A 144,179-nucleotide genomic window follows, 5' to 3' on the forward strand; every position below is an offset into this window, starting at 1 on the left:
ATTGTATTATTATTAATCTGTTTCTTTAATTTGGTTATTAATTGGTTTATATACTTGGCTGCTCCCAAGTTAGGAGCGTAAATATTTACAGTTGTTAGGTCTTCTTGATGTATAGACACTTTAAGTATGGTATAATGTCCCTATTCATCCCTTACTATAGTATTTTGTTTAAAATCTAATTTGTCTGTTATGAGGATTGCTACCCCAGCTTTCTTTTGAATTCCATTAGCATTATAAATTGTGCTCCACTCCCTCACTTTCAGTCTGGAGGTGTCTTTAGGTCTAAAATGAGTCTCTTGTAGACAGCATATGGATGGGTCTTGCTTTTTTAAATCCAATCTGATACCCTGTGTCTTTTAATTGGAGCATATAGCCCATTTACATTCAGAGTAACTATTGAAATATATGAACTTAGCACCATTGTATTGCCTGTAAAATCCCTGTTTCTGTAAATTGTCTCCGTTTCTTTCTGTTCTATGTTACTCTTGGGCTCTCTCTTCCCTTACAGGATCCCCTTAATATTTCTTGCAGGGCTGGCCTGGTAGTCACATATACTTTTAGTCTGTCTGTCCTGGAAGCTCTTTATCTCTCCTTCCATTCTGAATGACAGCCTTGCTGGATAAAGTATTCTTGGCTGCATGTTCTTCTCATTTAGTACTCTGAATATATCATGTGAGCCCTTTCTGGCCTGCCAGGTTTCTTTGGATAGTTGTGATGTTTAGTCTGATGTTCCTCCGTCGGTATGTAAGAAGCCTCTTGTCTCGAGCTTCTCTCAGTATTCTCTCTTTGTTCTAAAATTTGCAAGCTTCACCATTATATATCAGGGTGTTGATCTATTTTTATTGATTTTGGGAGGGGTCCTCTATGCCTCTTGGACATGAATGCTTGTTTCCTTCCCCAGATTAGTGAAGTTCTCAGTGGTGATTTGCTCAAATATACTTTCTGGCCCTCTCTCTCTATCTCTCTTCACCCTCAGGTACCCCAATAATTCTGATATTGGATCATTTCATGGCATCATTAATTTCTCAAAGCCTTTCTTCATGGGCTGTTAGTTGTCTTTCTCTCTTTTCCTCAACTTTCTTCCTTTCCATCAGCCTGTCTCCTAGATCACTTATTTTCTCTTCTGCCTCATTCACCCTAGTTGTTTAAGCAGCCAATTTAGACTGCATCTCCATTATAACATTTTAAAGTTCAGCCTGATTAGATCTCATTTCTACACTAAGAGATACCCTACTGTCTTTTACGTTTTTCTCAAGCCCAGCTATTAACTTTATTATTCTTATCCTGAATTCCATCACTGATATCTTACTTATATCCATATCGATTAGATCTGTGGCAGAGAACATTGCTTCTGGTTCTTTCTTTTGTTTTGAATTCCTCCTTCTAGTGATTTTGCCCAGAGAAGAATGGGTGAGTGAGTGAGCAGAATCAAAAAATCAATCACGGGGCGCCTGGGTGGCACAGCGGTTAAGCGTCTGCCTTCAGCTCAGGACGTGATCCCGGTGTTCTGGGATTGAGCCCCACATCAGGCTCCTCTGCTATGAGCCTGCTTCTTCCTCTCCCACTCCCCCTGCTTGTGTTCTCTCTCTCACTGGCTGTCTCTATCTCTGTCAAATAAATAAATAAAATCTTAAAAAAATCAATCACCATCCAAGCAAAATACACACTGGACAAATCCAAATGGGTCAGAAACCAAAACAGAAAGCAAACAAAAACAAGAGAAAACCAAACAAAAAACAAAAAGAGAACAAAAAGGGGGAGGGGAAGACAGATTATAATCTCATAGGGTGGACAAAGCAGGGTGATCCACTTGTTCCCAGGTGAATTTTGGTCAGTGTGTTGGAAGACGCTAAATCCCAAAATTGCAAAGAAGTAAAACTTATATATATACACAAAAATAAAATTTAATAGAATACAAAAAAGCCAAAAATGAAGCATATCTCTATAAAATGTAGATGCAAAAAATAAAAGTTAAAAAGCAAATCAAAAACATACAGTTGATAAAATAAAAAACTACTTGAAATGGGGGAAAAAAGAGAAAAAGGAAATGGAAAATTTTAGACTGAAAGATAAATGCATCATGAGAAAAACCTGAAGTTCTATATACTTTTTCCCATAGCACTTGAGTTTTTCAGTCTTCTGTGATCCCTAAACTAGCTGTTCTTCCAGTTTGTCTTCTGGGGGAGGGACCTGCTATGCAGCTTCTCAGGTGTCTTTGCCTGGGCTGAGTTGCACATCCCCTTGCCAGAGGCCTGGGGTGAGGTAAGCTGGTCCTCTGTGGGGCTTTGTTCCCCAAAGGCTTTCCACACCTCTTTAAAGGATCAGAATAAAATGGCCATGCCCCAATCCCCAGCCCCAGAGCCAAAAGATTGCAGTCCCCCCTCTTCAGTAAACCCTTCTGGACCAACAGTCTTTATTTTTGTGTGTGCCAAACTCCACAACTCCTGTGGTTGGTGTCCATGGCAGTCTTCCTGGGGTAGTCTGAGTAACACAGTAGCCTGTGTTACTGCCCTTTGCGTGCTCTGGGGCTGAGAGCAGTCGTGGTTTCATGCGCGTACCCACTCCACCACTCCCAGGGGGATGGCTGACTGTCACCCTACTGTCCTTTCTGGGGCCACTACCCTGAGAGTGGTTGCTGGTCGTGGGTGCACCTGTTTAACCCCTCCCAGGGGATGGCAGATAGTCCAGCCTTTTTCAGGGTGCCCAGAGAGCAGTCACCCCATTGGCCTGGCTCATGGTTTATGGTGACCTGAGTTAAGATTCCCCTCCTGGCCTCCCTGACTGTAACCAGTTTCCCCACTTCAATGCTTGGGCAGTCCACCAGTTCAGGCACCTCTGTTAGTACTGTAACTCCATGGATCCTGATACCACACTGACCCACCTAGAGTTCTGCCCTTTTCGTCCCCTGAGTCCCTTTCAGACAGGGATGTTTCTCACTGGAACAGATTTCTAAGAGTTCTGATTTTGTCCCCTGGGGCTATATCACTTTCCAGTAGCCAGCTTATGGAGGCTCCCTCCCCTTCCATTTATCTTCTGATATTTTCTCTCAGATTCATGTCTCCATACCTCCTGTCTTGCAAAAAGCAATCTCTTTTCTGCTTGTAGAGTTCCAGATATATTTCCTTACATCTCAGGCTTAATTCATGGGTATTCAGAATGGTTTGATAATTATCCAGCTAAATTCAAAAGACCAGATGACATGAGGTCCCCTACTCTTCTGCCATCTTGCCTCTTCCTCCTCAGTGGTCACTTTTCTATTTGTATAATTGCAACAATTCTTTTCCTAGATTTCAGGTTTCATTTTCAGGTGTTCAGAATGATATGATAGATAACTAGCTGAATTCAAGGACCAGATAAAACAGAGGTCTCCTATTTCTCCACCATCTTCCCTCCAACTGAAACCTATATTTTAAAAGCCCTATTAAGGGTCAACTCCTTAAAAACTAAAGCAAAATGGGATTCCCAGTTTTGATTTTTGGAATTATGGGATCCTCCAAAATTATGGAGACAAATCTCTTCTAATCAAAGTACACATGGCACCTTCTTTCCTGTGATGAACCTATGTTGTTAACCCACCTTATTTCTTTTCTGCCCTAGAAATCAACCATGTGACCTGCTCTAACATCGACAATAGTGATCCAACCTTCCAGAGCTGTCACAATCAGGTTAGGTTTGCACTCTGCTTGCACAAGTGTACAGGAGACTATCTTCAGAATAGAGTGGGGGATGTAGGGAGGGATTCCTCACCATAGTGTGCGGGTGTATTCATTATATATTGCCATGTTACAAGTGACCCCAGAACTTAGTGACTTGAACAACATTTATTGTCTCCAAAGTCCTATGGGTTAGGAATCCAGGGAGTGCTTTGCTGCATATGTTAATGCAGGGTATCTAACAAGACTGTCATCAAGGTGTGAGGATGCAGAGTAAGCAGAAAACTCTTCCGTGCTGACAGGAAAGGAAAGCCATGGAACTGATTTGGCAAACAGCCTGGAAGTTTACAGTTAAACATAGAATTATCATATTCTCAGTAATTCCACTGCTAGGTATATACCCAAGACAATGGAAAATACATATCAACACAAAGACTTGTACACCAGTGTTCACAGTGGCATTATTCACAAGAGCCAGAAAGTGGAAATGACTGACATGCCAGTGAACTCATAAGTGGACAAAAGAAATGTGGTCCATCCATTCATTGGGCTATTGCTCAGTCATAAAAAGGAATGAAGCATTGACTCATGCTACAACATGGATGGACCTTGAACACATGATGTTCAGTGAAAGAAGCCAGACAAAAAGATCACAGAGAGCATGATTCCTTTAATATGAACTGTCCAGAAAGGCAAATCTTGAGACACAGAAAATAGACTAGTGGTTGCCAGGGACTAGGGGGTGGGTAGGTGGAAGGATTGGGGTGATTGCTTAGAAATGTAGGTTTTAGGGGAGGGTGTTGAAAATGCTCTAAAATTGATTGTGGTGATGGTTGTACAAATCTGTGAATACACTAAAAGCCATTGAATTATGCACTTTGAATGGTTGAGTTCTATGGGTGAATTATAGCTCAATGAAATTGTTAAAGAAAAAAAAAAGTTGGCTGGATTGGCCAGTGTGCATAGTTGGTCCCTCAATATAATTAATCAAAGACTTTTAGTGCCTAAAGAAAACGTAAAGACCATATATTCTGAACTTTGCTTTTAATTAGGGACCCTGAGGCCCAGAGAGATTTAACTGACTTTTTCAAGGTCACATGGCTAGTTGGTGCCAAAGCTGTGTTTTGGTGACCAGTTTTAAAGTATGTGTTTGGCAAAACAGAGGATCATAGGGAAAGAGAGGAAAAAATAAAACAAGATGAAATCAGAGAGGGAGACAAACCGTAAGAGACTCTTAATCATGGGAAACAAACTGAGGGCAGCTGAAGGGGAGGAGGTGAGGGGATGTGGTAACTGGGTGATGGACATTAAGGAAGGCACATGATGTACTGAGCACTGGATATTATATAAGACTGATGAATCACTGACCTTTACCTCTGAAACCAATAATACGTTATGGGTTAATTAATTGAATTTAAACTTTAAAAATTAGGAAAAAAATAAAGTATGTGTTTGGGGCTCATCTATGAAAACTACTAGACAGCCAGCCCAAGCTGATTAAAGGAAAAATAACAAACCCTCCTTTTCTTCTTTTCTCTTAGTTAAATTTGAGCAGTTCTCAGGACAACAGCACACAGATCTGCACCCGTTTTGCAAAGCTGTCCCGCAGCTGTGGAGAGGGAAACACTGCTCTGTCCCTGCAGGTCTGAGCTCCTTTCCTTTGGCTCCAGGTGCAGGTGGATGCTTTCTCCACCACCACCCCCCTTTTAAGTAGATTTTGTTTTTTAGAGCAGTTTTAGGTTCACAGCAACAATTGAGCAGAAACAGAGAGTTCCCATATATCCCTGCCCCATACACATGCACAGCTTCCCCTGCTATCTGGCACCAGATGGTACTTTTGTGACCCTGCAATGTCATGTTAATGTCATCCAAAGGCCAGAGTTGACATTAGGCATCACGCTTGATGCTGTCCATTATGTGGGTTTTGTCAAATGTATGATGACGTGTATCCACCATTATAGTACCAAACAGAATAGTTTCACTGCTCTAAAACTGCTCTAAAAAACTCATCTCTATGAGTTTTTATTAAGGAGGGCACGTGTTGTGATGAGCACCGGGTGTTATATGCAACTAAGGAATCACTGAACACTACATCAAAAACAAATAATGTACTATATGTTGGCTAATTGAGCATAATGAAAAACATCTTTTAATAACAATTTTACATATCCAGGAAGTACATCATGATATTTTGATATAATGAAATGATTACTACAGTCAAGCTAATTAGCATGTCCAATTCCTCACACTCACCTTTATGTGTATCTGGTGAGAGTACCTGAAAGCTCTTAGCAAATATACAGTATATTATATAGTATTCTTTTTTTAAAGATTTTATTTATTTTTTTTGTCAGAGAGAGAGAGAACAAGCAGGGGGAGCAGCAGGCAGAGAGAGAAGCAGGTTCTCCACTGAGCAAGGAGCCTGATGCGGGACTCAATCCCAGGACCCTGGGATCATGACCTGAGCTGAAGGCAGGTGCCTGAGCAACTGAGCCACCCAGGAGTCCCTATTATACAGTATTCCTAACTAAAGACATCATGTTGTACATGAGGTGTTGAGACTCATCCTACAGAACTACAGCTTTGGAATCTTTGACCAATGTGGATGGATACTTAACACTACTATAATACTGGAAAGTACTGAAAGACATGCTAAGGAACTGAATCTACTGAGACTTCCCTTCTTAGGATATGAGGCATTTCTAAGAATTGGGCTCAACCGGGGCTTGCCAATTCCGGGGAATCTCATTTCACACAGGTCTTTTGGAGTCTGTGCTAGAGGGGTGTGGAATGGTCCCAGAAAAGCTGTAAGGTCCCTCAAACCTCTGTCAGTGAGAGTAAATGCCTCCTCTTTTGTGCTTCTTGTCAAGTTTAATTTTGAACTTATCACACGGCAAAATGTTGGGGAAAGGCAATGAAGACCAAAATCTCCCAACCCATAAAAATGCAACACAAAAGTCTAAGTGAAGGAAAACAGTTTTATTATGGGAGAAGTATTAGACCAGTATGCTTTTGCTTTTGCTTTTACAGTGCCGGATCGTGGGCTCAGGGCTATTGGCCAAATTTATTTGGCCAAAGCACAAACTCAGGTTTGTTTGATTAAAGGACTTCGACCTTGCAAAGCCTCCCATTCATCTAACAAGCCTTGTTTCTAACAGGAAATCGGGAACATCGGGAACCCTTACTGGTTTCTCACAAACCTCACTTCCCAAGTAACCACTGAAAATCACAAGGAGAAAACAAGGCTAGTGACAATCTACCTGCAGAGTATGGAGGCTGCTGTCCTTGCAGCTGCATCCAGAAATACGGAAGAAACACAGAAGGTGGAAGGGCCTTTTATGGGTAAGGAATCACAAGGATGGTAAGCACAAGAGCCTTGCGTGTTGCCAGGCTCTGTTCTAGCAAGTTTGCATATCATCTCACAAAATCCTCCTAGCAGTGCTAGGGTGTAGGCATGATTACCTCTTTTTATAATAAGATACCCGAGGCCCAGAAAAAGTGCATGAGTTGCTGGTCTCCTAAATGATGTAAGAGTCAAGAATCAGACTCTCCACCTAGGTCTGAGTGCACATTCTTCTCTCAACCAAAACACTGTCATTGTGCATTGCCTGGTAAAATTTTGGATTTTGTGGATTTGATTTTTTTTCTACATGGACCCACAGTTAAAAGTTTGGAGGTAGCCAATTTCCTTAGGTACTACAATGACAGAGAAAATAAATAAGGTGTGGCTTTAACTTCGCATTAGAGATATCTCTCTATTTCTTATACACGTTCAAGGAAATACAGATCAGCAAGGAGAAGATAGTATACACCATCTATAATCCTGGGGATTCAGAGAAACCTACTCCAGGTTAGTGTATTAGTTAGCGATTGTTGCATAACAGGTGATCACAAACAGTGCATCTATAATTCATTGTTTCCATGGGTCAAGAGTCAGGTCATGGCTTAGCTGAGGACTCTGCTTGGGGGCGTCTCCCAAGACTGCAATCAAAGTGTTGGCTGGTGCTGGAGTCTCGCCTGTAGGCTTGAACAAGGAAGAATTTGTTTCCAAGCTCACATGGTTGTTGGCAGGATTCAGTTCCTTGTGGGGTGTTTGACTGAGGGCTTTGGTTTCTTGCTGGCTGGGGGTTGAAGGCCTCCCTGGGTTCCTTGTCACTCTGTAGGGCAGCTTCTTTGATCAAAGTCAGCAAGAAAGTGTCTGTTAGCAAGATGGAAGTTACTACCTTATGGAATATAATCATGAGCATAACACCCCATCACTTTTGCCATATTCTTTTGCTTAGAAGCAAGTTGCATGCCAGCCCACAGTTAAAGGGAAGGACTTCACTAAAGCCTGGATACCACAAGACTGGGGTGAGGGTCATAGAATGCTATCTCAGTCTCTCTACCATGCTCAGTCAAATGGTTCCTGGCATGGGATGCTCATTAGAATCATATGGGACATTTAAAAAAATACCTATGGAAGGCCCATTTGGGGATGAGGCTTGAGCATCTGCGATTTTAAATCTCCCCAAGTGATTCTAAAGTACTCTCTGGGTTGAGAAGTACTCGGTATACTTGTTAAGAGCCAGACTGGGTTGACCGACCTAGGTTTAAAAGAACAGTTTGTCTCTTGGTAGAAGTGTGGCCTTGGATTAGTATCTTTATCTCATTGAGTCTCTTTCCATACCTAGAAATGTGATGTATATAAATTATATATGATATATATATGCATTATATAAAATACATATTATAAGTTATATATACCACTATATATGTGTATATAGTATACATATATAATAAATATTATATATACTAATATACATATACCACCCATATATATACAGGTAAAGATATCCTAACTTCACCTTTTAAAAAAAATATATTTGGAATGATATCATTCATTAGATCTTTACTGTCTGTGGGGGGGGGTGTGGGTGTGTGTAAAATTTGATATTCCTGTTTTAAAGATATTATGTTGCTAATAATATGACTTTAATATCTTTGATGTTAGTGACAAGAGGGTTTATTTTTGATACAAATGTCTGCAGGTACTGGTATTTCCATTCCACACAGGTATATTATTTTGAGTCCTTCGTGGTTCCTGCTGGTTCCAGGCTCAGACAGCAGAGGGCATAGAGGAACTTTTGTTACCTACAGCTGGGTGGGGAGTTTCTATCAAGGTTACCTGACAGTAATCAAGGTGTACATAAAGGTGGCATTGAATGAACTCTTTCCATTTTGTGGAGTGTGTGCTCATTAAAAAAAAAAAAACCCAAGGGAGCTAAACCAGAGTGCATATTTTCTGCAATCCATGAAACTAAAGGACCCCGTCTGTCTCTTCCACTACTATGGCTTAGCTTATGGTAGGTGGTCAAAGAGTGTGCACATTAATGATTTCCTTTAATCATTTGGTAACTCCTTGAGGCTGTCACTCTTATTATCCCAATCTTGTAGATGAGGAAATGGAAGCTAGGAACAATTAAGCCATTGGCCCAAGGTCACCTATAGCACACCATAATAGCAAGGTCATGGCTCCCATCTGAATTCCAAACAATGTGTTGCCCCTCTTGCTGATTTGGAAATGATTCAGCTCTGCCTTCCCTCCTGGCCTGTGAGTCAGTTCTAGGTTGAAGAAAAAAGGGCAATATCTCACATCCACTTGGAGGGCTATTACCAAAACCCAGAAAATAACAAGCATTGGTGAGGATATAGAGAAATGGGAGCCCTTATGCACTGCTGTTGGGATTGTAAAATGGTGCAACTATGTGGAATTTCTTAGGGGTACCTCAAAAAATTAAACATAGAATTACTATATGACCCAGCAATTCCACTTCTAGGTCTATACTCCAGAGAATTGAAAGCAGGAACTCAAAGAAATATTCATACATCCATGTTCACAGCAGCATTATTCACAGTAGCTAACAGGTGGAAGCAACCCAAGTGACCATTCACAGATGACTAGATAAACAAAATGTGGTGTATCCAGACAACATAGTATTATTCAGCCTTAAAGGAAGGATATTCTGACACCTGCTACAACATGGATGACCCTTGAGTACATTATGCTCAGTGAAATAAGCCAGATACAAAAGAGCAAATACTCTATTATCCCACTCAGAGGGAGTCCCTAGAGGAGTCCCATCCATGGAGACAGGAAGCAGATGGTGGGAGCCAGGGTTGGATGAGGGCGTGAGGAGTTCATGTTTAATGGGAACAGAGTTACAGTTTGGGAAGATGAGAACGTTCTGGAGAGGGATGATGAGGATGTGATTGTGCTTAACACCACTGAACTGTGTACTTAACCATGGTTAAAATGGTAATTTTCATGATATGTGTATTTTATCCCAATAATGATAAAGACAAGAGTGGGCATCCCTGTCGTGTTCCTGACCAATTTTTACCATATTACTAGCAATCAGTCAGCAATCAGACAAGAAAAAGAAATAAAGGCATTCTAATTGGCAAAGAAGAAGTCAAATTGACAAGAAGTCTTTTCACAGATGACAAGATACTTTATGTGGAAAACACAAAAGGCTCCACCCAAAATTGCTAGAACTCCACCTGAAAATTGCTAGAATTCATACAGGAATTCAGCAATGTGGCAGGATATATAATCAATGCAGAGAAAACAGTGGTATTTCTATACACTAATGATGTAACTGAAGAAAGAGGAATTAAGGAATAGATCCCATTTACAATTGCACCAAAACCCATAAGATACCTAGGAATAAACCTTACCAAAAAAGTAAAAGATCTATACTCTAAAAACTACAGAACATATATGAAAGAAACTGAGGAAGACACAAAGAGATGGAAGAACATTTCATGCTCAGATTGGAAGAATAAACATTGTGGACTTGCCTATGCTGCTCAGAGCAATCTACACATTTAATGCAATCCTTATCAAAATACCATCGATAAAATGTCCATTCTACCCAGAGCAATCTATACTTCTAATGCCATCCCAATCAAAATACCAATGCCATTTTTCAAAGTGCTGGAACAAACAATCCTAAAATTCATGTGGAACCAGAAAAGACCCCGGTTCGCCAAAGAAATGTTGAAAAAGAAAAACAAAGCTGGGGGCATCACGTTGCCTGATTTCAAGCTATATTACAAAGCTGTGATCAAAAAGACAGCATGGTACTGGCACAAAAACAGACACGTAGATCAATAGAATAGAATAGAGACCCCAGAAATGGACCCTCAACTCTATGGTCAACTAATCTTTGACAAATCAAGAAAGAATATCCAATGGAAAAAAGACAGTCTCTTCAATAAATGGTGTTGGGAAAATTGGACAGCTACATACAAAAGAATGAAACTGGACCATTCTCTTATACCACACACAAAAATAAACTAAAAATGGATGAAAGACCTCAATGTGAGACAGGAATCCATCAAAATCCTAAAGGAGAACATAGGCTGTAACCTCTTTGACATCAGCCACAGCAACTTCTTTCAAGACATGTCCCCAAAGGCAAGGGAAACAAAAGCAAAAATGAACTTTTGGGACTTCATCAAGATAAAACTGCAGAGGAAACTGTCAACAAAACTAAAGGCAACCCATGAAATGGGAGATGATATCTACAAATGACAATTCAGATAAGGGGCTGGTATCCAAGATCTATAAAGAACTTCTCAAACTCAAAACACCCAAAAAACAAATAATCCAGTCAAGAAATGGGCAGAAGACATGAACAGACACTTCTCCAAAGAAGACATACAAATGGCCAACAGACACGTGAAAAAATGCTCCACATCATTTGCCATCAGGGAAATACAAGTCAAAACCACATTGAGATACCACCTTACACCAGTCAGAATGGCTAAAATTAACAAGGCAGGAAATAACAAATGTTGGTGGGGGTGTGGAGAAAGGGGAACCCACTTATACTATTGGTGGGAACGCAGGCTGGTACAGCCACTTTGGAAAACAGTATGGAGGTTCCTCAAGAAGGTAAAAATAGAGCTACCCTATGACCCAGCAATTGCATTACTAGGTATTTACACCAAATATGCAGATGTAGTGAAATGAAGGGACACATGCCCCCCAATGTTCATAGCAGCAATGTCCACAATAGCCATACTGTGGAAGGAGATGAGATGTCCTTCAAGAGATGAATCGTTTACCCATTTATGGAGATTTGGTCCCTACATACGATGGAATATTACTCAGCCATCAGAAAGAATGAATACCTACAATTTGCATCAACATGGATGGAACTGGAGGGTGTTGTGCTAAGTGAAATAAGTCAATAAGAGAAAGACAATTATATGGTTTCACTCAAATGTCGAATATAAGGAAAAGCATAAAGGATCATAGGGGCAGGGAGGGAAAACTGAATGGGAAGAAATCAGAGAGGGAGACAAACCATGAGAGACTCTTGATTCCAGGAAACAAACTGAGGGTTGCAGAAAGGGAGGTGGGTGGGAGATGGGGTAAGTGGGTGATGGGCATTAAGGAGGGCAGGTGATGTGAGGAGTACTGGGTGTTATACACAACTAATGAATCGTTGAACCCTACATCGAAAACTAATGATGTACTATATATGTTGGCTAATTGAATTTAAATAAAAAATAAAAGAGTGAAGGTGCCTGGTTAACTCCCAATTCACTTTTTGATTTTGGCTAAATGCCCATGGGATTTGGCCGTTTCTTTCCCACACTAATCAGGAGTAATCAGTCCCATGAGTGTGGGGGCTTTTCTTTTTGGTGTCCAGTGCAGAGGATTATCACATTGGAGCAGGCGGGCAAGTGGATGTTGCTGTTGACCAAACATTCTGTTTTTTAGCCATTGAAACACGAAGGGTTAAGAACTGCAGGCTGAAGAAGACATTCAGGTTGAAGGCAGAAAAGCAGACCATGGATATTCACTGCACCACCGTTGAGAAGGAAAGCTCGGGAGGTATAGTAAATTGTGACCCTAGAACTTAGACTGTCAGTCCAAGAAATTTCCCAATGGAATTCCATGTTGCTCCTATAAAACAGCTCCTAGAGGCCCTTTATTGTATTTGAGTACGTTCTCTGGACGACATTTATAAAGCCAGAGTCTGGGAAATTCACATTGAGCTTTTATAGCCAGAAAAAGAAAAAAAGAAAATAATCCAATTTCCCATTTTGTTTATTTTGGATGTGTTCAGGTGGGACTGGAGTTGAGATTTCTTAATAACTTCCCATGTCTGTTCCTTGCTTAAATCACCTCCACCCTCTGCCGTGCTCTAGGCTGGTTTTCTTAAACAGATGTTTTCCCCCTGTTCGTGAATAGTGAACGGCTCCCCATTTCCTAGAGGAAACTGACTAGGCTTTTAGCTCTCTCTTTAACTTCTGAGTGTTTTGTGTTTATTTTTATTCATTTACACTTTGCTTTAAGTTTTAAATTTTTTTAACAATTTTACTTGAGATATAATTGACATATAACATTATATTAGTTTCATGTGTCTAACATAACGATTTCATATTTGTCAAGATCATTTTAAAAATATTTTTATTTTTTTAATAATTTTAAAATTTATATTATGTTAGTCACCATACAGTACATCCCTGGTTTCTGATGTAAATTTCCATGATTCATTAGTTGCATATAACACCCAGTGCACCATGCAATACGTGCCCTCCTTACTACCCATCACTGGCCTATCCCATTCCCCCACCCCACTCCCCTCTGAAGCCCTCAGTTTGTTTCCCAGAGTCCATTGTCTCTCATGCTTCATTCCCCCTTCTGATTACCCCCCTTTCTTTATCCCTTTCTTCTCCTGCCGATCTTCCTACTTCTTATGTTCCGTAAATGAGTGAAACCATATGATAATTGTCTTTCTCTGCTTGTCAAGCTCATTTTTAAAACTGTACACACTCTAGCTTTAATCACCTTTAAAATTTTCCTTTACTACTTTTCATATGACCTTACCCTCCTGCAAACTTATCTGCTAACAGTCTATTTCTCCCTCTTCCACTTCCTTGCTCTCTCTTTCATCTCTTCCCTTCTTCTCCCCTTCTCTTTCCTTCTTTCTTCCACCTTTTCTCCTTTCCATCCCTCTTTCTTTCCCTTTCCTTTCCTACCTTCCTTCCTTCTCTAAATCCACCCATCCATCCATCCAAACAACCATCCATCCATCTACCAATCTATCCATCCACCCAGCCATCTATCCATCCATTATTCCATCCTTCCTTCCCTCCCTGCATCCATCCATTCTTCCATCCATCTACTCGCCCACTCATCCATCTACTTATCTGCCTGTCTTTTTGCCTTCCTTCTCCTTCCCCTTCATTCCTTCCATCGATTCATTGATTTGCTTTGAAAATTTTTGGGGAATATAATAATGACTTCACATTTTCCTAGTTCTAAACTAAGGTTAGTTATTTAATATCTCTAAATTTTTCCTTAACTGTAAAATGCCAAAGAAAATTTTCCCTAGCAAGAGTGGTAGTAATGATGAAATTATTATTTAAATTAAAAATACATTAAAGAGTAAATGATTATGACTTATGTGAATGACTCAGCACATTGTCCCACAGTAAAGGCTCAATAAACGGGAACTAAAATTATTTTTCCAATGGTCTGGCATCCTATTCACAAATGGAAGTTAACATAGGTGATTTCTTAAATCATTTTTGTTGCCCCCAAATGGGCATCACTGAAACTAGGTGGGGTTTTCTTCTTTATCCCAGGTGTTGTTGCATTTATATCTTATGCTTCTATTGGTCCCATCATCGACAAGAGCTTTGTGTCTGAGGAAAACCTAACGACAAAGGAAAAGTTGCATAATTTCTACCTGAACTCCAAGGTGGTGAGTGGTACAATGGGATCCAGAAAGAACACCTCGCTGTCCATGTCCATTAATTTCACATTTCAGCATGAAAAGGTGTGTGAGAACCAGGTGACTCTATTACATCTGCAGGGATTTTGTAATTAAATGGGAATGTTTCTTTTTTTTTCTTCCTTATCCATCTGTCTATTTTTTGTATTATGTTATGTTAGTCACAATACAGTACTTCATTAGTTTCTGATGTAGTGTTCCATGAGTCATTGTTTGTGTATAACACCCATTGCTCATTTCCATGCTGATGAATTCACAGGTTGGAAGTCTGTAAAAATGAAATTGATTCTACATCAAAACCTTATGTACTGTATGCTGGCTAACTGAACATAATTTTAAAAAATGAAATCAATTCTCATTCATCTGGGAGACATGGTGTTAGAAAGTCCAAAATAAGCCAAGGGTGTGATATGGTTTCCTGAGAAACTGGGGTACCCCTGAGCTGTATTAAGGACATAACTTCAGAATCAGCCCCTCAAATGTCTCCCAATGTCCTGGACAGGTCTGACTTGTCAAACTGCTCCAAATGAAACTGGTCAGGGTTTAAGAAGGCACCATTCCAGACCAGCATGTGAGATGAGTGATAGTCCTTAGGTGTTTTTGAAGTGCTTCTTAATTGCTGTAACAAGGCATCATACCAAGCACATTCCAATAGAAAAGTTTTCTGGGTTTTAGAATTTTGCCAAAATTAAAAATGATTCTGTCTTCTTCAAATGGGTTGTTTGCTATGTTAATAATTACCCCAGAACTTGGAAACTTAAAGTGATACGAATTTATTATCTCACTCTGTTTTTGGGGGTCAGGAATCTGGGAGTGGCTTAGTTGGGTGGCTCTGGCTCAAGGTTTCTCATAAGTTTGCTGTCAAGAGGTTGGCTGGGGCTTGTCACCAGCAGGCTTCACTGAGGCTAAAGGGTTTGTTTTCAAGGTGGTTCCCCCATGTAGCTGTTGGCAAGAGGCTTCTGTTCTTGCCATGTGGGACTCTCTGAGATCTGCTTCAGTGTTCTCATGGAATGGCAGCTGGCTTCCATGAGTGCTCCAAGCGAGACCGCACCAAAGGAAGTGGATTTAGACTTGACATTTTGAAGGGCGTGCCAAAGAATTGATGGGCACATTTTAAACCACTACAGGGAGAGTTGGAGATGAATATTCTGGGTTCAAGTCCCAGCTCCCTTCCCACTCACTAGTTAGGCAAATTACCCAGCCTTCTATGCTGAGCTCAGCCCAGATGCTACTGGTAATAACAATGTGCCTTAGGGGTTGATGTGTGGGATAAATGAATGCATGTGTATATAGCCATTAAAATAGTGCCTGACATCAGCAAATGGTGGTGGGAAAATTGGATATCTGTGTGCCAAAGAACAAAGGGGGACCCTTACACCATACACAACATGAATACAAGATGGATCAAAGACATAAATGTAAGACCTAAAACTATCAAACTCCTAGAAGAAAACATAGTGGAAAACCTCCATTACCTTGAACTTGGCAAGAGTTTCTCAGTTATGACACCAGAAGAGCAGGAAACAAAAGTAGAATTGACAAATGGATGACATTAAACTAAAAACTTCTGTGCATCAAAGGACACAGTCAATGGAGTGAAAAGGCAACCCGTAAAATGGGAGAAAATACTTGCTACGGGATTAGTACTCAGAATACATAAAGAATGTGTACAATTCAACAACAGCAACAAAATAACTTGATTTTTTAAAAAAGAGCAAAGGATTTAATACATATTTCTCAAAAGATGACATACATGGCTAAGAAGCACATGTAAAAAAAAAAAAAGAAGCACATGTAAAGATGCTGAAGGTCACTAACCATTAGGTAAATGTAAATCAAAACCACAATGACATATCACCTCACATCCATTATTATGGCTACTATAAAAACAAAACAAATTAGGGTGAGGATAAAGAGAAATTGGAACAACTGTGAACTGTTGGTAGGTATTAAATGTGCAACCACTATGGAAAATAGTACGGTCGTTCCTCAAAAACTTCAACCTAGTATTACAATATGAAATAATATCAAATAGTATTTAGCTTTAAAAAAAATGAGTACTGGTTGTTATATGTAAGTAATGAATCACTAAATTCAACATCTGAAACAAATTTTATCACATATGTTAAATAACTAGAATTTAAATAAAAACTTGAAAAATAAAGAAATACAATTTTGATATATGCTACAACATGGATAATCCTTGAAGACATTATGCTAAGTGAAATATGCCAGACACAGAAAGACAAATACTGTAATCTTCCATTTTGTATGAGGTCCCCGGAGTAGTCAAGTTCATAGAAACAGAAAGTGGAAGGGTATTTGACAGGAGCTGCGGGGAGAGAATGAGTTATTTTAATGGGTATAGAGTTTCAGTTCTGGAGATGGATTGCACAACAATGTGAATATACTTGACCCTATGTGCTGTCCACTCAAAGATGGTTAGGATGGGAAATTTTATGTTATGCAATTTTTGCTATAATAAAAGCTTTTTTAAAAAGTCTGTTGCATAGTAAACATTCCCAAGCGTTAGATACCATTGCTCTCTGGACTCAACTGTTGTTGATTTTTTTTTTATTATGTTCAGTTAGCAATCATATATTACATCATTAGTTTTTGATGTAGTGTTCAATGATTCATTAGTTACATAAAATAATGAATGCTCATCACAACACATGCCCTCCTTAATACCCATCACCCAGCTACCCCATCCCCCCACACCCCTCCCTTCTTAAACCCTCAGTTTGTTTCCTAGAGGCTATGGACTCTCGTGGTTTGTCTTCCACTCTGGTTTCTTCCCCTTCACATTCAGTTTTCCCTCCCTTCCCCTATGGTCCTCCATGCTATTCCTTATGGTCCACATATGAGTGAAACCACATGAAAATTGTCTTTCTCTGCTTGATTTATTTCACTTAGCATAATCTCCTCCAGTTCCTTATTACTCAGCCATCAGAGAGGATGATTACTCAGTTCACAGTTGCTCCAATTTCTCTTTATCCTCACCCTATTTTGTTTTGTTTTTATAGTAGCCATACTAACGGATGTGAGGTGATATGTCATTGTGGTTTTGATTTACATTTACCTAATGGTTAGTGACTTTCAGCATCTTTACATGTGCTTCTTTTTTTTTTTACATGTGCTTCTTAGCCATGTATGTCATCTTTTGAGAAATATGTATTCAAATCCTTTGCTCTTTTTAAGGGAAAGGATGGTGTATTTTTTTCAAATGCTTTTTCTCCATCATTGAGAAGATCATATGGTTCTTGTTTTTCTTTTATTAATGTGATCTATCACATTGATTGATTTGTGAATGTTAAACCACCCTTGGATCCGAGGAATAAATCCTACCTGGGCGTGATGGATAATCCTTTAATGAACATGGATGTCAAAATACTCAACAAGATCCTAGCAAATAGGATCCAACAGTACATTGAATGATTTTTTAAAAAATGCAATAGATGAGAATTTCAGGACACAAGAGGTGGTGAGCATTCAGAATATTTTTTACTGCCTTTTATTTCCTATCAAAGATATTGCTAAGCAATATTCAAACACCATTTCCCCTTTCCCCAGCTCTTAGCTGAAGATAGGATTCTTTTTTCTTACAAACAGCCTTAGACCTGGATTAAGGAAAGAAACAGACTTTTGTCTCCATCATAAACAAACTTTGGGCATGACTGAGTGACTGTGTGAAAGCATTCTGGCCTTGTTTTTACCTACCGCCACTGGGGCCCATTATAGTTAAGCTGTTCACTTGTAGGAGCTTCAATGGGCAAGTCCTTCTATGCTTCAAATCAGAGAACAGTGAAACAACACTTTTGTGCATGTACTGTATTTTGGGGTGTGAGCATTACTTAGGTTCTCTGTCTCTATCCCCCAACACATGCATCTGGGACAGTAACAGAACTTACACCATAAGCCTATGTGGATGTCAATCGAGTTATTCCATGCCGAGTCTACAGCTTGGTGCCTGCATATGGAGATATCCGTCAGTGCTATCGGTGTCTGTGATGAGGACAATTGCAAGGGAGAAAAGAACTACTAGTTGGGAATTCAACAGATATATTCTCTTCTCCCAGAAATCACATTGCCTTGACATCAAAAATGATCTCCTTTTTCCTTCCTCTTCTCATTTACCTTACAAATTAGAGAAACAGTCAAGTAGGATGGTTAATATTTATAGCTCTGAAGTCAGATCTCCAGGACTGGAATCCCATCTCCTTGATTATCACCAGGGTCCAATTGTCAGTTTCCTCCTGAGTAAAAGGAGTATAGGAATATCTACCTCACAAGGGTTTTGGAAGGGGTAAATGAGGTAATAGATGCAAAATGCCTAGTGTATTTTGGAATATGAGCAACAATCAATAAATGTTAGTTGTTCTATGACTGGACTAAGACAATGTGGTTATTCTCCAGATGAAGAGAGAAAATGAGCAGTCCGTCTGTGTCTACTGGCAAGGGTCATCTTGGTCTAATGAAGGCTGTCAAGTCATTTCCTCAGATGAAAATCAAACCCTTTGCAGCTGCAACCACCTCTCCAGCTTTGCCATCCTCATGGCATCCACCAAACTAAAGGTAACCTCTACTTCTGTAAGTAAACTTACCTCCATTGAATGGAACATTATCGAGTTCCATTAAAAAGAGGATTGATTGCATTCTGACATTGAATGGAGAGAGGTTTTATTTTTTTTTTTGGCTTAATATTTCCCTTTTTTTTATAATAATATTTTTTATCATATTATGTTAGTCACCGTACAGTACATCCCTGGTTTTTGATGTAAAGTTCCATGATTCATTAGTTGCGTATAACACCAGCTGTGATCACAAAGACAGCATGGTACTGGCGCAAAAACAGACACATAGACCAATGGAACAGAATAGAGAACCCAGAAATGGACCCTCGGCTCTTTGGGCAACTAATCTTTGATAAAGCTGGAGAGACGTTTTAAAGCAAGCCCTCTGTTCATGAAAGGCTCTTGACATTTTCAGTGGAAATCACTAGAATGTTGACCTGGGAGTGCAAGCCATTTACTGCTTCTCACAGTTTTCTGTTCTACAGAACCATGGGGCAGGGTGCTTATTTATAATGCAGATTCTTGGCTCCATCCTCAAGAGATCTGGATTCTGAAAAACCTGGAGTGGAGGTCAGGGATCTGCATTTTACAAGGGGATTCATAACCTAGACAAATATTTGTCGAGCATCTAGGACAGTCAGGCAGATTCTAAGTGTGTGGAAGATACCCACTGCCTCTGCGAATGGGAACATAGTAAGTAATGGACCTCAAGATAAGTGAATTGTATTGTATGTTATAAGCTTCCCTCTGATATGGGAAAGTGACAGCAGGAACAGCTCTGTGCTCCCTCAACACAGAGGGAAAGAATGTCAAACATCTCCTGAATAACTCCTTACCTTTACATCGATCATACATTGAACTGATAATACTTGGAAGCTACTGGGTTAAGGAAAAAATATTAATAAAATTATTTTCAAATTTCTCTTTTTTTTTTTTTTAAGATTTTATTTATTTATTAGACAGAGATAGAGACAGCCAGCGAGAGAGGGAACACAAGCAGGGGAGTGGGAGAGGAAGAAGCAGGCTCATAATGGAGGAGCCTGATGTGGGGCTCGATCCCGTAACGCCGGGATCACGCCCTGAGCCGAAGGCAGACGCTTAACCGCTGTGCCACCCAGGCGCCCCTCAAATTTCTCTTTACATTTTTAATGGGGCTAGTAGAATATGTAAAATTCCCTCATAGGATGTATTTTTTTTTGAAAAAAAAACACTTTTTTGAGATATCCTTGACATGTAAAAATTGTATATATTTAAGGTGAACAACTCGGTATTTTGGTGTATGTGTATGCATTGTGACAAGATCTTCGCAGTCAAGCTACAGAGCTTACCCATCATATTCTCTGCTTCTGTGACTTTGACTCTTTTAGATTCTGCATATATGTGAGATCATGCAGTATGGCTTGTTTCCCTCAGCCTGATGTTCTCAGGGTTCATCCACGTTGTCGCAAATGGCAGGATTTCCTTCTTTTTTAAGGCTGGGTAACATTCCATTGTATATATACACCACAGTGTCTTCGTCATCCATCCATCGATGGATATCTAGGTTGCTTCCACATCTTGGCTATTGTGAATGATGCTCCTGTGATATTTCTATGGGACCACGCCGGTCTGGTGGTTTCAGTTTTCCAACATCCCTGTGTGGAAAATGCTCTTCATGCCTCTATTAGTTTGCCAGGGGTGCGATGACAGTGTTCCATAGACTGGGTGGCTTAAACAACAGAAATTTATTTTATTGCAGATCTAGAATCTGGAAGTCCAAGTTCAAGGTGTAGGTAGGAATGTTTTTCTGAGGCTTTTCTCTTTGGCTGGTACATGGCCTCCATCTCCCTGTGTCCTCACATGGTCCTCCCTCTCTACCTGTCTATTTCCAAATTTCTTGTAAGGACACTGGGACTATTGGATCAGGGCCCACCGTAACGACGTCATGTAGCTCAGTTAACCCCGTCTCCAAATACAGTCATATTTTGAGGTCCCCGGGATTAGGCCTTCCACATTTTAATTTGTGGGTGGGGGACACAACCAGCCTGTAATACTGGCTCCATTTTAAATATGGGGACACCAGATCTCAGAGAGTTAAAGTCATTTGTTTGAGGGACAGACCTGAGACACCCATCAGGCACATAACGACGTAACTGGAAACTGTAACGGATTCCTTCTTTCGTGGCTCATAGGTGGATCCTGTGCTGACCATGATCACCTATGTGGGGTTGAGCCTCTCTCTGCTGTGCCTCCTCCTGGCAGCCCTCACCTTCCTCCTGTGCCGACCCATCCAGAACACCAGCACCTCCCTCCACCTGCAGCTCTCCATCTGCCTCTTCCTGGCCCACCTGCTCTTCCTCACGGGCATTGACCGGACAGAGCCCAAGGTAGGAGAAATAGCTGAGACTCACTTTTCTGTGAACATTTCCAGTGGCTTTGCCACTACGCTCCCAAAGCCCAAGTAAGGGTAGCTGGATGTAGGAAGAGGGAAGGAAGGTCTAACAATCTGGGTGGACAGTTCAACCCCCATTGCCAACAGTTGCCCTTTTTGTGTTGTCAGTAGTGGGTCTTGAGGACTGAGGGTTAGAAGGGAGTTCCCTGGCTATGAAATGGTGAAAATCACATATCTATCAAACTAATTTATTTCAACATGGCAAACCTGAAGCTCAAGCAGAGGAACTAACTCGCCTGAAATCATATAATAGGTTTTGTGAGCTTTTAGATAAAAACCTGAATGTCCTTCACTCGATGCAGGCACACAGTTTTAGACCAGCACATTCCAGCAGACTTTCCTGTGAGGATGAAAATGTTCTCTATTGAGCACTTTAATATGGTAACCACTGGCCACATATGGCTACTGAGCACTTGACATGTGGCTAGTGTGACTGAGCAACTGTCTTTTAAATTTTGTTTAATTTTAATTAATTTTTGTGTAAAGAGCCCCATGAATGTCTCCTTTTTTTTCAGCACTTCTTTTTTATATAATAATTTTTAATTATGTTATGTTAGTCACCATACAGTATATCCTTAGTTTTTGATGTAGTGTTCCATGATTCATTATTTGTGTATAACACCCAGTGCACCATGCAATATGTGCCCTTCTTAATACCCATCACTGCCCTATCCCAATCCCCCAACCCCCTCCCCTCTGAAGCCCTCAGTTTGTTTCCCAGAGTCCATAGTCTTTCATGGTTCATTCCCCCTTCTGTTTACCCCCCCTTCCTTCTTCCCGTCCTTCTCCTACCAGTCTTCCTGCTATTTCTTATGTTCCATAAGAAAGTGAAACCATATGATAATTGTCTTTCTCTGCTTGACTTATTTCACTTAGCATAATCTCCTCCAGTCCCGTCCATGTTGCTGCAAATGTTGGGTAATCGTTCTTTCTGATGGCTGAGTAATATTCCATTGTATATATGGACCACATCTTCTTAATCCAGTCATCTGTTGAAGGGCATCTCAGTTCCTTCCACAATTTGGCTATTGTGGACAATGCTGCTATGAACATTGGGGTGCACATGGCCCTTCTCTTCACTACATCTGTATCTTTGGGGTAAATACCCAGTAGTGCAATTGCTGGATCATAGGGTAGCTCAATTTTTAACTTTTTAAGGGACCTCCACATCACCAAGAAATTATTGAAAAACAAAGCTGGGGGCATCACGTTGCCGGATTTCAAGCTGTACTACAAAGCTGTGATCACAAAGACAGCATGATACTGGCACAAAAACAGACACATAGACCAATGGAACAGAATGGAGAACCCAGAAATGGACCCTCGGCTCTTTGGGCAACTAATCTTTGGCAAAGCAGGAAAAAACATCCAGTGGAAAAAAGACAGTCTCTTCAATGAATGGTGCTGGGAAAATTGGACAGCTCTATGCAAAAGAATGAAACTTGACCACTCTCTCACACCATACACAAAGATACTCCAAATGGATGAAAGACCTCGATGTGAGACAGGAATCCATGAAAATCCTAGAGCAGAACATAGGCAGCAACCTCTTTGACATCGGCCACAGCAAATTTTTTCATGACACATCTCCCAAGGCAAGAGAAACAAAAGAAAAAATGAACTTGTGAGACTTCATCAAGATTAAAAACTCCTGATGGGTATTAAGGAGGGCACGTATTGCATGGTGCACTGGGTGTTATACGCAAGTAATGAATCATGGAACTTTACATCAAAAACTAGGGATGTACTGTATGGTGACTAACATAATAGAATAAAAAAATATTACTAATAAAAAAAAAGATAAAAAGCTTCTGCACAGCCAGGGAAATAGTCAAAAAAACTAAGAGGCAGCCCACGGAATGGGAGAAGATATTTGCAAATGACAATACAGATAAAAAAATAAAAATAAAAAAAAAGACTGGTATCTAAGATCTACAAAGAACTTCTCAAACTCAATACATGAGAAACAAATAAACAAATCAAAAAATGGGCAGAAGATATGAACAGACACTTTTCCAATGAAGACATACAAATGTCTAACAAACACATGAAGAAATGTTCAAAATCATTAGCCATCAGGGAAATTCAAATCAAAACCACATTGAGATACTGCCTTACGCCAGTTAGAATGGCAAAAATTGACAAGGCAAGAAACAACAAATGTTGGAGAGGATATGGAGAAAGGGATCCCTCTTACACTGTTGGTGGGAATGCAAGTTGGTATAGCCCATGAATGTTTCCTAATTACAAGGTTGACTATGAGATCTGTAGACACCAAGCTCGAGATATCCCAGTTCAAGCAGAGATAGCTAATTTTCCCATTTACATAAAAGTTTTATTTAGGCCCCGGGGTGGATTGGATGATACCCACCCACACTGGTGAGTGTGATCTTCTTTACTCAGTCTCCTGACTCAAATGCTAATTCATAATTCCTGAAACACCCTCACAGACACACCCAGAAATGATGTTTTACATGTTATCTGGGCATTCCTTAGCTCAGTCTAGTTGACACATAAAATTAGGCATCACACCTGCCCAAAGGGCAAGGGACATGGACTATCCATTTCCAACACTGGTCTGTCATGGATCTGAGGACTGTTCCCAGAGCATTCATTCCTCTGCATTACTGGCCTGCTCCACACGTGGGGTAAGGATGGGGTCGGTGAAAGCTCCACAAAAGTGTGTTGCCCCCAGGCATACAGTCACAGGTGTTAGAATTAAAAATGCAGGCCAACATCCAGGAAATGCTAAGTGCTAAGGACATGACGAGGTACAGACCACATTCCTCACTCTTGTCTCCCCTCCAGGTGCTGTGCTCCATCATCGCAGGGCTGCTGCACTACCTCTACCTGGCCTCCTTCACCTGGATGCTCCTTGAAGGGCTGCATCTCTTCCTCACCGTTAGGAATCTCAAAGTGGCCAACTACACCAGTGCAGGCAAATTCAAGAAGAAGTTCGTGTACCCTTTAGGCTATGGGATTCCAGCTCTCACTGTGGCTGTGTCTGCAATAGTAGGACCCCAAAACTATGGATCACATACTCAGTAAGCATGATGTGCGCCTTTATGGTAGAAGTGGTGTCGTGGCTGATACATGATCTGAAATAAAAAAACACTTCAGTCCATTTCCTTTTGTGAATTATACTTCACAAAACCAGTCCCGTTTTAACAGAATCCTATTTTCTTAGGAATTCCTAGAGCAATGGTTCTCAGCATGTTTGGCGTTGGATCCTTTTGAGACTTTTGGTGAAATCCTGGGCCTATTTCCCCAAATAGGGAAATGTACCTCTCAGACAAATGTACTTACACATAAAAATTTGAATACAACTTCAGGACTTTCGGGACAAAAATGTGTACTTAGGAAATTCAGAGATGGAAAAGCCCACCTGTGGCCTCTGTGCATGAGAGATAGTGCATATTATGTCTCATCCTCCTCATGATCCTGGGGGGTCAGCATCTCATACACAGGACATCTTGATCTTAGTGCATCTAAGAAACATTCTTACGGTCTCAGTTAAAAGGAGAGTAAGTCAGAATTCCTCACTAAAGGAATTTCTGCATCACTGAAGAAGTTTGCAAAGCTCTGCAAAGTTAGCTAAAGACGTTAGTATTTTGGCAATGGGGCTTTGGTTAGGGAGTAGACGTGCATGTGCTAAAACAACAATAAAGGTGTCTCTCTTGAAAGAAAAAAGATGTCCTGTCTCCAGCCAGAACCCTATGTCCTGCCAGAATGATTCTGGAGATCTCATGGTAGCATAGATCAGGGGTTGGCAAACTTTCTATAAAGGGCCAAATGTTAACTGCTTCTGTCTCTGTGGGCCATATGGTCTTTGTGGCAATTACTCAATGTTGCCCTTGTGGTGGGAAAGCGGCCAATTCATAGACCACATGTAAATGGATGGATGTGGCTATGTTTCAATAAAACTTTATTTACAGAAACAAGGAGTGGACTGGGTTTGGCTTCTGGGCCATCCTTTGTAACACTTAGAATAGAATTTAAGTGTGGGAGCTTTTCTGCTCACTGAGTGTTGGCAATTGCTTATTACATGTACTAGTTTTATGCTGCCAGGTCTTTCTTCAGAATAATTTATACTCTCTTTGCCAACATAAGGCATGACATAGTAAAAAGTGTTTGGGCAACAGGGTACTTGGTACATGGACTATGCTTAGTTAATGTTGGTAGATTTTCTTGCTGTGGTTAAATTACTACTTTTACTCTCTTTCTGATAGCATTATTTTGGGGTATGATTTATTGAGCTTTACCTCTTTGCCAGGAACCATACTCAAAAACTATATACACATTATCTCATTGATCTTTTCTACAAGATCTATATGAGGAAAACGGCCAAAGTCTGATGAAAGAAATCAAAGAAGATTCAAATAAATGGAGAGATAGACCATGTTCATGGATAGGAAGATTCAATATTGTCAAGAAGGCAGTCAGTTCCTCCCAACTTGATGTATAGATTCAATGGATTCGAATTCACAATCCCAAAAAATTATTTTGTAGATAATGATAAACTGATTCTAATGTTTATATAGAGAAGCAAAAGATCCTGAATAGCTAACACAATATTGAAAGAGAGAAACAAAGTCAGAGGACTGACCCTCCCTGACTTCAAGTCTTGGCATATAGCCACTGTAATCATTTAATCTTTTCAGTACTTCTGTCTGCCCCCACTTTACACTTAAGGAAACTGAGGCTTTGAGCATACAGCTTCTATCAGATGAGAACCCATGTCTGATTGTATCTAAAATCTAGGTTCTGAACTAAATGGTTCCCAGCACCGGTTTGATCTTGCTACAGGAGTTTGAATTCAAGCTCTCTGCCCTCTGAGAAATAGGCAGCTCATGCATATACTTTTTTCTCAACAGCTGCTGGCTCAAGCTCGATAAAGGGTTCATCTGGAGTTTCATGGGGCCAGTGGCAGTCATTATCTTGGTGAGTGACTAGTGATTGTTATTTATGGGTGTGCCTGCCCTGGGTTGGCCAAGCATGGAGTGTGTTTCTTTCTGCAAAGATGGAAATGAAGTGAAGGTAAGAAAATAGAGCCTAATGTGATTAACTCCTCTTCCTGGAAGTACTGTCTTCATATGTTTTTCCCTTGTTCCATTATGATTCACTTGTTGCTTTGATGTAATATAACTCTGCTAGGTATTCCTCTAAAAATCCCATGTTTGTTCATTCAACAAATATTTAGCAAGTATCTACTCCGCACAGAGTGACATGTTCTCCTCTTTGCCAGCAACTTCCTAATCACATCCGTTGTCCTGATATAGACACTAATAGTAACCTTTCACTTTCAAGGTGTCTTGAATTGAAGGATACATTATATAGTCACCCTAATCAAGCACCAAGTGCCACAGGTACGCATACACACAATGTGCTGTATCAAAGACCAGAGCATATGCGCATAGCATCCTATGAAGCCTGTATCTTTTGGAAAAAGATACTTAGGTCCACCTCAAGTTAGGTTGCATTGCATGGCCTCAAAATAAAATTCCAAGTCAATATTTCATTTTGTGTCCACAGATAAACTTGGTGTTTTACATCCAAATTCTGTGGATTTTGAGAAGCAAACTTTCATCCCTCAATAAAGAAGTTTCTACCATTCAGAACACCAGGTAAGAAGGTCCCAAAATCAGTGGTATCTACAGATTCTTCCTACGGGACTACTTTTCTTTGTGCCTGGGAAAGAAAACCCTATACAAAAATCTGATATAACATTTCATGGTACTGGATAAAGGGTGTGTGAGGTACAACTTCTAGAAGTAAAAATTATAATTTTCAGGTAGCTTACTGTACTCCTTGATCGCTTTATTCGACAAATATTCATTGAATGCCTCTTTTGTGTAGCACACTCTTCATATGAAATTCATGCCAAGAGTATCAACATTATCCTCCCTTCCCCACCCCACGAGTCCACCCACTTCTGGGAACTCCATTATCCTTGGCTGGTGATGCTCAGTTCTTACTGTGCTGAACTAAATGATTAAAAATAATGAAAAGCACAACTAACATTAACTAGGAACTTAGTAGATATTTGGAATTTAGCAATATTCGTTTACTGAATGCTCATAACTCCAATCTATGTGGTGGGCATGACTACCATCCCCCCGTTGATAAGAAGAGCAAATGCTTATTTTACCCTAGAGTAGCAAAAATCTTGCATTGGTGAGTCACGTGGAAAAAATTTAAAGGAATATCTTTCCAATTTCAGACCCTGGCTTTGATCTCATCTACTTACCAGACCAATCTGACATCTCTTCGCCTTAGTGTTTTCCATCCTGGAGGGTCACGGCCTCACCCTTCTTGGCATTTCTTCATCCCTCTACATGGGTTGGATGAGGGCAGGCTCACACCCCTGTGTGCATGCATGCACACACACACACACACACACACGTCAGCTCTCCCAGACAGGTGGCACTAACAACCCAATTCTGTTTTATAAAACACAATTGTCATTTGAAGAAACACAACAGCATGTTATATTCTGAAGTCATGATAGCATCATCAACACATTTCCAATACAAATTTCTAGAAGGCACTTCCACACATTTTCCAATAGATCCAGGTAAAAGACTTGCAGATAAATCACTTCCAAGAATAGGAGAAAGCATTATTCTCAGAAGCAACGATTGAAAACATAGATTCTTCTTCATCTTTGAGTCGTATGACTGCATAGGTCACTTAGCACATGAGGTAGATGTGAAGTTTAAATCAGGTAATGTGGGCCAAGCATTTAGCACAGTGCCCAGCACGTAGTGATGAATGATACTTATTATAGCTCCTGTTCCTTTTCAGAGTCATGACATTTAAAGCCATTGCTCAGCTATTTATCCTGGGCTGTTCTTGGGGCCTTGGCCTTTTTATGGTTGAAGAGGTCGGGAAGGCGATTGGATCAGTCATTGCATACACATTCACCATCATCAATGTCCTGCAGGGTGTTTTGCTCTTTGTGGTACACTGTCTCCTTAATCGCCAGGTAAGGGTAATTATTTTGTCTTCACCAGCCAACTCCCAAAGTCTTATTGAATGGTTGTTCCCATTCTCACCCTTCTCTGACCTTGTATATTTGTATTTGGGGTTGCCTTCATTCTGAAAGGAGGGTTTAGGTACTGCTTGGGTATGCTATGTGCTCTGCATTTCACTGGCACCTGACTAACCTTCACATTCCAACCTATCTCTTAAGAGTGTGCTTCTGTCAGCTGGGGATGACATATCAAAATACCATAGACTGTGTAGCTTGGGCAACAGAAATTTCTCATACAATTCTCATATAATTCTATAAATCTGAGTTTAGGGTGCATGTGCAGTTGGGTTCTGATGAGAGCTCTGTTCCCTTTTGCATGTGGCCACCTCTTGCTCTGCCCTTACATGGGAGAGAGGAGAGAGCTTTTATGCCTCTTCTTATTAGGACACTAATCCTATTGGATCAGGGCTCAACCCTTATGACCTCATTTAACCTTAATCACTTCTATAAAGGTCATCATATCTTCAAAGACAGTCATACTAGAAAGTTAGGGCTTTAACATGTGAATTTTGAGGAGGCATAGTTCAGTCCATAGCAGAGCATGTATCAGTCAGAATAGGGGAGATTATGCTGCAGTAACCTATAGCCACTACCCCCTAATTTCAGTGGTTTATAACAATAAAGGTTTATTTCCTGCTCATACTACACAGCCATGGCTTGATCTACATTGTCTTCACTCTAGGATAAAGGTTGAATGACGAGCAGCCCTTACTTAGAACACTGGTATTCTCGTGGCAAAGGGAAGGGAGAGCCTGGCAACGTGTAGCTTAATTAGCTCTCTCTCATTGGGTGGAGCAAGTTCCTTGTCCATCCCTGAGTTCACCAGAAAGAGGATATATAAGCCTTTTATAGTGAGGTGCACTTTAAGGAGGGACACTGGAATATTTGGCTTACTATGCCAAAAACAGAGAGACTGTAGCTCTAATGTCAGGTTATCCACTGAGTAGGTTGCTGTGTGACCTTGGGAAGCCTTCTTACTGTCTCTGAGTCTCAATATTCTCACCTGTGTTCATGGCAATATCTGCCTCACAGGGTTGAGAATTAAAGAGATACTGCGGGGGGGGGTGTAAGATAGCATCAGAATAGAGGACCTCATTCCATCTGGTCCCTCAAAGTTAGATGGATATCTATCAAAGCATTCTGAACACATATGAATTCAACCCGAGAAGTAAGAAGTTTTATCTGGATCTCTACAAGCAGAAAAATGACTACTTTTTGCAAGGTAGGAGGTGTAGAACCTTGAATCTTTGGGGGAAATATCAGAAGATAAATGGAGGGGGGAGGGGGCCTCCATAAGCCAGCCCCTGGAAAGTGATACAACACCGGAGCAAAAAATAGGGACCCTTAGAAATCTGTTCAAATGAGAGACATCTCTTTCTGCAAAGGACACAGGGTATGAATAGGGCAGAATTCTAGGTGGATCATTGTGGTCTCGGAATTCCAGGAGACTCAGAAAGTAGGGGGGAGGCTGACGAATAGAGCGCCCAAGCAGTGGATCAGGGAGACTGGTTATAGTCAGTGAGCCCAGAAGGGACTCTCAGCTCCGGTCACCATAAACCACCAGCTGGCCCGTAGGGAAACCGCTCTCTGTCTGACCACCCTGAAAAGGACTAGAAGGTGTGGACTGTTTAACTTCCCAGGGAAGATATAAAACAGCTTACACCCATGACTGGGCAACAGCTCTCAGGGCAGTATGACCCACAAAAGAATACTGGGGAGGCACCCAGCCATGAACTGGAAGCCACGGAAGAGGGTGCACGCATGAGCCCATGGTCACTGGCAATTGCAAAGTCACAAAATGCAGAGATGCTCATGGATCCCTGGAACTCCCCCAGGACAGTTGCAGTGGGCAAGAACCACGGGATTCAGCAGTTTGGTGCACCCCCTCGCCCATGACTGAACAACAGCTCTTAGGGTAGTGTGACCCCTGAAAGGACACTGGGGAGGCACCCAGCCATGACCTGAGAGCTGCAGAAAGGATGCACGTGGGAGCCCACAGCTACTAGCAATTGCAAAGTCACAAAGTGCAGAGACACTCTAGGGTCCCCAGAACTCCCCTGGGAGAGTTGCAGAGGGCAGAAATAGTGAGAGTCTGTGGAGTTTGGTACACACAGACGTGGAGACAGTTTGACCTGGAGAGTTTATTGAAGAAAGGGGACTGCGACCTTGCAGCTCTGAGCCAGAGATTCCAGCACAGCCATATTTTTTTTATTTTTATTTTTTTATAATAATTTTTTACTATGTTATGTTAGTCACCCAACAGTATATCCTTAGTTTTTGATGTAATGTTCCATGATTCATTATTTGCGCATAACACCCAGTGCACCATGCAATATGTACCCTCCTTAATACCCATCACCGGCCTATCCCAATCCTCCACCCCCCTCCCCTCTGAAGCCCTCAGTTTGTTTCCCAGAGTCCACAGTCTCTCATGGTTCATTCCCCCTCCTGCACAGCCATATTTTCTCTGACCCTCTAAACAGAAGCAGAAAGCTGCCAGGGAACAAAAGCCACACAGTTGACCAGCTCACATTAAGCCCATCCCCTTGAGAAGGGGTGGGGCACTCCATCCAGGTAAAGACACCTGAGAAGTCAAAGAGCAAGTCCCTCCCCCAGAAAACAGACTGGAAGAACAGGTGAATGATAAGCTTATTTCCCACAGGACTGTAAAACTCCAGCAACAGGGGAAAAATAATATAGGGAGCTCTAGGTTTTCCCTCACAATTTGTTTATACCTCAGGCTAAAATTTTACATTTCTTTTTTGTTTCTTTTCTTTTTCTTTCGTTCTTTCTTTTTTTTAAATAATATTTCTTTATTATGTTAGTCACCACACAGTACATCCCTGGTTTTTGATGTGAAGTTCCATGATTCATTACTTGCGTATAACACCCAGTGCACCATGCAATACATGCCCTCCTTCATACCCACCGCCAGCCTATCCCATTCCCCCAACCCCCTCCCCTCTGAAGCCCTCAGTTTGCCTCCCAGAGTCCACAGTCTCTCATGGTTCATTCCCCTTTCTGTTTACCCCCCGCTTTCTTCTTCCCTTTCTTCTCCTACCGATCCTCCTACTTCTTATGTTCCATAAATGAGTGAAACCATATGATAATTGTCTTTCTCTGCTTGACTTATTTTGCTTAGCATTATCTCCTCCAGTCCCGTCCATGTTGCAGCAAATGTTGAGAAATCATTCCTTTTGATGGCTGAGTAATATTCCATTGTATATATGGACCACATCTTCTTAATCCAGTCATCTGTTGAAGGGCATCTCGGCTCCACCTGCTCTTTTGAGGACAATTTGTGTGGAACCAGAAAAGGCCCCAAATCACCAAGGAATTGTTGAAAAGGAAAAACAAAGCTGGGGGCATCACAATGCCAGATTTCAAGCTGTACTACAAAGCTGTGATCACAAAGACAGCATGGTACTGGCAAAAAACCAGACACATAGACCAATGGAACAGAATAGAGAACTCAGAAATGGACCCTCGGCTCTTTGGGCAACTAATCTTTGACAAAGCAGGAAAAAACATCCAGTGGAATAAAGACAGTCTCTTCAATAAATGGTGCTGGGAAAATTGGACAGCCATATACAGAAGAATGAAAGCCGGCCATTCCCTTACACCATACACAAAGACAAACTCAAAATGGATGAAAAACCTCAATGTGAGACAGGAATCCATGATAATCCTAGAGTAGAGCATAAGCAGTATCCTCTTTGCCATCAGCCACAGCAACTTCTTTCAAGACACATCTCCAAAGGCAAGGGAAACAAAAGCAAAAATGAACTTTTGGGACTTCATCGAGATAAAACCTCAGGGGAAATAGTCAACAAAACTAAAGGCAACCCACGGAATGGGAGAAGACATTTGCAAATGACAGGTCAGATAAGGGGCTGGTATCCAAGATCTATAAAGAACTTCTCAAACTCAACACCCAAAAAACAAATAATCCAGTCAAGAAATGGCAGAAGACATGAACAGACACTTCTCCAAAGAAGACATACAAACGGCCAACGGACATGAAAAAATGCTCCACATCACTTGCCATCAGGGAAATACAAATCAAAACCACAATGAGATACCACCTTACACCAGTTAGAATAACTAAAATTAACAAGACGGGAAACAACAACTGTTGGAGAGGATGTGGAGAAAGGGTAACCCTCTTACACTGTTGTTGGGAATGCAAGTTGGTACAGCCACTTTGGAAAACAGTATGGAGGTTCCTCAAGAAGTTAGAAATAGAGCTACCCTACGATCCAGGAATTGCACTACTAGGTATTTACCCCCAAAGATACAGATGTAGTGAAAAGAAGAGCACATGCACCCCAATGTTCATAGTAGCAATATCCACAATAGCTGGACTGTGGAAGGAGCTGAGATATCCTTTAACAGAAGAATGGATAAAGAAGATGTGGTCCATATATACAATGGAATATTATTCAGCCATCAGAAAGGATGAATACCCACCATTTGCATCAACATGGATGGAACTGGAGGGGATTATGCTAAATGAAATAAGTCAGGCAGAAAAAGACAATTATCATATGGTTTCACTCATATGTGGAACATAAGGAATAGTGTGGAGGACCATAGGAGAAGGGAAGGAAAGCTGAATGGGAAGAAATCAGAGAGGGAGACAAACCATGAGAGACTCTGTACTCCGGGAAACAACTGAGGGTTACAGAGGGAAGGGGGGGTGGGGAATGGGCTTACCAGGTGATGGGTATTAAGGAGGGCACATGTTGGGATGAGCACCGGTTGTTATATGCAACTAATGAATCATTGAACACTACATCATAAACTAATTATGTACTATATGCTGGCTAAATGAACATACTAATAAAAAAATAGAAATAAAATAAAAAAGTTAAAAAAGAAAAAAAGAGATATCGTGATATGAATCTCCTAGCGCAGTCCTTGGCACACATTAAGTTCTTGTAAGGGTCATCATCTTGTATTTTGACTCCTTTTAGAATATTGGAAACAGTTTTCCTGGCTTTTCTCCCTTTGCTATTGAGCAGAACTACCAGCGATTAAGATGCCAGTGGCAGAGAGTATCATAACACTTCATTTATTTCTCTTTCATCTCCTAGTGTTTTAATTGTTGGTATTTCTCACACCCTGAAGTAAAGTACAACTTAAGTGTCTTGGTGAAATAATGTTGAATATTACATATTAAAATATCTTTTTAAAACATGCTAAGCAGGTTTCAGGAAGGAATCCATGCAATCACAGGGAGTGGTTCAGCATAGTGGTTAGTGTCAGGGCTCTGGTGTGAGAATGATGAGGTGCTGAATGCTGGCTGTAGGATCTTAGACAAGTCCATTTAATTTCAACAGCTTCAGCTTCTTTATCTTTAATTGGGGGTAACAGAAGAACTTTCGTCATTTGGTTTATGTAAGGATGAAATGATATATTATGTAAAATAAAGTGTATTGAAGATTGTTAGTATTCAATAAATGTTGACTTTCATTGTTATAATCACCACCACCAGCACCATCACCTGCACTGTCATCACTGTCATCATGACCATCATCACTTCCGTGATCACCACCATCACCTTCACCATCCTCCTCCTCCTCATTGTCAGGATCATCATTACCACCACCACCCTATAGACTCTATAGAGACTTCGTGATGCCCCACATTTCGTAAATACATTTTCTAGAATGAAGAATTCGAATTTTATTTTTTAAAAATATTGTATTTATTTGACAGAGAAAGACACAGTGAGAGAGGGAACACAAGCAGGGGGAGTGGGAGAGGGAGAAGCAGGCTTCCCGCTGAGCAGGGAGCCGGATGCGGTGCTCAATCCCAGGACCCTGGGATCATGACCTGAGCCAAAGGCAGAAGCTTAACGACTGAGCCACCCAGGTGCCCCAGAAGTTGAATTTTAAAATGAACCAAGAAGAGGATGTCCAAGACTATACAGAAAACCAATGAGAGGGTGGTCATGGGGTTTGGCATGTGAATCTCTAGCCTCCTATTCAGGGTCTTTTCTCCCTAAGCAAGCTCCTGATGTGACACAAACCTCTATATTCCTCAGGTGCGAATGGAATACAAGAAGTGGTTTACTGGAATCTGGAAAGGGGTTGAAACTGAAAGTATTGAGGTAACGCGCTCTACAACCCAAACCAAAATGGTAAGACCAGCTTCTCTGCAATGCCGTGTACTGGCTGAACCCAACCTCTTGTACTGCCAGGAGTTTCCTGGTCCCTTGATCTGAAGAAAAAGAGAAATTGCATTACTTCCTCCATTATGCTGGTGGTTTCTGGTTTTTGAGACCAAAACCAGAGGAACTCTTTTCTTTTGTCTTTTCTTTTTCCCTTCCCTTTCTTCCCTTCCCTTCCTTCCCTTCCCTCCTTTCCTTCCCTTCCCTACTTACCTTCCCTTCCCTTTCCATCCCTTCCCTTTCCCTTCCCTTCTTTTCCTTTCCCTTCCTTTCCCTTATCTTCCCCCTTCTTCCTCCCTTCCTTGTTCTTCCTCTCTCTCCTTCCTTCCTTCCTCTCCTTCTCTCTCTCCAGTCTTTCCATGAATATTCAAATGATATTTATCAAAAAATTTAAATTTATTTAACAATGTTCATTTAACAAAAATTTACTGAGTATTCAGTATGTGCCAGACACTTTTTTTAGTTGCTGGGGAAACAGTGAGGATACACTGACAAAAATCCTTGCCCTCACAGAACTGATGTTCTGGTAGGGGGGGCAACAATAAACCCCCAAACATGGATTATACAGTATTTCACAAAGTGATGTGGGCTATGGAAAAATACAGAGCAGCAAAGAGAAATCAGGACTCATGAGGTAGGGGGAGTTTGGTTTCCAGTAAGGTGACCACGGTGACAGTCTTTCACCATCTATCATCACCTTCTATTTTAATTCTCTGCATCATGTGCCTCTCTGTATGATATCTGTCTTACTCTGAAAAAAATGAAAGTGTTTACCTTTGGTCAATCTCTGCCCCCTGTAAGTTTTAGTGCTGTGGTTACTATCATTTTCCTTCTACCTAGGGCAATGCCTGGCCCACAGAAGATGCTCACTTAACTTGTTGAGTGTCTAAGATCCTTGTTAATAGATGAGGATGCAGCCTGGGAAAGTCCACATGGTTGGCCCGAAGCTACTCAGCTGGATACCGGGGTTCAGACTCAGGTCTGTTTTCCTCTGAAAGTTGACAGCTTTCCTTGGTTGTCACCAGAGTTGTTTGTCACTCCAGATCGTCAACAACTTTTGGGACCAGCTTCCTGGGACATGCACTTTCAGACCAAGGACAATTCTGTTTACTGGCTGCTGACTGTGTCCTAACAGTATATGCCACTTGTTCACCCCTTGGCTGAAACCGCCAGCAGTCAAAGGATATGTCAACCTGAACTGTGTCAAAGAACTGTCCCAACACATGTGGTCTCCAAAAACGTGTTGCATAGTGGAATCCATTGCATGGACTCTGGGGTTCACCAGATTTGAGTTTGAATCTTTATCCTTTCAGGTTCCAGCTGGTAGATGCTGGGCAAGTATGTGAGCCTCCCTGAGACTCCATTCATTCATCAATGAAATGTCTGATTGACTGAGGAACTAAACAATGTACATGAAAGCACTTTGCTCTACTCTGAACCATGTCAACACTACTTGTATTAATACCAAATTATCAAGAGTCAGCTATATCGAAGGCCACAAACAGTAATCCTATCCCCTTATCTTTGGACACCAACGTCTACGTGGCTCAGCTGGTGTAGCGTCCCACTCTTGGTTTCAACTCAGATCATGATCTCAGGGTGGTGAGATTGAGCCCTGCATTGGGCTCCGCGCTGTGTATGGAATTTGCTTGAGATTCTCTCTCTCCCTCTCTCTGTACCCCTCCCACAACTTGCTCTCACACTCTCTCTCTGAAAAATTAAATATGTAAAAATGAACAACAGAAGGATATTCAACCTTACAGTCTTCACTGACCCTCTGTAGCATTTAATGATCCCTCACTGTTTGAAAGGAGCCAACATGCCTGAGTTCAAGTCCCGACTCCACCACTTCCAGGCTGCATGAGCCTGTTCTAACCACTTAGTGTCTCTGAGCCTCAGGACTTCATCTGTACAATGAGGATGGTGATAGTATCTGTCTCATCATGAGAAGAAAGCGAGGCCATATGTGTTAAGAACTTCGAATGCTGCTTGGCACACAGTAAACAAACACCCTGTAAATGTTTGTGAAAAGATCAGATAAATAAAAAGACCATCATAGATGGTGTTGGGGGGAGGAAAGGCTCTAGAGTCAGAGATTAGGATCTCTTTACTGAGCTTTGGACCTTAGAGAGATTCTGGCTTGTCATTTCCTGAGGTGTTAATTTCTCTTCAGCTTGTTCTACATATTATCTCCCCCAAATAGGAGGAACCAGGGACATCATCAGAAGTCTTTCGCAGAAGAGACGCGGCTTCCATGCAACCACAGCCTCAGACTCCTGTCTCTGCCTTTTGGCTAAGAGCAGAAAACTGAGCTGCTTCTGGACAGAGCCCCCTGTGGTCACACGTGGATCAGACAAATGCCACCATCTGTATCTTCCTCCTGAAAGCAGCTGAGGCCTTTCTCTATTTTGGCTTCTAGCTCCATGGAAAAGGGTCGTGGGGAGACCTCTGAGACCCATACCCAGTATTGTATATCACATGCCAATAAATGCTCAAAGAATAATTTTTAATAATGAAGAAAATAAGGGGATTTTCTTCTTCCAGGTATCCCTACCTTGCCCGGGATTTATTAGCCAACATCTAGATTCACCCGGCAGGTTTCTCTCTCTGTGCATTTTGTGCTCCTGAAAATTTTGCAAACTCGACATTTTCAGAATTCAATAACTCCCATGTGAACTAATATAAACAGGGGGATTGCATTCTTGTGATGCAAAATTCCACCACCATCCCACTCAGGAGCGCATTATCAACAGGAAGGGTCTTGTGCTCAGGAGACCAGCACCATCTCCTTTGCTTGATGACTTTCAAACCTACTCATTTATTGGGTTAATTTTGTTTTCTTAGTGTCATCTGGAATATGTTTTTGTGGAAATGCTCCCAAACCAACAGTGTGAAGATCACAGCAGTTGTTTGGCCTTGTGTGTTTTAATATTTCTAATTTCTTTTTCAAAGTAATTGGATTCTAGGACTGTTTTTCAGCATTAGAATTAATAAATGTATAGGTAACTTTCTTATCAGATGGTGTTTTAAAACCAATTTTACATGATAACATCAGGAAACGAAAATATAGCAGCCAAGAGTCTCCATGATTCATTTGAAGAGATTTTGTGTGCTGTTTCTAGGTGATAGACCGAAGACTGTGTCTCTTTACTGCTTAATCAGTTCAAATGTCTCTTCTACATGGCAGGGATGCAACCAGAGTGTATGATTCACTCCACCTGCTGGCCTTAAATATTGTCATTCCTTTTGAATGGTTAAAATTTTGGGAGATTCACACAGTGTCAAAGGCGTGCCTACAGTGTGAATTTTTATATCGTGCAATTTCAAATTTGCACAAATAAAGCTTCCAGGAAATGCAACCTTCCTAAGCAGTTGACAAATCCTTGCACTTAAGCCCCACAAGTGTTCTGCTGTTTTCGTGTCCCAGTTGCAAGAATAGGATAAACCAGCCAAATGTTCTAGGTGCTGCGTGTTTGGACCTCTCTACTCAATATTTTTCCTCCCTCCCGACACAAAGTATGCTGTCTTTCTCTTTACTGCCTCTCTCACCCCTTTGCTTTAAGAACTAGCTTCTACGTCCTTCAAGAGCCTTTTCTTCTTCTAGTTCTCAGAAATCCATCTCCCCTACTTGCTCTATTATCATCCATATGACTTGACTTACCCTGTATTTTGTAGGCTGTTGCACACATGATGTGTGTGCTTATAAATCATGCCTGCTTGGATCATAAACTTCTGGAAGGCCAGAATGATAAATGTTTTTTTTTAAATATTTTATTTATTTATTCGACAAAGATAGAGACAGCCAGCGAGAGAGGGAACACAAGCAGGGGGAGTGGGAGAGGAAGAAGCAGGCTCATAGCGGGGGAGCCTGATGCGGGGCTCGATCCCATAACGCCAGGATCATGCCCTGAGCCGAAGGCAGACGCTTAACCGCTGTGCCACCCAGGCGCCCCTGGATGATAAATGTTTTAATGATAAATTTAAAAGGTGATAAGTGAAATGTTCCTTGCCTCCACTTAAAGCATTACTTCTCAAGGCCCACACTGTTGAATTTTGGGCTGGATAATTCTTGGTTGTAGGCGGATATCCTCCACATTGTGGGATGTTGAGCAGCATCCCTGGCCTCTACCAGCTCTCAGTAACCGCCCCACCCCACACCCATTGCAGCAATCAAAAATGTCTCCAGACATTGCCACCTGGGAATAGAAATGATCCCGTTGAGAATTACCAGTCTAGGCATTAGTTCATAGGGAACAGGCAACTGCTGAAGAAGTCCTTTGTGTTCAACCAGCTGTTCCAGGAAATGAATAATCGACCAGAAACAAGAATGTGGTTGCTAGGTGCCTACTCTGTACTCAGAGGTGGTAATATATGTGGGGAATGCCTCTTTTGTTGTCTGCCCAGCTTTTCTTTCCTGGGAACTGCCCACCCCACTGAGGCAGAAGCCATTCACCAAAACCCACTTCTGCTTCTATGCAACATGCACTTTTGCTTAGAAGAGCCCATGCTTGGGTTAGTGCCCCAGAGAAGAGGAAATAAAACTAAGGGTCTCCAAGCTGGGAGTTCGTAAGATTTTCTTAATTGCAGCACAGAACACTTTGAGAGACTGATTTTGAAAAAGTGACTCCTCTCCCTGCAAAAACACATATAGGTAGCACATCAGTCAAGGATGCTTTTGGTTGCAAATAATAGAAACCTAACTGACCTGTCTTGCTGCTCCAAATGTGGCCCGGTAATTACTAGCATAGTGGCATCAGAATCATGTGGAAATTTGGCACAAATGCAGAATCTTAGACCCAATGCCAGATCAAGTGAATCAGGCTCTTCATTATAACAAGATCTCCAGGAGAGTCTATGCAAGCTAAAGTTTTAGAAACCTGGGATCTGTGGATCTGCATCATCAGCATTGCCTGGGAGTTTGTTAAAAACACAAACCTCAGATGACATCTGGGAATCACCACCAGACTCAAAATCCCTGCATTTGGGGGCTCAGGAATCCATGGCTTAACAAACTCTATAGGAGGTTGAGAAGCACTGTCCTGCTCAAAGTGAAGTCTCTGAACCAGCAGCAAAGCACTGACTACTTGTTAGAGATTCAACATTGCAGCCTTCACTCTAGACCTACTGAAGCAAACCTGTGTTGTAACAAGACTCTCAGTAGATGTGAATGTTCATTTGCTCTTGGGAAACACTGCCTCGAGCAATAAAGACATTTCATGAACTCACATGACAAGGAGTCCCAGTGAGAAGAGTTGAGGTCTGGTGAAGCATCTCGATGAGGTCATCAAAGACACAATCTCCATCCCTTCCATCTCATAAAAAAATGATACTGCTCCTTACAGACAGCTGGAGAATCTCCTGGCATCTTGTCAATATTCAAGGAGTGAAGAGAGAACTAATGCAGTAGCTGCTTTACTGGTCCCTCCACATCTGCTCGATGTCTGTCATCCACATGACATCCAGCCAGTGGGACCCACCATCCTGATTTTCCAGGACTAAAGAGTTTCCCCAGATGTGGGAACATTGGTGCTAAAACTGGGACATACCCAGGCAAATTGGGGTGGTGGATAACCTTAACTCACTTAAGTATGGAAGTCAGGTCAGGTTCCTCCTCTATTCAGAAACTTAATTCCTATAATCACGATCCGGAGTCCTCTTGGGGTGTCTCCACAAATCAGGCACTTCCTCACCCTTACTTCTGGGGGTCCACCTCCTACTATTTTCCTTCTAGCTCCCTTCTACTTCTGTCTCCAGCTGAACAGCTCTTCTGGTCCTCCTACACCAGAACAGGCCCGCCCCTGCCTCAGGAGTGGCAGGGAGCTTGTGTTCCCTCCCAGAGTGCTCTTTATCCCTAATGTCTGCATGACATTAGTCTCTCTTCACACACTACGCTCTCTTCACACACCACCTTGGCAATGAAGCTGTCCCCGATCTCTATCACCTTTCCCTGCTTTATCAGCCTCGATGGACTCAGCACTGTTGCACAGACATTTACTTATTATTTGGTTTACTTCTTGTGTTCTCACTGGAGTGTCCATACCACGTGGGCAGGGGTTTTTGTCTGTTTTATGCATCACCGTAATCTTGGTGTTTAGAATAATATCCAGCACATAGTAAGTGCTTAATAAATATTCTTCTTTTGTGATGAACTTGCTGATTGGTCCTTCCTGTTCCTGGTTTAGTTCTTACATTATCTGCTACTGTCTGTCTTGGTCATTGTTTCTCATCCCCACACCTCCTTTCATTTATGCTATATTTATGCGTACACACAGATAAACACTCAATAGAAAAGACAGAAGGCTCGCCTATGCCTAGAATTAGAAGACAGCATTGCCAGGGTGTCAGCTTTCTTCCATGATACCTTTGCCTTTGGTGTAGAAGGCGCACCCCATGTGCCACATAACTTTGTCCCTACTGGCCATCACTGATTGCAACAGTGTGGTCACCCAGGAAGGGTCAATTCATTCACTTGTCCTCTAACCCATCAGATTTTCTCTCTTAAGCCTTTGAACTAAGGGACCAGAATGGATCTGGCAGCTGTTCAAGAAAAAATATTATTCGAACTCCTAGAGAAAAGGTCATTTAAGGATACTTGTTAGAGAACAGTAACGTGGGTTTTATTCAAGAGGGGGTACATTGCAATGGGTATAGGGACCAGTACAACAGGGTCTCGGAGACAGGGAGTTGACTGGACTCAGTTCTGATTAGAACAGTGACAACTGGAGATTTATATTGAAGTATCAGGGTGGGGGTCAGAAGATGTAAAGTCAACAAGAGGAAACATCAGAACAAGGGGAATTCTTACTGAAGGCAAGCCAGTCTGGGAAGATATGGAGGGTGATCAGAAACCAAGGATAGGGGATTTTTGCTAAACTGATTTAGCAGGATTCTTGCTCAAAATGGATTCTACAAGGATAGAGAGGAAAGGCCAAGGTTGAGCCTAGTCCAGCAGAGTCCAAGGAGAGAGTCTTCATCAGAGGTCTCATTGGGATGACCATTAAAGACCCTGTTCACCAGCTAGAGAAAGTCTGTCTGCAGAGTGAAGAGGACAGACCGAACCACGTTGTAGGAAAAAGGAGCAAAATTATGTGATTCTATAGCATGGAGTTTAATGGCTAGACCTGAAGGTCAGAGGGATGCAAGTGGGGTTTGGGCAAGTGGCTCAACATTCCCACCCCCCTCCTGCCCCAATGTGTGAGATCTCTAGGTTCTTGCTTCTCCTCTTGGAATAGCACAGTGTTCCCTCAATATTGATGTGAACTCCAAATCTACTATCTAGGAAATAGATGAGAAGTTTAATCTCTACCCCAAAGTATGACATTGACTTTGTTTAGCTCATTGGGAGAGTCATCCATTCTCCAGCCAGAAGTGGAGGCTGGCAGCAGGGTGTCTCTAATGGGGATCTGGGCTGGCAGGCAGATGATGTCAGACAGGCGGCAGTTCTAAGAAGTGAGCTCTTAGAGGCTAAGGAACTGAGAAATGGGACAGCTGGTATTTCTATGTCTGCTTGCAACAGTCAGGGTCAGGGTCAGGGTAAGGGAGAGGCTAGGAAAACCCACTTCAAAGTAATTTCTGCATGGCAGAAATACCATAAAAAATGGGAAGAAAAGCACTTCTCCATCTTACAGATCAAATCCTTTAAAGTCTGAAGTGTGGACCTGAAATGTTCCTATCTTACTATTATATGTTAACTCATTCTTTCATTTACTTACAGTGAGCTGCACACATTAATATTTAACATCTAGTTATGTGGTTTTGATTCAATTTATTTTTCTCCCCCCAACAAGCTTTAGAGATCAACAAGGTATGATTGACAAATAAATTTGTATATATTGAAGGTATACAATGTGATGTTTTGATAGATGCAGACACTGTGAAATAGTCACCACAGTCAAGCTGATTAACACACCCATCCCTGCCATAGTTACCATTGCTTATTTTTGACAAGAACACTGAAGATGCGCTGTCAGCATATTTCAGGTATACAAGCCCATATTGTTAGCTCTAATCCCCATGCCGTAAGCCAGATCCCCGAATTCATTCATCTTACACGATTGAATGTTCACATTCCTTGACCAGGATCTCCCCACTTCTCCCTGCCCCCAGCTCCTGGCAATCACCATTCTACCCTCTGCTGCTATGTACTCAGCTTTCTCAGATTCCACATATAAGTGAGATCATGCCATATGTGTCCTTCTGTGTCAGGCTTATTTCACTTAGTATCACATCCTCCAGATTGATCCATGTTGTTGCAAATGACATGTTCTTCTTCTTTCAGGCTGGATAATATATGTGCCTATATATTTCTGGCATATCTTCTTTATCCATTCATGCTTTGACAGGCACTTAGGATGTTTCCATATCTTGTCTAATGTAAAGAATGCTGCAGTGCCCACGGGAATGCAGGTATGTTTTAAAATATTGCCAAGCATGAATCATTGGCAGGGTGGTTGCTGGTTTGGCTGATTAGTGCCCCAAAGTCAGCGAAGTACTACTTCCTTGGTCCTTATTTCTGTGTCTGACAAGTGACTAAGTGACCAGAGAATTCTGTAGTGAGCATTATGTGGACATCAATGGCCTATAGAGATTTGTCTTCATGATGTTGCCTTTAATTAGACTTTGACTTGACCATGGAAATTACACCAACAGATTGTGGTCCTCTTGAGACTCCCAAGACTCCTTAAGAAATAGGAAATAAGACTCTACAGTTCCTTCTCTGTTATCAGTTAGAAGCTAGAGGAGCTATGGCCAAGAGGACAAACTTTCTTCTGTGTGGTGAGTGTTCAACATCCTATTTTCTTTGGTTCTGGAACAGCTATAGTATTCAGTTGAGCTGGTGAAGGGCTGGTCTGAGGGGCATCTCCCGAGAGGGGCAAGTCCAGATTTCTAAGTGTGTGTTCACATAGATATAGCCAATATTTCAATGGTTTTCATTTGCTTTTAGATACACTGTCTAATGTCCTTGGAAGTAAAAACAACATTGAAAGTGGTGGTTCTCAAATGGGGGCAGTTTGGTGTCCCCACAGGGAACACTTACTAATGTTTGTAGACAGTTTTGGTGGTTGTGACTGGGGGCAAGCGTGTGCCTGGCATTTAGTGGGTGGAGGCCTGGGGTGCCACCCCACACTCTCCAGTGCATGAGCCATCCCCTTCATTGAGGAATTATCCAGGCTAAAATGTCAATAATGCCGAGCATGAGGAAATCTACCTGAAAGAAGGTGTGAGAATTAAAAAAAAAAAATTAACGGTATGAGCTAAAACAACAACAACCAAAAAAATGCACCAAATTGGAGGGGGAAACTTCATGGGGAGATTCATTGGCAGCAAACTCAAAATCTCCATGAAATTTTTGACCATTGGTGTAGTTGATTTTTTTCTTAAGTTCCGGTATGGAGTATTTCCCTTCTCTGGACTTGTCAGCATGTATATATGAACATCTGAAGTTGACAGAGGATTTGGAATTTGGGGAGAGTTTGGGGCCAGTCCAGGAAGCTCTTCAGGGAGTCTAAAGAGAATTGATTTCTTTATGTCCTTATGTCCTGTTGAAAGAATCTATTCCAAATGGGCAGTGAGGGAATCTTACCACGCACGTTCTCTCCTCTCTGGCACAAAACAGGACACCTTCTTGTCCCCAGGACTGTCGTTGTAGTAAATGTAATGTTAATAAAAGGGGTGAGATCTCACAAACCAAGGTAGAAGGAGCACTTAACGAAAACAGCGAGTGGCAGTGTAGCCTAGTGAGAGGCTGGGCTTTGTTGCTTCCCCATTGTGTTATCTTGGGCAGATTCCTGAACCACTACGACCCTCACATTCCTGTGCTGTAAAACAGGGCTGAGAAGAGGCTCTATTCTGGAGAATGTCAAGGGGAATCCATGAGATGGTCGCACCTGGAAGGTGCTTATCAGGGGTTAATGCTTACTCAACACTGGGTATCACTGTTGGTGATACTCCTTCCCTGTCCACGCACCCTGCTGTAGGTTTTGGAATCAAAATCACTGTTTTTTTTTTCATTTATTTATTTATTACATTTTTGGGTATATTTTAGGTTTTTATTTAAATTCCAGCCAGTCATCAGAAATTGCAATATTAGTTCCAGGTGCATAATACAGTGATTCAATAGTCCATACAACACCTGGCACCCACCACAAGTGCCCTCCTCAATCCCCACCACCCACCTCCCTGCATCCCCCACCACCTCTCCTCTGGTAACCAGCAGTGTGTCTCTGTGATTAAGAGTCTGTTTCCTGGGGCGCCTGGGTGGCACAGCGGTTAAGCATCTGCCTTCGGCTCAGGGCGTGATCCCGGCGTTCTGGGATCGAGCCCCACATCAGGCTCCTCCGCTATGAGCCTGCTTCTTCCTCTCCCACTCCCCCTGCTTGTGTTCCCTCTCTTGCTGGCTGTCTCTCTCTCTGTCGAATAAATAAATAAAATCTTTAAAGAAAAAAAAAGAATCTGTTTCCCCATTTGCCTCTCTCTCTTTCTTTTTCCCTTTGCTCATTTGTTTTGTTTCCCAAACTCCACATATGACTGAAATCATATGATATTTGTCCCTCTCTGACCAACTTACTCCACCTAATACAATACTCTCCAGTTCCATCCATTCCACTGCAAATGGCAAGACTTCATTCCCTTTTAGGCTGAATACCATTCCACTGCATATATATTTTTTAATTTAATTTTTAAAAACTTTATTGGGACATAATTGGCACATAGCACTGTGTAAGGTTGAGGTATACCCCATGTTGACGTGGTACATTTATATATGGCAGTATGATGTCTACAGCTTTTGCTAACATCTCATGGCATCATATGAGCACCATTTCTTGTTTGTCACAGGAACCAATGAGATCTAGTCTGTCAGCAGCCTTGAGGTTTATACTATGTTGCTGTTGTCTATCCTCACTATGCCATGCATTTGATCTTCAGGACTTACTTGTCTACTAGTTCCAAGTTAGTGCCCTTAAACAACATCTCACCAGGTCCTCCTTTGTCTGCCCCACCCCTGGTAACCACCATTTTAATGTCTGTTTTTGTGAGGTCAGCTTCAGAACCACCATTGAATTGGATGGGTATGAGACAAGCTTCCACAGAAAGGTTGAAATTGGGAATCCACAGTCTCAGAATCAGGAGAGGACACATTGCTTCTTCAGCCTCCACGGAGACTCACCCTTCCTGATAGTCCACATGTTCCACCTTCCCCTCTACTCTCCTATTATTTCTTCTCCTCTTTTCTCTTCCCCCTGGTAAAATCTAAGCCAGAGTTACAGAGTGGTCAATCTGTTCCAGTTCCATTGAAGGAAGGCACTCTAGCTCTGCAGGAACCACACCCATCACTGACCACCTGGGTCCAGCTACCTTCAGGAACATTGAGGTGGCCCCTACTGACTGGGCTGTAGGGGAGGGAGCTGCTGACCGTGGAGTTGATAGTAGTTCACAACCCTCCATTTCGGGAAGTTCCCAGGTGTCATCTGAAACAGACCCTATTACTCCCGGGCAGAGAGAGACTGAAGAAGGAGACAGGCCAGTCCAGGTTGGGAGGTGGCAGGTTTAATAAGTAAAGGGAACTTACATATGGGGTTTGTTTTGGGCAACAGCAAGACAAATGGATCCCCACACCTATCCACCAAATCTTCTGAGTCTACATATATAGAAAGGGGAGCCTTAACTGGGTTCAGTCATGCATACACCACATCACTATCTCAAGGTGATGTCCTTGGAGCAGCCTCTGGTAGAAGGAAAGGCAAGGAGAACCTGCTTTGTAAGGACAGGGGATTGGGTGAAGGAGTTCTGAATGCCTGGGTCCAGCTCATGGGTCAATCGGTGGTCGCGTCTTTTCGATGACCTTCCTCAGCAGTTGGGTTGGCAGACTTGGGAAAGAGGAACACTGTCTGGGTCTAACGGTTTCATCACAACAACCAGAATGACACATACAAAAAAAGATAAGGTGGGGCTTTAACTGCTAGGACAATCGAACTCTTTCCTTAAAGAACAGAATTTTGCCTTCAAAATAATCAGGTGCTCACACTGATTAAAATTTATGAGTGTCACCAAAAAGGCAATATTTCTGTATTGATGGGGCTAGTGGTGGTGGTGATGCATATGATATTTTTCTCAAAAGCTGAATACTCCCACAGCTTCTATTCTCCAGTATCATTTTATATTCTCTGAAGAGACAGTAGTACTTCTTAAGTCACTATGTAAGTAACCCATGTTTACTCTAGGAAAATTTAGAAAATGCAGATGAGCAAAATTGAAAACTACCTAGAAATGACCACTCTTCACATCCTGGTCTATGTCTCTCCACACTTTTTCCTTCCAGTATGTATGAGTAATAAAAATTTATTTTGTTTTGGTCTTTTCAAATCAGGCTCCAGCCACACCAACTTAAACCTTCTTCAGCTCCTGAAGAAGAGACCATTTTATTATGTTTGCTATTATGTTGCTCAATTTTATAAAATTTTAAATGAACCAACTATTCTGCCTGGTATGAGTGGGGTCTATGGTAATGATAAATTTACTTATATTTAACATGCCGTCCTTCTTTGTAGTCAAGACAGTTAAGTTCTATGTTGTTAATCAAATACTGTCCCTGAAAGAAACAGGTGGGTGGCCAGGAGTATTCAGAAACCCACTGAAGTATTTAAGGAAGATTCCTGAAATGTTAATTCCTTCCTTTTATTTTTCTCAGGGCTTTCTTGCTTGGTCTTTGTCGTGAGGACACACGATTCATCAGGCTATGGTATGTTGGCACTTGAAACCAAAAGCAAGGTCTTTTTAAATCACTGCCCAGTATATTTGGATGGGAGTGCCCAGCGCAATAGGGAACAGTCCGTCAGGATGTGGTCTTTCCCCCATGGCCTCAATAGACAACTGCAAAATCTGGCATCATTTCTTTTCTTTTCTTTTCTTTTTTTTTTTTTTTTTTTTTGAGAGAGAGAGGCAGAGAGAGAGAGAGAGAGCATCAACAGGGGAAGGGACAAAGGGAGAGGGAGAAGCAGACTCCCTGCTGAGCAGGGAACCCAATGCGGTGCTCGATCCCAAGATCCTGAGATCATGACCAAGCCAAAGGCAGATGCTTAACTGATTGAGCCACCCAGGTGCCCCCAGTCTGGCATCATTTCTAAGAGCTCTGCAACTCCTGGTTAATTAGAATGAGCTACGTTGATTGCCATTTTTGTAGGTCCAGAGTGGTCAAATACTGACAATTTTGTGTGGTCTATTCACTATAATTTGATGACTTTTGTACTGTGTTCATATGGTGATGTAGTTTTTATAATAATTTTTTTATTATATTATGTTAGTCACCATACAGTACATCCCTAGTTTTTGATGTAAAGTTCCATGATTCATTAGTTGCATATAACACCCAGTGCACCATGCAATATGTACCCTCCTTAATACCCATCACCAGCCTATCCCATTCCCCCACCCCCTTCCCCTCTGAAGCCCTCAGTTTGTTTCCCAGAGTCCATAGTCTCTCATGGTTCATTCCCCCTTCTGTTTACCTCCCTTTCTTCTTCCCTTTCTACTCCTACTGATCTTCCTACTTCTTATGTTCATATGGAAGCTTATGTCCAGATTCATACAAAGGTGGAATGAGAAAGCAGTTTTCCATTTTGCCTGATACTTTCAAAAGGTCCACCATGCCTCTCTAATACAACCCTGCTTTTTTCTGGTATCTTTCCATTGCTCCCATCAGACTCCCAGAAGCATCCTTGTTCTCTTCCTCTTTCCCAAAATCCTGCAAGTCCAATTGTCTTCCTCCTTACCCTATCATTTAGGTAAGGTCCCCATGCTTTTCAACTGGACCAGTGCTGTCCAATCGAAACAGAATGCAAACAAAATACATATACTTTACTATTTTATAGAAGCCACAATTAAAAAGGTCTTACCACTCACTAGTTGGGCTGGGCATACTTTTTCCCAGCTGGAGGGATTGGAAACTATCACCCCGTCAGCTGTTGCTGCGACCTGCAAACACAGAGTGTCCCAGATGCTACTGCTTGACAGCCGAGCTTGCCTCCATCTCCAGAACCTTTTCTCTCATCCTAGGATGAAAAGTGAAGGTTGCAAAGTACACCTTATTTCTTTGGACAAAATCAGTTTCTTCTCAGGATGCCTGAAGGTAGAAATGACCATTCCTTCAGATCATAGTTTCTAGAGCCAGACTGCCTGGGTGTGGATCCTGGCTTGATCACTTGCTAGCTGTGTGACCTTAGGCAAGTTAATCTTTCTGTGCCTCATTTCCTAATCTATAAAATGGAGATGATTATAGTACCCTTCTCATGGATTTGCTCTGAAGTTGGTATTATGTTCTAGGAAGGACCGAAACAGTCCTGGCACATAGCAAGTGTCATATGAGGGTTTGAGAAGATTTCTCCCATCCTTTCTAGGTGAACCACACTCAACTACCCAAATGGGGTCTTCCTTCTCTTAGACCAGACAAACACTAAAAAAGTCTTATATCGGCCCATTTCTACCGTCCTTCTCTACCTCCCTACCCTCCTTCCTTCTTTCTTGGTAACTTTTCATTTTACATAGTTTCAAACTTACAGAAAAATTGGAAGAATGCTTTCAGCTCTTCCCTCCCTCCCCCGTTTCACCAATTGTTAACAGTTTGCTTTATCATATAAGTATTATAATATATATTATATATAATAAATATTATGTATTTATATAAACACATATAGACATTTGTGTATATAATACATACACATAGGACATACATACATTTGTATATGCATGTACAATATATAGTATAATAATTTCATACATGCATTATGTATATGTATGTATAATACACACACATAATTTTTTTTCTAAACTACTTGAGAAGAAGCTGCAGACATCATACTCTTGCACTCCTTAATACTTCAGTATGCATTTTCTAAGAACAAGGACATGCTCTCGAATAATCACAGACTAATTAAGAAAATCGATGCAACTGACCCATTAGGTATGGGGCAGGTTCCATTCTCATTTTAAAGATGAGGACGTGGAGGCTTGGAGAGTTTTCAGAAATCAAGTGAGGTCCCAGCTAAGTAAGTGGTACAGCAGTAAGAGTACTTCATTCCCCCACAGTGCAAAGGTTAGTGGGAAGGGACAAGCAATCACAGTGTATTAAGACTGAAACATCATCACTTTAGTTTGAGCTGCAAACACTTATTGGTAGGAGCCAAAACAGGAAGAATGTGGAATTCAGACAGGATAACGTCTCCTAATAAAACATGGCACGATGGTTTTCTTTAGTTGACTTTTTATTTTGGACATTTAAATCTAGAGAAATATTATAATGCTAAAAATGATCACCCTATACTCTTCACCTGGATTCATCAACTGCTAACATACTGTTCCATTTCCTTCTGGTTTCCTAGCTACCTATCTAAACACACAAATATCTATTAGCAAAAATAATTATATGTAGCTATCAGTGAAAACCAGTGAAAGGAAACCTCACTAACATGGGATCTGGAGGTTCAGCAGAGGGAGCTCTCCTGCCCTGCCACTTGTGCTCAATTGCAAACCCAACAGGAAGAGATGGACCTTGCAACTCAATACTACTTCACTCAGCCAGAAGGAGGAAGAAAGTCTCCTCTGCCCTGCTTCCCTCCCTCGCCCTCCCAACAGACTAACCAACAAGAGGCAACCACAGCCCAGCCAACGAGAGAGAGTCACAGCACAGCCAATGAGAATCCACTATACTTCAAACTCCCAGTTTACTCCAGTGGACTTTTTGCGTAGAATAGCCCTGCCCAACTTCCTCTTTCCTCTCTGAAACAGCAGTCTCCTCCCTTGTTCAGTGGACCGAGGTCTTGCTGCTGTCTTATGTGCTACCTTGTGTGTCCCAGGTTGCAATTCTCTTTCATTCTGAATAAACCCATTTTTGCCAGTAAAATAACTGGCAGTTTCACTTTTATAGTTAAAGTATCTATATACAATATAGATATATCTTCAACTTAGTTATGTGTCACATTGAGATTATACAATGGTAATAAATAATTATTTATCTACATATCTATATATATTTATTTTTCGCTATCCATTGGAAAATAAATTGCGGATATCACGCCTCTAAATCCCTTAGCATTTATCTACTAAGAGCATGGACATGCTCTTACATAACACAGGGTCAGTTTAGGAAATGTGTCCTTAATACAGTTCTATTATTTAATTGAAGCCCCTTGTCAAAAAATTTTCAATTAATGCAGTAATACATTTTTTTCAAATTTAGGATTCATTTTTCCATCATGTAGGCTTTATATTTAGTTATATGTCTCTTTAATCTCCCTTAGTCTTGAGCAGTTACTTTTAGCCTTTCTTTTTCTTGCATGACGTTGACATTTTTGTTGAGGTGAGACAGTTATATCAGAGCATGTGCCTCAATTGAGTTCGAGATTTCCCCATAATTAGGTCTGGTTATGCTGTGGGGCAGGAAAAGGGCGCATATGCTATCCTGTCTTTCTTCGTGCATGAAATTGGAGGTAGGAGATGGCAGAGATGGTAAGTTGTTTGTCTAATATGTCAGTAACAGAATTCCACTGATTTAACCAGCTTCTTAACTAACTCAAGAAACTTTTAAAGTGTATCTAGGAACAGTCCTAGAAGAATCTTTTATTTTAGCTCACTACTGAGTGAAGTCATTTGTGGACATTTTAAGAGACAGGACTTCAAGTGGGGTTAGATTGATTAAATATTGAATGATATAGAGAACCCACAGAGCTGCCTTCTTCTCTCTCTTCTACAGATCCATGTGCAGACCATCCCTGCCCTCCTCATGTTCCCTGTGAATCTAACAACGGAATATACCGCTGTGCTTACCATGAATATACCTCGACCATAGGAAAAGAGGCACTCACAGATCCAAAAGTCACATACAAAGGTGATTCTGGGCTTGTAGTAAAGGTGGCATTAAGGCAAGAGTATGCATATGTTGGAAGAGCAGCTGGCCATAGGCTTCTCAGAGGGGAGGACCTTCGGTGTCCTGCTTGAAGGTCATGTCTCTTTACTCTGTAGCGTCATTCATGTGAGAGATGGGTAAGAATTTGAGATCCAGGTGAAACTGACTTGCGTTCCATCTCAACTCTAATTAAGTAGCTGTGCAACTTTGGGGAAATTGCTTGAATCCTCAGTTTCAAGTGTATAACCTCTAAAATAGAAGTAATCATCATACCTTCTGCAGATCAGGGAACTCAGCTCAGAGGAATATGTGTTCGTTTAAAGGTGTCAATCCCAAAATTAATGAAATACCCAGTTTAAAACATAAGTCCTTCTGTGCATCCAGTGTCATGTTGGGCACATTACTTATTTAACCACATACCAACTCCCCATGACATGGAAGTCTCTTTTAAGTTGGAAGTTAGCAAGCTTTTTCTGTAGAGGGCTATCTAGTAAATATTTCAGGGTTTGCGGGCCTTATGGTCTCTGTTGCAACTATTCAACCCCGTCTTTATAACATAACTGCAGCCATAGACATAAATGAATGGATGTGGCTGTGTACCAATAAAACTTTATTTACAAAGACAGGCAGTGGGCCAGTCCAGGCCACAGTTTGCAACCTTGGTCTAAGTAATGAGAAAACTTGCTATCTCCCCAAATTCCCCAATACTTACAGTAGGAAATAGTCATATTTATTTGAAAAGGAAAGTGATTTGTTTTGCTGAGTTTATCTCAATATGTTTTCTAGTGGAATACTTTCTAATAGAAATCTGACAGAAACCACTCATGGGAACCACACAAGTAATTTCAAATTTTCTAATAGCTACATTTAAAAAGGAAACACAGGAAATTAATCTTAATAATATACTTTAACTCAACATATGCAGAGTATTTCATTTCAAGCTGTAATCAATACAAAAAAACATTAATGATACCATTTATATGCTCTTTTTTCATATTGTCTTTGATTTCCAGTATGTATTTTATGCTTACATACATTTCAGTTCAGACTAGCCATAGCCTCAGATGGCTGGTGGTTCCTCTTTGTGACAATAGACTTCTTGGACCTGACTCTCAATTGTGACATTTATTATTATTATTATTATTATTATTATTATTATTATTATTATTTATGCTATGTTATGTTAGTCACCAGATAGTACATCATTAGTTTTTGATGTACTGTGACATTTTAAAAAAAACTCCAGCTCTTTCCATTTGGGAATTCAGAATGAGATGGAAGGTGAACTCTTGATTTACAATAGTTTTCTCTCAGAAGTTCATAGGTATCTCTTCCTTATTTTTAATATATAGCATTCTCAGTTTGATTCTTGTTTTCTTTATACTAACTTTTTCCCCTCTTTCTGGTAGTTTGTAGGATCTCCTCTTTTTCCTTGGAGCTAGGACATCTCATTTTATTTTTAGTATATTTTTATATTTTTTCTTATGTAGATACATATACACATATCTAATATCTATATTGAGATTTTATTCTCTTCTCCCTTACAAAATCTCTGCTTGGGAGTATCTTCATTCAGTGTTCTTGCTTGGCATGTTCTAGCTTCTGTTGATCTAAAAATTGTTCCTCTTCACTGCAGGGAAGTAGTTGATTGGATTGCAATACTCCTGGTCATCCTGACGAAACACCTTTTGGATGGGTACTGGCCATCCTGGATATTTCCTTCCTCTTTACCTTTCCCTCTAAATCCTAGAAGAGTTCCTCGACTTACTTTTCCTGACTAATAATTTGGCCTTTTGCATGTCCATTCTGTTATCGAGCATTGTCATTGAAATTTCAGAAACTACAGCTTTATTTTTTTAAATAATTTTTTATTATGATATGTTAGTCGACATACAGTACATCCTTAGTTTTTTTTTTTTAAGATTTTATTTATTTATTTGACAGAGATAGAGACAGCCAGCGAGAGAGGGAACACAAGCAGGGGGAGTGGGAGAGGAAGAAGCAGGCTCATAGCAGAGGAGCCTGATGTGGGGCTCGATCCCATAACGCCAGGATCACGCCCTGAGCTGAAGGCAGACGCCTAACCGCTGTGCCACCCAGGCGCCCCTACATCCTTAGTTTTTGATGTAGTGTTCCATGATTCATTATTTGCTTATAACACCCAGTGCTCCATGCAATAGACCACAGCTTTAATTTCTCAGAAACTTTTTTGGTTATTGTTCTTTCATTGTACCATTTCCATAGCAGCTTCTTCTTTCTTTTACTTGATGTAAGATATTTATTGAGATGAAGAGTTTTGTCAAAGGCAAAAACCATGGTTAGATACAGCACATTTATCAACATACGATATATATAAGCAAAATGTTTAAAAAAAAGGAAAATATTAAAATATCTAAGCTTAAACTTCTCTGTAGCTGGACAATATTATTTATTTGGTATGACTCCTACTCATCTTTTCAAATCAACATATAGAGTCATAACTTATATAGGTATTAATCAAATTCACTGTTATAACTCTTTCTGTGTCTCAGACAAAAGATTGAAATACTTATTGGCATGGTAACAGACTGTTCCTATATTATATTGCTCCCCACAACATGAATCCTAATAACAATAAATAATATAGTATATGTAATTTACTAATAATAAAATATAGTAATAATATATTCTAATATATTGTAGATAATATAATAATTAATATAGTTATATTAAAATCTGAAATGTTTGATAATAATTAAAAAACAAATATCTTGCCTTAATTAAAATCTTCCCTAAAATACTAGGGAGAGAAAGGTTGCTTTATTTTTTGTTTTTAAAAATTTGCCCACTGGGTGTTATACACAACTAATGAATCATCGAACTTTACATCAAAAAGAAAGAAAGAAAGAAAGAAAGAAAGAAAGAAAGAAAGAAAGGGAAAGAAAAGAAAGAAAGAAAGAAAGAAAGAAAGAAAGAAAGAAAGAAAGAAAGAAAGAAAGATGTAGAAAAGAAAGAAAGGATAATTAATATAAAATGTTCAAGAAAAAGTCAGAGAATTTAAAGCATAGGTGAATACCTTGCTTTAGCTACAGGAGGCATATCTCCACCAATGAAACCAATCTAAAAAGAATGGCCATGCAGTTGTGAAAAAGATGGTTGGGTAACAGATGTGCTAATATCTTTAATTTTTCTCCATGAGGTAAACATAAAAGGAGAAGTAGAGGTTTGGATATTTAAAGGTATTTTTAGAAGTCTGAAACAATATTGCAAAGAATAAGAGTTTGAAGTGACAAAGAAATGTAATAAAATTTGGGGGTAGTCAGAAACTCTTAAATGCAAATAAAACTATTAATAATATTCATTTATGATGCATTCCTGAGGAGGATGAAACAATAATGTGCATTGCTGTAAGAATTGAAATAAATAATACAAAAATAATAAAAAAAATTGCCCCCAGTCATAGGGAGATATAATTGACATATAGTTCTATATAAGTTTAAGGTACAGAATGGCTTGAAGAAAGCCTATTCTTATATTATTTTAAAAAATGACTTCTTGAATCTTTCTGGAGATCCTTTCTGAGGATTTTAAGTTCTCTCCTCTTTCCTGTATTAACTGTGTACCTTAGGCCAGATTTTCCTAGAAAACAGAACCCAAGGCACAACATGTATTCAGGCTTTCAGTAGTGGTTGTGTGTGCAATCCTGGGTAGCAACAGTGAGGGAAGAAAAAGATGTGAAGCAGGGAAGGAGGGAGAGCAAATTCGAGATCGTGCATTCCTGTGCTGGATACTGCCTTGTAAGACAATGCAGATGGTGGTGTGGCCATGCAAGACTTTCCAGAAAGGCCACTTATAACTGTTTTGGGGCAGTCCCTTGGCAGGAGGAGAGAGGGAGAAAAAGAGAGAGGCCAGCTCCTTCTCATGTTGTCTCTCCCCTTGGGCAAGCTTTGCCTCATTGGACTTTCCCTGACTTCTGGGTTGATTTGCCTGTCTGGGTAAAGCAGACACTGCATCCCACAGCAGATGAGTTCATCTGAGTCCAGGTGGGAGATCCCAGAGCCTCCATGTGGATGATGAGTTCAGATCTGGGTGTTGGAGCTGCTATGATGCCCACCACACTAGAGGAACCTCAGCTGGGGGAGGTCAAGTCAGTCTGTGCTATTAGGAGACAAGGCACCTGAGGTGTCTCAGGGGAGTTGGGAGATGTGAGTGAGCAAAAGTGACGTTGGCCATAAACTGGGTCCAGTACACTTTGCTGTCACTGTTTCCTGTCTTGCTTTTCCTTCAAGCTGGCTTAAAACATTTCTTCAATGTCATGGGGTCCATGGCTGTGCCTCCATACTTATTAAGGCTACTTAATACATTGCCTGGTGCAGGTTTTCTTGGCATTGTGGACTTTCAGTGATAGAAAAGGATGACCACTGATCCATGTACAAAAACCAGATAGGAACAGAATACCAGGCAGGTAGGTTTCTTTTAGGTTATGGACTAGGGAAGGGGTAAGCAGATCATAGGCCCCTCTGACTCTGGAATTAGAGATGTCCTGGGTGAGAGTCAGTTTCACCAGGCTATGTGCTACTTGCTTTTGGCATCAGCACCCTGAAACAAACCCTCTGCTTCATTAAAGCAGCTACCTTTATCTGCTTTATCCACATGGCAGGTGGTACAGTTTGGTGACATGAAATGTCAAGTTGGAAGTGGCGTCCCCAGTTGGCCACTCCTACTTTCAGCTCCTGCTGACTTGGAGTGTGGATCTCTGTGCAGCTCTCCATTGACAAGCTTCCCGTGTAGGTCGGTAGGAGACGTCTGGTGCCTGTGGTTTTCAGAGTTCTTCCCATTCTGGTTTCTCTTAGCACTCAGGCTCATTTGCACCATATCTTACAGAAATTCCTTAGAACTTTCTGGTCTGTTGATGGCACTCTTCAGGATTTCAGGGACTATTCTGCATTTGTTTTTATTTTAACAGTTCTTATTTGTTCTTTTTTGCCCACAGGGGTTAAGTAAAGAAAGGGGAGTTACATGTGCATTCTTAACTAGCTCTTTTGAATGAAAAATCTTATTCTCAGTGAGGCTGAGAACCCTGGGCTAGACAATCACACAGTGCAAGGCAAGACAGAACCCAGGAGGGCTGACCGTCCAGCTGTGGCTGGCCTCCCATCCTGGCTCACCCTGGGGCCATCTCAACAGTGGGCTGGATTCACCAGTACTATTCACACTCACTTCTTGCTCTGTCTGCTGATCACTTATGCCAAACCAGTCCACCGTACGAGTCCACTGTAGAAAAAATAGCTACCATTTACTGATTGTTTATTACTGTGTGCCCAGAAATGTATTAAATACTTTGTATGCATTAATTCATCCAAAGCTCATAGCAGCCATGAAATAGACATGATTATCATGATTCTTATTTTACTGGTGAGGAAACTAAGGCTCAAAGAGGTTAAGAAATTTGCTCAAAGTCACTCAGAGAGTACACAGCAGAATCAAAACACAAACTCAGTTCTTCTCAAGGCAAAGCCTGGGCCCTGCCCTCTGTTACCTGGGGGTGGTTCTGTCCCCTAGGGGACACATGGCTGTGTCTGGAGACAGTTTTGATGGTCATAACTGGGGGTGCTACTGGCATCTACTGGGAGAAGTTAGTGCTGCTGCTCAACCTCCCACAGTGCACAGGGCGGCCTTGCCCCACCCCCACATCGAAGAACCAGTGACAAAGTCACATTACGCTAGAATCGTACATTACCGTGAGCGGGGACTAAAACCACCCAACGTTTTGTTGTGAGTCAGTAATTTCTCAGGCATTCTCGGGGGGAAATTCCAGTTAGCTTGTAAACTTACCATGGTCTGAGTTTATGATTTCGTTCTTGATTGAGGCATGTTCAGGGGCTTTTACAACCTTGGCACGGCACGTGGATGTTTTCATGGGATTCTCACATATGGATGACCATGCCTACAATCTCCTAACGCTAACACGTGCATACCCATAACACCATTTGTAAAACAGAAATTATACAATGAAACCTATATTTTATTTTATTTGAATTCCATAAGCCAACATATAGTACACCATTAGTTTCAGATGTAGAGTTCAACAATTCATCAGTTACATATAACACCCAGTGCTCATCACATCATGTGCCTGCCTTAATGCCCATCACCCAGTACCCCATCCCCCCACTCTCCTCCCCTCCAGCAATCCTCAGTTAGTTTCTAATAGTTAAGAGTCTCTCATGAACTCCAAATGGATGAAAGACCGCAATGTAACAGGAATCCATCAAAATCATAGAGGAAAACATAGGCTATAACCTCTTTGACATCGGCCACAGCAACTTTTTTCATGACACATCTCCAAAGGCAAGAGAAACAAAAGAAAAAATGAACTTATGAGACTTCATCAAGATAAAAAGCTTCTGCACAGCCAAGGAAACAGTCAAAAAAACTAAGAAGCAGCCCACAGAATGGGAGAAGATATTTGCAAATGACACTACAGATAAAAGACTGGTATCCAAGATCTACAAAGAACTTCTCAAACTCAATACACGAGAAACAAATAATCAAATCAAAAGATGGGCAGAAGATATGAACAGACACTTTTCCAATGAAGACATACAAATGGCTAACAGACACATGAAAAAATGTTCAAAATCATTAGCCATCAGGGAAATTCAAATCAAAACCACACTGAGATACCACCTTATGCCAGTTAGAATGGCAAAAATTGACAAGGCGGGAAACAACAAATGTTGGAGAGGATGTGGAGAAAGGGGATCTCTCTTACACTGTTGGTGGGAATGCAAGTTGGTACAGCCACTCTGGAAAACAGTGTGGAGGTCCCTTAAAAAGTTAAAAATTGAGCTACCCTATGATCCAGCAATTGCACTACTGGGTATTTACCCCAAAGATACAGACATAGTGAAGAGAAGGGCCATTGCACCCCAATGTTCATAGCAGCATTGTCCACAATAGCTAAATTGTGAAAGGAGCCAAGATTCCCTTCTCTAGATGACTGGATTAAGAAGATGTGGTCCATATATACAATGGAATATTACTCAGCCATCAGAAAGAACGATTACCCAACATTTGCAGCAACATGGACAGGACTGGAGGAGATTATGCTAAGTGAAATAAGTCAAGCAGAGAAAGACAATTATCATATGGTTTCACTCATTTATGGAACATAAGAAATAGCAGGGAGATTGGTAGGAGAAGGATGGGAAGAATGAAGGGGGGTAAACGGAAGGGGGAATGAACTATGAGAGACTGTGGACTCTGGGAAACAAACTGAGGGCTTCAGAGGGGAGGGGGTTGGGGGATTGGGATAGGCCGGTGATGGGTATTAAGGAGGGCACATATTGCATGGTGCACTGGGTGTTATACGCAAATAATGAATCATGGAACATTACATCAAAAACTAAGGATATACTGAATGGTGACTAACATAACATAATAAAAAATTATTATAAAAAAAGAAATAGAATATTTAAATAAATAAATAAATAAGAATAAAACAAAAAAAAAGTTGATGACCTATCAGAATTTGTACCTCAGGAGAATGGTCTTTACTTTATATACAAACACATATTCAAAACAAAAAGACATATAAGAAGCTATCAATTGATTATGTCTGCCATTCATGTACTTGTAATGTTTTTCCTAAAAATTTACCCTTGACCTTTTTCATTTTTTTCTAATTAAATATACAATTATTTCATATAAAATGAACATACATGTATTAAAAATTTACAAAATCATTTTTTCTATATTTCTTAAGTACACCATGATGATTCTGCGTATACCAAAGAACTTTGTGATTTATCAAAGAAAGATTAAATTGTATTTAACATAAAAAATAAATAAATAAAGTAGACATGGCACCTTCTTTCCTGTGATGAACCTATGTTGTTAACCCACCTTATCTCTTTTCTGTCCTAGAAATCAACCATGTGACCTGCTCTAACATCGACAATAGTGATCCAGCTTTCCAGAACTGTCAGAATCAGGTTGGGTTCACCACTTCATGGGTTTGCACTCTGCTTTCACAAGTGTTCAGGAGACTATCCTCAGAATAGAGAGGGGTGATCTAGGGAGGGGTACCTCACCATAATGTGCAGGTGTATTCAATATATATTGCCATGTAACAAGTGACCCCAGAACTTAGTGACTTGAACAACATTTATTGTCTCCAAAGTCCTATGGGTTAGGAATCCAGGGAGTGCTTTGCTGCATATGTTAATGCAGGGTATCTAACAAGACTGTCATCAAGGTGTGAGGATGCAGAGTAAGCAGAAAACTCTTTGGTGCTGACGGGAAAGGAAAGCCATGGAGCTGCTTTGGTAAAGAGCCCGTGTTATACACAACCAATGAATCATCGAACTTTACATAAAAAACCAGGGATGTACCATATGGTGAATAACATAATATAATAAAATATTATTATGAATAAAAAAAGAGCCCAGCAGCTCCTCAAACAGTTAAACATAGAATTATCATATTCTCAGCAATTCCACTGCTAGGTATATACCCAAGAAAATTGAAAATATATATCAACACAAAGACTTGTACACCAGTGTTCACAGTGAAATTATTCACAAGAGCCAGAAAGTGGAAATGACTAACATGCCCATGAACTCATAAGAAATGTGATCCATCCATACACTGCGCTATTCCTCAGCCATAAAAAGGAATGAAGCATTGACACATGCTACAATCGTGGATGGACATTGAACACAAGATGCTCAATGAAAGAAGCCAGACACAAAAGGTCACAGAGAGTGTGATTCCATGTACATGACGTGTCCAGATAGGCAAGTCCCGAGACACAGAAAGTAGACTAGTGGTTGCCAGGGACTAGGGGGTGGGTGGATGGGGAGACTGGGGGTGATTGCTCAGGAATGCAGATTTTAGGGGAGGGTGTTGAAAATGCTCTAAAATTGATTGTGGTGATGGTTGTACAAATCTGTAACTACGCTAAAAGCCATTGAATTATACAGTTATTTTTTTAATTTTTTTATTTTTATTATGTTTTTTATTCTAACTTCAGTATAGTTAACATACAGTGTTATATTAGTTTCAGGCGCATAATATAGTGATTCACCAATTCTATATAGTACTCAGTGCTCATCACAACAAATGCACTCAATCCCCATCCCCCATTTTCCCCATCCTTCCCCCTGGTAACCATCAGTCTGTTCTCTATATTTAAGTTTGTTTCTTGGTTCGTCTCTAATTTTCCCCCTTTGTTTCGTTTCTTAAATTCCATATGAGTGAAATTATATGGCATTTGTCTTTCTCTGACTGACTTATTTTGCTCAGTATTATACTCTTTAGCTCCATCCATGTCATTCCAAATGGTAAGATTTCATTCTTTTTATGGCTGAATATATATGTGTGTGTGTGTGTGTGTGTATGCATATATATGCATACGTATATATGTATATCTACATATATTTACATATACATATGTATATACCTATATATAGGTTTATATATATATACACACACCACATCTTCTTTACCTATTCATTTGTCAATGTACACTTGGGCTGCTTCCATAACTTGGCTATTGGAAATAATGCTGCAATAAACATAGGGGTGCCTACATCCTTTCAAATTAGTGTTTTTGTATTCTTTTTCTTTTTTGCACATAATCATGTGGTTTATTTTTTTTTTGTTATGCTCAGTTAGCCACTGTATAGTACGTCATTAGTTTTTGATGTAGCGTTCAATGATTCATTAGTTACATCCAAACACGTGCCCTCCTTAATACCCATCACCCTGTTACCGCCTCCCCCCTCCCCCTCCCTCTGAGACCCTCAGTTTATTTCCCGGGGTCCATAGTCTCTCATGGTTCATCTCCCTCTCTGATTTCTCACCCCTTCAGATTTCCCTCCCTTCCCCTATGGTCCTCGGTGCTATTACTTATATTCCACATATGAGTGAAACCATATGATAATTGTCTTTCTCTGCTTGACTTACTTCACTTAGCATAATCCCTCCAGTTCCATCTATGTCGATGCAAATGGCGGGTAATCATCCTTTCTGATGGCTGAGTAATAGTCCATTGTATATATGAACCACATCTTCTTTATCCATTCATCTGTTGAAGGGCATCTCGGCTTCTTCCACAGTTTGGCTATTGTGGACATTGCTGCTAAGAACATGCCCCTTCTTTTCACTATATCTGTATCTTTGGGGTAAATACCCAGTAGTGCATTTGCTGGGTCAGAGGGTAGCTCTATTTTTAACAACTTGAGGAACCACCATACTATTTTCCGGAGTGGCTGTACCAGCTTGCATTCCCACCAACAATGTAAGAGGGTTCCCCTTTCTCCATATCCTCTCCAATGTTTGTTGTTTTCTGTTTTGTTAATTTTTGCCATTCTAACTGGTGTACGGTGGCACCTCATTGTGGTCTTGATTTGTATTTCCCTGTTGACTAATGATGTTGAGCACTTTTTTCATGTGTCTGTTGGCCATTTGTATGTCTTCTTTGGAGAAGTGTCTGTTCATGTCTTCTGCCCATTTCTTGACTGGGTTATTTGTTTTTTGAGTGTTGAGTTTGAGAAGTTCTTTATGATCTTGGATATCAGCCCTTTATCTGTAATGTCATTTGCAAATATTTTCTCCCATTCCGTGGGCTGCCTCTTAGTTTTGTTGACTGTTTCCTTTGCTGTGCAGAAGCTTTTTATGTTGATGAAGTCCCAAAAGTTCATTTTTGCTTTTGTTTCCCTTGCCTTTGGAGATGTGTCTTGAAAGAACTTACTGTGGATGATGTCGAAGAGTTTACTGCCTATGTTCTTCTCTAGGATTTTGATGGATTCCTGTCTCACATTGAAGCCTTTCGTCCATTTTGAGTTTATCTTTTTTTTAATAATATTTTTATTATATTATGTTAGTCACCATATGGTACATCCCTAGTTTTTTATGTAAAGTTCCATGATTCATTACTTGCGTATAACACCCAGTGCACCATGCAATATGTGCCCTCCTTAATACCCATCACCAGCCTATCCCACTACCCCACCCCCCTCCCCTCTGACGCCCTCAGTTTGTTTCCCAGAGTCCATAGTCTCTCATGGTTTATCTTTGTGTATGGTGTAAGGGAATGGCCCAGTTTTATTCTTCTATATGTAGCTGTCCGATTTTCCCAGCACCACTTATCGAAGAGACTGTCTTTATTCCCACTGGATATTTTTTCCTGATTTGCCAAAGATTAGTTGACCACAGAGTTGAGGGTCCATTTCTGGGCTCTCTATTCTGTTCCATTGCTCTATGTGTCTGTTTTTGTGCCAATACCATGCTGTTTTGGTGTTCACAGCTTTGTAATATAGCTTAAAGTCAGCTGATATGATGCTCCCAGCTTTGTTTTTCTTTTTCATCATTCCCTTGGCAATTCAGGGTCTTTTCTGGTTACATACAAATTTTAGGATTGTTTGTTCCAGCTCCTTGAAAAATGCCAATGGTATTTTAATAGGGATGACATTTAAAGTGTAAATTGCTCTGGGAAGGATAGACATTGTAACAATGTTTGTTCTTCCAATCAATGAGCATGGAACGTTGTTCCATCTTTTTGTTTCTTCCTCAATTTCTTTCATAAGTGTTCTGTAGTTTCTAGAGTACAGATCCTTTACCTCTTTGGTTAGGCTTATTCCTAGGTATCTTATAGTTTTTGTTGCTTTTGTGAATGGAATCAATTCCTTATTTTTTTCTTTCTACAGTTATATTGTTAGTGTATAGAAAACCAATTGTTTTCTATGCATTGATTTTATATTCTGCCACATTACTGAATTGCTGTATGAGTTCTACTAATTTGGGGGTGGAGTCTTTGGGTTTTCCACATAAAGTATCATGTGATCTGTGAACAGAGAGAGTTTGACTTCTTCTTTGCCAATTTGAATGCCTTTTATTTCTTTTTGTTGTGTGATTGCTGAGGCTAGGAGTTCTAGTACTATGTTGAAGTATAGTAGTAAGAGTGGGCACCCTGTCGTGTTCCTGACCTTAAGGGAAAGGCTTTCAGCTTTTCCCCATTGAGAATGATATTCAACGTGGGCTTTTCATAGATGGTTTTTATGATACTGAGGAACGTTCCTTCTATCCCTATACTTTGAAGAGTTTTAATCAGGAATGGATGTTGTATTTTTTCAAATGCTTTTTTCTGCATCAATTGAGGGGATCATATGGTTCTTGTCTTTTCTTTTGTTAATGTGCTCTATCACATTGATTGATTTGCAAAAGTTGAACAACCCTTGCATCCCAGGAATAAATCCCAGTTGGTGTGGTGAATAATCCTTTTAATGTTCTGTTGGATCCTATTAGCTAGGATCTTGTTGAGTGTTTTGCCATCCATGTTCATCAGGGATATTGGTCTGTGATTCTCCTTTTTGATGTGGTTTTTGCCTGGTTTTGGGATCAGAGGAATGCTGGCCTCATAGAACAAGTTTGGAAGTTTTCCTTCTGTTTCTATTTTTTGAAACATCTCCAGGAGAATAGTTATTATTTCTTCTTTAAATTTAGTAGAATTCCCCTGGGAAGCAATCAGGCCCTAGACTTTTGTTTTTTGGGAGGTTTTGATTACTGCTTCAATTTTGTTACTGGGTATTGATCTATTCCGATTATCTATTTCTTCCTGTTTCAGTGTTGGTAATTTGTAAGTTTCCAGGAAAGCATCCATTTCTTCCAGGTTGCTTAATTTGTTGGCATATAGTTGCTGGTAATAATTTCTAATAACTTTTTCTATTTTCCTTGGTGTTAGTCATGATCTCTCCCCTTTCATTCATGATTTTTATTAATTTGGGTCCTTTCTCTTTTCTTTTGGATAAGTTTGGCCAGAGGTTTATCAATCTTATTAATTATTCTAAAATTGACTGTGGTTATGATCACACATATCTGTGATTATACTAAAAACCATTGAATTGTACAATTCAATGGGTGAATTGTATGGAATGTGAACTATATCTCAATAAATCTGTTTTTGAAAAAAAATCTTATTAATTCTTTCAAAGAACCAGCTCCTAGTTTCATTGATCTGTTCTACTCTTTTTCTGGTTTCTATTTCATTTATCTCTGCTCTAATCTCTATTATTTCTCTTCTCCTGCCTGGTTTAGGTTTTATTTGCTATTTTTTCTCCTTCTCCTTTAAGTATAAGATTAGCTTGTGCATTTGGGATTTTTCTAATTTTCTTTTCTTTTCTTTTTCTTTTATTATGTTATGTTAGTCACCATACAGTACATCATTAATTTTTGATGTAGTGTTCCATGATTCATTATTTGCATATAACACCGAGTGTTCCATGCAATATGTGCCCTCCTTAATACCCATCACTGGGCTAACCCATTCACCCACCCCCCACCCTGAAACCCTCACTTCGTTTCCCATAGTCCATAATTTTCTGAGAGAAGCTTGGATGGCTGTGTATTTCCCTCTTAGGACCACATCTGCAATATCTCATAGGTTTTGGACTGAAGTGCTTTCATTCTCATTAGTTTCCATGAATTGTTTAAGCTCTTCTTTAATTTCCTGGTTGATCCAATCATTCTCTAGCAGGATGCTCTTTAACTTCCAAGTGTTTGAATTCCTTCCAAATTTTTTCATGTAATTGAGTTCCAGTTTCAAGGCATTGTGGTCTGATAACATGCAGGGAATAATCTCAGTCTTTTGGCATTGGCTGAGACCTGATTTGTGACCCAGTATGTGATCTATTTTGGAGAAAGTTCTGTGTGCATTCAAGAAGAATGAGTATTCTGTTGTTATAGGGTGGAATGTTCTGTATATATCTTCGAAGTCCATCTGGCCCAATGTGTCATTCAAAGCTCTTGTTTCTTTGTTGATCTCCTGTTTAGATGATCTGTTCAATGCTAAGGGTGGAGTGTTAAAATTTTCTACTATTAATGTATTATTTTCGATCTGATTCTTATTTTGGTTAACAGCCAGCTTATGTAGTTGGCTGCTCTCATGTTAGGGGCATAGATATTTATAATTGTTAGATTTTCTTGTAGGATAGACCCTCTAAGAATGATACAGTGTCCCTCTGGCTCTCTTATTACAGTCTTTGGTTTAAATTCTAATTTGTCTGATATAAGATTTGCTACCCCAGCTTTCTTTTGAGGTCCACTGGCATGGTAAATAGTTCTGCATCCCCTCACTTTCAGTCTGGAGGTGTCTTTATGTTAAAAATGAGTCTCTTATAGACAGCATATGGATGGGTCCTGTCTTTGTATCCAATCTGCAACCCTATGCCATTTCATGGGAGCATTTAGGCTGTTCACGTTGAGATTACTACTGAAAGATATGTATTTATTGCCATTCTATTGTCTATACAGTCCCTGTTTCTATGGATTGTCTCTGTAAATTTCTGGTCTATATTACTCTTGGGGTCTTCTTTTATAGAACCACACTTAGCGTTTCTTGCAGGGCTGGCTTGGTGATCACATATTCTTTCAGTTTCTGCCAGTCATGGAAGCTCTTTATCTCTCCATCTGTTCTGAATGACAGCCTTGCTGGATAGAGTATTCTTGGCTGCATGTTTTTCTCATTTAGTACCCTGAATATGTCTTGCCAGCCCTTTCTGGCTTGCCAGGTCTCTGCAGACAGGTCTGATGTTATTCTGACATTCCTCCCTGCATACGTAGGAAATCTCTCCTCCCTTGCTGTTCTCAGGATGTCTTCCTCGCTTCTAGGATTTGTGAGTTTTACTGTTACATGCCCAGGCATTGGTCTGTTCTCCTTGATCTTGGGAGGGGTCCTCTCTGCCTCTTGGACATGAATGCTTGTTTCATTCCCCAGATTAGGGAAGTTCTCAGCTACGATTTGCTGAAATTACCTTCTAATCCTCTCTCCCCACCCTCTCAGGGATCCCAATAATTCTGACACTGGAACATTTCATGGCATTGTTAATCTCTCTAATCTCTCGTGGATTTTAAAATGTTTGTCCTAGGCCTCCTCCTGTTCCTTCCTATCAGTTTATCTTCTAGATCACTGATTCTTTCTTCTGCCTCATTTACTCTAGTTGTTAGAGTATCCAGTTTAGACTGCATCTCATTCATAACATTTTTAAGTTCAGCCTGATTGGCTCTCATTTCTGCCTTTAGAGATTCTATGTTGCCGCTAATGGTTTTCTCAAACCTAGCTATTGACTTCATAACTGCTACCCTGAAGTCTATCCCTGATATCTTGCTTATATCCATATCCATTAGGTCTGTGGGAGAGGCCATTGTCTCTTCTTCTTTTCTTTGTTGGGAGTTCCTCCTCCTAGTCATTCTGTTGAGGGGTGGTTGAGGGAATGTACAGAGTCCAAAATATCAACCACAATCCAGACAAGATGCACCCTGGGAAAATTGGAGTGGTCAGAAGCCACCACTGGAAAAAAAAAAGCCAAAATGAAACTCAAGAATAAAATTCATGAAATAAAAAAAAATTTTTTTAATTAAAGATTAAAAATTTTTTAAAAGGTGGAGGTGAGGGGAGGGGGCTATAATTTCTTAATGTGGGCAAGATAGGGTGTTTCAGTACTTCCTGGGTGTATTTTGTTCTCTTTGTTAGAGGACACTACTTGCCAGAGTTACAGGGAAAACACAACTGGTAAACATATAAAGGTATTATTGAATAGGGAAAAAATGACTACATTGAAGCTTATATCTATTAATATATATATACATATATATGTGTGTGTGTGTATGTGTGTGTGTGTGAAAAAGTACAAGTTAAAAAGCTACTATGAAATATGTTATATTAAACATCTAGTTGAAATGAGGAAAAGGTAAAAAAAATAAACCGAAGGAACATGAGAAAGAATAAAAAGGGAAAAAAAAGTTGTATCTGAGAAATACACAAGCTGTCAGGCAACACCTGGAGCTCAATATATTATTTTCTCCTGGTGTTGGGGTTTTTATGGTTTTATGGGGACCCTAGGGTCATCTTCCTCTTGTTCTTCCAGCTTGTCTTCTGGGGGAGGGGCCTGTCGCACCATTTTTCAGGTAACCCTGCTTGGCTGGAGTTGCCCAGCCCTCTATCAGGGGCTCCATGGAAACCGGGTTTTGGGGCTTTTGTACTCTGGTGGCTTTTTGGCCTTTTCGGAGGGTCAGAGCAAAGGAAAATGTCCATACCCGGACCTCTGCCCGAGGGCAGAGAAATCACAATCTGCTCTTCTCTGAACCCTCCAGAAAACACAGTGTCTCTTTCTGTAAGCACCCCTGAAAACCATCACCAGAGACCCTCTCAGTGGTCAAGTCAGGGCACCGCTTGTCTCTGCCCTTTGGGCTTCTAAAACCATGAGTGGTACTGGGTCCGGGGAGGCAGCAGTGGTGGTGATGGGGGTGGGCAGCCTGGGTCCACGGCTGAATTATATACTTTAGATGGATGAGTCCTATGGATGAATTATATCTCAATGAAATTGTTAAAGAAAAAAAAATATGTCTTCCTAGAACTGAGGAAGACATCCTGAAAATCTAGTGGGGAGAGATTTCCTAAGTATGCAGGGAGGAACATCAGAATAACGTCAGACCTGTCCACAGAGACCTGGCAAGCCAGAAAGGGCTGGCAAGACATATTCTTGGCTGGATTGGCCAGTGTGCATAGTTGGTCCCTCAATATAATTAATCAAAGACTTTTAGTGCCTAAAGAAAACGTAAAGATCATATATTCTGAACTCCTTTGCTTTTAATTAAGGACCCTGAGGCCCAGAGAGATTTAACTGACTTTTTCAAGGTCACATGGCTAGTTGGTGCCAAAGCTGTGTTTTGGTGACCAGTTTTAAAGTATGTGTTTGGCAAAACAGGGGATCATAGGAAAAGAGAGGAAAAAATAAAAGAAGATGAAATCAGAGAGGGAGACAAACCATAAGAGACTCTTAATCATGAGAAACAAACTGAGGGCTGCTGGAGGGGAGAGGGGTGGGGGATATGGGGTAACTGGGTGACAGGCATTAAGGAGGGCCCGTGATGTAATGAACACTGGGTATTATATAAGACTGATGAATCACTGACCTTTACCTCTGAAACCAATAATATATGCAAATTAAATGAATTTAAATTTTAAAATTTAGGGAAAAAATTAAGTATGTGTTTGGGGCTCATCTATAAAAACCACTAGACAGCCAGCCTGAGCTGATTAAAAGGAAAAATAACAAATCCTCCTTTTCTTCTTTTCTCATAGTTAAATTTGAAGAGTCCTCAGGACAACAGCAGACAGATCTGCGCCCGTTTTGCAAAGCTGTCCCGCAGCTGTGGAGAGGGAAACACTGCTCTGTCCCTGCAGGTCTGAGCTCCTTTCCTTTGGCTCCAGGTGCAGGTGGATGCTGTCTCTATTGCCAGCCCCCTTTTAGTAGGCTTTGTTTTCTAGAGCAGTTTAAAGTTCACAACAATGCTGAGCAGAAACAGAGTTCCCATATATCCCCACCCCTACACATGCACAGCTTCCCCTGCTATCTGGTACCAGATGGTACTTTTGTGAACCTACAATGCCTTGTCAATGTCACCCAAAGGCCATAGCTGACATTAGGCATCACTCTTGATGCTGTCCATTCTGTGACTTTTGTATAATGATGTGTATCCACTGTTATATTATCAAACAGAATAGTTTCACTGCCTTAAAACTGCTCTAAAAATCTCATCTCTATGAGGTTTTTAAAATGTCTATTAGTAAGAATTTTATATATCCAGGGAGTACATCATGATATTTTGATATACATATACATAATGAAATGATTACTACAGTCAAGCTAATTAACATATGTTTCTTCACATTTACCTGTGTGTGTGTGTGTGTGTGTGTGTGTGTGTGTGTGGTGAGAGTACCTGAAATTTCTTAGCAAATGTACAGCATATTATATGGTATTCTTAACTAGAGCCATCATGCCATATATGAGGTGTCATGACTTACTCATCTACATAACTACAACATTGGAATCTTTGACCAATGTAGATGGATACTTAACTAAATCAAAACCAAAAACTACGATAATACTGGAAGGTATTGAAAGACATGTTAAGGAACTGAGTCTACTGAGACTTCCCTTCTTATGATATGAGGCATGTGAAGATTCTCAGAACTGGGCTCAACCAGAGTTTGCCAATTCAGGAGAATCTCATTTCACACGGGTCCTTTGTAGTCTGTGCATAGAGGGGTGTGGGATGGTCCCAAAAAAGCTTTAAGTTCCCTCAAACCTCTGTCAATGAGAGTAAATACCTCCTTTTTTGTGATTCTTGTCAAATTTAATTTTGAAGTTATCACATGGCAAAATAAAAATAAAAATGCACCACAAAAGTCTACATGAAGGAAAACAGTTTTATTATGGAATAAGTATTAAACCAGCATGCTTTTGCTTTTACAGTGCTGGGTCAAAGACTCAGGGCTATTGGTAAATTTATTTGGCCAAAACACAAGCCCAAATTTGTTTGATTAAAGGACTTTGACCTTGCAAAGCCTACCATTCACCTAACAAGCTTTGTTTCTAACAGGAAATTGGAGACTCTTACCGTTTTCTCACAAACCTCACTTCCCAATTACCCACTGGAAAGCACGAAGAGAAAGCAGGGCTAGTGACAATCTACCTGCAGACTGTGGAGAAGGCTGTCCTTGTAGCTGCATCCAGAAATAGGAAAATAACACAGAAGGTGGAAGGGCCTTTTATGGGTAAGAAATCACAACACTGGTAAGCACAGCTCCCTTGTGTGTTGCGTCTGTTGTAGCGAGTTTGCAATATCATCTCACAAAATGCTCCTACTAGTGCTGATGTGCAGATGTAATTACCTCTATTTTATGATAAGGAGGCTGATGCCCAGAAAAAGTGCATGAGTTCCTGGCTTCATGCGTGGTGTAAGAGTCAAGAATCAGACTCTCCACCCAGGTCTGAGTGCACATTCTTCTCTCAGCCAGTACACAAACTGTCAGTGTGCACTGCTTTGTAAAATTTTGGATTTCACGGATTTGATTTTTTTTTAAAGATTTTATTTATTTATTTATTTGACAGAAAGAGACAGCCGGCGAGATAGGGAACACAAGCGGGGGGGGGGGGGAGAGGAAGAAGCAGGCTCCTAGCAGAGAAGCCTGATGTGGGGCTTGATCCTAGAACACCGGGATCATGCCCTGAGCCGAAGGCAGATGCTTAACGACTGCGCCACCCAGGTGCCCCTGATTTTTTTTCTACATGGACCCACAGTCAAAAGTTTGGTACAATTTCATTAGGTACTATAATGTACCAATTTCATTAGGTACTATAATGACAGAGAAAAGTGTGGCTTTAATTTTGGATTGGAGATATCTATTTCTTATAAGCATTCAAGGAAATACAGATCAGCAAGGAGAAGAAAGTATACAACATCTATAATCCTGGAGATTCAGAAAAATCCTCTCGAGGTCAGTGTATTAGTTAGTAATTGTTGCACAACAAGTGATCATGAACAGCACATCTATAATTCATAGTTTCCATGGGTCAGGAGTCAGGGCACGGCTTAGCTGAGGACTCTGCTTGGGGATGTCTCCCAAGACTGCAATCAAAGTGTTGGCTGGGGCTGGAGTCTCACCTGTAGGCTTGAACAGGGAGAATTTGTTTCCAAGCTCACATGGTTGTTGGCAGGATTCAGTTCCTTTTGGGGTATTTGACTGAGGGCTTTGGTTTCTTGCTGGCTGGAAGGTGGAAGCCACCCTCGGTTCTTTGCCACTCTGTAGAGCAGCATGTTTGATCAAAGTCAGCAAGAAAGTGTCTGTTAGCAAAATGGGTGTTACTACCTTATGCAACATAATCACAAACACAGCAGCTCATCACCTTTGCCATATTCTATTGCTTAGAAGCTAGTTGCCAGGCCAGCCCACACTTAATGGGAAGGACTTCACCAAGGCCTGGATTCTAGGAGACTAGGGTGAGGGTCATGGAGTGCCATCTTAATCTCTCCACATTGCTCAGTGAAGTCGTTCCTGGCCTTGATGCTCATTAGAATCATATGGAACAGTAAAAATATAGCGATAGAAGTCCCAGTTGGAGATGAGGCCTGAGCATCAGTAATTTTAAATCTCCCCAAATGATTCTAATGTACTCTCTGGGTTGAGAAGTACTCACTGTACTGTTAAGAGCCAGACCTAGTTGACTGACCTGGGTTTAAAAGAACAATTTGTCCTTTGTTGGAAGTGTGGCCTTGGGTTAGTATCTTTATCTCATTGAGTCTCTGTTTCCATATCTAGAAATTTTATGTCTATAAATTATATATAATATGTACATATACATTATATAAAATACATATTATAAGTTATATATCCCTATATATGTTTATGTATTATACATATATAACATATATATATACACACATATACATATATATGCACATATACCCCAATCTATATAGAGGTAAAGATATCCTAACTTCCTCTTTTTTAAAAAAATAAGTTTGGGTGTGCTAAATGAGAATAATATGTAGCCAAGAATACTTTATCCAGCTAGGATGTCATTCAAAATAAAGGAGAGATAAAAAGTTTCCAGGACAAACAGAAACTAAAAGAATTTGTGGTCACTAAACCTGCTCTACTAGAAATATTGAAATGGATCATTTAAGTGAACAGATATCCCAAAAGTAACATAGACCAGAAAGGAACAGAGACAATATACAGAAACAGTGACTGTACAGGTAATACAATGTCACTAAATTCATATCTTTCAATAGTTAGTCTGAATGTAAATGGGCTAAATGCTCCAATCAAAAGACATAGGGTATCAGATTAGATTAAAAAAATCAAGACCCATTGATATGCTGACTGTAGGAGACTCATTTTAGACCCAAAGATACCTCCAGATTGAAAGTGAGGGGTGGAAAACCATGTATCATGCTAATGGATATCAAAACTGGGATGTCAATCCTTATATCAGACAGATTAGATTTTAAACCAAAGACGTGATAAGAGATGAGGAAGGACACTATATTATAATTAAAGGGTCTATCCAAGAAGATCTAACAATTGTAAATATTTATGCCCCTAACATGGGAGTAGCCAATTATATAAACCAATTAATAATGAAATTAAATAAACACACTGATAATAATACAATAGTAGGGGACTTTAACACCCCACTCACTGCATCGGACAGATCATCTAAACAGAAGATCAACAAGGAAACAAGGGCTTTGAATGATACACTGGACAGATGCACTTCACAGGTATATTCAGAGCATTCCATCCTAAAGCAACAGAATATACATTCTTCACAAGTGCACATGGAACATTCTCCAGAATAGATCACATACTGGGCCACAAACCAGGTCTCAACCAGTACAAAAAGACTGAGATTAGTCCCTGCATATTTTCAGATCATAGTGCTTTGAAACTGGAACTCAATCACAAGAGGAAATTTGGAAAGAACTCAAAGAGTTGGAGGCTAAAGAGCATCCTGCTAAAGAATGAATGAGTCAACCAGGAAATTAGAGAAGAATTTTTAAAATTAATGGAAATAAATGAAAATGAAAATACAACTGTTCAAAACCTTTGGGATGCAGTAAAGGCAGTACTAAGAGGGAAGTATATAGCAATACAAGTCTTTCTCAAGAAACAAGAAAGGTCTCAAATACACAACTTAACCTTACACCTAAAGGACCTGGAGAAAGAACAGCAAATAAAGCCTAAACCCATCAGGAGAAGAGAAATAATAAAGATTAGAGTAGAAATCAATGAAAAAGAAACCAAAGAACAGTAGAACAGAACAGTAAAACCAGGAGATGGTTCATTGAAAGAATTAATAAGATAGATAAACCCCTGTCCCCCACCTCCCTCCCCTCTGAAGCCGGTGATGGGTATTAAGGAGGGCACATATTGCATGGTGCACTGGGAGTTATACACAAATAACAAATCATGGAACACTACACCAAAAACTAAGGATATACTGTATGGTGACTAACATAACATAATAAAAAATTATTATTTAAAAAAAAGATAGATAAACCCCTGGCAGACTTATCAAAAAGAAAAAAGAAAGGACCCAAATAAATAAAATCATGAATAAAAGAGGAGAGATCACAACCAATACCAAAAAAATACAAACAATTATAAGAACATAGTGTGAGCAACTATATGCCAACAAATTAGGCAATCTGGAAAAAATGGATGTATTCCTAGAGACATATAAACAACCAAAACTGAAACAGGGAGAAATAGAAAACCTGAACAGACCCATAACCAGCAAGGAAATGAAACAGTAATCAAGAATCTCCCAACAAACAAGAGTCCAGGACTAGATGGCTTCCCAGTGGAATTCTACCAATCATTTAAAGAAGAACACCTATTCTTCTGAAGCTGTTTCAAAAAATAGAAATGGATGGAAAACTTCCAAACTCGTTCTATGAGGCCAGCATTACCTTGATCCCAAAACCAGACAAAGACCCCATCAAAAAGGAGAATTACAGACCAATATCTCTGATAAACATGGTTGCCAAAATTCTCACCAAAATACTAGCCAATAGGAACCAAAGGTACATTAAAAGGATTATTCACCACAACCAAGTGGTATTTATTCCTAGGATGCAAGGGTGTTTCAACCAACGTGATACATCACATTAATAAAATAAAGGACAAGAACCATATGACCCTCTCAATAGATGCAGAAAAAGCATTTGACAAAATATAGCATCCTTTCATGATTGAAACGCTTCACAGTGTAGGGATAGTGGGAACATACCTCAATATCATAAAAGCCATCTATGAAAAGCCCACAGTGAATATCATTCTCAATGGGAAAAACAGAGCTTTTCCCCTAAGGTCAGGAACATGACAGGGATGCCCACTCTCACCACTGTTATTCAACATAATACTAGAAGTCCTCGCATCAGCAATCACACAACAAAAAGAAATAAAATGCATCCAAATTGGCAAAGAAGAAGTCAGACTCTCACTCTTTGCAGATGACCTGATTCCCTATGTGGAAAACCCAAAAGACTCCAGCCCAAAATTGCTAGAGCTCATACAGGAATTCAGCAACATGGCAGAATATAAAATCAATGCAGAGAACTCAGTTGCATATCTATACACTAACAATGAGACAGAAGAAAGCAAATTAAGGAATTGATTCCATGTACAATTACACCAAAAACCATAGGATACCTAGGAATAAATGTAACAAAAGAGGCAAAGGATCTGTACTCTGAAAACTATAGAACACTCATGAAAGAAATTGAAGAAGGCAAAGAAATGGAAAAACATTCCATGCTTATGGATTGGAGGAACAAATATTGTTAAAGTGCTCAACTCTATGGTCAACTAAACTTCGACAAAGCAGGAAAGAATATCCAATAGAAAAAGGACAGTATCTTCAACAAATGGTGTGGGGAAAATTGGACACCACATGCAGAAGAATGAAACTGGATCATTCTCTTACACCATATACAAAAATTGACTCAAAATGGATGAAAGACCTTAATGTGAGACAGGAATCCATCAAAATCCTAGGGGAGAACACAGAAAGCAAAATTTGACCTGAGCTGCAGAAATTTCTGGCTAGACATGTCTCCAAAAGCAAGGGAAACAAAGACAAAAAATGAACTATTGGGATTCATCAAGATAAAAGGCTTCTGCACAGCAAAGGAAACAGTCGACAAAACCAAAAGACAACCAACAGAATGGAAGAAGATACAAATCAAAACCACAATGAGATACCACCTCACACCAGTCAGAATGGCTAAAATTAACAAGAGAGGGAACAACAAATGTTGTCAAGGATGTGGAGAAAGGGAAACCCTCTTACACTGTTGGTGGAAATGCAAGCTGGTACAGCCACTCTGGAAAACAATATGGAGGTTCCCCAAGACATTAAAAATAGAGCTACCCTACGGACTCAGAAATTGCACTACTGGGTATTTACCCCAAAGATACAGATGTAGTGAAAAAAAGGGCAAGTGCATCCCAATGTTCATAGCAGCAATGTCCACAACAGCCAAACTGTGGAAGGAGCTAAGATGCCCTTCAACAGATGAATAGATAAAGAATATGTGGTTCATATATACAATGGAATATTACTCAGCCATAAGAAAGGATGAATACCTACCATTTGCATCACATGGATGGAACGGGAGGGTATTAGGCTAAAATAAGTCAAGCAGATAAGACAATTATCATATGGTTTCACTCATATGTGGAATATAAGTAATAGCACCAAGGACCGTAGGGGAAGGGAGGGAAATCTGAATGGTAAGAAATCAGAGAGGGAGACAAACCATGAGAGACTCTGGACTCATTGGAGTCAAACTGAGGTGTACAGAAGGGAGAGGGTGGGGGAATGGGGTAACTGGGTGATGGGTATTAAGGAGGGCATGTGTGGTGATGAGCACTGGGTGTTATACACAGTGATGAATCATTAAACATTACATCAAAAACTAACAATGTACTATATGTTAGCTGACTGAACTTCATAAAAAAAAATAAAATCAGTAACAAAAAAATAAAATATAAAAAATAAATTTGTAATGATAACATTTTATGATCTTTTGTGTGTGTAAAATATGATATTCACTCATTTATGGAACATAAGAAGTAGGAAGATCGGTAGGAGAAGAAAGGGGAGAAGAAGGGGGGTAAACAGAAGGGGGAATGAACCACGGGAGACTATGGACTCTGGGAAACAAACTGAGGGCTTCAGAGGGGAGGGGATGGGGGAATGGGATAGGCTGGTGATGGGTATTAAGGAGGGCACGTATTGTATGGTGCACTGGGTGTTATACGCAAGCAATGAATCATGGAACTTTACATCAAAAACTTGGGATGTACTGTATGGTGACTAACGTAATATAATAAAAAATATTATTTAAAAATATGATATTCCTATTTGAAAGATACTAATGTTGCCAGCATGTCTTTATTTTTGATACAAATATCTGCAGATGCTGGTATTTCCATTCCGCGCAGGTATATTATTTTGAGTCCTTCGTGGTTCCTGCCGGTTCCAGGCTCAGGCGGCAGAGGGCATAGGGGAACTTCTGTTACCTACAGCTGGGTGTGGACATTCTATCAGGGCTTAACCTGACATTAATCAAGGTGTACATAAAGGAGACATTGAATGCACTCTTTCCACTTCATGGCGTGTATGCTCATTAAAACCCAAAGGAGCTAAACCAGAGTGCATATTTTCTGCAATCCATGAAGCTAAGGGACCCCATCTGTCTCATTCACTACTATGGCTTGGCTCATGATAGGTGGCCAAAGAGTGTGCACATTAATTATTTCCTTTAATCACTTGATAACTCCTTGAGGCTGTCACTATTATTATCCCAATCTCGTAGATGAGGAAATGGAAGCTAGGAACAATTAAGCCATTGGCCCAAGGTCACCCATAGCATGTCATACATAGGTGGTGGCTCCAATCCGAATCCCAAACACCACAGTTCTTGACAACACCATTTTCTTTCTTTTTTTTCTATTTAAAAATTTGTTTTATTTATTAAATTCCAGTTTCAGTTGTACAACATAATGATTCAACAAATCTACACATTACTCAGTGCTCATCATGATAAACATACTCTTTTTTTTATTATGTTCAGTTAGCCGACATAGAGTACATCATTAGATTTTGATGTAGTGTTTAATGATTGCGTATAACATCCAGTGCTCATCACAACACCCATCACCCAGTTACCCCATCCCCTACTCCCCCCCCCTTCTGTAACCCTCAGTTTGTTTCCCAGAGTCCAGAGTCTCTCATGGTTTGTCTCCCTCTCTGATTTCTTACATTCAGATTTCCCTCCCTTCCCCTATGGTCCTTGGTGCTATTCCTTATGTTCCACATATGAGTGAAACCAGGTGATAATTGTCTTTCTCTGCTTGACTTATTTCACTTAGCATAATCCCTAATGATTTTCAATATGTTGCCTCTCTTGCTGATTTGGAAATGATTCTGTCTCCTCTGCCTTCCCTCCTGACCTGTGAGTCCGTTCTAGGTTGAAGAGAAAAGGGCAATACCTCACATCAACTTGGAGGGCTATTACCAAAAACCAGAAAATAACAAGCATTGGTGAGGATGTGGAGAAATGGGAGCCCTTATGCACTGCCGGTGGGAATGTAAAATGGTGCAACTATGTGGAGTTTCTTGGTGGTACCTCAAAAAATTAAACATAGAATTACTATATAACCCAGCAATTCCACTTCTGGGTCTATACTCCAAAGAATTGAAAGCAGGAACTCAAAGAGATATTCATACATCCATGTTCACAGCAGCATTATTCACAGTAGCTAACAGGTGGAAGCAACCCAAGTGACCACTCACAGATGACTAGATAAACAAAATGTGGTGTATCCAGACAACATAATATTATTCAGCCTTAAAGGAAGGACATTCTGACACCGGCTACAACATGGATGACCCTTGAGTACATTATGCTCAGTGAAATAAGCCAGACACAAAAGAGCAAATACTCTATTATCCCACTCATAGGGTGTCCCTAGAGGAATCCCATCCATGGACACAAGAAGCAGATGGTGGCAGCCGGGGTTGGATGAGGGTGTTATAGGCAAGTAATGAATCATGGAACTTTATATCAAAAACTAGGGATGTACTGTATGGTGACTAACACAACATAATAAAAAATTATTATTAAAAAATGGTTAAGTTTCATGATATGTGTATTTTATCCCAATAATGATAAGGAAAAGAGTAAAGGTCCCTGGTTAATTCTTAGTTCACTTTTTGAATTTGGCTAAATGCCCACAGAGTTTGGCCATTTCTTTTCCACACTAATCAGGAATCCTGTGAGTGTGCAGTCTTTTCTTTTTGGTATCCAGTGCAGAGGATTATCACATTGGAGCAGGCAGGCAAGTGGATGTTGCTGTTGACCAAAAATTCTCTGTTTTTTAGCCATTGAAACACGAAGGGTTAAGAACTGCAGGCTGAAGAAGACATTCAGGTTGAAGGCAGAAAAACAGACCATGGATATTCACTGCACCACCGTTGAGAAGGAAAGCTCGGGAGGTACTCTATATGGTGGCCCTAGAACTTAGACTACCAGTCCAAGAATTTTCTGAATGGAATTCCATGTTGCTCCTGTAAAACAGTTCCTAGAAGCCCTTTATTGTTACTTAAGTTCTGTGGATGACATTTATAAAGCCAGAGTCTGGGAAATTCACCTTGGGCTCTTACAGCCAGAAGAAAAGAAAAAGGAAAAGAAAAGAATCCTATTCTGGTTACTTTGGATGTGTTGGAGCAGGATTAGAGTTGAGATTTCTTAATGACTTCCCAAGTCTATTCCTTGCTTGAATCACTTCCACCCTCTGAAGTTCTCCAGGCTGGTCTCCTTAAACAGATGTCTTTCCCCTGTATGTGAACGGTGAATGTCTCCCTATTTCCTAGAGGAAATCAATCAGCCTTTTAGCTCTCTCTCTTTTTTTAAATTTCTGAATATTTGTGGGTTTTTATTCATTTATTTTTTGCTTCAAGTTTTAAATTTTTAAAAAATTTTACTTGAGGTATAACTGACATATAACATTAGTTTTAAGTGTACAACATAGTGATTTCATATTTGTCTAGCTCATCTTAAAAACTGTGCAAAGTCTATATTTAATCACCTTTAAGATATTTCCTTTACTATTTTTCATATGACCTTTCCCTCTCACAAACTTGCCTGCTAATAGTCTTTTTCTCCCTCTTTCACTTCCTTGGTCTCTCCTTCATCTCTTCCCTTCTTCTCCCCTTCTCTCTTTCCTTCTTTCTTCCACCTTTTCTCCTTCCATCCCTCTTTCTTTCTCTTCCCTTTCCTTTACTCCCTTCTTCCTTCTCTAAATCCACTCAATCCTCCACCCATCCATCCATGCATCCACCCAATCTTTCATCTTTCCTTTCATCCATCCATCCACCCATTCATCCACCCTTCCATCTATCCATCCATTCTTCCATCCTTCTTTTCTCCCTCCATCTATCCACCCATGCATCCATGCAATCCTCCACCCTTCCATCCATCCATCCTTCATCCATCCATCTATCCATCCACGCTTCCATTTATCCTTCCTTTCCTCCCTCTGTCCATCCATCCATTCTTCCATCCATATACTCACCCACTCACCCATCTACTAAACTGCCTGCCTCTTTCCCCTCTGCCTTCATTCCTTCCATCTATTCATTGATTTGCATTGAAATTTTGGGGGAATATAATAATGACTTCACCTTTTCCTAGCTCAAAACTAAAGTTAGTTATTTAATATCTCTAAACTTTTCCTTAACTATAAAGTGCCAAAGAAAAATTTTCCCTAGCAAGAGTGGTAGTAATGATGAAATTGTTATTTAAATTTAAAAATGCATTAAAAATTAAATGATTATGACTTATATGGATGACTTAGCACATTGTCCCACAGTAAAGGCTCAACTAATGGGAACTAAAATAATTTTTTCCAATGGTCTGGCATCCTATTCACAAATGAAAGTTAATATAGGTGATTCCCTAAATCATTTATGTTGCCCCCAAATGGGCATCACTGAAACTAGGTGGGGTTTTCTTCTTTATCCCAGGTATTGTCGCATTTATATCTTATGCTTCTATTGGTCCCATCATCGACAAGAGCTTTGTGTCTGAGGAAAACCTAACGACAAAGGAAAAGTTGCATAATTTCTACCTGAACTCCAAGGTGGTGAGTGGTACAATGGGATCCAGAAAGAACACCTCGCTGTCCATGTCCATTAATTTCACATTTCAGCATGAAAAGGTGTGTGAGAACCAAGTGACTCTTATATTTGCAGGGATTTTGTAATTAAATGGGAATGTTTCTTTTTTTTCTTCCTTATCCATCTATTTTTTTATTATGTTATGTTAGTCACCATAGAGTATGTCATAATTTTTGATGTAGTGTTCCATGAGTCATTGTTTGCATATAACACCCATTGCTCATTTCCCTGCTGATGAATTCACAGGTTGGAAGTCTGTAAAAATGAAATCGATTCTACAACAAAAACTTAGGATGTACTATATGCTGGCTAACTGAACATAATTTTATTTTTTTACTAATAATTTTTTATTATGTTATGTTAGTCACCATACAGTACATCCTTAGTTTTTGATATAGTGTTCCATGATTCATTATTTGCATATAACACCCAGTGCTCCATGCAATATATGCCCTCCCTAATACCCATCACCGGCCTATCCCAATCCCGCCCCCCCCCCCCCCGCTCCTCTGAAGCCCTCAGTTTGTTTCCCAGAGTCCATATCTCTCATGGTTCATTCCCCCTTCTGTTTACCCCCCCTTCATTCTTCCCTTCCTTCTCCTACGGATCTCCCTGCTATTTCTTATGTTCCATAAATGAGTGAAACCATATGATAATTGTCTTTCTCTGCTTGACTTATTTCACTTAGCATAATCTCCTCCAGTCCTGTCCATGTTGCTGCAAATGTTGGGTAATCGTTCTTTCTGATGGCTGAGTAATATTCCATTGTATATATGGACCACATCTTCTTAATCCAGTCATCTGTTGAAGGGCATCTCGGTTCCTTCCACAATTTGGCTATTGTGGACAATGCTGCTATGAACATTGGGGTGCATATGGCCCTTCTCTTCACTACATCTGTATCTTTGGGGTAAATACCCAGTAGTGCAATTGCTGGATCAAAGGGTAGCTCAATTTTTAACTTTTTAAGGGACCTCCCCACTGTTTTCCAGAGTGGCTGTACCAACTTGCATTCCCACCAACAGTGTAAGAGGGATCCCCTTTCTCCACATCCTCTCCAACGTTTGTTGTTTCCTGCCTTGTCAATTTTTGCCATTCTAGTAAGGTGGCATCTCAATGTGGTTTCGATTTGAATTTCCCTGATGCCTAACGATTTTGAACATTTTTTCATGTGTCTGTCTGCCATTTGTATGTCTTCATTGGAAAAGTGTCTGTTCATATCTTCTGCCCATTTATTGATTTGATGATTTGTTTCTCATGTATTGAGTTTGAGAAGTTCTTTGTAGATCTTGGATACCAGTCTTTTATCTGTAGTGTCATTTGTAAATATCTTCTCCCATTCCATGAGCTGCCTCTTAGTTTTATTTTTACTATTTCCTTGGCTGTGCAGAAGCTTTTTATCTTGATGAAGTCCCACAAGTTCATTTTTTCTTTTGTTTCTCTTGCCTTTGGAGATGTGTCATGAAAGAAGTTGCTATGGCCGATGTCAAAGAGGTTATAGCCTATGTTCTCCTCTATGATTTTGATGGATTCCTGTCTCACATTGAGATCTTTCATCCATTTGGAGTTTATCTTTGTGTATGGTGTGAGAGAGTGGTCAAGTGTCATTCTTTTGCATGTAGCTGTCCAATTTTCCCAGCACCGTTTATTGAAGAGACTGTCTTTTTTCCACTGGATGTTTTTTCCTGCTTTGTCAAAGATTAGTTGCCCATAGAGCCGAAGGTCCATTTCTGGGTTCTCTATTCTGTTCCATTGGTCTATGTGTCTGTTTTTGTGCCAGTACCATGCTGACTTTGTGATCACAGCTTTGTAGTATAGCTTGAAATCAGGCAACGTGATGGCCCCAGCTTTGTTTTAAAAATGAAATCAGTTCTATCTCATCTGGGAGACATGGTGTTGGAAAGTCCAAAATAAACCAAGGGTGTGATATAATTTCCTGAGAAACTGAGGTACCCCTGAGCTGTATTGAGGAGATAACTTCAGAATCAGCCCCTCAAATGGCCCCCAAGGCTCTGGACAGGCCTGACTTATCAAACTGGTCCAAATAAAACTGGTCACAGTTTAAGAAGGCACCATTCCGGGACCACCATGTGAGATGAGTGATAGTCCTTATGTGTTTTTGAAGTGCTTCTTAATTGCTGTAACAAGGCATCATACCAAGCACATTCCAATGGAAACGTTTTCTGGATTTTAGAACTTTGCCAAAATTAGAAATGATTCTGTCTTCTTCAAATGGGTTGTTTGCTGTGTAAATAATTACCCCAGAACTTGGAAACTTAAAGCAATATGAATTTATTATCTCACTCTGTTTTTGTGGGTCAGGAATCTGGGAGTGGCTTAGTTGGGTGGCTCTGGCTCAAGGTTTCTCAATATTTGGTGTCAAGAGGTTGGCTGGGGCTTGTCACCAGCAGGCTTCACTGAGGCTAAAGGGTTTGTTTTCAAGGTGGTTCCCCCATGTAGCTGTTGGCAAGAGGCTTCTGTTCTTGCCACTGGGGCTCTCCGAGAGCTGCTTCAGTGTTCTCATGGAATGGCAGCTGGCTTCCATGAGTGCTCCAAGCGAGACTGCACCAAAGGAAGTGGATTTAGACTTGACATTTTGAAGGGCGTGCCAAAGAATTGATGGGCATATTTTAAATCACTACAGGGAGAGTTGGAGATGAATACTCTGGGTTCAAGTCCCAGCTCCCTTCCCACTCACTAGTTAGGCAAATTACCCAGCCTTCTGAGCTGAGCTCAGCCCAGATGCTGAGGTTCTGCTACTGGTAATAGCAACGTGCCTTGTTGGTGTGTGGGATAAATAAGTCCATGTGTGTAAAGCCCTTGAAATAGTGCCTGACATCAGCAAATGGTGCTGGGAAAATTGGATATCTGCATGCCAAAGAGCAAAGTGGACCCTTACACCATACACAACATGAACAAGATGAATCAAAGACAGAAATGTAAGACCTAAAACTATAAAATTCCTAGAAGAAAACATAGTGGAAAAGCTTCATTAAATTGACATGGCAAGAGTTTCTCAGTTATGATACCAAAAGAACAGGCAACAAAAGTAGAAATAAACAAACGGATAACATCAAACTAAAAACTTCTGTGCATCGAAGGACATAGTCAATGGAGTGAAAAGGTAACCCATGGAATGGGAGAAAGTACCCTACGGGATTAGTACCTAGACTACATAAAGAATGTCTACAATTCAACAACAGCTACAAAATATGATGTACTGTATGGTGACTAACGTATCATAATAAGGAAGAGAGAGAGAGAGAAAGGGTCTGAATATACGTTTCTCAAAAGACGATATACAGATGGTGAAGAAGCACATGTAATGATGCTGAAAATCACTAACCATTAGGTAAATGTAAGTCAAAACCACAATGACATATCACCTCACATCCATTAGTATGGCTACTATAAAAACAAAACAAAATAGGGTGAGGATGGAGAGAAATTGGAATCACTGTGCACTGTTGGTAGGAACATAAAATGATGCAGCCACTGTAGAAAGCAGTATGGTCGTTCCTCAAAACCTTGAACCTAGTATAACAATATGAAATAATATCAAATAGTATTTAGCTTTAAAAAGAAATAAGCACTGGGTGTTATATGTAAGTGATGAATGACTCAATTCTATATCTGAGACCAATTTTACCATATATGTTAAATAACTAGAATTTAAATAAAAACTTGAAAAATAAAGAAATACAATTTTGATATATGCTACAACATGGATGAACCTCGAGGACATTATGCTAAGTGAAATATGCCAGACACAGAAAGACAAACACTGTAATCTTCCATTTTGTATGAGGTCCCCAGAGTAGTCAGGTTCATAGAAACAGAAAGTCGAAGCGTGTTTGCCAGGAGCTGTGGGGAGAGAAATAAGGAGTTGTTTTTTAATGGGCAGTGTTTCAGTTTTACGAAATGAAAAAGCTCTGGATGTGTCACCTGGGTGGCTCAGTTGGTTAAGCGTCTGCCTTCAGCTCAAGTCATGATTTCAGGGTTCTGGAATCGAGTCCCACATCAGGCTCCTTGCTCAGTGGGGAGGCTGCTTCTCCCTCTGCTTGTGTGCTCTCTCTCTCTCTCTCTCTCTCTTTCTCTCTGACAACTGTTTTAAAAAGTTCTGGAGTTGGGTTGCACAACAATGTGGATATACTTAACCCTACAGTGCTGTCCACTCAAAAATGGTTAGGATGGGAAATTTTATATTATGCAATTTTGACCATAATAAAAGCTTTATTAAAAAGTCCGACACATAGTAAGCATTCCCAAGCATTAGATACCATTACTTTCTAGGCTCAACCATTGTTAATTTTTTTTAAATGCAATTGCATGGGAATTTCAGGACACAAGAGGTGGTGAACACTCAGAGTATTTTTTACTTCCTTTTTTTTCCCATCAGTGATATTGCTAAGCAATATTTAGACACCATTTCCCCTTTTCCCGCTATTGGCTGAACACAGGATATATATTTTTTTTCTTACAAACACCCTTAGACCTGGATTAAGGAAAGAAAAAACTTTTGTCTCCATCATATAATTAGACTTTGGGCATGACTGAGTGACTGTGTGAAAGCATTCTGGCCCCATTTATACCTGCCTCCCACTGGGGCCCATTATAGTTAAGCTGTTCACTTGTAGCAGCTTCAATGGGCAAGTCCTTCTATGCTTCAAATCAGAGAACAGTGAAACAACACTTTTGTGCATGTACTGTATTTTGGGGTGTGAGCATTACTTAGGTTCTCTGTCTCTATCCCCCAACACATGCATCTGGGACAGTAACAGAACCTACACCATAAGCCTATGTGGATGTCAATCGAGTTATTCCGTGCCGAGTCTACAGCTTGGTGCCTGCATATGGAGATATCCATCAGTGCTATCGGTGTCTGTGATGAGGACAATTGCAAGGGAGAAAAGAAGTACTAGTTCAAAATTCAACAGATATATTCTCTTCTCCCAGAAATCACATTGCCTGGACATCAAAAATGATCTCCTTTATCCTTCCTCTTCTCATTTACCTTACAAATGAGAGAAACAGTCAAGTAGGATGGTTAATATTTATGGCTCTGAAGTCAGAACTCCAGGACTGGAATCCCATCTCCTTGATTATCACCAGGGTCCAATTGTCAGTTTCCTCCTGAGTAAAAGAAGTATAGGAATATCTACCTCACAAGGGTTTTGGAAGGGGTAAATGAGGTAATAGATGCAAAATGCCTAGTGTATTTTGGAATATGAGCAACAATCAATAAATGTTAGTTGTTCTATGACTGGACTAAGACAATGTGGTTATTCTCCAGGTGAAGAGAGAAAATGAGCAGTCCATCTGTGTCTACTGGCAAGGGTCGTCTTGGTCTAATGAAGGCTGTCAAGTCATTTCCTCAGATGAAAATCAAACCCTTTGCAGTTGCAACCACCTCTCCAGCTTTGCCATCCTCATGGCATCCACCAAACTAAAGGTAACCTCTACTTCTGTAAGTAAACTTACCTCCATTGAATGGAACATTATCAAGTTCCATTAAAAAGAGGATTGATTGCATTCCGACATTGAATGGAGAGAGGTTTTAGAGCAAGCCCTCTATTCATGAAAGGCTGTTGACATTTTCAGTGGAAATCACTAGAATGTTGACCTGGGAGTGCAAGCCATTTAGTGCTTCTCACAGTTTTCTGTTCCACAGGACCACGGGGGCAGGGTGCTTATTTATAATGCAGATTCTTGGCTCCATCCTCAAGAGATTTAGATTCTGAAAAACCTGGAGTGGAGGTCAGGGATCTGCATTTTACAAGGGGATTCATACCCTAGACAAATATTTGTCGCATCTAGGACTGTCAGGCAGATTCTAAGTGTGTGGAAGGTACCCACTGCCTCTGCGAATGGGAACATAGTAAGTAATGGACCTCAAAATAAGTGAATTGTATTGTAGGTTACAAACTTCTCTCTCTGATATGGGCAAGTGACAGCAGGAACGGCTCTGTGCTCCCTCAACACAGAGGGAAAGAATGTCAAACACCTCCTGAATAACTCCTTACCTTTACATCGATCATACATTGAACTGATAATACTTGGAAGCTATTAGGTTGAAGAAAATAAACTAGTAAATTGTTCTCACATTTCTTTTTACATTTTTAATGGGGCTACTAGAATATGTAAAATTCCCTCATAGGATGTATCTTTTTTTGAAAAAAACACTTTTTTGAGATATCCTTGACATGTAAAAATTGTATATTTAAGGTGAACAACTCGGTATTTTCGTGAATGTGTATGCATTGTGACAAGATCTTCGCAGTCAAGCTACAGACCTTACCCATCACCTCTGCATGGGTGTCGTGTCATGTGTACATGTGATGAGAAAGTTTGAGATCTACTCTCTTAGCAAATTTCAAGTATCCAATACAGCATTGTTAACTGTTGCCACCACACTGCACATTAGATCCCCAGAACTCACTCAGCTTGCATAACTGAAGCTTGGTGACCCTTGGCCACATCGCCTCATTTTCATCACCTCCCAGCCCCTGGCAACCAACATTCTATTCTCTGCTTCTGTGACTTTGACTCTTTTAGATTCTGCATATATGTGAGATCATGCAGTATTGGTCTTCCTGTGTCTGGCTTGTTTCCCTCAGCCTGAAGTTCTCAGGGTTCATCCACGTTGTCACAAATGGCAGGATTTCCTTCTTTTTTAAGGCTGAGTAACATTCCATTGTGTATATACACCTCAGTGTCTTCCTCATCCATCCATCGATGGATATCTAGGTTGCTTCCATGTCTTGGCTATTGTGAATGATGCTCCTGTGATATTTCTATGGGACCACGCCGGTCTGGTGGTTTCAGTTTTCCAACAGCCCTGTGTAGAAAATGCTCTTCATGCCTCCATTACTTTGCCAGGGGTGCGATGACAGTGTTCCATAGACTGGGTGGCTTAAACTACAAAAACTTATTTTATCATAGATCCAGAATCTAGAAGTCCAAGTTCAAGGTGTTGACAGAATTGTTTTTTTCTGAGACCGCTCTCCTTGGCGGCAGATGGACTCCATCTCCCTGTGTCCTCACTACCTGTCTGTTTCTAAATTTCTAATAAGGACACCAAGCCTATTGGATCAGGGCCCACCCTAACGACGTCATGTAGCTCACTTAACCCTGTCTCTAAATACAGTCATATTTTGAAGTCCCCATATTTTAGGCCTTCCACATATTAATTTGTGGGCGGGGGACACAACCAGCCTGTAATACTGCCTCCATTTTAAATATGGGGACACCGGATCTCAGAGAGTTAAAGTCATTTGTCTGAGGGACAGACCTGAGACACCCATCAGGCACATAACAACGTAACTGGAAACTGTAACGGATTCCTTCTTTCGTGGCTCATAGGTGGATCCTGTGCTGACCATGATCACATATGTGGGGTTGAGCCTCTCTCTGCTGTGCCTCCTCCTGGCAGCCCTCACCTTCCTCCTGTGCCGACCCATCCAGAACACCAGCACCTCCCTCCACCTGCAGCTCTCCATCTGCCTCTTCCTGGCCCACCTGCTCTTCCTCACGGGCATTGACCGGACAGAGCCCAAGGTAGGAGAAATAGCTGAGACTCACTTTTCTGTGAACATTTCCAGTGGCTTTGCCACTACGCTCCCAAAGCCCAAGTAAGGGTAGCTGGATGTAGGAAGAGGGAAGGAAGGTCTAACAATCTGGGTGGACAGTTCAACCCCCATTGCCAACAGTTGCCCTTTTTGTGCTGTCAGTAGTGGGTCTTGAGGAATGAGGGTTAGAAGGGAGTTCCCTGGCTATGAAATGGTGAAAATTAGGGCGCTTGGGTAGCTCAGTGAGTTAAACGTCCGACTCTTGGTTTTGGCTCAGGACATGATCTCAGCGTCATGAGATTGAGCCCTGCTTTGCCCCACACTCAGAGGGGAGTCTGCCTCCCCTCTCCTACTTCCTCTGCCCCTCTCATCCCTCTCTCAGATAAATAAATAAATATCGTTTAAAAAGAAATGGTGAAAATCACATATCTAGTCAAACTAATTTATTTCAACTTGGCAGACCTAAAGTTTGCCTGATATCATATAATAGGCTTTGTGACGTTTTAGTTAAGAACCTGACTGCCCTTCACTTAATCCAGGGCACACAGCTCCAGAGCAGCACCTTCTCGCAGAACTTCCTGTTAGGATGAAAATATTCTACATACGAACTCTTCAATATGGGAGCGAATGGCCACATGTGGCTATTAAGCACTTGACTCTGGCTAGTGTAGCTGAGGAACTGACTCTTAAATTTTGTTTAATCCTAATGAATTTTAATGTAAATAGCCCCATGAGTGTCTCCACAAAGTAGACCGTGCAGATCTGTAGCTATCAAGCTTATTCGGCAGATGAGGAAGGACACTGAAGTGTTTATTTTGTGATTATCTGTGATCATACAGCTCATCTGAAGCCATTGGGTCATCTTTCGGCACTTTGCTAAATGAAAACTTTATTTTTTTTTAATATTTTATTTATTTATTCAACAGAGATAGAGACAGCCAGCGAGAGAGGGAACACAAGCAGGGGGAGCGGGAGAGGAAGAAGCAGGCTCATAGCGGAGGAGCCTGATGTGGGGCTCGATCCCATAACCCCAGGATCACGCCCTGAGCCGAAGGCAGATGCTTAACCGCTGTGCCACCCAGGCGCCCCTAAATGAAAACTTTAAACGGAGGATACTCATCTCTCTCGGGTAGTGTTATATGCACGCGCAAGATGACTCTAAAGGTCACAAAGTTGTTTCCCAGACCTAACTGTCAGCAGTTGTTTTTTGTTGAGTCTGCTTGGCTGGTTTTTAATTTAAAAAGAGTTGCCAGCCTCTGGGTACTTACCTCGAAGAATTGAAAGCAAGTTCTGAAAGAGACATTTGCACGCCCATGTTCACAGTAGCACTGTTCACAATAGCCAAAGGTAGAAACAGCCTAAGTGTCTTGACAGATGGTGGGTAAACCAAGCGCGGTATGTACATAGGATGGAATATGATTCCGCCTTAAAAAGGAAGGACATAGTGACACCTGCTACAACATGGATGGACCTCGGGGACATTGTGCTTAATGAAATAAGCCAGTCACAAAAGGACACATCCTGTCTGATTCCACTCATAGAAGGTCCCTAGAAGAATCACGCACATCCACAGAGACAGAGAGTAGATGGTGGGAACCAGGGGTGGGGGAGGGGGTGGGAAGTCAGTGTTTCATGGGGACAGATTTCAGTTCTGCAAAATGAAAAGAGTTCTGCAGACGGATGGTGGGCATGGCTGCACAACACTGTGAATGTACTTAACACTTACAGGCATCGACTAGACCAAGAACCATGCACTCATAAATGGTAAGACCGTAACTTCTGTGTTATGTACTGTATATTTTCCCACAATTTTTTTTGAAAGCTGTCCACATTTAAAAACTGAGAGATTTTACACAACAATCCAGATTTCCAGGTGTGTGCGTGTGTGTATACGTTTTAAAGAAAGGAAACACTGGCAATATTGGGCCCACATTCTTGAATGGAAACCATTGCTGGAGCTGAAAGCAACCGCTACTTTTCAGAAGGGTCAGGTGGCACAGTTCCAACCCCTGCCTATTCCCTAACGCTCGCCTGCTTGACAGATACGTGCTGCCTGCCTGGCCCTCTCTAAGTATTTGAGTTTGCCACCATGAGCCAACCCAGAGAAGTACAGGAACTCAATCCAAGCATCTTGCTCTGCACAACTGTGTTCCGTTTACCTTGCATCCCCTTTGCTCCAAGCAATGGTGGACATCGTTCTCCATGCACCATCAGATTCTCCCCACTCTTGTCTCCCCTCCAGGTGCTGTGCTCCATCATCGCAGGGCTGCTGCACTACCTCTACCTGGCCTCCTTCACCTGGATGCTCCTTGAAGGGCTGCATCTCTTCCTAACTGTCAAGAACCTCAAGGTGGCCAACTACATCAGTACCAGGAAGTTCAAGAGGAGGTTCATGTATCCACTTGGCTACGGGATCCCGGCTGTGATTGTAGCTGTGTCTGCAGGCGTCGGACACAGCAATTATGGAACACAAACTCAGTAAGCACGGTGTCTTTGTCACGAAGAAGTAATAATATATGTATAAACTCCTACTACCTGCACTGTTGTAGGCTCTGTGGGCACCCTGAGAAACAAAGCAGACAATAAGCTAATAGACAGGCAATATAATGTTAGGCTTTGATAGCTACCACCACAGAAATCAAAGCAGAGAAATGGGAATATATGTGAGATGATATTTTAAATAGTGTGGTCAGGGGGACCACGAAGAGGTAAACCTCCTATGTTATATGTCATTTTAATTTTAAAAGGTCTTACTGTGTTAATTTCCTATTGCTGGGGGTGCCTGGGTGGCTCAGTTGTTAAGCATCTGCCTTCGGCTCAGGGCGTGATCCTGGCGTTCTGGGATCGAGCCCTGCATCGGCCTCCTCCGCTGGGAGGCTGCTTCTTCCTCCCCACTCCCCCTGCTTGTGTTCCCTCTCTCGCTGGCTGTCTCTCTCTCTGCCAAATAAATAAATGAGATATTTTTTTAAAAATTTCCTATTGCTGTTCTAACAAATTAGCTGTTCTAACAATTAGCTCAAACTTGGTGGCTTAAAACAATGCAATTTTATTATCTTAGAGCTCTGTAGGTCGGAAGTCCAACATGGGTCTCCCTGAGCTAAAATCAAGCTATTGGCAAGTACATTCCTTCTTGGCTCTAGGGGGGTTTCCAGCCTTAAGGGGCCACCCATATTCCTCAGCTTATGTCCCCCTTCCTCTGTCTTCAGACCTGGCAACATTGCACCTTTAAATCCTTCTGCCTCCCTTCTGCCTCTCCTTTCCACTTCTAAGAACGCTTGTGATTACATGGGATCCATTCGAGTAACCCAGGATAACCTCCGCATTCCAAGATCCTTACACTCAGTTATATCTGCAGAGCCCCTTTTGCCTTGTAAAGTAGCAATTCACAAATCCTGAGCGTGAGGACTTGGGCATCTTTGGAGTGGAGAGAGGCTCACTTTATTCTATCACACCTACAAACTGATCTTTCGACATTTGTTCTAACTTGCAAAATTAAATTTAGTAAAAATGGGCAATCGTGGGCTTAGCGTAGAGATGATTTTTGGAAAAGAAACAATGTACAAAAGGGTGTCCTTCGAACTAAGCAGTAAACAACTTACTTTTGAAATACAACTTGAGGAAAGAGTACTGTCCTTGATGGATGAAAATCGGAGTTGAAACTAAGTATTTTTGTTACTAAAAGCCAAATATGTGTTTATCGTGTTATTGGTCTATTGCAGTGGTTCTCAGTTAGGGGTGATTTTGTCCCCCACAAGGGACATTCAGCAGTGTCTGGAGACCTCTTTGGGCGTCACAATGAGGGAGATGGGTGGCCAGAGATGCTGCTAAATGCTTTGTGATGCACAGACCAACCCCGCCGTGAAGACCCATGAGCCCCGATGTCAGTAGCGCCAACGCAGAGGGACTCTGGTCTATTCAAAGCCACTGCTCTGAGTTTGTTATTGAATTCTGATAGTGGAAGGATGTGGCGGCATTCAGTGGGTGCTCGATGCTTAACTGAATGGTCTGGGCCACTATACTCAGAATATAAGTCTTCCATGAATGTTCATCATTGTTAATTTTTTCTCCGTGTTATGGTAATGTCATTGTTATATTATTATTTCCCCCTGACCCAATTCTTGTGCCCGTTTCTCTCCCTATGTTTCAGTTTCGGGAAAGAGTCTTTTAATGCATCTTCTTCTTTTTATGAAGATCTGGAAAGTTGTTTACTCTGTTTTTCAGCTGCTGGCTCAGCTTCCATGGAAAATTCATTTGGAGCTTCATGGGACCTGTTTTTGTTATTGTTTTGGTGGGTTTATAATATTTGTCGTTACTTTGAATATAGAAAATACCATGCTTCAGAGGGGAGGGGGGTGGGGGAATGGGATAGGCTGGTGATGGGTAGTAAGGAGGGCACGTATTGCATGGTGCACTGGGTGTTATACGCAACTAATGAATCATCGAACTTTACATCAAAAACCAGGGATGTACTGTATGGTGACTAACATAATATAATTTAAAAAATTATTATAATAAAAAAATAAAAAGAGAAAGAGCGAAAAAAAAAGAAAAAAAGAAAATACCGTGTTTAGCTGATATGACAAAGGGATATTTGGATAAAGACTTATTTAAAATTTCCTTAGAGTCTTTGGACTTAGAGCAGAACATACCAAGAGATTAGGGACCCTTTTCTTTGTGGAAAGAGTCACATCTGAGCTGAAATTAAGATATCACGTGTTACTTTATTGGCGTCACTGATGATTTGGCTTTCTAAAAAAGGTGTGGCCAAGGTCGATTAGCTTTTAAAACTTATACTAAAAATATTTAACATGAGCTGTATCCTCTTAGTAAAATTGTACGTGTACAATGCAGTATTGTCAACCATAGGCATGATGGGATCATACAAGAACTCCAGAGTGTAATCAGCTTACATGACTGGAACACTATACTTCCTGAATCATAACTCCTTATAACCCTTCTCTGCCCCCAGACCCTGACACCACCATCCTACTCTCTGCTTCTATGAGTTTGACTATTTTGGATACCCATGGAAGTGAAACCATGCTGTATTGGTCCTTCTGTGACTGGCTTATTTCACTCAGCATAATGTGCCAAAGGTTCATCCATGTGGTCACATATTGTAAGGTTTCCTTCTTTTTTAGGGCTGAGCAATATTTCACTGTGTCTGTCCATCTATTTATACAACTAGCTATCTCTAGCACATCTTCTTTACCCATTCTGTTAATGGACACTTGGGTCGTTTATACATCTTGGCTATTGTGAAGAGTGCTGCAAAGAATATGGGAGTGTGGGTATTTCTTCAAGATTTAGATTTCAATTCTTTTTTTTTTTATTTAAATTCAATTAGCCAACATATAGTACATTATTAGTTTCAGATGTAGTGTTCAATAATTTATCAGTTGCGTATAACACCCAGTGCTCATCACATCACAACTTCTTTAGGATAAATACCCAGAAGTGGGATTGCTGGATCATAAGTCAGTTATATTTTTAATATTTTGACAAAGCTCCATACTGTTGCCCACAGCAGCTGCACCAATTCACATTCCCACCAACAGCGCATAAGGGTTCCAATTTCTCCACGTGTTCACCAACACTTGCTGTCTTTTTCATTTTCAAATACCTTAAATTTCACAAGATGTTGCAAAAATAGTTCAGAGAGTCCCAGGTAACCTTCACTCAGCTTTTACCAAAGATAGCATGTTACATAATCATAGTAAAATGCCGAAACCAGGAAAATGATTTCACTTCTGAATTGACAGAATGTATTTTGCAAACAGAATGTGATCATCAATCTTGAGGGTTTTTTAATGGTTGTGTAAAACATTTAGTACATGATTTTAAAATTTTGTTATGAAAAAGGCATGCCAATGTGGAGATAAAACAAACCTTGGAAAAGATAAGCACCAAAATGGAAATAGTGCTTTTCTCTGTGTGTGAGTTTCTTCTCTGGAATTTCAGATAAGTTCTGTTTGTTTTTCTTCATTTTCCTAATTTTGGATAATGACCATATATTGCTTCTCTAATCAGAAAAAAAATGGAAGTTAATTTTTTTTTAAAAATGAAGGCATATGCAACTGATGAATCATTGAACACTACATCAAAAACTAATGATGTACTATATGTTGGCTAACTGAACGTAATCATAAAAAAAAAATCAAGGTGTATATCCAGTGAGTTTCAGAAATCCTAAACATATTTTATAAGTTTCAAGAATAGATTCCTATGCCATTTCCTAGTTAATTATAAATACTGGGTATTAGCCTACTTTAAACTCTGCCCTTCATGTCACTTCCACAGATCAACTTGTCAATTTATCTGACAACCCTGTGCATTTTAAAAGGCCAGCTTAGCTCCCTCAATAAGGAAGTATCCCGGGTGCATAACACAAGGTAGGTGGGCACAGAGCCAGAACATGTGAAAGAGGGTTTTGGTTTGTTTTGTTTTGTTTCCCCTCCAGAATATTTCACTGTGTAAAGTGAGGCCAGTGATTCTAAACTGGGGCCAATTTTCTGGAGACATTTTTGGTTGTCACAACGTGGGGTGTGGGGTGAAGAGGGGAAGGCTGCTACTGGCATCTAGATGTTAGAGGCCAGGGATGCCGTTAAACATCCTACAATGCCCAGGACAGCCCCACCACAAAGATGATCCAGCCCAAATGTCAGCAGTGGTGAGGCTGAGAAACCCTGAGTTAGGGGAATAATGGCTTTGCAGTTTTCCCCATTTTTATAATTTTGGGTAACTTATATGGTCCAGGTGAAAAGTAAAGCTTATCCAGAATATGAACCTCTAAGGATGTATTTCTACAAGAAGTCATTTTCAGTGCTTAATATTGTGAACTACAGGTTATAATTAATAGTATTGTATTAACTTATTGTTTCATGCAAGTGTTATTTAGGTACGTAGTAAAAACACTAGGTCAGGAGACAGCTGCCATTGAAAAGATAATTTGTTATACTCAGAGACCCCAAGAGAAAGGGCATGCTGTGCCAGGCGAGGGGGGATGTTCTGGGGAAAACCGGAATTGGCTAGTAGGCAAAGGGACGGGGAAATTGCAGGCAAGTGCCTTTATTGTGGTGTCTGTGGGAAGGAAGTGAAGCAGCGTAAACAGGTTTAGGATCGGCTAGTTTGAAAAATTCCAGTAAAAGACTCCTTTTTTTTTAACTTATTTTATTTAAATTCAGTTAGTTAACATATATCATAACATTAGTTTCTAATGTAGAGTTCAGTTATTCATCCATTGCATATAACACTCAGTGCTCATTACATCAAGTGCTCTCCTTAATGCCCATCACCCAATTAACCCATCCCCTCCCGCCTCCCCTCCAGCAACCCTCTGTTTGTTTCCTAGAGTTAGGAGTCTCTTATGGTTTGTCTCCCTCTCTGATTTCATCTTATTTTCTTTTCCCGTACCTTCCCCATGATCCTGTTTTGTTTCTTAAATTCCACATATGGGTGAAACCATATGATAGTCATCTTTCTGTGATTGACTTATTTCGCTCAGCATAATACCCTCCAATTCCACCATGTCGATCTTTTCTGATGGCTGAATATTCCATTGTATAGATATACCACATCTTTATCCATTCATCTGTTGATGGACATCTTGGTTCTTGCCATAGTTTGGCTATTGTGGACAAACCTGCTATAAACATTGGGGTGCCGGTGCCCCTTCCAATCACTTTTGTGTCCTTCGGGTCAATACCTAGTATGGCAATTGCTGTGTCATAGGGTAGCTCTATTTTTAACTTCTTGAGTAACCACCACACTGTTTTCCAAAGTGGCTGTACCAGCCTGCATTCCCACCAACAGTGTAAGTGGGTTCCCCCTTCTCCACATCCTCGCCAACATTTGTTGTTTCCTGTCTTGTTAATTTTAGCCATTCTGACTGGTGTGAGGTGGTATCTCATTGTAGTTTTCATTTGTATTTCCCTGATGCCAAGTGATGTGCAGCATTTTTTCATGTGTCTGTTGGCCATTTGTACGTCTTCTTTAGAGAAGTGTCTGCTCATGTCTTCTGCCCATTTCTTGACTGGATTCTTTGTTTTTTGGGGTTGAGTTTGATAAGTACTTTATAGATCTTGGATACCAGCCCTTTATCTGGTAAGACATTTGCAAATATCTTCTCCCATTCTGTAGGTTGTCTGTTGGTTTTGTTGACTGTTTCCTTTGTTGTGTAGAAGCTTTTATCTTGATGAAGTCCCAATAGTTCATTTTTGCTTTTGTTTCCCTTGCCTTTGGAGAGGTGTCTAACAAGAAATTACTGTGGCCAAGGTCAAAGAGGTTGCCGCCTATGTTCCCTTCTAGGATTTTGATGGATTCCTATCTCATATTTAGGTCTTTCATCCATTTTGAGTCTATTTTTGTGTATGGTTTAAGAAAATGGTCCCGTTTCATTCTTCTGCATGTGGCTGTCCAATTTTCCCAACACCATTTGTTGAAGAGACTGTCATTTTTCCAATGGATATTCTTTCCTGATTTGTCGAAGATCAGTTGACCACAGAGTTGCGAGTCCATTTCTGGGTTCTCTATTCTATTCCATTGATCTATGTGTCTATTTCTGTGCCAGTACCATCCTGTCTTGATGATCACAGCTTTGTAATAGAGCTTAAAGCCCAGAATTGTGATGCCCCCAGCTTTGGTTTTCTTTTTCAACATTCCTCTGGCTATTTAGGGTCTTTTCTGGTTCCATATAAATTTTAGAGACTCTTAACTATAGAAAACAAACTGAGGGTTGCAGAGGGGAGGTGGTTGAGGGGATAGGGTAACTGGGTGACAGGCATTAAGGAGAGCACTTGATGTAATGAGCACTGGGTGTTAAATGCAACTGATGAATCACTGAACTCTAACTCTGAAACTAATAATACACTACAAGTTAATTAATTGAACTTAAATAAAATAAATTTTTTTAAAAAGAAAAGAAAAAATTCCAGTGGGCTCCTGGACATAGGGACTGTCCCCAGTTGTCTGGTACCTAGCCCTGGGATGATTAAGGCAGGTAGACAGTGGCCTGGAATGTGAGAGCCCCATAAAGGAGGTGATTGAGGGCGTGGGCTTTGGATTGTTTGGTTTGCATTTGAAAGGCATGCTCTAAGAATTGGCTAACCCCAGGATGTGCAGGTCCTCCAGGATCAGCAAGTTTCCAGTTATCACAACAACAGAATACAGAAAATAAAAAACATAGTTAATACATTAATAGTATATAATTACAATAAATGCCATTATGTTAATATTATGAATACTGGAACATATGCTATTTCATTATACCAAACATAAATATATACTTTTTGTATATATGTAATGTATTACTTTCTATCAACAATTATGGATATTTAACACTTCACAATATATTATACTAACATTACATACAAGTCAATCTTTATAACACTCCTGCCAGGGATAATCATGTTGAACAGGCTGATATTCTCAGTAGTCCCAAGCCCCATGGCCAGAGTAAAATCATCCCAGTATGTGAGAGAAAGCATTGCCATGAACCATGGAGCTGAGATGAATAACATCATTCTGCATCTTGGTTTTGGCAGGATGCTGACGCTCAAAGCCATTGCTCACCTTTTCATTTTGGGCTGTTCTTGGGGCCTTGGCTTCTTTCTGGTGGAAGGAGTCCTGGACCCCATCAGGTCGGTGGTGGCCTATTCCTTCAGCATAATCAATGTCCTACAGGGAATCTACATCTACTTGGTCTACTGTCTTCTCAATCACAAGGTAAACCAGTCTGCCCTCCACACATTCCACTGCCTCTTGGTGTCTCATGTGTTACCACTACTTTCTGTCTCTTGGGCTTCTCCATTGCTTGGGTGATGGTTGTGTATGTGTGGGGGTGGGGGTGGGGGAGGCTCTTTCTCCCACATCTTAACATTTGTCCCAGGGACCACCTTTCCAGGATTTGTCTCTCTCACTTCCAGTCATTTGAACCTGTACTGAATGAAGTAGCAGAAACTGGATAGAGCCATACAAGGTCCACAATGAGACCTTGAGAATCTGACAATGAGAAGAAAACACACACACACACACACACACACACACAAATGGGGAAAACATAGTAAATGCTGAGAAAGCCTTGCTTAGGACTTTATCTAGGAAAAATCCCTATGCTATGAAAACAAATCTAGGTTGTTACATTTGAAAACTGAGTTTGTAATTGTAAATGTGGGCTAATTCTCAGAATGAAAAAAAGAATCAAATGTTGACTTGGAGGGGCATTATTTTATGCATTATGGCATGGGAGCTATGATACAATAATTTTTATGTGATGCTCAACTTTTGTAAACTGCAGTTTCACACAAATAGTTCGGGATTTATTAATTTTACAAGGATCTCTGAAGCTGTTGATATTCTTTTTTTTTATTTGAGCTGTTTTTATCATTTCTATAACTTTTTTCTTTCTTACCAAAAGGAAACCAAAGTTTGGGGAATTTAAGTAATTTGCCTAATATATCACAGATAGACGCAAAACTTGTTTTAGAACCCAAGTCTATTCTTTTATTTTTTAATTTTGTATTATGTTAGTCACCATACAGTACATCATTAGTTTTTGATGTAGTGTTCCATGATTCATTGTTTGCGTATAACACGCAGTGCTCCATGCAATACGTGCCCTTCTTAATACCCATCACAGGGCTAGCCCATCCCCCCACCCCCCTCCCCTCTGAAACCCTCAGTTTGTTGAAACTTTTGATATTCTAATCCTTTTCTTGGGTGTGTCTACCTTGTCATGATTCTTTTTTTTTTAATGTTTTTTTTATTATATTATGTTAGTCACCATACAGTACATCCCCGGTTTCCGATGTAAGGCTCGATGATTCATTAGTTGCGTATAACACCCAGTGCACCATGCAATACGTGCCCTCCTTACTAGCAATCACCAGTCCATCCCACTCCCCCACCCTCCTCCCTTCTGAAGCCCTCAGCCTTCCTCTCACAGTCCATAGTTTCTCATGTTTCATTCCCCCCTCTGATTACCCCCCTTTCTTTATCCCTTTCTTCCCCTACTGATCTTCCTAGTTCTTATGTTCCATAGATGAGAGAAATCATATGATAATTGTCTTTCTCTGCTTGACTTATTTCATGATTCTGTTTAGAGTTCCACCTTTTAAATTATCTCGTCTAACTTGCCAGATTTTATTTGTCCATAGTAAGGGTTGATAAACTTTTCTTCAAGTGTCAGGAAATATATTTGGCTTTGCAGGCTACAAGATTTCTGTTGCAGCTATTTACCCATGCTTTAGTAGCATGAAAGTGCCCATAGGCAATATGTCAATGACTGGGTATGGCTGCACGCCAATAAAACTTTATTTACAAAAACAAGTAGGGGGTGTAGTTGCTGACCCTTGGTCTCTTGTGTTTTGAAAATTCTCCAACATCACGTCATTGATTTCATGAGCTTGTACATTTTTACAAGATTTTCAATTTCACTTTGCAATCATTTGCACTGGGACTTACTGATTGGATGTTTTACTATCTGGTAGAATTATGGGCGTGGAGAAGTACAATAAGCACTACATGTAATGCATTTAGAAAGTTTTTATTTTTAAGTCATCTCTACACCCACTGTGGGGCTCAAACTTAACAGCCCTGAGACCAAGAGCTTCACACTCCATAGACTGAGCCAGCCAGGCACCCCATGTGTAATGCAATTAATGCTCAATCGTTAAATGTATATGATGGCTAGTCAACAAAATGAAGTAAATTTTTCTCAATCATTTCGTTGCAATTTAAATTTCAAATTGGCAAAGAAGTCAGACTCTCCCTCTTTGCAGATGACATGATACTTTATGTGGAAAACCCAAAAGACCCCACCCCCAAATTAGTAGAACTCATACAGCAATTCAGCAACATGGCAGGTTATAAAATCAATGCACAGAAATCAGTTGCATTTCTATACACTAACAATGTGACTGAAGAAAGGGAAATTAAGGAATCGATCCCATTTACAATTGCACCAAAAACCGTAAGATACCTAGGCATAAACCTAACCAAAAGCGTAAAGGATCTGTACTCCAGAAACTACAGAACACTTATGAAAGAAATTGAGGAAGCCACAAAGAGATGGAAAAATATTCCATGCTCATGGATTGGAAGAACAAATATTGGGGCGCCTGGGTGGCACAGCGGTTGGGCGTCTGCCTTCAGCTCAGGGTGTGATCCCGGCGATCTGGGATCGAGCCCCACATCGGGCTCTTCCGCTATGAGCCTGCTTCTTCCTCTCCCACTCCCCCTGCTTGTGTTCCCTCTCTCGCTGGCTGTCTCTATCTCTGTCGAATAAATAAATAAAATCTTTAAAAAAAAAAAAAAGGAAGAACAAATATTGTTAAAATGTCTATGCTTCCCAGAGCCATCTACATATTCAATGCAATCCCTATCAAAATACCATTGACATTTTTCACAGAGTTGGAACAAACAATCCTAAAATTTGTATGTTATTTGCCCCTTCCTCCTTATGGAGAGAAGTATGTAGTCACACTTAAACAGACATGTGATGTCAAAACAGTCTTCTTTCCTAGGTGACAATGTTTGCATATTTTTATATTAACTTTTCATTTTCCGAGAAGCAGTATGGCTTCACAGAATTTCACAGACTTGGCAGAGTTGCAAATATCTCTAGTATGTTCCCTCTCCATGCTCCAGCTTTCCAGGGAGCTCCTTGAAGCCTGCTCCTTTGTTCTTTCCAATACCATCTTGATATTTTGAAAGTGTCCCTGTTCCTTGAACACTACAGGTTCCAGACCCACCTAAAATTACTCTTCTTTAAGACATGGCACTGGCCACTCCCAAAGGAGCCTGGGGTAGCACATGAGTCCGTGTGTCATCTGGCTGTCACCAGATGATACTGAGATTGGGATATTTGGTTCATGCTGACATTTATGACTCCAACAAGACTAAATCCTTTCATGATTTAGCACTCTCTCCCATGAAACATTTAGCCTACTTCCTCTTTAGTAAACATGCTTAAGCATCCTGCAAGACCTACCAAGTCTGGATACCTGTACGATTAGTTTTCTCCCAAGGTTTTCTGGCAGTGTTTCCTGTTTCTGGGGGCCGAGGGCTCAGCAGTCTGGGCTTCAGTTGTGAAGCTCAAGAGTCCAGAGGCATTTGAGCCATTTTTCTCTCCTAATAGTGCACATCTCTAAGACTTGTATGACTTATATGTGAAAGACCATTTTCAAAAACCATGGTAGTCCAAAATTTTTGTGATGTGCAATTTTACCAGATTTTAAAACAATGAGTGTCTCTATACACAGTTGCATTTCTGGAAAGTTTTCCTAAGAAAATAATGGGAACAGTGAATAAATGATTAGGAGGGGGGAAGCGATAGGATTCGTTATAGGTGTTCATTATAGGTACCAAAAAACCCCTGCTGGACACAAGTTAAAAGTCCACTAACAAGAAGTTGGTTCATAAAATAGGATATAGCATACACTGGGAAAGTACATGGCCATTAAAAATGATAATGTGAAAATCCACATTTATCGGTATGAAAAAGGGAAAAGTAAAATTTGTCTATGAAGGAGTATTAATATGATCCCATTTCTGCAAAATATATATATATATATATATATATATATATATATATATATATATATAGTGTATGTCATGTGTGAGTACACACACAGAAGTCCTTAAGAATATACATTAAGTAAGGAGGGCACGTATTGCATGGTGCACTGGGTGTTATACGCAACTAATGAATCATCGAGCCTTACATCGGAAACCGGGGATGTACTGTATGGTGACTAACATAATAGAATAAAAAATCATTAAAAAAAAAAAAAGAAAGAAACCAGGGTGTACTGTATGGTGACTAACATAATAAAAAAACATTAAAATAAAAAATTTTTAAAAAGCATAAAACTCATAGAAAAAAAAAGAATATACATTAAGATGTTAATTTTCTTCTGTTTCCTTTTACTTCTATATCAATTTATTTATATACCTATATACCTTTATATCTACAAATTTGAATTCTTTACAATGTATTATTATATATTTTTAAGTACCATAAAAATACTTTAAATTTTCATGCCTTACCAAACTATAATTGTGTCTTCTTCTTTGTATGATCCTTCTGTGTGTTTCACAAAATCAGTCTAGGGACAAAACTAACCCCTAGTGACATGCTGGATGAGGGGCAAAGCCAACATTTGGCAATTAGGGACATCTGACTGGGAACCAAACCTGAGTGCTCTGCTTGTTAGGGAATATTGTGGGGTACTTACATCACCAGTGCTCTCATAGTAAGGAGAACCCTCATATTTCTCTTCATTATTTGCATTGCATGCTCATGAGGTCTCATTTAGAATAACAGCCATTTAGATATATTCTTTTATTTTTTTATTTAAATTCAATTAGCCAACATTAGATATAATCCTTTAATGCACCGTTTTAAATTATTTTCATGTTATAAACTTCAAATTAGTCTCAAGTTTTCTCACCTGAAGAATGATTTATAAATATGATTTTTGATACATAAATGTAATATACATATACGATCCATAAATATGATTCAAAATTAGTTAAAACTTCATGAAATTTTAAATTTTATATATGCTCCATCACAACGAAAATTGTTTTAAAAAATGAGTTAATGGGGCACCTGGGTGGCACAGCAGTTAAGCGTCTGCCTTTGGCTCAGGGCGTGATCCCGGCGTTATGGGATCGAGTCCCACATCAGGCTCCTCCGCTAGGAGTCTGCTTCTTCCTCTCCCACTCCCCCTGCTTGTGTTCCCTCTCTCGCTGGCTGTCTCTATCTCTGTCGAATAAATAAATAAATAAAATCTTTAAAAAAAATAAAAAATAAAAAATGAGTTAATGATATAAATGCAATTCACAGAACATTAATGGGAGGGTGGCTATGGCCAATGACTGAGGTTGCAGGTCACTTGGAAAACTGGCAGGGGAGGGGAGGCAGGAACTCACGCCTTCCAGAGCCTGTTTCACGGCGCTCATCTCTTGTTCGTACTCTCTGAAATCATGCCCATTTCTGTGTGCTTGCACACTCAGGTACAAGAAGAATACAGAACCTGGTTCAAGAAGATGAGGAAAATAACAGAAACTGACAATGATGACTTGTTTGGCTCAGCCACACAAACCAAAATGGTAGGATTTCCTTTGGTCCCATTTCATGCTTTTCCCCATGTCTGACCCCTCATGATTTCATCTAATGTGAGAACCCTGATCCTTGCTTTTCAAAGAGAGAGCAGTCTTCACAAATGAATACCATCAGCCAAGGGTGGAATATTTTTAGAATTATTTGTACAAAACTCTACCTGCATATTTCACATTACTGGGAGCTTCTTTGGGGGCAGAAATGTGGTATTTTTCTCTTGTCCCAAGGACCTAGAGCTGGTCCGGTTCACAAAAGCAGATATTCCAGGGCCATACGCCACAGAAACATGAAGGGAAATTTTTTTAAATTTTATTTATTTATTTATTTATTTGACAGAGAGAGAGACAGCCAGTGAGAGAGGGAACACAAGCAGGGGGAGTGGGAGAGGGAGAAGCAGCCTCCTAGCAGAGGAGCCTGATATGGGGCTCGATCCCAGAATGCCGGAATCACGCCCTGAGCTGAAGGCAGACGCTTAGCGACTGCGCCATCCAGGCGCCCCTGAAGGGAAATTTTCTTAATTAAGTAAAATTTCTTCACAAGTTTAGAATGGTTACTAACTGTAAAGTTTTCTTAAAAGGAGAAGAGAATGGGTCTTAAGACAGCAGCAGTAGAAGGGACATAACAGAGATACCGTTTGCTTCTCCTCAATATTTCATTATGAAAAAGTTCAGACATAGAAAAGTTTTTAATAATTTTACAATGAATATCCATCTTTGCACTACCTACAGTCTACAACGAACATTTTCATGCAGTAACTTTATCTCCTATCTGCCCATCTATTCATCCCCAATCACTGCGTTACCCTTCCTTGTTTTTTATGATCACATTTTAATCATTCAGTCTGTAGCTTTCAGAAAGCCAAACCTGTTGCTTTGTTCTTTGAGGCGAACCATCCAAGAACACATAAATCAATCAGCAATTTTCTTTTGCTCTATTATAGCCACGTGCTGTGCTGAATCCTGGGGAGTCAAAGGTTCCCTGAAGATTAAATCTCCAAATGAAATGAGTGAACACTAATAAAGCATTTAGAATAATGCTGGCAGATAGCAAGAGCCATATCAGTATTTGTGTGAGGAAAGCATGAATGAATAGTGCAATGCCCACAGTGGATGTCATGGGCATTGAATGTGTGTACTCCCTTCAATATCCCCATCCATGGCTTTATCTCAGAAAGCTGGGGACACTCGGATGTCTGAAACCCATGGTTCAACGTTTGTTTCTACGTGATGTACAGGTTTTCCTTTTGTCCCAAAGTCCTTCAAAGCTAATTCAGGCATTTCTTCCTCTTTGCTACTTCAGACCTTGAAAAAGGTTCCGGGGGAATTGAACGAGTAGCTTGATGGAAAGCTGTGAACCAGAGGCTCAGAATTAACGCATCATTTATGTACATAAACTATAACAATAACCTGGGAATGGTGTGGTTTGGTGGAAAAAGCAGAACATAGGGGATGGAGAAAGGGAGAAATAGAGCACGAGGACCTTCAGTAGGGAGTGAGAAACGAAGGGATCTCATCAATGACTAGAAGCTGTTAAAGGTGGACCCATTCTAGTTTCAGCTCAGCAGCCTTCTCTTTATCCGACCGTGAGCAGGTGTTTTCACCTCTGTGGTCCTCAGCTCCTTCTGTCCACTGAGGATGCTGAAACCATGTGATCTTTCAACAAATAGGCACTGACAACCTACTCTGTGCCAGTCACTGTCTAAACATTGAGAACATGATGGTGAAGAATAGAGCTGTTCCTGCCTTCAGAGAATTCAGTCAGTGAAAAGATGGAAACCACAGCACGCCACGCAGGCAATGACTCATGGGGTTCTCATTCTAGCAGATTACTTGAAACCTCCAGTCGATAATCTTTTGATGCAATTGCTTATATGGCTCTTCGATTTTAATGTGGAAAGTACCTACTAACCTGTTCTTCTATGTATAATTGACACATGATTAATGTGTTCTCTTTCCCTTCTGCCAATTTCCCAAACGGAGGTGGAAAAGACGGTGGGCTTTCCTGGGAAAAGCAACAACGTATCTTCATAGCATAACATAACCCATGCTCCAGACTCCTCACCTGACTTTCTTGAGAGTGAAAAGGAAGAACAAGAATAAAGCCACTTATTAAAAATGTGTTTTGGTAATTCTTCCATCATACCCTGGACGTATGAATGGAAATTATGTTTTTGGGGAGCTTCCTTCAAAATCTTGATTCCTACTCTCATACTTGGTACATAGATACCCAGTTTGCTGTGGAAGCAAACTGTTTTCTCTCCCTCTCTTTCGCTCTCTCTCTTCCTCCCTCTCTCCCTCCCTTCCTTTCTTTCCTCCTTCCTTCTTCCTCCCTCCTTTTTTCATTTTATATTGAGGCATGACACTCTCTACACCGATTCTCCCACTATGCTTGCCTTGTTTACATGAGTCTCATCTCTTCGGTGTATTTCCATATTCTGCATATCGTTTTATACTAAATGGCCTGATCGTTTGAGAGAAGCATGGGTCTTTGATGCTGGAGACTCAAGAGGAAGATACAGGGCAGAGAATTTAAAGAAAGCACTGGCTAGCTGGAGCATATAAAGTTTGTGCTGATTTGCAGTTTTTGAATAACTGAGGAATATTTAATTCTGATAGTATTGCTACTCCTCACAACTGGTTGCTCTTATTGTTCTTCCATTTTATTCACATGATATGAGAATTTGAAATTATCTACAGTATAAAATTTACATATCTGTGGCATGTAATTAAGGTAATTAAAATTATTTTTTTCCATTATTTGAAACAATGCAGGTTTTTAAACATTTATAACGGGAACTGAATAACTTATTTTTCTCTAGCAGCAAAAATTTGGGTGCCAATTTCTCATGTAGTCTAGATTGGGTGTATTCTGTCTTCATGTTCTCAGCTCTAGCCACAGTCTAAATTTGTGTTCTATGATCAAAGCGTCAAGGAACTGAAAAGCTTAGTACCGGTTTTGGAAAATCATCTTGTAAGTTATCATCATGGTCAGAGTGACTACATTGGTAATGATAAAGTTTGTCATGATGTCTGTGGGGGGTTCCAAGCAGAATTGATGGGAGTCACTCACTCACTCACTCATTACTGAAAGAAACACTCAATTTGTTATGTCCCCCTGTTTCCCCACATACAATGTTGAGGAGGATGGAAGAAGATATAATAAAAACGTGCCAAACTGTAAAAATCGGCATATTATTTCAACATTCCTACAGATATGGTTCACTTTTTTAAAAAGACAATTTGGGGGGAACAGTTTTAGGATCACAGAAAAGTTAAGAGGAGGGGCGCCTGGTGGCACAGCGGTTAAGCGTCTGCCTTTGGCTCAAGACGTGATCCTGGCGTTATGGGATCAAGCCCCACATCAGGCTCCTCTGCTATGAGCCTGCTTCTTCCTCTCCCACTCCTCCTGCTTGTGTTCCCTCTCTCGCTGGCTGTCTCTATCTCTGTCGAATAAATAAATAGAATCTTAAAAAAAAAAAAGAAAAGAAAAGTTAAGAGGAAGGTACATGTGCCCCCCACCCCCGCACATGCACAGCACTCCCCCACCCCATCCTCTCCCACCAAATGGTACATTTGCCAAAATCCATGAACTTACACAAACACAGTATCATCACCCAAAGACCATAGTTGACATTAGGGTTCACTGCTGATGTCATACCTCCTGTGGGTTTGGACAGATGTATAGTGACCTACGTATCCACCATTATGGCATCATACAGAGTAGTTTCACTGCCATAAAATTCCTCTGTGCCTCACCTGTTCATCCTTCTCGTGACCCGACCCCACTGATCCTTGTACAGTCTCTATAGTTTCATCTTTTCAGAATGTCACAGAGTTGGAATCATGCAGTTTGGCTTTCAGACTGCCTTCTTTCACTTAGTCACAAGCATTTAGGGTACTTCCATGTCTTTTCATGGCTTGATGGTTTATTCCTTTTTAGTGGTGAATAACATTCCCTCGTCTGGATGTCCCACAGTTTGTCTGTCGCCTACTGAAGGACATCTTGGTTGCTTCCAAGTTTAAGCAATTATGAATAAAGCTGCCATAAGCATCCTTGTTCAGGTTTTCACATGAAAAATGTATGTCCACTTCTGTGACTGCACAGTATTTTTCAAGGTGAAATTTTCTCAAGCTAAGACCACCTAAGACTGGGACCATAAACCATGGCTGATGGTCTAAAGCCAGCTCATCACCTGTGATTTTTAAAGCCCATAAACTAGGGATGGTTTTTACATTTTAACTGAAAAAATCAAAAGGACAGTAATATTTTGCAACACTGAAAATTACATGAAATTCAAATTTCAGTGTCCCCACATAAAGTTTTATTGGCATGTAGCCATGCTCATTCACGTACATATTGTCAGTGGTTCCTTTTGTCTGCAATGACAGATTTGAATAAACAAAGACAGTATAACCCACAAAGATGAAAATATTTACTCTCTATCTTATGTATTTATTTATTTTTTATTTATTTAATATGAGTATAGTTCACACACACTTTATTTTTATATGAGTGTAGTTGACACACAATTTTATTTGAGAATAGTTAACATTAGTTTCGGGCACACCACGTAGTGATTCAACAAGTTTATATGTAATGCCCTGCTCACCACAAGTGTAGCTACCATCTGTCACCATACAACTTCATTAAAATATCATTGACTATATTCCCTGTGCTATACCTTTCATCCCCATGACTTTCAGAGCTGGAAGGCTGTATCTCCCACTCCCCTCACCCATTTTGCCCATCCCCCCATCCCCTCCCTGCTGGCAACCATCAATCAGTTTGTTCTCTGTATTTAAAGGTCTGATTCTGCTTTTTGTTTGTTTATTCATTTGTTTTGTTTTTTAGATTCCACGTATAAATGAAATCATATGGTATTTGTCTTTATGTGTCTCTCTTATTCCACTTAGCATAATACCCTCTAGTTCCATCCATGTTGTCACAAATGGCAAGATCTCACCCTTTTTATGGCTGAGTTATATTCCATTGTATGTATAGACCACATCTTCAGGGGCGCCTGGGTGGCACAGCGGTTGAGCGTCTGCCTTCGGCTCAGGGCGTGATCCCAGAGTTCTGGGATCGAGCCCCACATCAGGCTTCTCCGCTATGAGCCTGCTTCTTCCTCTCCCACTCCCCCTGCTTGTGTTCCCTCTCTCGCTGGCTGTCTCTCTCTGTCGAATAAATAAATAAAATCTTTAAAAAAAAAAAAAGACCACATCTTCTTTATCCATTCTTCTATTGATGGACACTTGGGTTGCTTCCATATCTTGGCTATTGTAAATAATGCTGCAGTAACATAGGGGTGCATATATCTTTTCAAATTAGTGTTTTTGTTTTCTTTGGGTAAATACCTAGTAGCGGAATTACTGAATCATACGGCATTTCTATTTTCAATTTTTTGAGGGACCTCCATACTGTTTTCTACAATGGCTGCACTAATTTACATTCCTACCAACAGTGCCCTTTTCTCCATGTCTTTGCCAACACTTGGTATTTTTTGTCTTTTTGATTCTAGCCATTCTAACTGGCTTGAGGCAGTGGTTTTGATTTGCATTACCCTGATGATGAGTGATGTTGGACATCTTTTCATGCGTCTGTTGGCCATCTGTATGTCTTCTCTGGAAAAATGCCTATTCAGATCCCATGCCCATTTTTTAACCAGATTGGGGGTTTTTTGGTGTTATATAAGCTTTTTATATATTTTGGATACTAACCCCTTATTACATATATCATTTGCAAATATCTTCTTCCATTCAATAGGTTGCATTTTCATTTTGTTGATTATTTTCTTTTCTGTGCAAGAGTTTTCATTTTGATGAAGTCCCAAGAGTTTACTTTTGCTTTTATTTCCCTTGCCTCAGGAGACATATCTAGTAATAAAGTTCTATAGGTGATGTCAGAGAAATTACTGCCTGTGCTTTCTTCTAGGATTTTTATGATTTCACATCTCACATTTAGGTATTAAATCCATTTTGAGGGTTCTTTTGTGCATGGTGTAAGAAAGTGGTCCAGTTTCATTCTTTTGCATGTAGCTGTCCAGTTTTCCCAACACCATTTGTTGAAGAGACTGTCTTTTTCCTTTGGATATTCTTTCCTCCTTTGTCATAGATTAATTGACCGTGTAATTGTGGGGTTATTTTGGGGCTCTCTCTGCTATTCCTTTTGATCTGTGTGTCTGTTTTTGTGCCAGAACTATGCTGTTTTGATTACTGTAGCTTTGCAGAATAGTTTGAAATCTGGGATTGTGATACCTCCCGTTTTTCTTCTGTCTGAAAATTGCTTTGGCTATTTTTTGGTTCTATATAAATTTAGGATTATTTGTTCTAGTTCTGTGAATGATGCTGTTGGTATTTTAATAGGGATTGCATTGAATCTGTAGATTGCTTGGGGTAGTATAGACATTTTAACAATATTAATTCTTCCAATCTATGGTCATGGAGTATCTTTCCATTTCTGTGTGTCATCTTCAATTTCTTTCATCAGTGCTTTCAGAGTACATGTCTTTTCACATTTAGAACTACAATCTGCCCAATAATGACCTTTGTGGATGGTGTGAGCTAGGGTTAGAGTCATTGTTTTCTCCATGCAGATAGCCAATTCACCCAACACTGTTTTTTGAAAAGTGTTTTTGTCTTCCCACTACTCTTCAGTGCTTCATTTTCATATGTCCAAATATATAGGCCCTCTATGACCAGTTTGTGTCTGAACTGGCCATTTGTTTCCACTGATTTCCTTGTTTATCCTTATGATGAAACTATCCTTTATCATTTCCATGTGAATTTTGTAAGTTGTAATTTCCACAACAAAACATGGGAGAATTTTTATCGCAGGTATGCTGAATCAGTGGATGAATTTGGACAGTACAAAACTAGAGTCTGTACACTATTGAGTCTGTTCAATATTGTGTTTGTTCAGCCATGAACATGGTTGATCCCTCTGCTAATTTCAGTCTTCATTTTTCTAAGTGTTTTTCTATAAATGTGTGGACAGAAGTCTTTCAAAATTTGTATTAGATTTATTTCTAGATTTATTTATTTCTAGGTATTTCATACTTCTAAGTTGTTGTAAATGTCATCTTAAAATTTAAATTTCAAATGTCTTATGACTGGTAGATTTTTTTCTTGTTTTTTAAAGATTTATTTATTTATTTTAGAGAAGGAGGGGCAAAGGGAAAGGAAGATAGAGAATCTCAAGCAGACCACACCCAGCATGGAGCCCAACGGTGCTTGATCCCACAACCCTTAGATCGTGACCTGAGCTGAAATCAAGAGTAGGATGTTTAAGTAACTGGGCCACCCAGGCACCCCCTAAATTTTTTTTTCTTGATCAATGGTACTAGGAGGTTATCAATTTTATTCATCATTTAGTAGTATCTACTTTAGTTTTGTTTATCCCCTCTGTGTCTTTTGTTTTATTAAGTCTTCCTTTTTATTTATCATTTCCTTTCTTCTGTTTTCTTCATTTTTGATTTACTGTTCTTTTTCTAGCTTGTGATGAATGTTTGGAACTTAGAATTTAAGCCTTTGTTCGTTTAAATATACATAAGAATATATAAGCATATATAATCTAGGATTATACATTTCTCGGCAAGGATAGCTCTAACTCCACCCCATAAGATCTGGTAAGTAGTGTTTCCAGTTGGAAACACTTCCCAATTGCTACTATAGTTTCTTCTTTAATCCATGAGTTATTTAGAAGTGTATTTCTTTAGTCTTTAAATACCTAAACCCATTCATTGATTAAATGCCATGTTTATTTTATAATATAGAATATGCAAGCATTTGGAAACATACAGTTGAATGAATGTGTTCTGTTTCCATCCATTGGATAATTGGTAAACAAGAAAATTCCTTAAGCTGACAGTACGTTGTTAAATGCCCGTGTGTGGCCCTTTACTGAGCTCTGAAGGAACATAAGATTTGGGTTATATATGTGTAGTACAAAGCATTGTGATGGGGTCCAACCTGTCTCAGTAATTTCAGGGCCCACTCTATCACCTCCTCAGATAAAGATAATTCTTGACCATGTGAAGCATGTGGGGAAAATTCTCCTACCGTTCACCTTAAGCTCAAGACCTTCCAGAAAATTCCAAAAGTCAAGAATGTCATACTCAGCATCTGATTTTCCTTCCTCATCCAAATTCTCCAGGTCACCAGCTGGATTGTTAAATTGGATGTTCCAGGGGGCTGGGGGAGGTGCAGCTAAAAGAGATGCATTACCTTGTGATAAAGTGTGCCCCAATGTTAAACAAGGAAAACCCGCATGGAAGAAAGCCCCTAACCATCTGTAACCCCTGATGCATAACACAACTTTATTACAAACATCCAATGAAGTAAACCAAATGAAAGCATCTAGAGAACCAAAATAGCATAATATTTCTAAAATATCAGTTATTTCCAAGCAAAAACACCCAAAGACCAGCAGACCAAGACTAGGACTTCAGCAGCATGAGTAACCCTGGTCTGTGGATCATGGAACAGCTGGGAATGACTCAGTCCTCTCCCCTGGCTCACACAGGGATCATCTCCCTACAACACTCCTCAGCACTGACCCAGTGGGTTTCTCCACCTCCAGCCAATGCTAATCATGCTGCATATTGCAGACTGTTTTCCTTCAAGATACAAACAAAAGCACCAAAGAAATGACCATTCCCGGGGTACCTGGGTGGCTCAGTCGGTCAAGCATCTGCCCTTGGCCTTCAGCTCAGGTCTTGATCCTAGGGATCCTGGGATCGAGCCCCGAGGGCTTCCTGTCCAATGGGGCATCTGCTTCTCCCTCTCCTTCTGCCCCTCCCCCTGCTTGTGTTCTCAATCTCTCTCTCTCTCTCTCTCTCTCAAATGAATACATTTCTAAAATCTTTAAAAAAAAAAAGATATGACCATTCCTTTCTCAACTTCAGATACGCTGATTACTGCTTAATGCCTAAGGCAAAAATGAAACTCCCTTTTACTCACATGCACAGTCTGGTTCACTTTGTCAACTTCACTACACAGCATTGGGAAGTATTTCCTGGCAGGGCCATCCCAAGATTTAAGGGGGTGCAAAGGCTGTGTCTTTAACCAGAAAGGATGGAGCTGAGGAGAGACTTCCTCTCTCCGACCTCAAGCAACTAAAGGGAGAGTACAGGGAAGGCTGCCCCTTGAGACACTCCCTGGGTTGACCTGAGACTCACTTGGGTAAAGCAAGGGGGTGGGAATCCTTACAGAATATATGTGCTGATTTGGATAATCTAGAGAACTCGGCATTGGGGCAGTGAGTACCTGGGGGACAGTGAATGTGGCTAGCGGCATCATCACTATTTGAGTGGAGAGCGCCAAAAGCCCCCCTATCCAGGGGGTTTTCTTCTTGCTCCTTTTCAATGAGGGTAGAAATCAGCTATGTTAATGGAACTTGAGTAGATTATGTCCAGACAGATACTTGCTGCAGAATACAAATGAGGGGGGCAGGTCTGGTCTTGTCCTGCCCACACCCACACCCACCCCTACTATGCTGTCGTCCCAGGTGGCCTCAAACCCAGGCAACAGTTCCTACACTATGACCTCACTCAGCTGCACCTCCCAGAATGCCAGGTCTGGCAGGTAAGAGCCCTGTGTACTGGGCTCCACCTAGTGTTCCATGAAGGGCTCTGTGCCTGGATCCTACTGGACCAGAGAGGGCCATGGGATGTCCTACCCCAGGACATTGAGACTTTGGAATATGCAGATTAGCTCACACTGAAGAGACAGACCTGCCCCCGTTCTGGGGTGGAATCAGCCTCCACCAAAGCTGCTGGCTCGGGGAGGGAGCTTTCACTAAGTTAAATCCAGAGCCTGCTGTAGGAGACGCAAGTCACATCTGTCCCAGGCATAGCTGTCCACCTCCACTCACTCTCTACCCTTCTGTTTTTCAGTCTTTGACCCCTTTGAAATCAGGCTTCCTTCCCCACCTCTGCTAAAACTACTCTACCAAGAGTTTAAGAAGTCCGGAAAATGCCAGATCCTTCCAGAACCACATCACTTCTTTTCCATCCTGACCCTAGTGAGACAGTCTCCCCCTCTGACTTCTGTAATGTGACACCTTTATTCCATCAATTATTTGTTCACCATAAATGATTATAATGTTTACTGAATAAATTGTTTGTAAGTAAAATGGGTTGTTTATTGAATAACTCCAATGTGTCTTATGCTGTGAGATAGACAAGTTTCATTCAGGGCAAAGGCAGTGAGCCTGCTAGCAAGGATTCTTTCTTTTTCCTTTTTTCTTTTTTTTCCTTTTTTTTTTTTATTATGTTAGTCACCATACAGTACATCCCTAGTTTTCAATGTAAAGTTCCATGATTCATTACTTGCGTATAACACCCAGTGCACCATGCAATACGTGCCCTCCTTAATACCCATCACCAGCCTATCCCATTCCTCCACCCCCCTCCCCTCTGAAGCCCTCAGTTTGTTTCTCAGAGTCCATAGTCTCTCGTGGTTCATTTCCCCTTCTGTTTACCCCCCATTTCTTCTTTCCCTTCTTCTCCTACTGATCTTCCTACTTCCTATGTTCCATAAATGAGTGAAACCATATGATAATTGTCTTTCTCTGCTTGACTTATTTCACTTAGCATTATCTCCTCCAGTCCCACCCATGTTGCTGCAAATGTTGGGTAATCATTCTTTTTAATGGCTGAGTAATATTCCATTGTATATATGGACCACATCTTCTTAATCCAGTCATTGTTGAAGGGCATCTCGGCTCCTTCCACAATTTGGCTATTGTGGACAATGCTGCTATGAACATTGGGGTACATATGGCCCTTCTCTTCACTACATCTGTATCTTTGGGGTAAATACCCAGTAGTACAATTGCTGGATCATAGGGTAGCTCAATTTTTAACTTTTTAAGGGACCTCCCCACTGTTTTCCAGAGTGGCTGTACCAGCTTGCATTCCCACCAACAATGTAGGAGGGATCCTTTCTCCACATCCTCTCCAACATTTGTTGTTTCCTGCCTTGTCAATTTCTGCCATCTAACTGGCATAAGGTGGTATCTCAATGTGGTTTTGATTTGAATTTCCCTGATTGCTAATGATTTTTTTTATTTAAATTCAATTAGCCAAGTTATAGTACATCATTGGTTTTTGATAAAATGTTCAATGATTCATTAGTGCAGTATAACACCCAGTGCTCATCATATCATGCACCCTCCTTAATGCCCAACACCCAGTTACCCCAACCCCCCACCCTCCTCCCCTCTGGCAACCCTCAGTTTGTTTCCTGGAGTCAAGAGGCTCATATAGTTTGTCTCCCTCTCTGATTTCTTCCCGTTCAGTTTCTCCCCCTACCCCGATTGTCCTCTGCACTATTCCTTGTGTTCCACATATGAGTGAAACCATATGATAATTGTGTTTCTCTGACTGACTTATTTCACATGGAATCCAATCTCTTACCCACAAAACCACCACTCCACTCTTTCACACCTTTGTCTCTCGAAAGAGTTTAATGACGTGCAATTTTGCTATAACAAAGCACAGCGGCATAAAGCAAGAAACAGGATTGACATCGGACAGGAAGTGAAACTGGGGGCTGTCTCATGGTGAAGCATCCCAAAGGATCCTTCCGCACAACCGTTTCCTACTTTTCCTCTAGTTGTCAGAGCGTCCCTCTTGGCTTCTGGCTCTCTCCACCTCCCTGGCAAGCCTGTCTGCCCTCAAGGCCTCAGCCAGTCTCTCTCTGGCTTTTTTCACTTTCCGAGTCTGTCTCCGGATATCTCCAGGTGTTACTGGCTGTCTGCAGATGGGTGGTGGGAGACAGAGACCCACTCCTGGGACCATCCCTGCCCAAGCTGAAGATGGTAACGTGCTGGGCCCAGGGCCACTAGGTAGATACCCTACACCCATACTGCCTGGTGCAATTACTTGTGAGGTATTTATGAAGTCCAAAGGACTTAAAATTTCTCCTTCACTGCTGAAGGCCTGGAGTCCCTGCAGTCTCCTGTACATAGAGATTTGCTGGGGCTTCTCCAAGGCCTTGTCCCATTGATTGTACCTGACCTCATTGCCAGGATGGGACGTTATGCTTGTGACTGGCCTCTTAAAAATGCAACTGGTCAGCCTTATAAGAGATGCAGCTCTTTCATGATGTCTCTTCTTGGCCTTGGCTAAATGGACTTGTCTTTTCTTCTCTGCAGTCTGGGGCATCATGTTTCTTTTGAGCTTGCCCTTTAAAAACAAAAAGAAATGTGATATTTGAATAAAATGGGGGATGAGGACCACCAGACACAAAGAATGTTCTCGGCTCGTTCGGATCTTCCACCCTCCTCTCTCCATGGAGAAATGTGTCTTGAATCGCAATGTGCACCACAATCCTCCAGAGCGTTGTTAAAACTCAGGTTTCTGGACCTCAAGTCAAGTAGGTCTGGAGTGGGGCCAAGAATCTGCATTTCTAAGGGTTCCCAGGTGGTGCTGATGCCGCTGGTGCAGGCACCACACACTGAGAATTCGTTCTGGGACACCATCAGGCAGATATAAGCCCAGGACAGAAAGCTTGAGGTCATTACTCAGTGCCACCGCCAGACCCTTTCCCCTCCACCATTTTCCCTAGACGATGTTTCCCTCTTCCCACCCTTGTCCATGTCAACCACACATTTGCTGGTACCCTCTGACCATCATTTGGACACAAGGATCACAGTTTCTTTGTATCCCAAGACTTCAGGTTTTCAGTATCTCTTTACTATGCTTTAGGACACACTATCTCCTGGTTTTCCTAGCTCTCGTGTCTCATCTTCAGCGAGATCATGTCCCTCCCAACCCTGAGATACTCACTTGCTTTCACTTGCACACCCAAATCCCATCTTCACTCAACTATTCTCCTGTCCGTAAATAAATAACTCAGAAACACCATATTCCCAACACACAGTTCCATTTTTTTTTTGCACAAAGACCTCCATTGTAAACCATTTTTCAAGGTTCTGGTACAGAACATTCTCCCTGATACTCTTCCTTCTCTTCTCCTCCCTGTTAATGTCCATTCCTCTTACTGACTAAACACAAACATTAATGCTTCTTAGAAATCAGTCCTGCTCTCACATTTGTTCATTCACACCCCTATCTAGGCCATCCATCCATTTCCTTGATTTCAAATACCATTAGCCCATAGCTAGAAATGCCCATAGAATCAGCACAGATCTGACTCCAACCCTGATACCCAATACCATCCTCCCACTCACCTTCTCAGTGATAATACTGATGACTTCACTCACAGCGACCAGATCTCAAGTTGAACCAACCAATTCCCCAAATAATTCACTGCTATCAAAGTGTCCCCAAACCCACTTGCTAGTACTCATGTCCTGTCTAAACCTGAGTGTCATTCTGGCCACCCTACCACCTCACATTCTTATAACAATGAATCCTGAATCCATCTAACAAACTCAACACCCAAAAAATTAACCAGTCAAGAAATGGGCAGAAGACATAAACAGACATTTCCCCAGAGAAGACATACAAATGGCTAACAGACACATGAAAAAAATGCTAACATCATTCAGCATCTGGGAAATATAAATCAAAACCACAATGAGATACCACCTCACAATGGTCAGAATGGCTAAAATTTACAACTCGGGAAACAGATGTTGGTGAGGATGCAGAGAAAGGGGAACCCTCTCACACTGCTGGAGGGAATGCAAACTGGCGCAGCCACTCTGGAGAACAGTATGGAGGTTCCTCAAAAAGTTAAAAATAGATACCCTATGACCCAGTAATTGCACTACTAGGTATTTATCCATGGGATACAAACACAGTGATTCGAAGGGGCACCTGTACCCCAATGTTTATAGCTGCAATGTCCACAGTGACCAGAATATGGAAAGAGTCCAGATATCCAACAACAGATGAATGGATAAAGATGATATAATGGAATATTACTCAGCCATCGAAAAGAATGAAATCTTGTCATTTGAAACAACGTGGATAGAACTAGAGGGCATTATGCTAAGCAAAATAAGCCAGAGAAAGACAAATACCATATAATATTTGAGAAACAAAACAGATGAACATAGGGGAAAGGAAAGAAAAAATAAGATAAAAACAGAGAGGGAGGCAAACCATAAGAGACTCTTATCTATAGGAAACAAACTGAGGGTTGCTGGAGGGGAGGTAGGTGGGAGGATGGGGTAATTTGCACGATGGGCATTAAGGAGGGCACTTGACGTAATGAGCCCTAGGTGTTATATGCAACTGATGAATCACTGAATTCTACCCCTGAAACTAATAACATACTGTATATTAACTAAATTGAATTTAAATAAAAATTTTAAAAAGCAAATAAAAAGACTTTCAACTTCTGAATAATTCTTGAGCACCTTTCAGTTTCCCTACAAAATATCATTTCTCCAGTGACCTTTCCTGATCCAGCTACCAGAATTACATTTTCTGTGTTAATTTTTTTCAACATTCACTAGTACATGTATTATTTTTTCATGTTGTTTTTCTTTTTTTAAGATTTTATGTATTTATTTGAGAGAGAGAGAGAAGGAGCAGGCGAAGGGGGAGGGAGAAGCAGGCTCCCTGCTCAAGCCTGTTGTGGGGCTCGACCCAAGGACCCTGAGATCATGACCTGAGCTGAAGGCAGACACTCAACCGAGCCACCCAGGTGCACCTCATATTGTTTTTCTATAAATTGGATATTCAGTAAAGAGATGACTAATGTGAACTTTAATGTTTTACACCCAATATCCACTTGTTTTGCCTTAGAAGGCGCTCAGATATATTTTTTGAAAGAAATTATTCAAACTCAAAAAAAATACTTCTTCGATTTTTCAAATACATTCATCGAACCACAATTATACAATGACATCATCTCTATGCTGGCAGACTGCACTGAATTATCACTGAATATATTTAGGACATATATAGGGTTCAGTACTAGCCATGGTTTCAGGTATCCACCAAGGGTCTTGGAGTATGTCCCCCGGGGATATGGGAGGAGCACTATAGAAGACTCTAATCACAATAAGCTGTTTAAAATGCAAACCTAATCAATGTGACTTTCTTTTTTTTTTAAGATTTTTTTATTTATTTATGTGACAGAGAGACAGCCAGCGAGAGAAGGAACACAAGCTGGGGGAGTGGGAGAGGAAGAAGCAGGCTCCCAGCGGAGGAGCTGATGTGGGGCTCGATCCCAGAACGCCGGGATCACGCCCTGAGCCAAAGGCAGACGCTTAACGACTGCGCTACCCAGGCGCCCCCAATGCGACTTCTTTTTAAACCAATCATTTCTATCTTTGTTTAAAGGGAAGCCATAAATCTCATATCATTCCTGTTGTCCTGCCATAATTATTTTTTTAAAAGCTTTGTTCATTTATTTTGGAAAGAGAGATTGAAAGGCAGACTCCCCGCTGAACATGGAGGGAACGCTTTCAATACCCAGTTGTGCACTAAAACCATGATCCAGAATTTAACTTAACAAAGTCACTGTCCCTGTTTATTTTAATGTTGGTGAGAGGAAAGAGTTAATACAAAGAGTAATGAATGTCTAATATCATGTCAGGTATGATTAACAGCTGTGATAAACAGTAAAGTTGATACAGAGGGGAAGAGGGAGGGATGGAGGACCATAGGGAGGGATAACAGGACAAAGAAATTAACTACAATTATTGATAATGAAGAGATTAGGGAAGGGCTAACTGAGGACATATTTGAGCAAAGAACTGAATTAAAAAGAAAAAAAAAACCAAGCACATTGTAGGTAAAGAATTTTCCAGAGAAGGGAAATGAGTTAAACAGTGCAGGGCAGGGCCAAAGGCTATGTCCACTTCCTAGTGATACTGTTGGTTGAAACAAAACACCAAAACAAAAACATCTAGCCTATTAGCCCAAGAAAACTTCCATATGCAAAATAGTACAATACCTTGAACATTACTTAAAAAACATTAACGCCTAAGAAACAGCTTTCAATAAGATAGCTCCTCATTTTGAAAGCTCCTGTTTGCTCACTTCAAAGAAGTTTCACAGAAGGGTAAGTACACTAATGGGCACTGGTGCTATGTATGCATTCCACACTCACCAGGGTAGGCTGGTTTGAAGAACAGGCAGATCCAGGTCCTTCCATGCTGCAAAGTTGTACTGCCCCCACTCCTGATGTGAGAACCCTGTGGCTTGATAGAAAATGTGAGTCTTCTGCTTCTGATTCCCCTTTTATGGAGGAAGGGAGTGGATAACCCAATCAGTCTATAATCCAGAAGAGATATCTTGTCTTATATCAATGGGATTTGAGCAATTCCTAAATCTTTATACAAAGACACAAGAATTGGGGCACTTGGTTGGCTCAGTCAGAGGAGCCCGTGACTCAATCTTGGGGTTGTGAATTTAAGCCCCACATTGGGTGTAGAGATTACTTAAATAAATGAACTTCAAAAAAAAACACCACAAAAGTGTGGGGCTTTTGACACGGTCAGCTATTGTTGTAGATGAAATAATTGAATACATTTGTATGTGAGATGCATTTGGGGTTTTTTTAAGATTTTATTTATTATTTATTTGACAGAGAGAGAGCACAAGCAGGGGGAGCAGCAGGCAGTGGGAGAGGGAGAAGCAGACTCCCCACTGAGCAGAGAGCCCGATTCGGGCTGGCTCCCAGGACCCTGGGATCATGACCTGAGCCAAAGGCAGACGCTTAACTGACTGAGCCACCCAGACGCCCTGTGAGATATATTTGTATCTGCAGTTTCGATCCACATTTTAATGCTTCCTGTTTCTCCCACTATGGATACATTTCATAAAAATAGAAATGGAAGTTTCTATGTACAAAAATTTTCATACATCTTACGATTTATTAGGAAAAAATTAGGAACTATTTAAATGCTTCTTAATAACGGAATGTCCAAAATATTTATTGACAATCCTATGGAATATATCATAGACATTAAAAGCAAATTAATATTGTGTGCATTTATATTTCATTTAATATTTGAGAGTATTTCAGCCATCTCATGTTTTCTCTACCCTTTGAAAAGACTTAAATAGTTAATGTTCCTTTAGTCTCTTCGTTTTACTGACTTTGATTTAACTTCAATTTTTTTTTTGGACTTTTTTTTTTTTTTGAGACAGAGAGAGTGCATGTGTGCACACACAGAAGGGGGAGGGGCAGAGGGAGAAGCAGGCTTCCCTCTGAGCAGGGAGCCCAATGTGCCACCCCTGGGATCATGACCTGAGCCGAAGACACTTAACAACTGAGCCATCCAGGAGCCTCTCTTATTATTCTATTGTTCCCTCAATAAGCTTATCAGTTGCAATCATATACAAATCTTCATGTAGTTAATGAGGGGAACCTGGGTGGCTCTGTCAGTTAAGCATCTGACTCTTGATTTCAGCTCCGTCTTGATCTTAGGGTGGGGAGTTTAAGCCCCGCCTTGTGCTCCACACTGGGTTTGGAGCCTACTTAATGAGCCCTTTACTTAACGTAGTCTAATTCAACTACCTTTACCACCGTCCCCAAATGCTAATACCTTCAAACACTGCCAACTACATTTTTAACCTTTCTGACTCTGCTTTACTGTTCTCATGCATTTCAATCCTACCTATATTTTAATCTCCGAGAGAGATTTCTAGAATTGCCTCATAAAACAAAATTCATTTGTAATTGTAAATATTCCTTTCCTTCTCTTCATTCCTTCCTGCATCCCTGATTTTCAATCTGAAAGTCTATTCCTTTGGATTAAAGAACCCACTCGGTATTTGTTTTCTAGATCAAGTCTGCTAACAATGAAATCTTTCATTTTCCATTGTTCTTGCGACATCTTCATTGTGGACAATGTCGCTGCTGGGTATAGAATTCGGGTTTTGATATGACATTTCTTCTAGCATTTCAAGTATGGTGCTCTGTTGATATCAAACTTAATTTTTGTTTCAATACCCCAGTTAACCTTTTTCTTACTTATCTGGCCTCTGCGTTCTCCAAAATCTGTCACCCTAACTTTGTTTTTTTAGACAATGTGTATCTCCCTGTTGTCTCCCTTGTACCGACTTTGCTTATGGGGTGGTGATTTAATTACATCTGCGGGTTGGTGTCTTTCATCCCTGTGCAACAGACTGTGTATCTTCACTTCTGACATCATTCTTCCCCTTGATCTCTCAGCTCTTTTTTTTAATTTTGTATTCAAATTCAATTTAATCAACATATGCTGTAGTATGAGTTTCAAAGGTAGAATTTAGTGGTTCATCAGTTGCATACAACACCCAGCACTCAATACATCAAGCGCCCTCCTTAATGCCCATCACCCAATTACCCCATCCCCCCACCCATCTCCCCTCCAGCAACCCTCAGTTTGTTTCCTATAGTTAAGAGTCTCTTATGGTTTGCCTCCCTCTCTGTTCCTTACTTTATTTTTCCTTCCTTTCCCCCATGGTCATCTGTTTTGTTTCTTAAATTCCACATATGAGTGAAATCATATGGTATCTGTCTTTCTCTGACTGACTTATTTCATCTCAGCTCTTCTTTTGATCACACTTTTCTTTTAACTCTGTCCTGAGTTTACTAATAGCGTTCACCCTATAGTTTTGTTAGGATATTTGCTCTTGGACTGTCTTCTGGCTTAGTAACACAGCCTTTTGCTGAAATCAGTCCCTTCTTAATTACTTAAATTTTTAATTTCAGTTCTACCATAAATGTAATATATAACTTTAAAACGATAGCAGAGGAGGAGCACCTGGGTGGTTCAGTCGGTGAAACATCTGCTTTCAGCTCAGGTCATGATCCCAGGGTCCTGGGATGGAGCCCCGCTTTGGGCTCCCTGCTCAGTGGGGAGCCTGCTTTTCCCTCTCCCTTTGCCCCTCCCATCTGCTTGTGCTCTCTCTCTCAAATAAATAAAATCTTTAAATAAAATAAAATTCACTAGTAAGACAGAGGGGGTGGACAACCAGGGTGAGGGAAGAAACTGACATTACACACATCTGGCAAAATACATCAAGCCAAATTATGTAAAGAATTCTGTCAAATAAAAAATAAAACTGAAAAACCACTAGAAAAATGGCTCAAAATTCTAGAGTAGGCACACCATAAAAAAGGATAAACAAATACTTAGTTAACATGTAAAAAAATGTGTAACCTCTTCCGTTTCAGGGAAATGCTGGTAAAAGTCTCAATGAGACACTATAAAGCAGACATCAGCTGAAACGAAAGGAAGGCAGTGGTCCCACGCACTGCCCAGGCCGTGGAGCCGTCAGATCATCCCTGCACCGCCAGTGAGAATCTAAATTGGTAGAACCAGCATCTGGTAGAACCGTAGGCAAACATCCCCAACCCTGTGAACCTGGGGCCGCAACAGACAAGTTCTAGTCTGGTCACAACGGCTGGAGTCTAAACCACCCCTTGCTAGAAAGGAATGAAATGTGCATCCGCGGGGAATGGGTATATGCTATGGCGTCTGTCCCCAGTGGAACTCAACCCGGCGATAAGAATTCACAAATACCTACAGAGAAGAAAGAGTAAGGACGGATCGCACAATGTGCTGTGGAGCCACACGCCCACGGGAACAGCCCCAGCACAGCGAGCTACCGGGGGGTGATGGACGGCTGCTCCGGGACTAATCAGGAAAGCCCCTGGGTTCTTACAGAGTGATGGGTGGACACTGGCGCCCAACTCCAGGCCCCCAGGGACTTCCAGGCGCTGTCGTTCCGGGTGGTTGTCACAATAACTGCAGAGCGCAGGAGGTCGCTCCCAGGGTTGGCAGCTCCCCCACCCCCCACCTCCCCTTTGAGCCTCCCCTGGAGGCGGAGGACTCAGCTTTTCTCCCCCAGGGGCTGCAGAGTCCCAGCATGCACGTGATCACTTCGAGCTTCCTGGGAGGTGAGGTCCCGGTCCTGGCGCCAGGGGCAGTCCCCGCGCAGCTCACGCTCAGCAACTGGGTCCTGCTTGTCGTCCCTGCGCCTGCCCTGAGGTCACAGAGGGTCACCAGTTCTCTGCCCAGGCCTGGTGGCTCCGTCCCCCCAGGCCAATGCACGTGGAGAATCAATATTGGAGAATGATCCGTCTCAGCCCAGAGGGCAGAGCACGTGCCCATCCCCCTTGCAGATGAGGAAGCTGAGGCTCCCTGGGGCCATCAGCCTCAACCCCCAACGGCATCCTCAGCCGACAGTGCCGGGGATCGGCCCCTCTTGCCTCAGTACATAGGTCCTCAAGCCTCTCTCCAGCTGCTGTCAGCTGCCCGCGCCCAGTCAGAGGATGCACCCTGGGAAGTCTGGGGTCCTGGCCCAGCTCTGCTCTCAGACCTCTGCCTCCCTCCCCGAGTCCGGGGCCCAGAACCTGCCCTGTGAACCATCACAGACCACCCTCCCAGGCCTGGAGGCGACTCTTCTAAGGCGATTGTCCCCAAGCGCCCACACCGCTGCAAAGAATCGGCACACGCCATTCAGGAACAGTAGACACCTGCTTCTTCTAAGGTTGTCTACATGACCCCACGTCACCTGCACTTAGGAACACCACAAATGGAGGTGCTGGGGGCTCTCACCCAAACCTTCGCTCTACAACAGATGCCGTTGTGAGATGAAAGAGACAACCTAGCTCCAACCATGTTGCTGCAAATGGCAATGTTTCATTTTTTATGGCTGAGTAATATTCCATTGTGATCCTTTTATCCATTCATGTATCAGTGGACACTTGGGCTGCTTCCATAATCTGTTGTAAATAATGCTGCAGTAAACATAGGGGTGCGTGAGCTAGAGAGTATGATGCTGAGCAAAATTAGTCAGAGAAAGACAAATATCATATGATTTCACTCATGTGGAATTTAACAAAACACATGAGCAAAGGGAAAAAAAAGAGAAACCAAGAAATGGACACTTAACAATAAAGAACTGATTGTTACCAGAGGGGGAGGGATGGGGATTAAAGAGTACGTTTATCACAATGAGCACTGAATAATGTACAAAATGGAGGAATCACTATTTATTCACCTGAAACTGATATAACACTATGTTAGCTATGCTGGAATTAAAAACTTAATAAAAAATAAAATATCATTAAAAAAAAAGAAAGAGACAACCTAGAGTTTGGGGAGAAAATACCGCTAATCTCATTTATCACAAAGGACTAATACACAGAATAGAGAAAATCTCCTAATAGCTCTTGGGTGGGGGGCAGGGGGAGACCCAGAAGGAAAATAAGGGAAAGACTTCAACAGACATTGCGCCAAGAAAAGCAGTTGAAAAGCTGTCCAACATCGCTCCACCCAAGGGCAATACAGATAAAATCCACTGTGAGATACCAGAACCCAGCTCTTAGGGTGGTTGCAATGAACATTGTGACCCTAAGGAGGACTGAGAAGGATAAAGCAGCTGGAACTCTGGCTCATTCCTTGTGGGCTGCAAAATGGGACAACCACTCAGGGGAGAGGATATGTAATTACTCCCGCATTAAATATACACTTACCACTCTCCCCAGCTTTCCCACTCTGAGCTATTTACTTGAGAGAAATGAAAAGGTATGTTCATAAAAGTACTGAATGCCAAGGGTTACAGCAGCTGTATTCACAATGGCCAAAAGCTGGATGTGACTCCAGTGTCCTTCAACATTGAATGGATATTTAAATGATGACCCATCCTTCACAGGGGATGCTACTTGGCATTGAAGAGGATGGGATTTTAAATTTGATTCCAAGTTTAACTATGATAAAATTATTATAAATACTAATATTTGACTTAGTTATTTGGAAGATTATAAATCTACTTTGGGAAATTTAGCTCTGTGAGTCTTGCAACGGTAGAACTTTTGTGTCTGCATACGGATCAAGTATATTTGATCAAATTTAACTTTGGAACTGAATACACTATAATTATGAACACACACTGGGTTTCAAAACTCTGAATAAAGACAAGTTATAACATATCTTACTCGTTGCTTTAGTGTGGATTGTAACTCAAGTGATAACATTGGATTTCTTGAGTTAAATAAATGGTTTAAAACTGCAGTTGATTTGTGTTTGTTTTTGTAAATGTGTTTGCTCCAAATTTGGAAATACAGTTGTTATATGTCTCTTGTGCTTGGCTAGATGAAGCCAATGATAGCTAAGCCCACAAGAGTGGACAAGGTTGATTTCCCAAAGGAAAGGAAGCTCCACCAGCCCCTGGGGAGTGTAGTCCACCCTCCCTGATAGTGTGTGTGTACATACACACACAAAATGAAAAATGTACCAGGGTTCTATCTCTCTTTCTCTCTCTCTCTCTCTCTCTCTCATGCACGCGCGTGCACACACTTCTTCCACAAATACAAAGGCACATTCACAAATCCAATCTAAATTGATCTGAGATGAACCCAAATTTCCAGCAGAATTTCTCAAATGTCAAGAGGCTACTAATCTAAGAAGTCCTCATGGCTGCTCTCAGGAAAGGAAGTCAGACGCCAGATTATTTCAACAATTTGGTGAGAATTAAAGCCAGAAAGTCTGTCAAGATGTCTTGTGCATTTCCTTCTGCTTCTCTTAGGAGTTCAATACTGATGGATAACATTCCCTGTGATATTTTTTATAAATAATTTTTCTGTGTAAAGACACCATTTCTATTTACAATGTAAAAATGCACAAGAAACAAGTAAAAATAAGTATTTCATGAAATGAATGACTAGGATAGAGAAGGTAATGAATATCAGTTACACAACACCTAGAGAATGAGGGTTGAGTCAGGGAACAGGTCACATTGGAGGAATTCTAATGGCTTTAGGCTGATTCTGATTACATCTACCTCATTGATTGAGCTATCCTCAACCCTTCCCCTCTTCCTGGTCCCTCCTATTATTTAGTACCAGGGCCAACCACAGCGGACCTTGCTAACAAATCCACTGGTTCTGCCCCATGTGACAACACATGGAGGATTCCCCCAAGACCTCACTCTGCTCCTGCACTCTTCTCCCTCTGTGAGGCCCCAGGAACATCTTTTCCAAAACTCAACCGCTGTGAGTGCCCACCTTCAATGCCAATGCTGTTTGCATACTTGGGTCCAAGGAGTTTCCAGGGTTGTCTCTTAATAAGGGTTTGAACAGAACTTGAACATGCGGCCTGGGACATCCACCTGCATGTGCTCATGGCCTCCTGTGATACAGGATGGAGACAGGGGTAGGAAGAGAAGGGGCTACTGCAGGTCAAGTTTCCCTGTGTCAATACATTCTGGGATAGTTGCTATTGAATCTAGAATCCTAAATCCAAACCCAATCTTCAAGGACATGATGAAGATACATTTGTAAAGTAGGACAAGGGGATACACTTTACTTGGGAGTTTGTTCGCTGTGAATAATTAGGTATGTGAGAGTTGCACTGGTACCTTTGTACCCTTGCTCAAAAATCTGACAATCTCTTAAGAAGGAGCCCACGGGAAATAAAAAGAGATAGGACAAGGGATTCTACTTCTTGTAGAAGCTTTGTAGAATAATTGTATTTTAAAGTATTATGCACATGTCACTTTCCGAAAATAAAGGTTAAATTTCTAAAGCCTAGGATCTTCCAAACAGGAGAACTAGTTAGTGAAATGAACACCCAAGTGTCTCCCCCTCTCCTCTGCCTGTTGCATCTGAGCCTCTTGGCAGTATCTCCTTGTCTTGTCTTCCAAGACTTGAGCTCATGCAGGGTTCTGTCTTCAGCCCAGAGCTCCTCCCCTTGCTCTGGAAAAGGCTCAGCTGACCCTGACAACTATTTCCACTCCCACCTCAAGAATCCCATCCCTCCCTCCCACAGAAGATCCTAGAAATTCTAAGCCTTGGCCTCAAACCACTGCAAAGTCTTCTATAAATCTTAATAAGTTGGCTTAACCTGTTTCCTCATCTCCAAGATGCACGGTTAGTGTAGATTAGAATATTTGCAATCCATACAACAGTGTAGTCCATCCATTTACTCACTGTTATGGAGTCTTGCTACATGTGTGCTCCATGCAGAGTGCTAGTCACAGCTTACAGTGTAGGGAGAATATATTCAAATTTATTTGTGATGTATGGATATAGATAGACCTTGTGATATGCCATGTGTTCCAACCATTTTCAAATATCAACTCCTTTAATACCCTAAATAATCTTATACTCCATCTATTCTTAATATCACCAATTGACAGAGGGAGAATTGAGTCAAAAACAAAGTACATAGTTGGGGCGCCTGGGTGGCACAGCGGTTAAGCGTCTGCCTTCGGCTCAGGGCGTGATCCCAGCGTTATGGGATCGAGCCCCACATCAGGCTCTTCTGCTATGAGCCTGCTTCTTCCTCTCCCACTCCCCCTGCTTGTGTTCCCTCTCTCGCTGGCTGTCTCTATCTCTGTCGAATAAATAAATAAAATCTTTAAAAAACAAAAACAAAGTACATAGTTGACCTTAATTCCCACATCTAGGAAGTGGTGGAGCTAGAATTTGAAATAAGCCATTTATTTTTTTTTTAAAGATTTTATTTTATTATTTATTTGACAGAGATAGAGACAGCCAGCGAGAGAGGGAACACAAGCATGGGGAGTGGGAGAGGAAGAAGCAGGCTCATAGCGGAGGAGCCTGATGTGGGGCTCGATCCCAGAAAGCCGGGATCACGCCCTGAGCCGAAGGCAGACACTTAACCGCTGTGCCACCCAGGCGCCCCTGAAATAAGCCATTTAACTCTTTATTCCATGCTTTTACGTATGCCATTTTCTAAGTCTTCACACTATGAAAAACTTCCATTTTAAAAAGTTATATATTTCTTCAAGTTAATCATTTTCATGGTGTATCCAAATGTCATTATTTTACATGTAACTGAAAAACAAAACACCCAGATAATGAAAGTTATCACATGTACACACCCAAGTTTAATTCTACTAAAATCTCTTGTCTCTGACACTTAATACAGAGAACATTCTAAAATATTTCATTCCAGCCTGAGAGGGCCAGAAAATCCCACTGGCACTCTCTAATAAGCCAAGGACAGGCTGAGAATGGGCCTCAGGGAAAAGGGTGACCTTGGGAGTTACCATTGAATCACAATATTGGTGAGGGTCTTAGCGGAAAGTGGGATTTAGGATCTATAGTCTTTCAACCTGGGTGCTAATTTTCCAGACGTGTTTCGGGGGCTGGTGCTAAAGTACAGGAAAAAAGGATGGGCCACTGTATCTTTGAGGAAATGGGATCAGAGAGACAGAGGCAAAGAGGAAATGGCAATTTCCCTCCACAGGGTTTTGGGGCAGGGGGAATCCATCCTAAAAGACACAGTCTTGTGTGCGGAATAACAGAAAGGGGTTGCATCTTCTTTGATCAAAACATAAAGCCCATCTTCATGGACCTGCTTCACCTAAAAAGGATAAAGGAAGAAGGAAATGCTTTAGTGCTCTTTCTCGACAGTGGTATTGGTGAGGGTAATGACTGTATCTGGCTCATCTTTGCAGCCCCACCACTGAAGAGACCTGAACAAAATAAGTTTCCTATGGAACTGGTTGATTTAAGTCAAAGGGAAAATGAAGTGGTTGGGTTTTTAAAGTCTAGAATAAAGTGCAGAAAGAGAAGACCTGCAGGGACTACTGGCCATTCTGGAGGATGGCCATGCTTCTTATGTCTGTACATACTTGTTTGGGCACATACAGAATCCAAGGTGAAGTCTGTCCTTTGGATAAGCAGAATTTCAAGGAAGTAGGTGTATGGTCTCTGGTGCTTAATAAAGTCAAACTTTGTCCAGTGTCTGGTCATGTAATCAATAAGAAATTAAATTCTATCTGCCCCAAAATCATTAACTAGGCCTTAACAGAATTGAAATCAATGTTTTGAAAAGTTATTCTGTTCATCGCAGCATTATTCACAATAACCAAGGTATGGAAACAATCTAAATGTCTTTCTATGGATGAGTGCATAGGGAAGATGTGATAGATAGATAGATAGATAGATAGATAGATAGATAGATAGATAGATAGATAGATAATGGAATATTATTTAGCCATAAAAAAGAATGTAATCCTGCCATTTGTGACAACATGGATGAAACTGGATGGAATTTTGCTAAGTGAAATAAGCCAGACAGAGAAAGATAAATACTGAAAAATATCACTTATATGTGAAATCTTGTTTTTAAAGTCGATTTCATAGAAACAGAGAATGGGATAGTGGTTCCCAGAGGCTGAGGGTGGGGAAATAAGATCTTGGCCAAAGGGTAAAAACTTTGGGAATGATGAATAATTTCTAGGAATCTGATGTACAGCATGGAGACTACAGTTACAATATTGTATTATATACTTTGAAGTTGTTAAGAGAGTAAATCTTTAATGTTTTCACCATGCATTTTAAAAGATAATTATGTGAGACGATGGAGTTGTTCACTAACCCTATTTTGGTAATCATTTTGCAGTGTATATTTATATCAAATCAACACACTATATACCTTAAACTTACACATGTTGTAAGTCAATTATATCTAAATAAAGCCAAAAAAAACCAAGAGGTGCAAATATAACTGGATATCTACACTTAAAAGGATGAAGTTAGACCCCCCCACTTGGCACCTTATACAAATATTACTTACATCTTAGATATGACCACAAAAGCACAAACAACAACAACAAAAAAGAGATAAATAAGACTTCGTCAAAAATGAAAATTTTGGGGGCACCTGATTGCCTCAGCTAAGTGGCTGCCTTTGGTTCAGGTCATGATCTCAGGATTGTGGGATCAAGCCCCAGGGAGTCTGCTTCTCCCTTTGCCTCCCTGCTCACTGCTCCTGTTCACATTCTCTCTCTCTCAAATAAGTAAAATCTTTTTTAAAAAATTGAACATCTTTATGCAAAGGATACTATCAAGAGTGTGAAAAGACAACCTATAAAATGGAAGAAAATATTTGTAAAGCATATATTTGATAAGGGTCTAGTATCAGAGTATATAAAGAACTCTTACAACTCAACCACAAAAATCAAACAATCCAATTTAAAAATGGGCAAGAGATTTGAACAGACATTTCTTCAAAGAAGGGGTGTGTGTGTGTGTGTGAGAGAGAGAGAGAGAGAGAGAGAGCACCTGAAAAAATATTCAGCATCATTAGTCATTAAGGAAATGCAAACTTAAACCACAATGAGATACATTTCATATCCACTAGGATGGCTATAATTTTAAAAATGGAAAATAAGTGTTGGCTAGGATGTTAATAAATTGGAATCCTTGTGGGAATGGACAATGGTGCAACCACTCTGAAAAATAGTTTGGTGGTTCATCAAAAAGCTAAATACAAAATTATCATATAACCCAGCAATTCAGCTCCTAAGTATCTCCCAAAAAGAATTAAAAACAGATATTTAAACAATAGCATGTATGTGAATGTTCATAGCAGCACTATTCTCACTAGCCAAAAGGTGGAAACAGCCCAAATATCTATCATTGGGTGGAAGGATAAACCAAATATGGTATATTCATTCAGTGGAATATTATTCAGCCATAAAAATAAAGTGCTGATACACGCTACAACATGGATGAATCTCGAAAACATTCTACCAAGTAAAAGAAGTTAGACACAAAAGGTTACATACTGTATGATTTCATTTATATGAAATATTTGAAATAGGTAAATGCATAGAGACAGAAAGGAGATTAGTGCTTGCCAGAGTATAGGGGAAATGGAAAATGGGGAGTAACTACTTAATGGGTATGGAGTCCCCTTTTGAGATGATGAAAATGTTTTGGAAATAGATAAAGGTCATGGTTTTGCAATGTTGTGAGGGTATTAAACACCACTGAATTATACAATTTGAAGTGGCTAATTCTATATTATGTGAATTTTAGTTGAATAAAAAATCAGATTGTCAGATTGGATAAAAAGCAAGACCCAGTTATATGCTACTTCCCACAATAAATGTACTTTAGAAAGACATAAAGAGGTAAAATTATGGAACAAAATATGCCATACTAATACTAGTCAAAAGAAAGCTTTAAAAGCTGTATCAGTAAAAGAGAAAGTATGTTTAAGAGCTGGCATGATGCATCCATACAGTAGAATACTATTTGATGAAAGAGAATAAGCTCTAAGTACCTGCAACAAGAATGAATCTCAAAACAATAATGCTGAGTGAAAAAAGCTGCATAAAAACAAAGTATATACTCTGCAATCCCATTTGTATAAAACTCTAGAAAATGCAAACTAATCTATGGTAACAGAAAGTGGATAAGTGACTCCTTGGAGAGGATGGGATGAAGGAGGGGCGAACAAGCATGAGGAAACTTTTGGGAGTGATGTGTACTTTCACTGTCTGAATAGCAGTCATTGTTGTACAGACATATACATAAGTCAAAACTCATCAAATTTTATACTTTAAATATGTACAGTTTGTTGAATGTCAATTTTATCTCAATAAAGCTGTTAGAAGATTTTTTTGAGTTGAATCTTGCCTCATAGCTGGATATTTATCCAATTGGAAATTAAGATAAACACCACTCTCCCAAAATATTAAGTGCTTATTAATAAAATAGCCAGACCCTGGTCAACAGTGAGCATCTTCTCTTTTGAGAGATTTCTGAAAAAACTTATATTTGTATTAAGCTGTTTTTTTATTATGTTATGTTAGTCACCATACAGTACTTCATTTGTTTTTGATGTAGTGTTCCATGATTCATTATTTGCACATAACACCCAATGCTCATTGCAATATGTGCCCTCCTTAATACCCAACACCAGGCTAGCCCATCCCATCACCCCCACCGCCCCTCCGCTCTGAAACCCTCAGTCTGTTTCCCGGAGTCCATAGTCTTTCATGGTTCATCCCCCCCCCCCCGTCTCCCCTCTTCATTTTTCCCTTCCTTCTCCTAATATTCTCCATGCTATTCCTTATGTTCCACACATAAGTGAAATCATATGCTAATTGTCTTGCAGGAACCAACAAATGTTGGAGAGGATATGGAGGAAGGGGAACCCTCTTACACTATTAGTGGGAATGCAAGTTGCACAGCCACTTCGGAAAACAGTTTGAGGTTCCCCAAAAAGTTAAAAATAGAGCTACCTTATGACCCAGCAATTGCACTGCTGGGTATTTACCCCAAAGATACAGATGGAGTGAAAACAAGGGGCACATGCACCCCAATATTCTTAGCAGCAATGTCCACAATAGCCAATCTGTGGAAGGAGCTGAGATGTCCTTCAACAGACAAATGGATAAAGAAGATGTGGTTCACTGGGTGTTATACGCAACTAATGAATCATCGAGCTTTACATCAGAAACCGGGGATGTACTGTATGGTGACTAACATAATATAATAAAAAATCATTTAAAAAAAAGGTGTATCCATCAAAAGTAAAAAAAAAAAAAAAAGAAGAAGAAGAAGAAGATGTGGTTCATATATACAATGGAATATTACTCAACCATCAGAAAGGATGAATACCCACCATTTGCATCAACATAGATGGAACTGGAGGGGATTATGCTAAGTCAAGTAAGTCAAACAGTGAGCATCTTAATAAAACTCAAAGTTAACAAATATTTTATAAATACTGTTAAATTTTACCTCCATTACCATTTAAAGCAGTAACTCATATTTTCAAGAATCTGGTGGTTTTCCAGATATTGTCTGGCTCAACCACTATCCCAACACAGATGCACAGACACACACACACACACACACACACACACACACACACACACAAACACACACAAACTAAACCTACAACAATGAGGAGGTCACTCCTGAGTAGTCACACAGCGCAATGGTTTGGGGGCTGTCTTTGGCCTCAGAGCACCATGGGTTCAAGTCCCAGCTCTACCACTCTCTGGAAGTGTGACCATTTGTAAGTTATTTTCCTTTTTGAGTCTTGTTTATTTCTTATACATAAACATCATGATAGTCCCTACATCTTGAAAGCCATGGAGAGGACAAAATAATGTTCACTTAGCAGGTAAAATGGTCAACAGGTGCTGATTATTACTGGTATAATTATCAATTCAACAGGGAGATCCCAACTTTACAAAGCAGGGCCTTCCATTCACGTAAATAGTACTAAAGAATCGGGAAAGTGGGGCGCCTGGGTGGCGCAGTCGTTAAGCATCTGCCTTCGGCTCAGGGCGTGATCCTGGCGTTCTGGGATCGAGTCCCACATCGGGCTTCCCCGCTGGGAGCCTGCTTCTTCCTCTCCCACTCCCCCTGCTTGTGTTCTCTCTCTCTCGCTGGCTGTCTGTCAAATAAATAAATAAAATCTTTAAAAAAAAAAAAAAGAATCAGGAAAGAATATACTAAAAGTGACTAGGACTGCTAGCCTTGCTCTCCATAAGTCCATGGGAGAAAACACTAACCCAACTAGTCATGGGATCTGAAGAGGCTGGACAGACACTTCGCCTTGAATATAAGGCCTTAATAGCTGCACCACAAATTGGTGCTTTGGGGAAATGGAGAGAATGAAGAACTACTAGGATCATGCCAGCAACCCCCTGTGTGGTCATTACTTTGGCCTGAGCTCAGCTCTGCTGAGCACTTTGACCAAAGCCATCCGCACCTCCCGGTTCCTCAGACTGTAGATAAGGGGGTTGAGTGTAGGGGTGACAAGGCTGTAGAATAGGGAGACCACGTTGTCCTGGGGTGGGCTGTGGTAGGCACCCGGCACCATGTACATGAACACAGCTGCGCCATAAAAGAGCCCCACTACTGTGATGTGTGAGGAACAGGTGGTGAAGGCCTTGTTTCGGGCCTCCTCTGAGCGCATGCGTATAACAGCCCCCAACACGTGGCCGTAGGAGGCGGCAATGAGGAAAAGGGGAAGCACAAGGATCAGCACCCCCGAGGTGGACAGCGCCAACTCATACGCAGAAGTGTCTGCACAGGAGAGCTTCAGTAGGGCTGGCACCTCGCAGAAGAAGTGGTCCACGATGCGGGAGGCACAGTAGGGGAAGTGCAGAGTAATGGAGGTCTGGATGGAGGCGTTGAGCACACCTGCCAGCCAGGAGGAGCCCACCATGAGCAGGCACACCTGGCGCCTCATGAGCACAGGATACTGCAGAGGGTGACACACAGCAACATAGCGGTCATAGGACATGAGGGCCAACAGAATGCCCTCAGCCACGCCCATCAGAGTCAGGAAGAATATTTGAGCTGCACAACCCCCGAAGGAGATGGAACCTTCTCCCTGCAGAAAGTGGGACGCCATCTTGGGGATGGTGACCAGGGGGAAGCCAACATCAAACAGAGAGAGCTGGCTGAGCAGAAAGTACATGGGTGTGTGGAGCCTGGAGTCCATGCGGATCAGGAAGAGCAGAATGGTGTTGCCCAGGAGGCCCATGGTAAACATGGCAGTCACCAGGGAGAAGAGCAGCTGACGTGACCCTGAGTGACTGAAGAGGCTCACCAGAATGAAGTCAGAGGTCACTGATTGATTCACATCCCCCATGTTTTACACAATGTATTTTTGCTGCAGGAGAAAGACCAATTGCAAGTGAGTTTCGACCCACATGCCAATTGCCATCACTTGATAGTGGCTGCCTGGAGAAGTATTATGAGGTCACAGCTAGAATCAGCAATTGGAAATGCCATGATCAATTAGTGATGTCTGTCACAGGCACGGGATGGGAGAGCAGCAGCTTGCATCTCGGAACAAGATACTTGGCCACACCCTAGTGAAGAGCTACCCACTGACTCGTGAGGTCCAGACATTGAAGTTCCAGTCAAAGACAATAACTTAGCTCCAATAGAATATTTCAATACCTCTCTTTCTAATGGTCCTGGGTCCAAAGCAGAGGTGAGAGTCCAAAAAGGTGGGGAAGTAAAAGAGAGGATGGTGGAGCTGAAGCAATAAATCAAGGAAGAAAACAGAGAAGGGCTTCGGTCCAAGTGCCTGGATGAGAATCTGGAGGAAAGAGAAACCAATGATGAGCCTGCACTGGGTCACATTGAGGGTATGAATCTAGTGTGAGCCATAGGGGGTGGCTATGGGTGACAGCAGGTTGGGGATGAAATGATCTGGGCTTGGGCGGGGGAGGACAGTTGTCAGTGAGCTCAGCAATTACTGGTGACTTTGTTGCATTGGATGAAGAGTAGTGGCCTGTGAACAGTCAGACTCAGTTTCAAGTAAGGTACCAGGCCTAGAAGATTATCTCTAATAAATATTCCCTGGGTGAATGAGGTGGCCAAGAAAGATGACTGTGGGCCAGAGGGAGCTACACACTTAAATTTGGGAATACTTAATTCTCTTGGCAACCTCCAAGCCCCCAGGCAAATCCAGCTTTTCCTGGAATACCATGCACCATCCACAACCCCAACAGTGGACAATGCAAGACCAAAAGAATGTCTGTTCCCAGCTGCAGGTAGTTAGAGAAGCAACAAGACTGTTCATTTAAGGGCAAGTGGATTCTACTGAGGGCCTCTCTGGAGCTCTTTCTCCTAAGACTGCCATCTTCACTCAGAAGGCCTTCAAGGCTGTTTAATTATCCACCATCCTGATTTTCCTATCACATCCTAGCTCCCAACCCACCATCCACCCATACATTCAATAAAATTAGTCACAAGCTGGGCTGGCCATAAGACATTCAGAGGTGAATCACCCTAGGCAAGGTGCCCACTCCCTGTACCGCAAATTAGGAGACAAATGGACAAGATCTTTGTGACAGAGGGAACGTACAGTGAGGGAAGTGAATAGGATGTTCTGTAGGAAATGGCTGGGGACAGCACAGGGCATAGTCAGAGAAGCCTCTGGGGACAGATGACACATGTCTTCAGTATCTGAAGAGCATCTGTGAGAGGGATGCACTAGAACCAACTGCCTCATGCTACTGGGAAGTGAACGTTAGTGGGGCCAGCTGGGTTGTTCACCCAAACAAAGAACTTTCTAACAGTGAACTCCAACCAAAAATGAAATGGCTGCCTCATTGGCAGCATTTTCTGTAGCCAGTCAATGGTATTAGGAAGTAAGATAATAGTCCTGTGGTTAGAAGGAAGTTAGAGTTTGAGAGGGAAAGCAGCATTGATCAAATCATTTCAGAATAATCTAATCAGCAATATAATAGAGACACATGCACAATGCTGTAGGCATTGTGGGGTGGGGTCAGAGAAGGCTTCAGAGAGGAGGAGCCATTGGAGCTGGGTTTTGAAGATCAGGTAGGAGTTTTACAGGCAGCCAGAAGGAAAGTTGTTCCAGGCCAAAGAAATAGAGCACATACAATTTGTGATTAGGAGAGTGTACCCAGGGGTCCGATTAAAATGAGTTTGGATCCCAGCTCAACTACTTTGTAGCAGCATGACCTTGTGTAGCTACTTAACCTCAGTTTCTTCATCCATAAAATGGGTGGCAGAAATATGTGTCAAGCCATAGTTGTGAAGATTATATAAAAGGATGAATGTTGGGGTGCCTGGATGGCTCAGTCGGCTGAGTGTCCTGCTCTTGGTTTCAGCTCAGGTCATGATCTCAGGGTCCTGGGATGGAGCCTGGCATTGGGCTCCGCACTCAGCATGGAGTCCCTCTCCCTCCTCCTCTGCCCTTCTTCCCGCTCACACTCGCTCTCTCTCTCTCTCTCAGATAAATAAATAATTTGTTTAAAGGATGTATGTTAAGAGCTGACATGTAGCAAGTGCTCAATAAATTGTGAATTATTATATATAATAAATATAATTCTTTTAATTATATAATTAATTATGCACAACATCTATAAATTGTATAATTGTTATAGAATTATTACTAATTCTCTAGATAGGAAAAACATTAGAGATTTCTGGCTGTTGGGTGATTAACACAGTGCCAGGCACATAAAACATTCTTGTCAGGGTTCGTTGTTGTTGTTGTTGTTGTTGTTATTGTTATTCAACATTGTGGCCCCTTCCATGGTCAAGCCTGACCCTGTCCAGCTCTGTCATCCTCTTTAGTGCTGCTCTGTGATGCCCTCGTCCCTACTATGTAGAAACCCATCTGCCCTTTTTCTGGCCTCTAAGATCCCTTAGCAGAGTCTTTAAAACTCTATTCATCCCCAGCCGCATTGCCTTACAGCAGGGTTTTTCCACTGTGGCATTATTTGGGGACAGATAATTTTTTGTCATGGGAAACTGTCCTTTGCATTGTATGAATTTTAGCAACATCCCTGGCTTCAACCCACTAGATGCCAGGAACACCCTGCAACCACCACCCCTCATCATGGAAACCAAAACTGGCTCCACGTGTGGCCAGATGTGCCTAGTGAGGCAGAATCACCCCCAGCTGAGAACCTCTGGCTTGGAGACAGGACAATCGTAACCTGCACCAGCTTTACTCAATTCCTCTCCCAGATGATTATTCTTAAATTGGATTGAGCTCAGACCCGCCATAAATCCTGGGAGTATCTTACTATTCCCATGTCTCCATACAGGAAAAAAAAATAATTATTGCAATTTCCTGCCATCTTATAGATAATCAATCCCCCCAAACACCAAGTATCCCCACCAGTGAAATAGCTTTTACCCTAGGCCCTGTCAAGAGCTATTTAAGTGTCCAAATGAACCTGGTCTTTCTCTGTCCACTCACACAGCCTCACCCTGAAGAAGCTGACACCAACGGAGTACTGACTGTGTAGAAGACTATCTGGCTAAGTGTTTCACATGCTTAACAATGCAACCTTCCAGTCCTGGAGACGGAGGTGAAGATAGTTGCACAACAATGGGAATATACTTAATGCCATGAACAGTACCCTTAAAAGTGGTTAAAATTGTAAATCTCATTCTGTATATTTTATCACAATAAAAAAATCTGTGGGTAGGCATTATTTATCTGTATTTTTTGGATGAGAAGACATAGACAGGTTCAGAGAAGTGTAGTGACTTGCCCAGCATGACCAGCAGAGAAGTTAACAGCCAAAATTTGAACAAAATAGGGATCTGATTCCAAAGCCCCTGTTTTTCCCTTGTCATTCCACACACTCCCCCCAAACACTGTAATAGACATTTCAGGATTTGTTGCACATGTTCATATATCAGCCCTATGTGCCCTCAACTTTGCCTTTCCTTCTGGGGTGCCCATGTGTTCCCCCTATTATGCAAATGCCTGGGTTTGGGGGATCTCTAGCCAGCAGTTCCTCAGAGGCTGGAGATTCTAGTTGTGATCCCCTTGTGTTCTCAGGTTTTGACAAACTGTTCCCCATCAAGACCTCTTTTGAAAAAAGACTGCCATCCATCCAACCTCCCCAGCATCTGCCCTGCAAGTCAGACAGGCAGAGCCAGGCAGAGCTAGCCACGACTCACTCAAACCTGGACTGAATCATCTGTGACTCCTAAATCAGTACTTTTCTTCTGGGCTGAAGAGAAGCCCCTTTGGCAAGTTTCCAACATGGCGATTTTACCACTTCCTTTCCCATTGTCCTCAGTAATGCCAAACTTGGGTCTGGGGGTCCCTTTGTTGATGTCAAGTGACCAGGGAAAAGACACTGGCATTATTCACTTCCTGTTGCCCATACAACTTTCCTATTTCTCCACCATGACCAGGCATGATCTGGCCCCCTGTTACCTAGCTAATCAAATGACAGTTTGCAGGACAGCCATTTATGATCTATGTTGTTTATTTAATCTTCACCTCCAATCACACCAGCTCAAGGATCCACAGCACAGCTCGCACAATAAATAGTTACTGAGTGAATACATTCTGTAAGGGAAGCAATATTTTGGTTGGAACTAATGTTATTGACAATGGGCTGAGGAAGGGTATGTGACTTACCTAAACTCACACAGCTACTGAGAGGACAGACTAAGATTTGGAAACAGCACATCCCTGGATGCTACCTCTTTCTTGTAGTCAGTGCTCAACTCCTGTGTCCAGGAGGTGAGAACTGAGAACTTCTCTGGGGGATCACGGCTGTGGATGGCCAGTCCTCGGGAGGGAAGCTGAAGGTGTCCCCAACCCCTGCCAGATGGGTTGTTCTGATACCAGCCCCATGACCAAGGTCTAGTGCCCATGCGTGGCTGCTTCCAAATGCTTTTTTGGAAGGTCAACAAGAGATGACCTTCAACATGGATGACCTTCTGCTGTCTAGAGGCCTGGTCATCTTGGGTTACAGCAGTGAAGACAGACAAGGAAAGAATAAGCATTCAGTAAAATAAGACAACTGCCTGGAGGTGGGCAAATGTCAAAAGAAGTGGACAAGAATTCATCCTTCCATTCAGTACCTGTCAACCCAGCTTGTCCAGGGGGAAGATGTCAGCAGTTCTTCAGCTGCATCCTGCCACTAATGTCTAATCTCTCAATCATGCCTGCATCCCCAATATCCCCACAAGCCTGGGTTCCAAGTTCTTGCCCCCACTCACCAGGGTCTTCAGGTAGAGTGAAGGAACTTTCTCAACACCCCTCATTCTAGGATAGTCCCTGATAAAACCTCCCTGAATTCCAGCATCAAGGGTTTAACCAATGCTGCCTCTGTCTATGCAGGGATAGATGTCATCATCTGGGGATGGGGGCTCCAGGGAGACCTGTTGCACAAGAAACCCCTCTGCGTCTCCCTTTCTGCGAGGGAGAAAATTAGTTGCAGTGGGAGCCTAGAGCCCCTGATATTTTGTCCCTGGAGGTTGTGGAAAAACATTTACTCATCTACCAACCACAGGAATGATAGGCAGCACTAATGTGGATAAATGAATGTGACAGATGTCCAAGACTTTCTGTTGGATGTAATTAGGAGGAGGAGATGAGAGAATCCATTGCTGCAAATGGGTACCTTGCTCAAAAAAAATGTCCAGGTGATTTCTTCTGAGTTAAATAATGAGGCAGGAATGGTGGTAAAGCAGCTAGGAGGTAGCTCCCTGGGTTGTGATATTTCTTCCTCTAGACTCCATTCTTTAGGGAGTCTTCCAAAACTTGGGAGATGCAATGGTCCAAAGGTAGATGGTCTAGCGCCTGTGAGTATATTATGCATCACAGCCAGAGCCAGGGGAAAGGGCAGAGACCAGAGAGCCAGGCTACCCCAAGCAGGGATGCCCACTGCAGGAAGTCACAGGCAAGCCTCCCAGAGTGTTGCTGAAACTAAAGCTGAGTCAGACAGGTGGCAACAAGGTGGAACCAGCATGGAAACAGAAATAGTGACATATGTTAAGGACTTGATATATAGTAGGCAACTACCAGCAAATTCCTTGTGCCATGCCACCACGCTCTACTCCCAAGCCCATGGCAGACATTAGTGATTGGTCTCATGGTTTTCTACCTCTGAGCCTGGGTGGAGCTTCTCGACTCAGCACACCATACAGCTGGACCTTACAAATTGGATTTGACATTCACCATGACATCTTTCCAAGCAGATTCTAGACCAGTACTCAAAGCAGCTGTGACAGTCTGCATGGAGATAAGAAGCTTGTGCCGGAAAATTATTCAACACACTGCTTCGTTAATTGAGAAAGTCTTGCTCTGGAAGAAATGTCAGTTGAACTAAAGCTTAGTGATAATGTTAATTTATAGTCTGTTTCAAGGTATTTTTCTCCTCAAGAGCATACTAGTTCATGGACTACACTTTGAGTAACACTGCCTATAGGCCATGAGTTCCTTGACAGCAATGCTCCTGCTATTATTCATTTCTGTATCACTGGTACCCAAAGCACATGGACACATGGATGTTTATTGAACAGGAAGGGCTGGAGAGTAGAGGAGTTGGGAAAAAGAAATCAAGATATGGAGTAGTGGAGAGTGGGTCTTGAATCCTCAACACCCAACATGTTGAACTGCCTCAAGAATGGATGGATGGATGGATGGATGGATGGATGGATGGATGGATGGATGGGTGGATGGAAGAAGCCATGCTTAAAGTTATTTACGGCTAAGCCACATTGTTCTAAAGAACAGGGGAAGAGAAAAAGATGGCAAAGAAATTGTTATCACTTTGGACATGTGCCTCAAATATTAATCCTTTGCATACCACCTTCTTATTTTTTGCCATCCCCGTGCACCATCTTATTTTAACAGGTATCTCCTGTTTAGCATTAGTTATCCATTCCTGAAAATGAGATGAACATAAAACTGTCAACTATTTTCCATTATTTTAGATGGGAAAGGTTATATTTTACATCAACCCCAAACTTTCAACCAATTTCCTGAGCTATAGCTAAAACCAGTAAAAAGCTTATGTATCAGTAACAAACTCTTAGGATCTGAAATACTTAAAACATTGCTTCCTTTTGATTGCAAAATGAACATATTTGTTTACAGTTGTTTGATATGAAGTCATATTTCTCTACCGCTTCCTTTTCCAAGATTTCCTTCACTCCCTCCACTCTTTGAAGACTCACTGTAGAACACTGACCTTTGCTTTTGCCAAAATGTAGAAAGCGCTGGGGAAGCAAGTTGAATACAAGCACTCAACAGCAGAGAATGACTCACATTGAGTAAGATGTTATGACAACCTCTCTTAGCATTGGCAATACGTGAGATGCACACTCTCCTTGGTTATCAGTTGTCACACTTCCTCTCTATGTTGTTTTCTTTAAAATCTTGTATTTCACTTGATGTGAATATAAACTTCCCCTGTGTAACCATGAGCCAAAAAACATTATACTGAGAGATACATACATTTTATGAAGTTTGGGCATTAACACCAAGAGACTTTGCATTCTGCTGGGAAAAGTTTAACCAGGTGGTCTGATAGTCTGCAGAATACACCTGTAGTTTTCTTGAATCAACTCACTTTTAGTTGTTTTTTGAATTCACTTATTTTGCCATTTTTGCTGACAAGCCATCATCACCTTTTGTCTTTGGAGGACAAAAGGCTAAAATTATGGAAATCAATAGAACTAATAATAAAACGGCAAGTCTTTTCTCAGTTTTTCTAACTTTGTACTCAAAAAATTTCGAACCTACAGAAAAGTGGAAGGAACATCCGTATAGCCTTCACCAATTGTTATTCTTCAGCCACATTGCTTTATCTCTTTATATGCACATAAACACACACACACACATACACACACACACACACACACACACACACACCTTTTCATTGAGATGAAATTTACATAAACATAAAGTTAACCATTTTGAAGTGTACAATTTGGTGGAATTTAGTACATTCACAGTGTCATGGACCCGTCACCTCGATCTAGTTCCCAAACGTTTTCTCCTCCCAAGGAGACTCCATGCTCATGAAGCAGTCACTCCCATCACCCCAGACTCTGGCAACCACCAATCTGCTGTCTGTACCCACAAATTTTACCTATTTCATATCAATAGAATCATATAATATGTGACCTTTTGTGTCTGAATTCTTTTACTTAGCATAACGTTTTGGAGGTCCATCCATGTTGTAGCATGGTTAGAGGCTGAATCATATCCCCTTAAACTTCATATACTGAAATTCTAACCCCCCAGGACCTCAGAACATGATTGTCATTAGAGATAGGGTCTTTAAAGGAGGAATTAAGTTGAAATGAGGTCATTAGGGCGGGCTCTAATCCAATATGACCGGCCCGGAGATTAGCCACAATGGGAAGCCCCGGACTTCCTTTCCCACATGGACACACTGATTCAACAGCATATGGATTGATTCCCTTCGTGAAAAATCCAGAGACTAGGTGAGGGGCTCCTGCACCCCAATCGAGCATGAGACCAGCTGCATCAAAGCCAATAGGAAAGTACATGGCACCTTCTCCCCATAATGTCTCCCATACGACAGCACCACACAATCAGGAGAAAGTCCCCAGCTCCTGGCTTGTCCCAGAGAAGGGAAGGAAAGGACCAGACTGTAATCCAAAGTTCCAGTGTCTTGAGGGGCTGCCTGAGGGACTGGTTTCTGTCTTGCCTGAGCCTGAGCACTGATGGGAAAGTGTTCCAGATTGGGAGACACTGAGAACAAAGGTGATGATTTGGAAAGCATGCTCTCACTGGCCACAGAACTTTACCCACCTCAGCACAGAGCAAGTGGGGCACAAAACCCAAATCCTGGTTTCCTCTGGAGAGAAAGAGTTAAAGCATTCATCCAACATTCGGGGTAGTTATCCAAAGGACTGGCTTCTGTGAGAGAGTCTTTTTTGGGGGCTCAACCAGACCAAAAAAAAAAGAAAGAAAACAAAACAAAAGATAAGCATAAACAACAACAAAATAAAACAAAACAAAAACTACCATTAAGGAAGTCCCAAGGAAACAGCCCAGCCAGATCACTCTAAATAGAAAACCAAAGTATAAACGAGACTAGCTCATGTCCACAGAACTTCTATTCACCTTTTTACCCAATTAACCAAACAGCATCTCACACAAGAGACAGAGACCACAACAGTCGTACTGAAAATGAAAGCACTTCGGAGGAAACAGACTGAGGGAAGCAGAAATCAAAAAAGAAACTCTTAGTAACTTTAGAGCTATAACTGACTAGAACTCAGAGGTATAACTAAAAAGACAGTATCTGTGAAGCAAGAAAAAGATTTTTTCTTTAAAGAACAAAAAGATGTTAGAATTTTTTAATGATAGGAGAAACAAAAAACAATAGGAGGATTAAAATATAAAATGTAGGAAAACATCACAAAACAACAAAAGGCACAGAGAAAAGTCATAGAGAAATGGTAAATAAATCAGAGAATCAATCCAGATGGCCCAACATCAAAACGCCTGGGTGGCTCCATTGGTTAAGTGTCTGCCCTTGGCTCGGGTCATGATCCCAGGGTCCTGGGATTGAGTCCTGCATTGAGCTCCTTGCAGCAGGGAGCCTACCTCTCCCTCTGCCTGCCACTCCCCCTGCTTGTGCGTGCTTTCTTTCTCTCTCTCTCTGACAAATAAATAAAATCTTAAAAAAAAAAAAACAGGCATTTCAGAAGTATGGAAATATGGGGCAAGAAAATTTCCCTGAACAAAAGTCATGAATTTCAAGATTGAAAATTGCTTTTTTTTTTAGTTTTTTATTATGTTATTCACCATACAGTACATCATTAGTTTTTGATGTATTGTTCCATGATTCATTGTTTTCATATAACATTAGAATAAACAAAAAGAATGTACCTTATAAGCTCTCAGAGAGAGAAAACAGGTTTCCTACAAAAGTTGAGAATGAGAATGGCCTTGAAATTTTCTTTTTTTTAAGTTTTTTTGTTGTAAGGATTTTATTTATTTGAGAGAGAGAGAGCAAGCACAAGCCCTGGGAGCAGCAGGCAGAGGGAGAAGCAGACTTCCCGCTGAGCAGGGAGCCCAAAGCAGGACTCAATCCCAGGACTCTGGGATCATGACCTGAGCTGAAGGCAGACACTTAACCTGCTAAGCCACCCAGGTGCCCCTCCAGGGTGGCCTTGAACTTTTCAACGGAACACCAAATGCTAGAATGCAATGGAGCAATCTTTTAAAATGCCCAGGGAAAATTAATTGCAACCTATAATTCTATAGCTGGTCAAATAACCATGTAAGTATAAGAATAAAATAACATTTTTTTAAAGATTTTATTTATTTATTTATTTGACAGAGAGAGAGACAGCCAGCAAGAGAGGGAACACAGGCAGGGGGAGTGAGAGAGGAAGAAGCAGGCTCCC

At 40.9% G+C, this 144,179-nt stretch overlaps 4 protein-coding genes across 4 annotated transcripts; 2 read left to right on the forward strand and 2 right to left on the reverse strand.

Moving 5' to 3' along the window:
- The first annotated feature begins 12,433 nt into the window (after positions 1 to 12,433).
- LOC113242892 (adhesion G protein-coupled receptor E4-like) lies at positions 12,434 to 37,040 on the forward strand. Its single transcript, XM_026481225.4, has 10 exons — positions 12,434 to 12,543; positions 14,304 to 14,497; positions 18,869 to 19,027; positions 21,198 to 21,392; positions 24,266 to 24,501; positions 26,332 to 26,398; positions 26,990 to 27,081; positions 28,262 to 28,442; positions 34,540 to 34,635; positions 36,869 to 37,040. The coding sequence occupies exons 1-10, from the start codon at positions 12,501 to 12,503 to the stop codon at positions 36,974 to 36,976; spliced, it is 1,371 nt and encodes a 456-aa protein (XP_026337010.4). The 5' UTR covers positions 12,434 to 12,500; the 3' UTR covers positions 36,977 to 37,040.
- An 18,929-nt stretch (positions 37,041 to 55,969) lies between these two features.
- LOC113242672 (putative adhesion G protein-coupled receptor E4P) lies at positions 55,970 to 105,603 on the forward strand. The gene is made up of 13 exons (XM_057311250.1): positions 55,970 to 56,006; positions 59,471 to 59,538; positions 68,688 to 68,789; positions 69,992 to 70,166; positions 78,352 to 78,465; positions 79,996 to 80,189; positions 85,442 to 85,600; positions 87,511 to 87,705; positions 89,959 to 90,194; positions 91,938 to 92,004; positions 94,017 to 94,108; positions 97,259 to 97,439; positions 102,735 to 105,603. Exons 1-13 carry the CDS (start codon positions 55,970 to 55,972, stop codon positions 102,873 to 102,875), a joined length of 1,761 nt encoding a protein of 586 aa, XP_057167233.1. The 3' UTR covers positions 102,876 to 105,603.
- An 8,848-nt stretch (positions 105,604 to 114,451) lies between these two features.
- Positions 114,452 to 118,919, reverse strand: LOC113242631 (methyl-CpG-binding domain protein 3-like 2B). Its single transcript, XM_026480764.4, has 2 exons — positions 118,875 to 118,919; positions 114,452 to 115,027 (listed from the first exon to the last, which is right to left on the reverse strand). Exons 1-2 carry the CDS (start codon positions 118,917 to 118,919, stop codon positions 114,452 to 114,454), a joined length of 621 nt encoding a protein of 206 aa, XP_026336549.4.
- A 14,278-nt stretch (positions 118,920 to 133,197) lies between these two features.
- LOC113242632 (olfactory receptor 2Z1) lies at positions 133,198 to 134,139 on the reverse strand. Its single transcript, XM_026480766.2, has one exon. It carries the CDS (start codon positions 134,137 to 134,139, stop codon positions 133,198 to 133,200), a length of 942 nt encoding a protein of 313 aa, XP_026336551.1.
- Positions 134,140 to 144,179: the final 10,040 nt, after the last annotated feature.

This window comes from Ursus arctos, unplaced genomic scaffold (genome assembly GCF_023065955.2).
Source record: "Ursus arctos isolate Adak ecotype North America unplaced genomic scaffold, UrsArc2.0 scaffold_14, whole genome shotgun sequence".
NCBI lineage: Eukaryota > Metazoa > Chordata > Mammalia > Carnivora > Ursidae > Ursus > Ursus arctos.

Bases quoted from the DNA above. Each gene is read 5' to 3' on its own strand.
- LOC113242672 (XM_057311250.1), top strand. From the start codon at position 55,970: ATGTACAAAAACCAGATAGGAACAGAATACCAGGCAG. The intron at 80,190-85,441 runs GTGTGTGAGAAC...GTTATTCTCCAG, and splicing joins TCACATTTCAGCATGAAAAG to GTGAAGAGAGAAAATGAGCA. The intron at 85,601-87,510 runs GTAACCTCTACT...CGTGGCTCATAG, and splicing joins TGGCATCCACCAAACTAAAG to GTGGATCCTGTGCTGACCAT.
- LOC113242892 (XM_026481225.4), top strand. From the start codon at position 12,501: ATGGATATTCACTGCACCACCGTTGAGAAGGAAAGCTCGGGAG. The intron at 28,443-34,539 runs GTAAGGGTAATT...TATATTCCTCAG, and splicing joins ACTGTCTCCTTAATCGCCAG to GTGCGAATGGAATACAAGAA. The intron at 34,636-36,868 runs GTAAGACCAGCT...TCCCCCAAATAG, and splicing joins CTACAACCCAAACCAAAATG to GAGGAACCAGGGACATCATC.
- LOC113242631 (XM_026480764.4), bottom strand. From the start codon at position 118,919: ATGGAAGGACCTGGATCTGCCTGTTCTTCAAACCAGCCTACCCTG. The intron at 115,028-118,874 runs GTGAGTGTGGAA...TTGTTTTTAAAG, and splicing joins CTTCAAACCAGCCTACCCTG to GGCAAGCTCAAAAGAAACAT.
- LOC113242632 (XM_026480766.2), bottom strand. From the start codon at position 134,139: ATGGGGGATGTGAATCAATCAGTGACCTCTGACTTCATTCTGGTGAGC.